This window comes from Chrysemys picta, chromosome 9, assembly GCF_011386835.1.
Source record: "Chrysemys picta bellii isolate R12L10 chromosome 9, ASM1138683v2, whole genome shotgun sequence".
Taxonomy (NCBI): Eukaryota; Metazoa; Chordata; order Testudines; family Emydidae; genus Chrysemys; species Chrysemys picta.
The window spans coordinates 101,464,711-101,608,282 of NC_088799.1; the positions used below are offsets into that span (position 1 = coordinate 101,464,711).

The 143,572-nt window shown below is 46.8% G+C and overlaps 1 protein-coding gene and 1 long non-coding RNA gene across 28 annotated transcripts in view; both read left to right on the forward strand.

Annotated features, from left to right (window-relative positions):
- Positions 1 to 5,876: 5,876 nt before the first annotated feature.
- Positions 5,877 to 117,995, forward strand: MBNL3 (muscleblind like splicing regulator 3). 26 transcript variants are annotated; one of them, XM_065556741.1, is made up of 11 exons: positions 5,900 to 5,989; positions 44,935 to 45,867; positions 84,100 to 84,264; positions 95,500 to 95,700; positions 97,518 to 97,754; positions 99,978 to 100,031; positions 105,700 to 105,850; positions 108,498 to 108,533; positions 111,723 to 111,817; positions 113,343 to 113,416; positions 116,638 to 117,995. In XM_065556741.1, exons 2-10 carry the CDS (start codon positions 45,694 to 45,696, stop codon positions 113,397 to 113,399), a joined length of 1,170 nt encoding a protein of 389 aa, XP_065412813.1. In that variant the 5' UTR covers positions 5,900 to 5,989; positions 44,935 to 45,693; the 3' UTR covers positions 113,400 to 113,416; positions 116,638 to 117,995. The 26 variants fall into 26 exon arrangements, 22 of the variants coding, with proteins under 22 accessions (XP_065412829.1, XP_065412817.1, XP_065412834.1 ...); XM_065556742.1 differs by having other exon boundaries at positions 116,641 to 116,794; XM_065556745.1 differs by lacking the exon at positions 108,498 to 108,533 and having other exon boundaries at positions 5,894 to 5,989.
- A 12,315-nt stretch (positions 117,996 to 130,310) lies between these two features.
- Positions 130,311 to 143,572, forward strand: part of LOC135973474 (uncharacterized) — a 15,894-nt gene continuing 2,632 nt past the window's right edge. Inside the window, exons 1-4 of one of the 2 annotated variants that reach the window (XR_010590314.1) lie at positions 130,311 to 136,377; positions 137,163 to 137,443; positions 137,947 to 138,141; positions 143,133 to 143,572. The exon at positions 143,133 to 143,572 is cut by the window's right edge and continues 2,632 nt beyond it. This is a non-coding gene — a long non-coding RNA (uncharacterized LOC135973474). Of the gene's footprint in view, positions 136,378 to 137,162; positions 137,444 to 137,946; positions 138,592 to 143,132 lie in introns of those variants that run through there. The other variant, XR_010590313.1, reaches the window with a different exon arrangement.

The following is a 143,572-nucleotide window of genomic DNA, read 5'->3' on the forward strand; positions in this document are numbered from 1 at the left end:
CCTCTGTCGTCCAGTCCCAGTTTCTGGCAGTCAGAGGCTTAGGGATATCTGAAGCATGGGTTTGCATCTCTGATGGACCTATCCTCCAGAAACGTATCTAATTCTTTTTTAATCCACTACACTTTTAGCCTTCATAACATCCCCGGGCAATGAGTTCCACAGGTTGACTGTGCATTGTATGAAGAAGTACTTCCTTCTGTTAATTTTGAACTGCTGCCTATTAATTTCATTGGGTGAAACCTGGTTCTTGTGTTATGTATAGAGGTAAATAACACTTACTTTCTTCACACCATTCATGATTTTATAGACCTCTCTATCATATCTGCCCTTAGTCATCTTTTTTCTAAAATGAATAATGCTACTATTTTTAATCTCTCCCATATGGAAGCTGTTCCATACCTCTAATAATTTTTTTAGCCCTTCTCTGTACTTTTTCCAATTCTAATGTATCTTTTTTGAGATGAGGTGATCAGAACTACATGCAATATTCAAGGCGTGGGCGTCCCATGGATTTATATAAGGGCATTTTGATATTTTTAGTCTTATTTTCTATCCTTTCCTAATGATTCCCAACATTCTATTAGCTTTTTTGACTGCCACTGCACATTGGGTGGATGTTTCCAGAGAACTATCCACAATGATTCAAGATCTCTCTCTTGAGTGGTAACAGCTAATTTGGACCCCATCATTTTGTATGTATAGTTGGAATTATGGTTTGCATTTATCAACATGGAATTTCATGTGGAACTCTTTGCGATCTGCTTTGGACTTAATGATCTCGAATAACTTTGTATCATCTACAGGCTTTGTCACTTTAATGTTTACCTCTTTTTCCAGATCATTAATGAATATGTAGAACAGCACTGGTCCCAGTACCCATCCTTGAGGGAACCCACTATTTACCTCTCTCCATTGTGAAAACTGAACATTTATTCCTACCCTTTGTTTCCTGTCTTTCAAGCAGTTACTGGTCCATGAAAGGACCTTCCCATTTATCCCATGACTTCTTACTTTGCTTAACAGCCTTTGGTGTGGGACCTTGTCAAAGACTTTCTGAAACTTCAAGTACACTACATTCACTGGTTCATGCTTGTCCAGGTTTCTTGATCCCCTCAAAGAATTCTAATAGATTGGTGAGGCATGATTTCCCTTTACAGAAAACATATTGACCCTTCCTCAACATAACATTTTCATCTGTGTGTCTGACAATTCTGTTCTTTACTATAGTTTCAACCAGTTTACCTGGTACTGAAGTTAGGCTTACCAGCCTATAATTGCTAAGATTGCCTCTGGAGCCCTTTTTTTAAGAATTGGCATTACAGTAGTTATCCGCCAGTCACCTGGTACAGAGGCTGATTTAAGCAATAAGTTACATACCACAGTTGTTAATTCTCCAATTTCATATTTGAGTTCCTTCAGAACTCCTGGGTGAAAACCATCTGGTTCTGGTGCATTATTTCTGTTGAATTTATCGATTTGTTCCAAAGCCTCCTCTATTGACGCCTCACTCTGGGCCCATTTGTCTGATTTGTCACCTAAAAATAATGGCTGTGGTGTGGGAATCTTCCTCACATCCTCTGCAGTGAAGATTGATGCAAAGAATTTATTTAGCTTCTCTGCAATGGCCTTGTGTTCCTTGAGTGCTCCTTTAGCACCTCGATCATCCAGTGGCCCCACTGATTGTTTGTCAGACTTCCTGCTTCTGATGTACTTAAGAACAATTTTGCTGTTAGTTTTTGTGTCTTTTGCTAGCTGCTCTTCAATTTTTTCTTGGCCTTCCTAATTATGCTTTTACACTTGACTTGTCAGAGTTTATGCTCTTTTCTATTTTCCTCATGAGGATTTGACTTGCAATTTTTAAAGGATGTCTTTTTGTCACTAACCACCTCTTTTACTCTGTTGTTTAGCCATGGTGACTTTTTTTGGTTCTCTGGCTACTTTTTTTTATTGTTACTTGGTACATTTAGTTTGGGCCTCTATTATGGTATTTGTAAAAAGTTTCCATGCAGCTTTCAGGCATTTCACTCTTGTGACAGTTAAATGGAAATTAAAAGGAATAATCTTCCTTATTTTTGTGTAGTTCCCTTTTTGGAGTTACAATGTTACTGCAGTGGGTTTCTTTGGTGTTTCCTTCCCTACAAAAATGTTACATTTACTCATGGTTGCTATTTCTGAGTGGTTCCGTTATATCCACTTTTGGGGCCAGACCCTGTGTGCCACTTAGGACTAAATCAAGAATTGCCTCTGCCGTTGTGGGTTCCAGGACTAGCTGCTCCAAGAAACAGTCATTAATGGTGTCTAGACATTTTATCTCTGCATCCCATCCTGAAGTGACATGTTGAAATCTCCCATTATTATTGGGTTTTCTGTTTTTGTAGCCTCTTTAATCTCCATGAGTATTTAATATTCTCCGTCACCATCCTGGGCAGGTGGTCGGTAGTATATTCCTATTGCTATTCTCTTATTATTCAAGCATGGAATTTCTACCCATAGAGATTCTATGGGACTGTTTGTTTGATTTAAGATTTTTATTATGTTTGACTCTATTCTTGCTTTCACATATAGTGCCACTTCCCCACCAGCACAACCTGTTCTGTCCTTCCTATATATTTTGTACCCTGGTATTATCATGTTCCTTTGAGTATCCTCATTCCCCCAGTATCCTCATTAAATATCAGGCATTCAAGTTCACCCATCTTAGTGTTTAGATTTCTTTCATTTGTATACAAGCACTTATAACATTTTTCGGTATTTAGTTGTCTGCCTCCATGTGATGTAATTGAACAGGACTCTTTTTCATTTGGCTGTATCTCTTCAGTTCCTATGTGTACTTTATCAACTTCTATCCTCTCCTCTCTTTAGAGTATAGAGTACCCCTTTAATAAATCCTACCTTAAAGTGTGTCTCTGTCAGAACGGTATGCTCTCCCGCACCTGTCGGCTTTCCCCCAGCTGTTGGTTTAAAAACTCTTCTAGGAGCTTTTGATTTTTCATGCCAGCGATCTGGTTCTGTTTTGATTTAGGTGGAGCTCATCCTTCCTGTACAGGCTCCTCTTTTCCCAAAAGGTTCCCTACTTCCTAATATACTTCAGTCTCTCCTCTGAACACCATTGTCTCATTCATGCATTGAGACCCTGCAGTTTTGCCTGTCTAAACTGGCCCTGAGTGTGGAAGCATTTCAGAGAATGCTCCCATGGAGGTCCTGGACTTTAATCTCTTACCTAGCAGCCTAAATTTGGCCTCCCAGGACCTCTCTCCTGCCTTTCCCAAAGTCACTGGTACCTACATGTGCCACGACCATGGGTTCCTCCCCAGCACTGCATGTAGTCTCGAGAGGTCCACAGTCTTTGCCCCACAGGCAATTTGCCAAGCAGTTTTCCCAGTCATTATTAGCCCATTTATCTATATTTCTAATATTCAAATCCCCCCATTACTGTTACCCGTCTCTTCCTAATAACAGGGGTCCCCTCCCTGAGAGGAGCAGCCTCAGGCAAGACCAATGCCTTAACCACAAGGCCATCCTTCCTTCTTCAGGGCTAACCCTTTGCCCTTGAAGCCAATGGGAATATTCCATTATATTCTGTATTTCACACATTAATAAATGCTTAATGTGTAATAGTGGAACCATTACAGTTTTATTAGCCATATATAATGCTTTCCCTCTTGATATGACTTTGCACAGATTAACTAGCTGATTCCAGCAACGCATCAGTGTGGGGGAAATAGCGGGACAGGGGCTAAGTGCCATGCCCTTGGTCACAGAGAGAGTCATTGTCAGAGCTGGGATTAGCTATCAAGGGTTCACAGTTCATTGTTCAGACCATGCTTCTCTTTCTATTAGCAGGGCCATGACCAGGGTGGGGCAAGTGGGGCAACTGCCCACGGTGCAAACCCATGGAGGTGGAAAAATGAGGCGGAGAAATGCCGAAAAAAACCACAGCAGAGGGTGCAAATATGCTTGGTCATCCTGGGTGCTAAAACGCATAGTTACGGCTAGTTAGAATATTTTAAAATGAAAAACAGTGCTTTATTCCAGTAGTGTCCACTAGGCAAGGGACAGTTTGTGTTTGTCACACACCCCGTTTCCACTCTTTAAGCTTTTGGCTGTTTGCATTTGTTGTTAGTCTAAAATAATGCAATGTTGTCTTCCATAGATGCCTAGATTCCAAGGCCAGAAGGGATCATTGAGATCAACCAGTCTGCTCTTGTCTAACGCAGGCTATAGAACTTCCCCACAATAATTCCTAGAGCGGATCTTTAAGAAAAACATCCAATCGTCTAAGTTTTAAACATTGTCAGTGATGGAGAATCCACCACAACCCTCGGTAAACTGTTCCAAGGGTTAGTCTCTAATTTTGCTTTTTTATAAAATGTTATTTTAAAAAGTTCAGTCCACTCAGTGATCCAGAGGTCAGTATTTGCTGGTCACCTCAGGGGTTGTCTGTTAACAAGACAAAGCTTATAAAAGAATTAATTTGAAAACATGGAATTTAGGGCCTGATTTTCCAAGGGGCTCAATAAGCGTTGGGGCTGCCTAACATCTAACAAGATCAGGCCCTTTCGTGTTCTGGGACCACATTGGGGAATCCTAGATACCCGGATTAGGAAATTAGCTTCTTGTTTCCAGTATGCAGCATATGTATTATGGCTACAAGGGAGGATTAGCTCAGTGGTTTGAGCATGGGCCTGCTAAACCCAGGCTTGTGACTTCAATCCTTAAGGGGCCCATTTAGGGAACTGGGGTTAAAAAAAAACAACTATCTGGGGATTTGTCCTGCTTTGAGTAGGGGGTTGGACTAGATGATCTTCTGAGGTCCCTTCCAACCCTGATATTCTATGGTTTATGATTTGCTCTCTTATCTGTTTCATACTGTAGCGGTCTCTTCCTGTTATCTAGAATGCAATTTTTGTAACAAAACAGGAATTGAAACAAACAAGGCAGTGTTCAAACCATGGCATGGCTGCATTTCATTACTTTTCAAATATTATTATGGCACAACATGGAGGAGAAACACAGTGCAGAGGAAAAATGGAATGGTTGCTGTCGTGGCCTGGGTGCTGCATGTGCAATTTGGGCACAATGTCACACTGTCTGTATTATACACCATTCCAATCAAAGGGTGACTACAACATTTGCACCACTGTTTACAGTTGAAATGAACTTTTTTTAACACACACTAATATTCTTTAGGAAAATACCGCATTGGAAGAGTGGCTTATGTGAAGTTCTTGAAAAGACACTATAGCATTAAAAAACCCCGCTATTGCAATGTTCTGAGACTGACAAAAGCAAGCAATAGCCTCCTTCCTCCTGCGTGCAGGGATCTCAAAGCTGTGGCTAATCTTGCATCACATGTGCTGTAACCACCTAGTAGGATGACCAGACAGCAAATGTGAAAAATCAGAAGGGGGAGGGGTAATAGGAGCCTATATAAAAAAAAGACCCCAAAATCAGGACTGGCCCTATAAAATCGGGACATCTGGTCACCCTAGCTCCTGGGCCGGGGGGCTCACTTAAGGACGTGCCCCCTGTCGCTGCCTTGGCCCCGAATTCCTTAGCCAAGCTAGGCTGGGGGGCGTGTTGTTAAACCCGTCTTTACTGAGTGGCGGTGGCCCAGTCTCTGCAATGGGGGGTCCGGGGGGGGGGGGCGCTTGTTTAAAACACGCAAGTCGCTCTCTGTGTGCGGATGTCAGGCGCGGGGTCCCGCGGGCGGAGGCGCTGGATCTGGGGGTGGGGGGGGGGTACAGCGGGGTCCAGCCTGGCTCAGTGGCTCCGAACACCCCCCCCCCCCGCGGCTTCCCCGGGCCGCTCCCCACGCGCGCGGGAGGGGGGGGGGGGTTAATTGGTTTGTTGACTCGGGCGGGCCGGGCCGGGCCGGGCGGCCTAGCGGGGTTGCCATGGCAGCAGCCAGGCCGAGCCGCAGCCGGCGCGGCGCGGCGCGTCCCATGGGAGGCGAGCCGGCGCCCACAGGGACTCGCTGCGCTGCTAGGTAAAGGGACGGCGCGGCGGGGGGCTGCTCCACCGGGCGGGCGGGCGGGCGGGGAGAGGAGCGGGGCAGGCAGGGCTGAGCGCCCCGCCCCGCTCGGGCCGCGCTGGATGGGCGGCGTTGGCTCCGGCGCGACGCGCCCCACCCCAGAGCTGCTCGCACGGCGCGTGGGGCGGGCTGGCGCGGGGCGCTGGCGGCGGCGGCGAGTCGGGGAAGCCCTGCCTGGCTGTAAGATGGCGGCATCCAGCCTGCGCCCCTGCTAGGAGCTCCGCCAGCCCCCGGCCCGGGTCCGCTTCGCGCCGCTTCGGCTTCTGCCCCGGCCCCCTGGCATGCTGCGCCCCCGCGCCGGCCCCTCCGCGCCCGGGTCTTGCCATCGGCGGGGAAGCGCCAGGTAAGGCTGGGCTGGAGCCGAGCCGGGGGGCTGGGGTGGGGGGTCGCAGCCCGGGCTCGAACCCACCCCGGGGCTGCTGTGCCCGGCGGGGGAGCGGGAGCAGAGCTCGGGGCGAGCTCCGAGCAGGCTGGCGTGTGGGGCTGGGGCTGGGGGCAGAGTGCCCTGTGTCAGTGCCCTGGGGTGTGCAATCCCGTGTGTGTGTGTGAGTGAGTGTGAGACTGGCATTGTTCGCCTCCCAGGATGCCCAGGCGGACAGACCAGCCTTTAAACCCTGGATAAAGTTTTGGTCGGGAGAACACTGCTCTCCTAACAAGGAGACCGTCTCGGTGCTTAATAGTCAGTGCATCGCCTCCCTTTAAAGGCATATTGGACCCGGCTCACACTCCTTGCCCATTGCTTCTGTCCAGCTAAATGTTTTTGGGAAAAAATCCGCCTAGGCCCTTTATTATCTTGTTAAACCTGAAATAAGGCAGTAACAGTATTTTATTTTGCATTTTCTGATTTTTAAAAAAACCTATGATCCAAGCTGCTGAAAGTACTCCAGTCCCTATCTTCCCCTGTAAAATCTGGAGGCAGAAAATGGCATTTAGTGCTGCATTTATGCACCCTTTTATTTCTGTAAAAACAGTGCAAACTGTTTGATGGACTCCTATGTTACTACAGTAATCAGAGAGGGCTAGGGAGAGATTTTTTTGGACTCCAATTAAGACATGCGCATTTGTTCATTCTTGCCACTGCACTGTAGTCTGCCTAGAAACAAAGAGCCCAAGCCCGGCTAAATTGAAGTTGGCTCAGCAGTGTGGTGTTTGCATCGTTTGCTTCTAGGCAGAGTTAATTTAAGGACGCGTCTAGAGCAGTTTGTTTTCTCCAGTCTGCAGGTAGAACCTCCTGCTCTGGAAGGCCAGGTATACGCATTTCAGAAAGCATGCGGCCATGATAGAGATGGCAACTTCTCCCATTTTCACATTTTCGCCCTGCTGGTCTGACAGTTGTCAGTAGGTGTGCCTTCAGCCAGGGTTCCTCCTCTTTGCTGAATCACTGAGGGTCTATGGCTTTACGGAGCATACGCTCAAGGAAGAATATCCCCAAATAGATGTCAGAAGAAAATGTAAAAGGCCTGTTAACGTTAAATAAGCTCTGGATGTAGAGTTATTTTACAGGGATGGGAGCATTTCTCTTTACAGCAACATTAGGTGTGATGTAGTTTCACATTTAATGGCAAAACATGAGCTGCCGTAATGAACATCCTCTGGCGCCGAGGTAGTGAACTTGGCCTGCTCTTGCTCCATGGGCCTGATCCTGCAACTTTACTCCTAGTAGTAATCCTTTCTCATACAAGTAACCCCACAAAATTCAATGTGGGATCAAGGCCTGTGTGTGCAGAGCGTTGAGTAAATGTGCAGCACCATATGTGCGACGGGTAGTAGTAATAATACTGACGTGGGTTTTGTGTTGACTAGCATTCGAATGGCCAAGTGTCATGACTCAGGGATTTGCCTAAAACCAGTCAGTTAAATTGGTTTGATGACATTGTTACAGGAAATTATTTTTGACTTCAAGAAAATACTTTTTGGTGTCTGGTACTGAATTGTTCTTAGTCATTCTTTATGGCTTTCCCCTATCAACATTGGACGGGAATAGCATGATGGGATCAGAAACTTTGGGACAAGATTAAATTACAGCATTTGTTGGACATGTAATGTGATCCTGTAATTAGAGTGAGGGACTAGGCTATGCCGTGTTAAAGCTATTAAGTGTCAGACAGAGTTGGAGCAGCCTAAATCAAGTCTGGTTCTGCTGGGATTATACAATGGCAGAGGCGATGCAGTTAAGTTTCCATACAGCAGTTTCCCTGAGGTTGAAGAGACAGGGTTTTCCGCCTTTGAATACTCACTGTTGGTATCCTACCAATTTAAGGTAGTACACGTCTTCCCACTGTGGAGTTTGGATGGTTCTTTACATGGCACGGTGCAGTCCTGAGAGCTGCTGGCTTGGTTACAAATGAGGGCTCAAATCCTGCTCACGCAAACTCGGAAAGGGCTTTGAGCCTTATTCTGCAGTTGTCACATGGGGACCTGCTCCTGCAATGCTTGCTCGTTTGAGGAGCATAAAGATTGCAAGATGCTGTCTCCAACCTTGTCCCCTTGTCCAATGGGATGGGAATTAGTTTGCCAAGAATAATGACAGGTTTCAGAGTAGCAGCCATGTTAGTCTGTATCCTCAAAAAGAACAGGAGTACTTGTGGCATCTTCGAGACTAACAAATTTATTTGAGCATAAGCTTTTGTGGGCTACAGCCCACTTCATCAGATGCACAGAATGGAACATATAGTAAGAAGATATACATACACGTACATATGTCTGCTCCATTTCTTTTTGTCAAGAAAGAAACCTGTGGACAAATGGAGCTTGGTTAGTAGTCTAAGTTTCAGGAATCCTGGAGTTGCAGGCATCCACACTCATAGGTGTCAGACCTTCAGCTCGCTTCCTGTGTGTTGGATAAAAGTCCATGTGGTCTAGCATGTCGGCTTGTGTTTGCTGTACGATTACATTGCTCTGTTGTAGGAACCATTGCATTATTACACACATGCAATTTGAAAATGCTTTGCAAAGCTATTACGACACTAACCATTTTACAGGTGTTAATTCCCCTGCGCTCGCGCTCTCTCCCTCCTCCCCCCGTCTCTTTAAATGAAGCCATTTTAAATTTGTGATGCCCCAATAAAGGATGAATAGCTTCAGAGCTACTTAAGCCACAGAGTATTTCTGCCTGTGTTAGTTATTGTAGGGTGCACATCTATTACATCAAATCCCCTCAGAACCTTTTAAGCAGGACCCTAAACAGATCTGAAAGTCAAGGAAGAGGATGCTCGGTATGTATCTGTTCCTCCCCTCTGTGCTTCCTGGAATGTTATTACTAGTCAAGGACAGTGAATACAGAGCCACCAGTGGGTCCTTGCTTCCATCCCACCTCTCCATTCCCCTGAGCACTGCTTTAGAAAGCAGTGAGGGGGGGTTACCATCACAAAATGGCATTGTGAAGTTCCAGTTTCATTATTTCGCTGATCAGTTTTTCTTCGTTTACAAGCCACAGGATGATTTTCTAGGCAGCAGCCTGTCAACTCAGACGGGGATCTGAAAATCAAGCTGTTTTTCCCCCCCTGCTTTTGTCACCAGTAATAATGATTCTGCTGTCAGAATTTGGCTGACAACATGGCTCGTGATGCCCGAGGCAGATTAAGAATCCAGCTCACTCCCCTCTAGCTCTAGCTGTAGTAAAAATTAGCTTTAGCAGTGGGGCAGACACCTGTGTGACTCTCACACACGGAGCAGATGCTGTCTTCACATGATCACTTTTCTGACCATAACCACACTCGTAGTCACACGTGGAAACCGACTGGAGTGTTAGGAATCCTGCACTAGCCATTGAAAGGGCAGTGGTGTGCTCGGAGGCAGGATTTGCATACATTTGTATTTACAAAGGTATAGGTATGAATAGAGGCTCTATTACTGCACTCTGAAAACCAAGTCCCGACAGAAAAGAGGAGTTCCCGCATCACACCGATCTGACGCCCTCTCCCCAGATCCAACCCTCCAGCCCCCTTAATCACAAAATGTGTTCTAGCAAAGCATTAGAAAATTTGAAAACATGCTCTAAACATTGGCCTGAACAAGAAAATAAGCCTAGAAGGGGGCGGGTATCCTGGTTATTGGAAAATCTGTTGTCTTTAGTCACGTAGAAGCTCCAGAGTTCAAATCTTTTGATTTGCTCATGTGCTTTCCATAAGTGGAATTTCAGTGAGAAAATTCTATAGTGCTTTGATAATTATTCCCTCTTACCTGGCAGGTAAACAAATACCTCTTCATATTTTCTTTCTCTCTTTTTAATAAACGTGCTGTAGACTCCTAGCCAAGTCACACACCAGTCTCTTAGCCTTTGTGCCAACATGGCCCCTGATTCAGGGGTTAGCTTAAGCGCATGCTCAGGTCCCTTGCTTCAGTGGGACTTGAGCACGTGCTCAAGGTGCTTTCCTGAATTAGTATCTCATTTGCATCAGATACATTGCAGCAGTGCAGTGGTGGTTTGTTTAAAAGGTACATGTGCTCCCATTTTTCTGGGTAAACTCCCATAAAGGGTTGTGGTTTTACACTCAGAAGAGATGTTGTATTCCCACATTAGAACTAGTGGCTGCAAATATTTTCTTGCTCCAGCTTGACGTGAAGGACATACCACAGGACTGATTCTTCCTCTCTCACCTTGAGTAATACCCTGTGATTAGCACCATCGATTTAAATTGGACGTCTCACTGAGTAAGGTTCCACTCAGCCTGGGTAAGGGCAGCAGAATCTGGCCGTGTGCTTTTCAAAGAGCACATACAGTGATATGCAACGGAAAAACGGTAGTCTTTAGGGGATGGTATTTTATGTCTAAGGGCTTCTGGACGCATAAAATCAGGGAGAATGCGCCTGTGTAATCCGATCTGTTCTTGAAAGCCTTGCAGAGGGCTGCCTGCTGCAGACATGAGCTGTGTCAATAAGAACTCTGTTCACTCTCTGAAAACAGCCTCGTGATCCAGGTTTGATTGGCAGCCTTCCTAAGGGAGGGCCTTTTTTGAGCCAGGGCTTGGATTTTGGCGGCACTTCTGACTGACTCGACTGCCTTTTCCGCCTCCCATTTATTGTTCTTTCCTCGGCGCGATAAACTTGGATTTCAGATCTGGAGGCTTCTTGGGGGAGCGGTGGGAATTTCATGCGAGGATAACATGAGTGCAAAGAAGGTTTCCTTTCTCAGCCAAAGCAGCTTGTAGGAAAGAGAAGGTGACAGATTTAGAAGAATATGAGGTAGGAGTTGAAATTGCCATGTGTGAGAGAGAACATTCATGTGTGCTACTCAGGGTGCTTTAATTACTGTATAAAGCACATGCCCTTATGAAAGTCAGATATTTTATTGTGCAGAATATATATTCATACGCCCTCATGCACATTCTGGATGGCTTTATACAAGCTAGTGAGACACCCAGAAAAGGATTAGGAGTGTGAAGTGAGATTCTGCTCTCACCATAAATTTGGTGTAACTCAGTTGGCATTACAAAACCAGAATCTGGCTCATTAATTTATTTTTTAAACTTCAGAAAACCTGGTTCTATTTTGTTAAACATTTTACTACCTGGTGTTTAACCTTTTAAAATCTTGTAGGTTATAGCTGCTTGAGCTAATAAACTAGTAGTGTAAGTCTGTGCGAAAGCAGGATTTTAGTTGCAATATTGAATTAAAAGGCTTTAGTTTGGTGTGTGTGGTCTGCGTAAATTGCAGCTTTTGTTGAAATGTATGCCCCAGTGCGAACATTTGTTTTAGTGAGCATATGAAGCCAATATGTTTGGCATTCAATAAGGGCCTTTTGCAAAAGGGACACTCGCAATGTTGCCAACACTCCTGACTTTTGTTGCAAGTCTTGTGATCTGTTCGGTGTTTTTCTGAAAGCCCCAGGTCCTGGAGTCAAATGATTGAGTGAGAAACTCAGCTTTTGTTTAAAAAAAAAAAAAAAAAAAAGTTTCTAGCCCTTGGGGTTGCAGAGAAAAGCTTGAAAATGTGACCAGTGTACCTTAAAGCTCAGAACCAAACGGCAAAGAAAAGGACCCAAAGTTATTTAAAAAAACAAAAAACAAACACCATGATTTTTTTAAGCCAACTTCATGCCTAGTTGAGGCCTAACTCATGATTTTAAATGCTTGGGGTTGGCAGGGCTGGTACTGTTACGAAAAGGCCAGCTCTGGTCTCAGATATGTCCATACTGAGTCAATGGGCTGGATCCTCAGCTGCTGTAAATCAGTGTAGCTGCATGGAAGCTAGTCACGTTCTCTCCGTTTGCACCAGCTGAGAATCTGGCCCCGTGAGATTTGCACCATTCTTTCCGAAGAATTTAGCCTCACCGTTTGTTTGCCTGTTTCTCGCCAGTGATTTTTATTTATTAAACCTCCAACCCTGCTCTTCTGGACATCAGTATCAAATTCCTATCCGCGTCAGTGGGAGCAGGATTGGGCCCTAAGAAAACAGCGTGCAAAACAGTCGGGGCAGTCATGAACTGTGACAAGCAATGACAGGAAATGCTGGTTTCTCTGCTCTGGCTCATAACTCGGTGAGGCCACAGCTGGGTAATTTGTTTTTACTTCCTGTTCCCAATCTGTTTGGGTCAAAAGCAGCAGTGTTTTTCCATATAAAGATGTTTGGCTTTATTCTGCAAGGCAGCAATAAATCTGACACCAAGTACAACATGTTTCTTACATTTCAGAGTCTCTGTAATGCAGCCGCTGACTTTAATTTGGACGGTGAAGCCTTTATTTGTGCTTTTAGAGGGCTAGGGTTGCACTAGCATTTTTAAACAGCAGAAAGCTGAATATTTTCATTTAAAAGCCGTTTAAATCACACTAGAGCCAGGCTGGGCTTTAGCCACGGCATGGAAAAGGGACTCGGGAGGTCGGTCTCCTTTCTATTCCTGGCTTTGCTTTGGACTCCAGGAGAGATGGGGCGCAAGCCCCATGGGGATAATACTTGCTTGGTTCATGGGACTTAATTCATTAATATTTGTGAAGTGTGGACGGTGCTATCAAAGTGTAGAGGCTTATATAATAATGGACCAAATTGTGCGGTCTCACCAAGCAAAAGCTCCTGTTGGCCCATGGCTATTTTTCTGATCAGTTGATGGATTGGTCATTAAAGTAGTTAATAAAGCTTGGAATGCTGAGAGAGAAAATTTCCAAGATTTGTTGACAGGGAAACCTCCCCAGGCAGATGGAGAACATCACGCGATAGCTCTTTTTAAATTGTCTCTCTCTAAAAATATGTTAAACCAAAAATTGTACAGTACCCTAACTCCCTTTGAGATCTTCTTGGGATATGCACGCTAACCAGATAGAGAACTCTCTCGACTCAGGACCTGACTTTTCTGAGGAGGCACCATCAAGAATGATAGGCCCAAAATTTAAACTGACTTGAATAGTTTTTCATGTCACACTGATCATGAAACACAAACCTTCCAAAGAGATGGTTGTGCCTTTGTTAAAATCCCAACTTCTCACCTGGGTGACCTACCTACAGTAAGCCCAAGGGCTCTGGGGGTTCTGGTCAGAATTGTCAAATTTTAAATTTAAACAAAGAAAAAAATGCAGACATTTAAAATTTCAGCTGCAAAATATTCTCATAAAATATTTCATCAAAAAAAAATATATATATATATATTTTAACCTTGTGTGTTCCTAAATTCTGGGTTCTTCCCATCCCCGACACAACCACAAACCAAATTGGGCTTGCCAGTTAGTGCCACTCCACTGTTCCAGATATTAATTGTCGGATTAGTTGAGGTCCAGAACTTTAGTCACACAACATCCCCATCCCACCTAGAAGCCCACTTACAGGTCCTGGCAGGCAGGGAGGCATTGGTTGGCTTTCCTCCAGTCCAAAGTCTGTGCTACCAGATCCGGTTGCTATGTGCACCTACCTGGGCCAGCTCTGCCTCTGCTGGTCTGGTTGGGTCTTGTGAAGTTAGCTCCACACATTGCTATTCCAGCCTCCTCCACTCCTGCAGAATGTCTGTCCACAGGGTTCAGAATCTCCTGGTGGGGAGGAGAGGGCCCTTGGATAGAGAGCCCACTCTTAGCAGTAGAGCGCCCCTTTAAGACTGGGCACAAAACAGCTTTCCCATCCCATGAGAATTTTTGAGATATTGAATTTTTTTCCCCATCCTGAACTGGGATGAAAAGTTGAAACACCTAAAACTTGCATGAATGAAAATCTGAAAAAAAAAATTGAACTTCTGGTTTGTGTGTGTGTGTGTGTGTGTGTGTGTGTGTGTTTTTAAATCATTATAAAGTAACTTAAATTTCAAACCAAAAAGTATTTGGACCTGAAAAATGAAACACTTTCCTTTTACTTTTTCCCCCTAGATATTTTCCAAATGAGAAATTAATCAGAATAGACCCTTTCCCATAAACAGTTTTGTTTTTGACAAATTGGCATTTGTGATGAAAAAACATTCATTGAAAAATTCCTGCTGTGCCCTGCACCTGGTCTCTCAGACAGACCCCTCAACCCTGCCCATGTTCAGTTTGAGTCTTATGCCCAAGTGAGAGTCCGTTCCCTGTACAGTCAGGGTGACCCAGGGCATAGCGAGTACAATTCCTGGGCCCTTTTGTGAATACACTCACAATCACTATTATCATTTATACAATCAGAACACAGACAAATTCCAACGAAAGCAACCTAACCCAGCATGTGGAGCTGTGGGTATGCAACATTCTAACTCATGTAAATGAGGCTGGCCAAAGCAGGCTTTCCCCCTTTTCTCCTAGAGGGAGGAGAGGGACTTTCACTTGGGTGGGGAGCTGCAGTGATGCAAGACTTTTCCAAGCATGCTGGTTCTGCACCTGCCAGTCTTAGGAGGGAGAGAAGAGTCCCGGTATGCTCACCAAGATCCTCCCCATTGCAGAGCAAAGAATTGACTACAAAGCTGCCACACGTCATTTAAAATGTGCCCTTTGGAGTCCACGTGCCCCTGCCTGATAATCTAGGTGTGATAGCTGCAAACCCCTACTGACACAAGTAGGCCTGTCTCATGAGACTAGTCCCATTGATGTCATGTGAGTAGGGATTTGCAGGACTGGGGTTCTGCAGGAGGCGGTATCAGGGCCACAGATACTATGTGCAGTGCTTTGGGCTCAAATGTGATGGTTAGAATGAGGATTCTGTTAAGTGGTAGCACATCAGTTTTTTGGCATATGGACGGTGGAAAGATATGAAAGGACCTGAAATCTATTTAGCGGCACAGGCCGGTCTTTGGTAGGTCTAATAATTGACTTATTTGCTTGCTGTACAGTGCCGTGTAGTCAGATTTCAACTTAAAAGCAGCCAGTGTTTGCTGCTAAGGAGACACTGGGATTTGTAAACTCAGCCCAGCAACGGGATTTGTAATTGACTGTATCCTGACTTCCTACGTCAGATGGAAACAGGGCTCAATGCCATTGTAAAATACAGAAACCACTGGAATTGGAAACAGCCTCTAACTGAGGGCTCAGTTCATGGCCTGTCACCTGCTGAAGGCCAGGTGACAAATACCCCAAAACGAGGGGACATGCAAATTATTAATACAGGAAACCTAAGTTGCTGGGGTGGTCCTCCCCTGTGTGTAAGTGCCTGTGGATGACCACAGTTTCTCTTTGTTTAAGATGTAAATTATTTCCAACAGTAAGAGTGAGGGGGAACCATATATGCGCGGAAGGGGGTGACTAGGGCTAGAATGCATGTCTCTGGAAAAGAGAGACAGTTGAGAAGGTGGATCAATCTCGATTGCTCCTCTGATGTGCTGAATGCTCTCAGTTTCCATTGACTTCAGCAACATTTAAGGGTGCTCAGGGGCTGATGGATTGCTCTGCGCAGGACAGGGTCAAGCTGTTATTGACAATGGTTCCATTCCGTGCAAGCTGGTGGTGGTGGTGTTTTTTTTTTTTTTTTAATTAGAAATCATAAGACAATGCCACTAGTGTAGTAACTTATTGATTAATAAGCACAATGCTTAATGTAGCTGGAAGCTGGAGCTGCAAGAAGGTCAAATACCTTTTTATCGGCAATTAATGTACATTTGAAACAGATGCAGTGGACAGCTTAGTAGCTGTGGAACTGATCCTGCATTATTGCAGTCAGTCTGATCTGAACTGGCTCCACCATGGCCTGTTCACAAATAATCGTCCACACAGCCCTGTACTATTCGTTTCCAAACGTATGTGTTTGCCTGTCCTTGCTTTGTCGATCCCTCAGTGTGTGGCATACGAGCAGACGGCTCTGGCCACATGGAGCCTCTTTGATTTCTTTAGGGCTCTGCACTGGGGCAGCAGTCCACTCAGAGACATGGGATCGAGATCCGAACTTGGTATGCCGTGCTTTGAAGGTTTGTGTGCAGTGCAGTCACAAATTATAACTGTCCCAGCTCCGGTTCTTTGTAGATGGAAACGAGTGTGGGAAGGTTTAGTGGGAATATTTGTGATTTTTTTTTTTTCAACTGCAAACACTTATGGTTGGTTATCTGTTTTCTTGATGTCCTTCATTTCAGCACTCTGGGCTGCTCAGTCTGCAGTAGAATGCTGGCTGGTGGGGTTACAGCTTCGATTTGGGACCTTCCTATGATGAAACGTTAAAACTAATTTTTCTTTTAAAAAGAAAATCTGCATTTCTGGGCATGACTTTCCTGCTGTCACTCCACTCCACTCCATGTTCACTGCAATTCACTGATGTCAACTTTCACATGAGTAATTCCCGGGGGGGTAATGTGGCGTTAACTAGATTCTTGACTTTCATCACTAGTGACCTGGATTTACAATCTGCTTTCAGTCACAAGTGAAATGAGTTTGTGGTCTCAGTCCAGCTGCTATTTGACGCTTGTGTATGTTACAGAATGACCACGCTTATCAAGTGATATATATAAAACCTGGGACTGGCTTTCACTTTGTGGCAGGGGCTTTCAGTTTATCCTGCAGTGAGTAAAGAGTTGTTGGTGGCACTGCCACCTTTCCAGCTTGATGGATACACATTTTTATGAGAACTTGTTTTTACAGTCATGTGGCAAATGCTCCTGAAGTAAAAGAGAGGACCTGGATTGAAATTCAAGTGGAAACAGTTTAAATTAAAAAATTCCAGAGCACCAAGAACAAAAGTTCCCCTGCAGTGTTTCTGATAAACAGGGTGTCATTGTGGTAGTGTCTGAGACTTAGATAATGAAACTGACGATAAATAAAAGAGAAACTCGAATGGAATGCCGACACTTAATATTCTAAATAGTAAAAGTACATTAAATGTTAATAAGTGTTTCTAGCAGTTCCATACCGTTGATTAGGATATCTGTTTTTAAAGTATAAACTCTTTAACTAGATATTTTCCCTTTTTAATGTGGAACTGTATTAATGAGAGTCGATGTTGTTCCCATTCCCTGACCTCTGTCTTTTAGATTGTGAGCTCCCCAAAGCACACACTGTCCTTATATTTTTAGAAAGCATCTGGCAAGTAAGTGGTGCTACCATAAATAAATAATAGATTAATGTATCCTTAGTTTGCTTAGTAAGGGATCGGTCCTTTCCAAGCAAACCAGTCGTTGAAGTGGTGGGTCAGGCCCTCAGTTTGACATCAGGACATATTAGTCTTTTAATCCCATTTAAAATTGTGACTTTTCTTGGATTTTTCCAAATGGAATCTCAGGTGAGTGATTTCAGAGAGCAAGTCTATTGAATCCAGTGAGCAAAGGGCTGGGACAGGGATTACTGGCATCTAATGTGTTCGCTGACACAGAGCAGATTTCTTGCAGAAATACCAGCTGGGAAATAAGGCTCAAACAGCCCTGGTGCAGTAATGATAGGAGGGTTGCTGGTGATTTGCTGGGAAACAGGCCAGGACTGACCTTGGGATTCTTGCTTCTTGAGAGAGTAGGGATGAGGATTTTCACAAGTATGTGCAGCTTTAATGTGTGGAGCGGATGGACATGTTTGGGGGCAACAGCGGACGCCTTCAGCTGGGAGCATTGTCACTATAATGCAGCTTATTTTCTGCAGTAAAGAACCCATAGTTCTTGACAGTAATTGTTTGCGTTGTCGTTTATTTCGATGTATGCAGAAGACCCAGGCACCCATAAAGCGAGCTGAAAACGAAAGGGAGAATTAAAACCTGAAATCTGCTTGATCATGACCTGAATCTGCTAATCACAGCCTTGCAGAAGTGGGGGGGTGTAGGGCTGCATGTTAGGCAGGGTTAGGCAGAGGGCAGGCTGTGATCATTTGCTTGGGACATCTTCTTTATGGAAGAAAACAAACATTCCACCCCCCCACCCCAGTGTTAGAGCGTATAAATCCAGACAGCCAAAGAAACTTGATTATAAATAACGGCTTCGCCTTTAATAGTCACTGAGCCCCATAGTGTGTGGCATTGCTGCACGTGTGGCCTATAATAAAGGACACTACATTAACCCCTGGTTTTGATAACCCTTATAAGGGAAACATGGCTGCCGGTGGCTCTAATTCACAAAAACGTGTAAGCACATGCCTAAATCCCACTGAAGTCAAGGGATTTTTGGTACGTGCTTAAGTGCTTTCCTAAATCAGGGTCTTAATTTGAATGTATCTTTGTGGGTTTAGATTAAAGCTTTTTATTGAATTTCAGGTGTGATTTGGATAGCTTTTATTCTTTAACTGGAGGAATTAACTTTCCTGGTGTTCTTTAGAGCCTATTTAATTTGACTTTGACACTGTGTCTGTTTCCATATTAAATTGTATCTTAATAGGATCCCTGACTAATGTCATGCCAATGGTACTCTCACATCTTAAACTTTGTGTCTTTATTAATTCCACATTGTACCAGAGAAGATGTGCCGTGCTATATAACTATTTTCCTGATTAAAAATGGTACCAGAAGTACTTTTAACACCCCATTTGGATCAGCTCCTCAGCTGGTCTGAATAGATGGGGGCCCTGTTGACTTGGTGGAACTCTGTTGATTTATACCAGTTGAGGATCTGGCCTTTATCTTGTCTGTTAACCTTCCAAAATATCAAGCACAAGCCTCCCTAAAGGATTGATTGACTGAACCCATGGAGGGACTGAACCAAAGCTCAGTGAAGACTCCTATTAAGTTCAATGGGCGTTGGATCCGGCCTCCTCCCTCACACCCACTTTTTTTTTTTTTAAGGTTATGCATATTTTAAGAAAGCTGATCTGGAAAATGTAACTGTACAACAGATACTTTAAAAGTTCATCACATGGGGGCCCTATATACAGTTTATCTAGTTATGCAATTTTTAGACACTGTTTCCTCTCCCTCCCTCCCCATATCCACATACATCACTACTGAAAAACTGGTCTGAGAAATGCCTGGCTTATTATTGTGTATTAAGTTTTGCAGCTATCCTGTCTTCTCAGAACTAGAGCCAATGACATCTCACTGTTTCGATAGATATCTCATTTGTTCATTGATAATTCCACTGCTTTATTATTTAGATTATCAGAATGCCTAGGAATCCCAGTCATGGGCCAATTCCCATTCTACTAGGCCTTGTTCAAACACAGAACAGAAAGAAGGCCCCTGTCCCAAGGAGTTTACAATCTAAGTATAAGACACAAGACAACAGATGGATACAGACAGCCAGAGGTCTACAAGGAAACAATGAACAATATTGGTCAGTGTGCTGGGCAATGGTTTATCATCCTGGTGGCCCAACTGCTGTTAAAGCATTACAGCAAAAGCAAGTTTTAAGGAGGGATTTGTAGGATAATGAAGTAGCATTGCAGATGTTTTTCAGGGAGCTCTTCATGCCTGTTGGGGCAGTGAAGGTGCTTGTTTGAAAATGTAACAAGAGGGTGATGAAGACGAGTGCTGACATCACGGGTCCTGAATGAGGTTTGATAGGTGGACCGGGATAGCCTGTGGAGGGCCTTGGGAGTGAAGACAAGTGGTGTGTGTTTGATGTGATAGAGAAGAGGGAGCCAGGGGAGAGATGCAAAGAGAGGAAAGACGTGGTGAAAGTGACGAGTAAGGAGAGGAATCTTCGCAGCAACATTCTGAATGAATATTGCACTGGGCAAGGCCAGAGGAAAGGATGTTGTAATCCAGATGCATGATGATGACGCCTCATAAGGAGTTACCACAGTATTTAGGTCAGGTACTCCACTGACATCCTGGCTCCTTGTTGCAGAATGAATAACCTCTTGCTGAAGTTAGATGGATGAACTTGAGACCTGTTTTCAGCATGGTGCCAGGGCTGTGGATGGGAAACTCCCAGGGTGGTTCACCATTACCTGTGCTTTGTGGCAGGAATTTACCTCACAGGCTCCCAAGCGAAAATTCTCGTTTGCTTTTTCTCTCTCCAGATGCAACAGAGAATATATATATATATATATAAAAGAGGGGGAGGTTCTAAGAGAGTCCTTAGTCAACCAACAGCGGTGTTTGCACAGTATGATCAAAAGAGAGCCTGGGAACTCTGGCAGCTGGAGGAGAGAGTGAGCTTAGACAAGCCTGCGCTGGAATCCCTGTGTGTTCTCTATGCCCTTAAGCACATGAGGATTAAGCTCGCCGTAAAAGAACAGGGTCAGGTCTAGACCAAGAAGTAGACTGTGGAATCCAGCCAAAAGTGTAAGTAAGATTTTTCTGTAACAGCATCCTAGATGTGACAGTTCTGATGACTTAGCTGAAATGAGGCTGACATCTGTAAGTCAGGCATGATTGGAAAGGAAAACAGGTGGATAGCTGCATAAGGTAAAGAGGAGTTAAAGGGAACTGCCAGGGGGGTGCACGTAGCCCTGACTTTCACAGTTTGGCACCGGAAATCTCTGCCTTCACTTGTGAATTAGGGGCCCTCACAACCATCATCATTGTTTCCCCCACATCCTTCATTGGGCCTCCCAAGCGCCTGTAGCCTCTACTGGCTTTTCTGTTGTTCCCCCGTGGCGCTCTCAGTGCGTCTCTCCTGCTACAAAGACTGTTCCCCAGTCTCCTGAAGTGCCTGGCTTTTTGGACAAAAGTCTTTGAGTTCAGTCTTGGCCTTCAGCCTCTAAAGGGGACATTTCCAAATAAAGCTCGGGCTTTCTGTAAAGCCCGGCTAGTCATGAAGACACAAAAGCCATCAGTTCTGTTAAAGGCCTTGCACTGGGCACAAGCTAGCAGCCTGTCTCGCTAAGGATTAAATGCCTCCGACCACGTCCGAAAATGTTCCTCTGTTCGCTTTGCCACTTTGCTGCCTGGCTTGTGCCATGTTGGCTGCTGATCCCTGTTAAAGAATGTGTTTCATCAGTACTAGAAGAATAAAAAAGTAAATCATGACACTCTTGGGGGAGCGTCACCTACTGCTTGTAGTTAAAGCTTCAGGCCAGAAAGCAAAGATATGAAGACAACGTTACTGCAACACCCTTTTTCTTACCCAGAGCCTTCCAGCCGATTTCAAAAGGGCTTTACTAACGAGGTCAGATTCGTTATTCCCATTCTATACATGGGGAAACTGAGGCACAGAGAGATTAAACGACTTGCCCAAATGTCATACCTTTTAAAGAAGTGCTCTGCTGCCCCAGACGCCCATTGTACTGATCGGAACCATACTTGCCCGCCATTGTAAAGTGCTTTCAGATGTGTGACTGGAAACGCTATGTAAATGTGATTATTGTATTTTATTTCTATACATTTTAGGCAATCAAACTGATTGAAAATTGTCCATAAAAGCATTTTTTTAAACCAAAAACATTTTATTGATTCAATGAGAATTTTTGCAAAAAATGTTCGTTTTCTTCCAAATTTGGCAGGATTTGTCAAAAAAAAACCTGGAAACCAGAAAAATGAAAAATGTCTGTGAAAACAAAAACATTCAGCAAAATCTGAGAGGGGGGGGAGGGGAGAATCATTGCCAGGTTGGCTCTATTGGGCAAACTTCAGCCCTGGCATAAGTGGGAAAAATTACGCTTTACTTCATTGGTCCGAATTCATCTCTGTTGTTTCTCCAGTAATTGGAGTTACACCAAGACTGGATGTGGCCCATTGCATCTATTCAGTATGAAAATCTAATTTTAAATCCTGCCAGAGACGGCTTCTGTTTATGTAAGATATATAATCTGCACAACCCTGTGTCATCAAGTATACGCCACTAAGTCCTAAGTGGAGAATTTGTCTGATTAAAGGCATTGACGGGATGAGATCTGTTTGATTGAGAGAGCTGTGCTACAGTGTTCTTTAAGTTCAAGCATTCTCTCCAGTTCAATAACTCCAGTGGTTGCAATGGCTGTTCACACCAAGCCATTCATAATTTTTATACTTGAGAAATAACAATAGCATAAATGCTAACAGCACTGCCTAGAGTTCTGGGCCTCTCCATCAAGAGACTGATGATCTTGTGGAACAAATGATCACCGGTCTCATTTTAGCCCCTAAATTCATTTTCAGATGTGACACGAGCCAGCGTTTACATTTAGGACCCCAAAAGTAAAATGTAGCTAATTACCCCCACTCTACCACATAGCCGGTTTCATCTTAACAAAGACGGTACGTCCAGTGAGACAGGTCTTGCTGGTAAATGATGCTAACCTTCTTCAGAGCCTCAGAGAGAGCTCCAAATCCATAGGTGATTGGATACTGTATCAGCAGCATCTCTTCAGCTGTATGCCTAACCTCCCTATAGGCTCCAATATGGCCTGGGCTACATGCAACTAAAATAATACATTTTTATTTTCCGCTTCAATGCTGATTTGTATTACGGTACAGTTTATGGGTTCCAGTTGAGATCAGGGCCCCGTTGGGCTAGGGGTTGCACGTACACATAGTAAAAGAGTTTACAGTCCAAGTAGGCTCTAGTTATGTCTGCACTGGAGCTGGGGTTGTAATTTCTGCCTTGGGTAGACATACTCACGCGAGCTCTGACCAAGCCAGCCTGCTGAAAATTGCCATGTAGCCCACAGCAGAGCAAGCAGCAAGTGTGTGCCATAGATTTCAGTCCAGGTCATGCTCAGGTTAGCTAACCCCTCCTGCTTGCTGCTCATGCCGTCCCAGCTGCACTTCCGTTATGAGCGAGCTATCGCGGGTCTGTCTCTTGAGCTGAAAATTACTCCTCCTAGCGCCAGAGTAGACCTACACGAAGGGTGGGCAGAAGTTACTATTCTCCCCGTGTTACGGATGGGGAGCAGAGGTACAGATCGACTCTGTGATTTACCCGCGGTCACACAGGGAGTTTGAGTTGGAGTGAGGAATTGAGCCCAGATCTGTGAAGTGTCAGTCTCGTGCCTTAACTGCAAGACCAGCCTTCCTCCTCGTTGGAGCGTTTGTTCAAACCAGAGCCTGAGTCTGCCAGCCAGTGTGCTTTTCTGGCTGCTGCACGGATAGCTCATGGGGTGTTGAACACAAGCGACCCCACAAGAAGGAAGAAGATTAAAATATGTCTCTATTGCACCTTTCTCCTCTCTTTCTACACTGGAGCTATGTTACATCCTTCCCTTCCCAGCTCTCCAGCCATTAATGGTCTTTGTCAAAACGTTTACATCGGCAAAGGCCCAGAGTTTTGCTCCATTCTAGGCAATGGAGGAATGAGATAGTTAGGGGCCTGCTCTGTGAGGTGCTGAATAACTTCAACTGCCGAAGAGATCAGAGGGAGTGGAGAAAACTCAGCACTTTACAGGATTGTGCCCAGAGCGTGGGGCAGTCTCTGAAGTAGAGAATTTTTGGTGTTCAGAAGGCGACTGGATGTCCTGTCTGATTTCACACTGCCAGTTCCTTTCTTTTGACTGACTCACAGCAGGGGGAGAGAGCCAGGGTTGGCTTCCCAACGTGATGATGGTTATTAGAAGAAAAGGGTGGAGGTGGAGGCATAGAGGCAGTGATTTGCTGAACTGAGCAGGCTGTGGTGAGTTTGGACTCTAGGGTGAGTTCCCAGTTCCACTGTTGACTCACTTGTATGAGACACTTCACCTCTCTTTCAGCTTCCCCAGTTGTGAAGTGAGTATGGTAACTTGAACTCACCTGGAAGCAGTTACATGAAGTTTTTGGTTCCTTACTGTTTGTGAAGTGCTGTGAGAGTCTCGGGTGGAGGACTCTATGCAAGCACAAAATACTAATTTTCTGGCCCTTGTCAGCTGCTGGATTAGGCTGGGGGTAGATTATATTGCCCAAGCAGCCTCACTGTCCCTGGGTGCAGGAATGCAGCCATTATACCCTTAACCAGGCTATGACTGCAGGCCTACACCTCAAAAAGAACAGCTGATTTCAGACCCCTGCCTCCATTTGTCTGTCCAATTTTGCAAATGCACATACTTGTGTGTGCACTACGATCCACACATAGGTGGTATAATCCAGCACCTGCATTTACAGGTATTACAGTTTGGATGTGTACAATCACATGCACCAAATATCATCTGCATGCACAGCTGTTAGACTCTACCCCATCTCTCCAGAGGCTAGGGCGAAGTACCATGTGCATGAGTAGGCTGAGGATGCACGAAAGTCCGGCCCTACGGTTGATGCCGTTAGCAGTGCTTGTAGAGAACATTTCCTTTGCAAATTGTTCTGTTGTTCTTAATATTGTCCTTGCTATCTTCATATTCAACACGCTGTAAGAAAAATGTTCACTGGATTTTTTGGCCATACATCAAGATACGGGTCTGACACTATCGACAGCCCAGGGAAGATAAAATAATCTGGCTTCTGACAACAAGATGCATGGGTGTTAGTGGTGAGGAAAATCAAAACCAAGAAAATGCAAGGAAAAAAAATTGTGTACAACTTAAAACTTGTGCAACTTCCCCTTATGCCGCAGATAAAGCAAGGTCTCTCTGACCTTGGCAGCTGTACAGGGCGGTCTTTGCATAAGAATGAATTGTGCTTAATATACTGGAGGAATTGTTCAGAAACAAATACGTTTCTCTTCTGCATCAGGGATGCTATCTTCTTGTTCCAACTGTCGTTACAATATAAAACATACACATGTATGGGGAACGGCACAAGGGATAAGCCATTCATCTCTAGATGAGCATCAGAGAATCCTGTGGCACCTTATAGACTAACAGACATATAGGAGAGTGTCTCTGTGTCCCCCATTCCCAATGTAGGGGTGCAGGGTCTTGTACTGTCCTCCACGCTGTGCTTGAGCTGAACTTTTCCAGTGTGTCGGCTGAGTCCCGGTTTGTGATTTTTTGAGTACAGTGGTAATGTGACCTGTGTCCTTTATAATCAGGCCTCAGTGTGTTAGTTTTCATCTGATAACAGGAGGGCTGTTCTCCAGGGAGCTGGAGGTAACAAGAAGGAGAGCTGATAGGAAAACAGGGCTCATATCCCCAGCAAAAACGTACTGACATCACTACTGAGGCAGCTGATATTTCAAGAGTTACAATCCCAGGCTCTGAGTTTGCAGCCCCTGCTCAGATGACTCATTGAGGTCAGTGGGACTAGAAGCCGTAGCAGTGGCCTGCCGAGCTAAGGCAACATGTAGGGCTGAATCCTGCAGGAATGGAGGGCTGTGAGAAGGCAGGGCTGAGCCGTGAGAAGGGTCCTGCAGGAATTCAGGACCATCGCAAACTTCCCCACTGTTTGCTCCATGAGCAAGGTGCATTTCTTTGAACTGCTTCCTCTAGCAAACATGTATAGTTATAAAAACCAAACCAACCAAACGGAACCAAGCCAGACACTTCCCCATCCCACACCTCTCCCCCTGGGGAGAGGGTGGGAGAACAGATGCATCACAAATGTGAGTCACGTCGCTTAATGCACTGGTGGAAGGCGCTCCGATCCCAGGGTGACGAGTGTGGTATGGAACAGAATAGTGTAGCATGGGGCTCTGGGACTTACAGTCCAGTGATGGGAAGCGAGCTGAGAGGCGCAGGCACGTAGGCCGACAAGAACATCATGTTGAGCATGTGTCATGAGGCATCAAGCAGGTGGGAGGTTGTTTTCTTAGACCCCTGCATGCCTGTATGTGTGACTGGCCAGTTCTCATGGCTGCCCTGCTCTCGGATTCCTCTGGGTGCGGCTCCCAAGCACTCGTGGGAGAGACCCTGCGCATCACTGAACATCCCGCAAATGGCTACAACCCCCATCCGGGCCATGCCCTCCCCAGGAGAAGTCAGCAGGGCCTAGAAAGGAGCAGGATAGGGCCCATCACACTCACTGGATTGTGTGTAAGTACCTCTGCCCTGCCTGCCCCAATCACCTCCACCTCCTTTCAGCTCACCAGTGTTAGACCTGGCCTACACCTATAACCCATGTTGACCTCGGTACTGCTTCTAGAGGGGGTGGATTTATTACAGTGACAGAAAAACCCCTTCTGTTGCTGTAGTAAGCGTCTACACTAGAGTGGCTACAGGGCTGTGGTGCTGTAGCACTTGCAGTGTAGACATGCCCTTAGTCTCAGTGAGGGTAGAGAGGTTTACTTGCATTGATGAGCACTGTACACATCTCTCGGCACTGTGCAGTAGTCTGTGCTCACAGGTGCTGAGCAAACACAGAGGGCCAATGCTTTGCCTCTCCACCTTCCTCTCGGCAAGCCGGTTTCTTTAGGGGCACGACTTGCTTGTGAGTTTTGCCTGAGTAAGGGCTACCGGACATGGCTAGCTGTCAGGAGAGGACAGGATGGGGTAACCCTGTGGATAGAAAACATCATCAACGGATGCAAAATGCCAAACGTTATTAAAATGGGCAATGGAAAAGCAGGCCGTAGGTCAGTTCTGGAGGGGGTGAAACAGACTTTTGAACAATACTCGGATTTCTAATCCCTCTGGTCCATGCACTGTTAAATTGAGTGTTAAGGAAATGGCATGCAGTAGGTGATGCAAAAACAAAGAACCCCAAGGTCCCAACACGAACACCTCACCCCCCACTCCCAAGAGCACCGCAATAGTAAAGAGAAAAGGAACAGCTCATGAAAGCAATCCTTAGCACAGTAAGAGGAGAATGACAGGCACCCTGTCTCCAAAACTAGACAAAAGCTTCATAATCTTGGTGCTTTACTGTTGAACATCTGCATGGAGTGGGAGTAAACCCACTAATAGAACCATACACAATAGGCCCGCCTGCCGTTGTAGGCTCCCACCCATAGAACCCATCCAGGTGCATCTATTTAAATTATACCAAAGGTGCCCGGAATGTTGCAGTGCCCCTTGTTTGTAATCCTGTCTCTTGGGGCAAGGAGGGAGATGTGCATGAAAATCCACCCCAACTGTTCAGAAGCACGGACCGCATCCCCACAAAATACGCACCAAGGGGGTTAAAAATATGTATTACAAACCACCTCCCTGTTTCAGTGGCATGCAGTTAGTCAATAAATGTAAATTAAAGACACATAGTCAATCCAATTCTTAACATACAGAGTGGCAATTAAAGAACTAGGTAAACATTTGACTCAGAACTCCCATCGGCAGAATATCCAATCTAGTCCGAGTCACCCAAGCATTTCAGTAGTTTATATCCCTGCCTCCTCTAGCAAACATGGGTCCGCCTCTTTATTAGCCACTTCTGCAGAGTCCAGCTGGCCTTTAATATAGGTCTAGAAGAAGGCAGAACTGCTCTGTCCCCGCACCACAGCTTTCTGCACTCTGGTTCTATAGAGGCACATAGAACTTGGGGTGAAATGCTGGCCCACTGACGTCAATGGAAGAGCGAGGCCAGGATTTCACCCGTCATGTTCAGAATCCACGCCGAAGTAGGAACCTACCATCCCGCCACAGTGCTGGGCAGCTGTGGGTCCCTGCCCTGAAGCTCTTACAGTGTATGGGCCCAATCTAACATCCACTGAAGTCAACTGAGAGCCATGGGTGGAGGGTCAGGCCTTAAAGGCACATTTTGGCGCAGTGTAAGCAGTCCATAGCAAACCACACACAGAGTAGGGCATGGGCCCTTTGCTTCATAGAGCAGTTAGTGTGTCAGGGGTTTCTTTGCAGGTGATGAGCTGAAGGAAATAAAAAAAGAGATGAAGTAAGGAGAAAACCTGATGATAAAAGTCTTCATGTATCTATCTGCTTTATCCCTCAGTGGTGGTGACTCAGAATACGGGGCTAATTACTGCCTAATTGTAAATCACATCTGTGTGAGCCCTAAACCTAGGCTGGCCCTTCAAAAATGAAACTGTTTGGTAGGGAGTGTCTGCCACCTCTGAATGAAGTCTTTGTGTTCATAACCCATAGGAAAGATTCCTCAGTAATAAACCCTGAAAATGGGTTAGTTAAACTCCAGCTCTTTTGTGCAAGGTCATTATTAATTTTTTAATTATGAGACTTTCTCTTGGGCATAAGGTTTAAATAGGAAATATGCCGCTCTGGATTAATAGTAAGGATTGGAAATGGGCTGAGAGATGACTGACTGCTCCCATCCCCATCTCTCTCAAAGAAAAAGACAGTTGCCCAACTTTGGAGTGCGAAGACTTCAGCCTTATCGCATGCAAAATCTTCCCAAAAAGACATTTTCTTGGGAACAAAACCATGAGCTAATACCCTGCGAGGTGTATAGTGTTCCATCAGAATGTTGTGGGAGACGGTGGGCTCAGAGATTGTCCTAACAGCCAAACTCTCTCGGGGAGCATGAGACCTTCCCTTTTATTTAGACTCATAAAACACCAGGAGTGTTTTTTCAAGGTACCTTGGAAAGGACTTTCGACCCAATTCACATCCTGTCCAGATGTAAATAGAATGGGTATCATTTCCTGTTCCTGTTCTCCAGGCCTCACTTGGTTGTGCCAAGCAGCTTCTCAGTAAGTCGCTTTTTCAACAGGGGTTACGTGCGGGGAGGGAATGTAAGATGCAAACAATGAATGAGGCTGTTTCAAGAAGGACTTTTTGTCACTTTCGTGCTGTCATTGCTGTAGAGACACCCTCTTTCCCTATGGCATGTGCAACCACAGTCCGAATAAACCAAGTGATTTTTCTAGGAACTTCCAAGGCACCAAAGGAGGCAAAAATTACAGTATAAACAGAAAGCGAAAATGTGGGTTCCCTATTCATCCCGTCCCGGTCTTTTGAATGGCTGATATTTGTCCCTGTTTGTTTCTGCTTCTTGCCTCTGGGGTACCTCCATCCTGCCCCAAAGCTGGGGATTCTTTCCCTGAGTGCTGTTGGACCAGGACCCTCTATAACACCTTACGTTGAAGAGTGATCTGCTTCAGCCAGACCTCTCTGATTTAGATTTTTCTGTAGAGAAGGCTCCTCTTTCCCTTCCCGGAGACCTCCCACACTTCCTGAATTTCAGCCTGCTGTGCCCTGGACCCCCATAATTTATTGCACATGCCGTCAAGGGTGAACTCGGCACTAAACTGTATTAACTCCTGAGCAGATGTCCTTCAAGAGGGGTGGGATGATGCCTGTCCCTCCCAGGTACTCTCCCATCCAGCCTGAGTGAGCGTTTACAGATATTGTTGCGCAATCCTTCACAACATCTAGGGACGAAATAATGATGAAAACAGCTCGCAGCTGTTTGTTCAGTTGCTTCTGTTCCCTGAAATTCCCTAATCTGAAGCTCCGGCCCCACCCCCGTATTAACAATCTCCTAACCTCATTCTGTCTGCTCACGCCAGCCAGGCTGCGCACTGTGTGGAAGGCCCTCTTTACTGCCTCAGATCTTCTCGCTAGAGCTGCCCCACCTCCCTGCCCGTGTCCGAGGACTCTGCCGAACATAAGGGGAAGTTCCTTGCCAGCCCGTCTTTAGCAGATACATGCTCTGAGTCACTTCTGTATGGCCCCTCCTGCCATAGCGGCCATGTTACTACCACAGTGCATGTGCTGGGGTCAAGACAGCAGTGTGTGCTAGCTAAAGGCACCGTGGCTCAGATGCCAGGGCTGTTCCTGAATCTAGAGCATGGAACAACTGGTTTTCTGCTGTTTGTTAACCCGTGAAACACAACTAGACTTAGTTCATTGTGTTCTTTATCCGTTATCTGGCTGTTTTATGCGGTGGGGTTGGGTTTGTGTTTTCATCTTAGGGACAGATCCTGCCTCTCTTCTCAGATTGAGTAGCGTTTTGGTCCATGGGACAGATTCTCAGCTGGGGCAAAGCAATAGAGCTATGATAATTTACCTCCCGCTGAGATCTGCCCCCAGGAATGGCTTTAAGCTGTCGTCTCTCTCACTTTGGTGCCAATCAGATCTGCTGGTGCTGGGGAATAGATCGTAGCTTGCTTGCTCTCGGTTAGGAAGAGATTTCCCCCCTCCCCCCCATCGTCCTTCCCCTTCTCATTTCGCTTCCCCCTGCTTTCTCTGCAGATTTTCCTTTGTTCTGTTCTTTTTCTTTCCACATCCTCCCAATCTCATTCTGATCAATTGTTTCTCGCTCTCTCATTTTGGGGGGTGGGGGGGGAGTAGTCACACTGCTGTTTGACAGGCAGCCTTTATTTACATTTACCCAGGAGCTCAACCCTGTTCACTACCACATCACTGGCTGCTCCTTCCTAAGGCCCTGTCTCAGTAAAGCACTTAAGCCTGTCTTTAAGTCCCATAGAAGTCAGTGGAATCCAGGTGTAGTCCCTTCTCCAGGTTGCTTTCCTTATTTTTGCAACCTTTACTCTTGACAGTGGCCTGCTATTGGAAATGGAATTCTCATTAATCCACAAAAGCAGAGACCTCCCCAATCCCTGAAAGCTACTAACCATAAGGGCAGGATTGGGTTCCGGAAGGGAGAGAGTGTTGCCCACTGATTAGCAGCAGGGACTGGGCGACAGGGCCCCTACGGAATATTCCCACCTTTGCATTTAACGTCTCGCTACCTGCTCATCCACTGGTCCGGTTTGTATATTAATAGTTTATCTACCTGAGAGAGGACTCATGAGATTCCTTTTTTTTTTAAACCAATCAGTGTTTAATGAAGAGGTTGCAGATTGTTGGGATGAAATTACCCTTACAGTTGCCGCTGTAATCATGACATCATCCTAGCAGTGCTCCAGCTGCCAGCGTTGAGAATCAAAAGGAGCGTGCGTTCTGGGCCAGGCCTCCCGACCTCCACCACACCAAACGCAGCTTCTTGGCATTTCTCTTCCCTAGTCACCTCCAGTTTCTCCTTGAGGAATGCCCTGCGATCACACTCGGGCCCCGCTCCCAAATGCGCTGTGAGCATTCCATGAAACATCTGCCCTTGGTGGCAGTCGACCCCACGCTGCCATACCCATCTGCCCCAGCAACGCTCTTACTACTGGCAGTCCAATGGTGGCTAAGTATCCTGCTCCAACACTGCCTCTCACCTAGAGAAATACAAGGTGTCAATCCCTGTCATGCTGACACACGATGCATATATCACTCCCTAGGGATTAAAATCCCTTCCTTTTTATTTTAAGTGTGCATAACACTGTCTTTCATACCATTTTAATTTACTCCATCATGGTGTGTCAGATACTTTATTTTTTGTTTAAATAATACAGGACCCCTACATTTTGGTGGCTTAAACTCCCTCTCTCCCCTGTCCCCTTTTTGATCTTTTGGCTAATAGCCACCCGACTTCTAGTATAATCCCTATGGCTGTTGTTACATCTGCCATTTAGTCTTTCCCCAGTACCACTTTACTGTTCTTTGTGTTGGACCTTTGACTCTTTAGCTGATGATTTCACTCAGAAGTTCATTGTTGCTGAAAATAAACTTACAGGACCAAACTTTCAAACACAGTTTCACGTGCTAAAATGTGCCTACACCCATTACTTCTTCTGGATCCCACTTTTAAATAGCATTCTTATTCTACAAATAAAATTCAGTGAAGTTTCCCCCAATTATTGTACTCTGTTGTTGAGATTTGTTAGTTTCCCAGCATACATTTATACTGAACCCCTCTTAGCACTGAAATCAAAACAAGAGCATGAGACTTCCTCTGGAAAAAACATACATCTACATTGCAGGCAATTGTAAGAAGCCAAGTTTCCACTACTGAATTTGTACTGTGTGTGTGTGTGTGTTTTCTAGCACACATTTAGTAAGTAATTTGGCCTTCACACTTAGCAGAATTTCAAACAATTTACTTGATATCTTTCTTGATTCTTTCCCGCTTCATGTAAATAAATAGCTTTTATAATATTTTAAGTAGCAATATACTGAGTAACCTGGGTTATCAGAATAATAGCATTTTTTAGACTTCCAGTTAAATAATTGTTTAGGGTTCTCTATGTGCATGTGTATACCCCACATACATGGTCATGGTATCCAGGTGATACATGGCTGAGCTGTGTCATAAATTATGTCTGTCATGGCCCTTTGATTGCTTCACCTGCAGTCTGCCCACACTCCCCTCTCCTCCAGGCCTGCTTCCAACGTTCCAAACTGCAGCCAATGTACAGATCATCAGCCGCCTCCGCCCTGCCCAGATTCCACCCCTCCAAATATATATATATATATATACACACACACATACACAGCACTGAAGTGCAGAATGGTCAGGGACAACAACCAGGGAGGGAGGAAGGAGAAGCGGAGAGACAGCGAGAGAGTCCTCGGTACGATAATAGAAAACATTTCTGTTAGCAACGTGCCTTTCATGCAAGGCTCCAAAGCACATCAAAAACATAGTAAGGCCTCTCAGCACCTAGGGCAGGCTTGTAAGTATTCGCAAGCCCATTTTAGAGACGAGTAAGAAGAACCAGGAGGAGAATCCAGGATTCTTCGCTCCCGGCCTCCTGCTCTAACCATGAGGCCTAGGCCTGTGGGCAGTTAAGGAGCCAGACATCTTCCAGTGACATGCTGTCTGATCATTTTCAGGTGGTTTTTCTATTTTTTGTCCATGCTTTGTTGAGTTAATTTTGATGAAGAACTAGTCTAAGATGGATTTGCACCCATGCAATTGCCTAAAACGTATCGGAAAGAGGAGCGTGGGAATGGGGGAGAAGGGAATCGTGGGAAGGGCACTGTTGATTTGTGTTTCAGCCTGCTGGTTTGACTGAATCGACGGTCAACGTGCAGAAAGTCCGATGTTTTGTGACGTGTTGAAAAAGCATAAAGGGGAAATTGGAAGCAATTCTGGCCGCCCTGACTTCCATGGAGAGGACGTTTGGAAACCTTCACATTACAACTGCAGGAAGACCAGAAGAAAATTGAAGATCTGGAGATTTTAGTTGATATCCATGATGATTCAAAGGCATTAGAGGGAACATGAAGGATTTTCTGTCTCTGGAAACTTGATGCATACACCTGGTGGACAGCTGTAGAATAATAAATAATGATCTGCTCGGTGTGTCAGAAAGCACATGGAAGCAGAAGAGGCTGAAATATTGCTTCCGGCTGGTTTATGAAATGCCTTGAGATTTCCCTTTCCAGTGTACTGCTGCATGCTGCCTCCCTGGCCATGCGAATCAGACAGCAACAGTGCGACCGGCAGAATATGCCGCGTTTGGCACGAGAAGTGTGGCTCTGGAACTGGCATTGAAGCTGTAGCAGCTTTTCTCAGTTCAGAGCCATTCCCTTGCCCGTATCGCGGCACCACTTCCCTTCAGCAGGGGAAGATGTTTGACTGTTGAAGCAAGAATGAATTGTTCGGCCTGGCTTTCCTGTTGGAGGCTGTTGAATCAATGATTGGGTTGGAAGGCAAATGTGTGTGTGTGTGTGTGTCTGTGTCTCACCTAAAATTGTAATGACTGTGGGGTATGAAAGAGGGGCATCTCTGTGGGGCTTATATAGCATTGAGTGCCTTACAGTCACTGGGGATGGATTTTATCCTCCCAGCAACTTAGGGAAAGAGGGGAATATTATCCCATTTTACAGAACTGAGACTCAGAGTAGACTAAGTGACTTGCCTATGGTCACGCAGGAGCCAGGTATTGAACCCAGGTTTCTTGAGTCTTAGCCCTGGGGGGCGGGGATTGATCTAAGTTACGCAACTTCAGTTACATGAATAACGTAGCTGAAGTCGACGTACTTAGATCGACTTACCGTGGTGTCTTCACCGCAGTGAGTCGACTGCTGCCGCTCCCCCCATCGACTCCACCTGCGCCTCTCGTGGCGGTGGAGTACAGGAGTCGATGGGAGAGTGTTCGGGGATCGATTTATCTAGACGCGATAAATCGAGCCCCTCTGGATCGATCACTGCCCGCTGATCCGGCGAGTAGTGTAGACATACCCTTAGTTTGGTATTTAGCCCCTAGACCATCCATCCCACCCAGTGAGCCTCCCTGGGACTGCTTGTGTATGTAAAGTTATCTATGTGCTTAAGTCTTTCTGGTTCAGGGGCTGTCAGTGGAGTTACTCTGGATTTATGGTAGATGGAAGAATTGGTCATTTCTTTGTCACTGAGAATTAGCAAATTAAGCTGTTGTTTCCATATACCAACCTGTTAATTGGCAAGAATTAAGAACAACGGGATGAAGTCTGGTCATGGCATCTTGGGAGTGGCAGTTATTTTCCCGTTATTTGCGGGCATCAGGAGAGATCTCCCTATGCTCCAGAGCAGGGGAAGTTGGCTGCCAGGCTGCGCTGTTCCAGGCCACTGACCTTCTGTACTCACCGATAGGTATATGTGTTAGCGCTCTGATTAATTGTGAGGTTTGGATCTGCCTGGTTTTGTTTGTTTGTTTAATTTGGAAGGTTTTACAACGAATTTTGGACTTTTTTTTACTGTAGGGGATTTATTTCCCCTCTGTTGCAAAAGCCCATCCCAGCATTTGCTGTGCACCTTCTGGGGGGTATTATGGGACTGGGGTGAGGTGGTTTCAGTCAGTGCCTCCTGTTTTATGAGTCCTGAATTCTCCCACAAATATGGCTTTTTTGTCCCTCTGGGTGCTTTGGTTTTCTGCATGTCCCATGGAGTGTTATAGAGTGGCTCTTTCAGTTATTGTGTATAGCTCCTCACTTTTAACACATCCAGTACCTAAGATGGATTTGAATGTGGCATGAAGACTTTGGAGACGTGACCCATGAGACAGGGACAATTACTGTCTGGACCAGCGAAATTTTTCTCTGAATTCTTCCAGCCAAGAAAGAGTTCAAAACAGTTTCCAAATCCCTCTCTTCTCCTCTGAAGGGACTGTGTACAGTTGTTTGTTATTAGGTAACTTTTGTGTGGTAAACAAACTACAGTGTCTATGGACATTTTCAGTAGATGCACAACAGTATTAGACATGATGGGTTAAATTCATCACTGTTGTAAATCAGTTGAAGGCAAATACATAGAAAGCAGGGATCAGTTTGGCTCAGCTGTTCTTGAAAGGTTCGTTTCCTGAACACCACACCTTTATAAAGGGACAGACTGTTTCCTAGTCGGGGAAAGCCCACACTAGCTGCACGTCCACTTGAACAGGCTGTGTTATTGTCAAACCATTCCATCAGACAAGAGAGGAGAGCCCCTAAACCCACCGATGTCATGAGAGCAGGGTCCTTTGTTCGGGGGCTCAACACAGCTCCAGGTACTCTGCAGCAGGCTTCCAGCGGCAGCCCCAGGAGAGGAATTTCAGTGCACCCAGGGGACAGCCCCCGGGCGGGGATGACGTTGCCAAACTGAATGTCAAAATCTGCAGGGCAATCCCACAGCTCTGAGGAGAGATGCTACTATGGGAAATGGTTCTTCCAATTCACCCAGACCCCCTTCCCATTTCGGACACTGTGCAGCTTGGATGCAGGAGCTTCTGTGGTCTTGGGCAGAGGGACAATGACAGGACAAAGTCAAGATTTCAAGATCTTTGAAATCTTAGTTTGCCCTCAAAGATCCTCCTCCCAATAGCTTAAAGATATTCTCCCTCCTGCAGGGCCAGCTGCAAAGAGATCTCAGTCCTCCCATTCGCCTGTTTCAGTAGTCTCTGCTGTGAATCATTAAGCCTGATCTTTCTCTGAAATCCTTTTTGCTGCCATAGAAGCATGTTAAAGGAATTCCCCACAAACACACACTGTATGAGCAAGGACTGTGGGGGTTTTCTTGCTATGCTCAAGCACTGAGCAGGGATAATCAGATAGATTATGTGGGGTACCTCCCCTTGATCCTATTTCCTGGGATTACGGGGGTGTGGGTGTTGGTGGGCGTTGGTCTTTCTCATCCCTTATGTGAGTTTATTTAAACATTCTGAGTTGTATGCATGAGACACACTGCGCAGGGGAATGATGAAAGGAATAGGATGCAACATGCTGGGGTATGGAGGTCAGGTGTGGTGAGGGGGTCTTTGGCAGCTGCTTCCACGGGCAGAGGAGGGGAATCCTGCACCTGGGTAGCCACACCGGCCCTTATGCCTACTGCTCTCCCAGGAAGCCCAGACTTTGCAGAGCATACCTACTACACAAAGCGTGTGGGCACTCATAGCGGGGATCCTGCACGTGGGTGGGTTCCTTTCAGCTACGTGGGAGCGATTGTGGGACCGTTTAGCTGCCTGATCGGCAAATCTGTCCAACAAATAGTCCTGATTTGAGTGAATAATCCCATTGAGGGTGACGGCTCCTCATGTGAGGGGGGGACTGGAGCGTTAGGTTGGGTGTCAAGGAAGCCCTCAGAATCCTGCACCCTTTGAAGGCCTGTCAAAGCAGTTGACTGCAGGAAACCCTAAAGGGGAAAGAATGAAAACATTGGTCTGTTTTTTTCTTTCTCGTAATAAACCTATTTAACAAACTGGAAATTCTGTCAAAACAACAGCTTAAAGAGCTGCAGTTCCATCCTCTGCATACGACCCAATAGTGGATCAAGTACTCCAGCGGATTCTGTGCTCTTGTTTGTTTCTATATATATATAGAGAGAGAGTTATCAAATAGCAAAATTTCTGTAATATATTATGGCTTTTAAAATATCAGCTAATGCTCACCAGCTGCTGATCTCCTGTCTGTGAAAATATCTGAGAGAAGATTCATTTCTGTGGGCCTGTGGGGGAAGGTGATTTTTGAACTAATGTACTGAGCATTTCTAGGCAGGAGGATGAGCATGGTGCAGGACAAGCTGTGAATGCCGTGTCTGGCCAGGCCATTGGATCACAGTCTACAATATGGAGTTCTGGAATTCGGAAGCAAAACAGACCCGTCCAACTTTTACACCCCCCCATCCCCTTACAGAGTTGGAGACACTCAGGATTCACTTCTACTCTGCAGTAAACAGCTACAGCAACATGACAGTACAGGATAGATTTTGTGGGCTGCATCCTGCGCTGTCATGTCACTGTGGCTGTTTACTGCAGGTTGGAAACGGATCCAGAATATTTGCATTTTCTGTAAGGGGGGGAAATAAAATTCCCAGGGTTTTTTTCCTCATCTGTGTTGGAATCTCTTCTCTCCCCCCTCCCCCCTTTTTGCTACATTCATATTTAGGTTGTGCAGCTGCCGCCTTTCCCTCTGAGGAGGACCGTAAGGTCTCCTTTGATCATGTCAGCACCCCTATAATCCGTATGAGGGCACATGGGTGAGTGATATGTGAGCCGTGCCTTGCGTCCCCATCTTCTCCAGGGCTTCCGCGTATAGCCCCTGTGGCGGTCCCAGTCCCTGGGGTGCATGCAAGAGTGTTGCAGGTTTATGGAGCTTTAGCCAGGCCTTTATTCAGTAGTTTCTGAAATGCATGATGCAATATGGAGCTTTGTCCTTTTGCTCTGAGGAAATACTTTCCCCTTGTTGCTATGTACAAAAAGTTCATGCCCAGGTGACCCACATTTTTGAAAGTGGCTACCTAAATTGGAGGCACAAGTGTGCATGCAAAACAGGCAACACCATGCTTTAGTACAGGGGTGGGCAAACTTTTTGGCCTGAGGGCCGCACCGGGTTTCCGAAATTATATGGGGGGCTGGTTAGGGGAGGCTGCGCCTCCCCAAACAGTCAGGCATGGCCTGGCACCCGCCCCCATCCAACCCCTCCTGCTTCTTGCCCCCTGATGGCCCCCTGGGATTCCTGCCCCATCCACACACACCCCCTCGTTCCCTGTCCCCAGACAGCCCCCGGAACCCCTGCCCCCTGCCACCCCATCCATCCCCTCCTCTCCTTCCTGACTGCCCCCCTGGGACCTTTGCCCCATCCAACCACCCCTTCTCCCTGTCCCCCGACCGCCCCCAGAACCCCTGCCTCTGACTACCCCCCGCCACCCCATCCAACCCCTCCTCTCATTCCTGACTGCCCCCCCCCCCCCCCCGGGACCCTTTTCCCCATTCAACCCCCCTGTTCCCCACCCTCTATCCACACCCCCTCCCCGACCACCACCCCAAACTCCCCTGCCCCCTATCCAATCCCCCCTGCCCCCTTACCGCGCTAGCTGGAGCACTGGTGGTTGGCGGCGCTACAGCCACGCCGCCCAGAGCACCAGAACAGGCAGCTGGAGCCAGCCACGCTGCCACTGCGCAGGACAGAGCACCAGGACAGGCTGCGGCTCTGCAGCTGCGCTGCCCCAGGAGATCACAGCCCCGCCGCCCAGAGCATTGCGCCGGCAGCGGGGCGAGCTGAGGCTGCGGGGGAGGGGGAACAGCAGGGGAAGGGCTGGGGGCGAGCCTCCCAGGACAAGAGCTCCGGGGCTGGGCAGGAGGGTTCCACGGGCCGGAATTTGCCCACCTCTGCTTTAGTAGCTGTTTGCACGCTCAAATGTGGAGTTTGCACATCCAAATGCCTGTGTGGCACACACCATTTAGGCGAGCACATGTGTAAATAGGCCTATATCCCACTAATGAGGCTTTTTCTGCCACAGTGTTTTATTTCTCTTACTTGGCCTGTTTTTAGCATGCTGAAAGCTGGGGGCTAGATTTGACTCTCTGGCACGCAGTATGATCCATGGTGATTCATAGCCCCAACATCCGCGATTAGACCCTGAACGAACACTTTCCAAGCATGTCCAGGGAAGAGAAATTGCAAATCTGTTCCTTTTTATGGGTAGCTGAGCTGAAGAACAAAAGAGGTTTTTATTTCTTTCTAGCTGCTAAGGTCTACCTTAAATTAAGTAAACTGTTCCCTGAGGGAGAAAGTGTCCAGGTACAGAATGTTCGTAAAGGAAATATTCCAAGTGTCTATCAAGCCCTTAAAGTGTTTGCTTTAACAGAATAAAGGCTTGGGTGCAAATAGATTTTCTGATTTAAAAGGGAAAAAAATCTCTGGAAGGCGATGGAAAATAAATTGACCTCCTTGGGATGGGAGCCTGCAGCCCCTCCTGTACATGGACAAAGAGTAGGCGCTATGAAAAAGCCAACCATCGGCATTATTCTATACTAAGCACAGGAGCAAATGCTGTTAATTGCTGGTGCAGCGCTCCTGCGTGCTAACAGTTGGTATTGCAATCCCATTAGAGACTATGGGAATTTTGTCTACATGAGAACTGTAAGGAGCCTAGGTCCCAATTCAGCAAAACATTTGAGCATATGCTTTACTGCTGTGCTGAATTGGTCCTTCACAATTAAGGGCCACAGATTTCCCTTCCCTTTTTGTGTGGCTTCTTTTCATTGGTGTCCATTGATACTGCTTCAGACTCTTCCCCAGTGTGGGGCTTTAAAGACTCATAGACGTGTAGGGCTAGAAGCCACCTCATCTAGCCTGTAGTTCTCCACCTTTTTTCATTTGTGGACTACTACACAATTTTCAATGGAGGTGTGGACCCCTTTGGAAATCTATTATCTGTATCTATGGAATTCCGTTCAGTCACTTTTCAGTCTAGGTCTTTTGTGGACCCTGTAGACATGGTCTGCAGACCCCCAGGAGTCTGCGGACCCTAGGTTGAGAACCACTGATCCTCAGCCATGATATTCTGTGATCCAGTGGTGAAGAGACTTGGCTTGCCTTGTATTTTAGTGTGGTGCATAGCTCACTTGCCTGAGAAGTGACTCCGTAAAAATGGCACCATTGGGGTCTAGGTTCATTTGCGTCTCAGGGACCCCAAATCAAATATGTCAGTTTACAAATAAAAAGGAGGGTTTTCCCCTACAAATGTCCAAACTACCATCTCACTCTGGAATCTGTGTAAATCTGGATTCTCTCCTTGACATCCATCACTGTCAATAATTTCAGTAACAAGATTCTTCAGGTCAAACCCTAGCTTCTGTTCCCATTGAGGGCTCCTAGGGATATCCAGGTGTGCTGGGAAAAGTAGAATTTTACCTGCACTGCTTTTACTACTGATGAGGGTGCGTGAGAAAGGAAGGACCCAGTTTGGGACCCAGATTGAGGTTGTTGGGGGATGTGTAAACTCCAGTGGATTTTGGTTTGTTTTTGGGGGAGGTAAGGGGTCCTGCCCCTAGAAAATAACTATCCAGGGCGTTTTTGTATGTTGTTTCCCTCCATTTTTAAAGTGTCTGTGTCCTGTGAAGCATTTACATGAACATTAGATTTATTTGGAAAGTTTTTGGTACTGGAAATGTTAGACTCTTAATTTCATCCTGTGAATGAAAAGTTTAACTGTTCTAAAACGTTAAAAAGGAAGGGCCCCGAGAGCATCACCCAGTGCTTGTTTATACCCAGTAGAAAATGATCAAATATAATTCCCGAAGTGTCTAGAAGCCAGGAGGGAAATGGGGAGTGGGCAAAATCGCTGCTTATTTATTTAGATTTAACGTTTTTAAAAGAACGGCCATACAAAAGCTCTGCTGGAAGCTGGACTTTCAATAATAACATCAGTGATTCAACAATGTGACCATTTACTGGAATCAACAAAAGACGGGACAGCTGAACTGGGAATGTTGTCAATTTTTAAAAGCATTGCTCCCCTCTCCACCCAGCTCAGAATCCATCAAGTGTGGGGTTAACCCATTCAGATTGCTTTGGTCCAAACTTTAATTGAAGGAAAACCCACTAAGTTGGTAAATGACTATTGCTGTCTAAAGTAGAATCGGGACTCGGTTATTATGTTCTGGTGTTTCACTTAAAGCTATTCATTCATTTTGGACAAGATCGGGGATTAAATATGCTTGCACAGTGGATCACACTGTGAGTGTGTTGTTTCATTTCATAAAGCTTTCATGTGTTTTCTTTCCCCCCAGTGGGTGTTTTTCTGTTGAGGGGAAATCCCACCAGTCCTGGTTTGTAGGGCCCGCAGTTAGGATAAAAGGGCGTTTTACTTGTAAACTGAGCAAATGTGATCTGGAAATCACTGAGATAAATAAATAAGGAACCCCACCATGCCGTTTTTCAGAGCCGAACCACCCTTGAAGTAGTATCATTGATACATGGGAGCTGGTTGAATCAACCCTGTCACATACATTACTATCTGTGTGCACTCTGCTGTCAGGAAACATGCACACGAGTCGGCATCCATCAGAAGTGTGTGTGTGGATCACAGAAAAGGGATCACTGACAGGGAACATAGCAGAAGTTCGACCATGGAGCAAGTATGTTCCTGCTCTGCCCTCCGTCCTCACATTACCTCAAATGGCCAGTGCATGCTAATCCCGCCAAAGGCGTCTTTGACATGACTGTCACTCATTGGACTGATCCTGGTCCCACTGACTTGAGTGGCAGCAAAATTGGGGCCTTTGATTTCCACAGCAAGCCCCTCATCTCCTGTATTTCAGCCAGTCGTGATCCCTAGCTGGGCCAGGCATTCCGTTCTGTGGTTCTGGGTTGCTGAAGGAGGAAAGGCAATCACTTCGCTGCTTGCCCTTGGCTCCTGCCTTTGCGCTGACATTCGGTTGAAGTCAGGGCTAAATTGTTCCATCTGGTAGCCCAGGATATAGGTTCTGTCAGACAGACCTGGCATGTTTTGCAGCAGCTCCAGACCAGTTCTGAAGACAGCCCCTCCCCCTTGACTGAACTTCCCACAAGCATAACATTAACGAAAACAATATTTTGTGACCCTCCTTTATAACTTCGTTCTACTGAGCTTTTTTTTTTTGGGGGGGGGGGGGAGACAGTTTTGTTCCTCTTATTTGAAATAGACGGGAGAATGAACAGTCAGTACCAAAAACGGGGTAATACGCAGAACCGGAAAAATGTGGAAACTGTTGTAAGCAAAACGTATGCTGCTGAGAATTGAATTATGCGGAAAGGGCCGTACTTTTATACTGTCAGCAGTGGGGCTTGTTGAACTTTTCTTTCCCCTGTGGTTTTATTTGAGTCTCATGGCACCAGTATACAATTCTCAGCATGATGTTAGAACACAGGTTTTAGATTTTCTCCATGGCCATATGGCTAAAATGGACAGGGATGTATCTTCTTGGGAGGGGAAATCTGCAACAATCCAACCATTGACAGAACTGGCAAGTTACGTCTGTGATCACTTGTAGGGAATCCTAACTCATACATCTTTGGGCTGTGATCTTGTAAAATCATACAAGCATAAACTGGGTTGGGACTGTTCTGTACTTGGAGGCCTTTCATCCAAGATAAACCTAAGAAGTAGTGTGGGTGATTTAGGCCCTGGTTCAGCAAAGCATTTAAGCATCTTTTACTTCAACTTGCATAATTAAAGTTAAGCATGTGCTTCAGTGCTTTTCTGAATCCGTAACAAAGTGATGCCCCAGCAAAGTGTCTCTGGGGGCATTGTACTGCTGGATTGTGTATGTGTAAGCCCAGGTCTACACTAGTGGGGGAGGGGGAGGTGTCGATCTAAAATACGCAACTTCAGCTACGTGAATAGCTTAGCTGAAGTCGATGTATCTTAGGTTGACTTATCTGGCTGTGAGGGCAGCGGCGAGTCGACCGCTGCCGCTCCCCCGTCGACTTCGCTTCCGCCTCTCGCGAGCTGGAGTTCCAGAGTCGACGGGGAGCGCGATCGGGGATCGTTTTTGTCGCATCTACACTAGACATGATAAATCGACCCCCCCAATAGGCTGATCACTACCCGCCGCTCCGGCAGGTAGTGAAGACGTGCCCTAAGAGAGAATATGTGTGTGTGTGTGTGTGTGTGTGTGTGTGTGTGTGTGTGTGTGTGTGTGTGAGAGAGAGAGAGAGAGAGAGTGAGTGTGTTTCTGTACTGGAACTGGTTTTTGATGAAAAACAAAAAAAAATTATAATGGAAAAATGCCAACCACCTCTAATATTCTATATTCGATCTATATGAGAGAGCAAGGGAGAGCATGTAGTTAGTCACATGCTTTGAGACTCTTCAGGATGAGAGGAGCCCTGTAACGGGCAGGTGGTAGTTAATTGTTACTTGTCCACACTAATGGTATATAATGGGTTTGAGCCCATAGCATTCAGGCTCAAAGAAACAGACCCTCCTTTCCACTGGAATCTAAAGCTTTGGAATATGACCCTGTTCACTAGAAAGTTGTATTTCCGTCTGCTAGGAGTAATCCCTAGGAGCGTTCCACCTAATCCCCACCCATTCTCAACCTGTGCTAGCTCGTTTGAGGAGCTGCACCCAGCTTGTTCCGAGCTGTCTATGGAGATGTATCTACGTACCTTCTTATATATGCCCTGTAAAGGAGGATTGGGAGGCTGGACATAAGTGAACCAGATTCAAACACAAAATTGCCCTGCCTACAAAATCAGGATCAGTTTAGCAGCAGTCTCCCTGTTCCTGACTAAACCCAGAAGACATTGGGCCAGTTCTGCTTTCTTCCCCCTCCCCTTCAGAGGTTAAATCGTGTCTGGTAAATTTAGCATTCACTGTCTCTCTTCTCCCTCTGATACCCGAAAATGAGACGTCCTTCTGGCACTATAGACTGTTCCACTGATGCAAGTCTGTGCGTAAGAGTCCATGTGCTTTTGCATGACTCTCTCTTGCAAATCTGTGACTTTAATTGGTTCAGCACATACTTGGAATTTACTTTGCACAATTTTAATTTTTTAGTGTAAAAACCAAAAATGTAATGACAGTATTGTCCTTTAGTGCTTTCTCCAAACATCTGGAGTGCATTTTCAATTATGTTAAAATTTATAAATTGCTAACAAATGTAGTTCTGACAATATATCTATAATATAGGAAGAATTTAAATTTCCATTTCTTGCAATGTGAGGTCCCGGTCCTACATACACTTATACAGATGCATACTTTTGCTCATGTGAGTAAATTTACACGCATGTATATGTTTTTAGGATTGGGCCCTTATGTTTTGCAAAAGAGGTGGATCTCAGAAATCTTGAACCAATTGAATCCTATCCAGCTCCGTCAGCTGCCTCTAATGTAAATGTGGGAAACTCCAGGGATGACGTAACATGTTCCCCCCCCCCTCCCCCACAAAGAAAATCAGTGATAGAAAGTTATTGACAATCATTTATTGTGCAACACGCTGAAGATGCTGGAAACGGAATAACGACAGTCATTGAAATCTCCTTCAACCTTGCAGTAAAACACAGTTGTTAACAATGAGTTAATTTTTTTCTGCTCTGTGCATGTGGCTCAAGTTTCCATGTCGGTTTTGCTTTTGATTTTGTCAAGCCCAGATTTATAGACACACGACTGTGAATTAGTCTCTCGTTTCCATGTAACCTTACGGTCAGCCGCTGAAATGTATTCCCCAGTTAACAGTGGGTTAAATAAAACACCTTACCGACGCAGAGCAGTGTGCGTATGAGGGCTGAACTATGGCAGTGCCTTCTGCTTTGTACACAATGAAAGCAATATCTGCTCTTCCTGCCGGAAAGCTTCCTCATGAGGGGAGATTTTTACTATCTTTAAAAAACAGAACACCAATTTAAGTCTGCTTTGTCTGAAAACCATACTCCACCCTGGTCTCGCGTGTTACCGCTTCTCTGTCTAGCTGCATTCTCACTGTGGCACACAGCCACCAGCCGTTCTCTTTAAAGAGGGAGAAATAAACAGCTGGTGCGTACAGTAGGTTAGCTTTCCTAGTGATTCTTATCCTCTGGATTTCAGGAGCAGGTATGTAACCCAAACCTCAGCTTGGGAGCAGCCCATTAAGTGAATCCTATGCTAAGCTACTTAAATTTGAAACGCAGAGATGTATCACGAATGCACCAGAGGCCGTCATGTAAAACTAAGGTATTTTCTGTGCAGTGGGCACAAAAATGAATGTCTGCCAGTGTAGATCAATATGAAACAATCTCTTTTATTGGGTGGCTGCCCAGGCCTTCTGCTGCAACAGTAAATCTAATTGGTTGCTTCCTCTTACCATGCGCAGCTTCATGTGGGAAATGCCCTTTTTATCTACAATGGCTGACTGCACTATGCCGCACTGTCAGTAGCTGCAGATTTCCTGTTAAAATGAACACAGTTGTTTCTTGAAGCTAGAGTTTGGCAAGGGGGAGATTGGATTGTTTTAGCTGATTCTATTTTTCTTTTTCCTACAGGTTGCTGAAAAGTGCCTTTCCTGAAGCCACTGCTGCTTGGATTTCTGTCTAAGGCTGCCTCTCTCTCCCCCTCCCAACCCCCCCTTTTTTTTTAATTTGGCGTTGCTTGCAGTTCATACCCTAACGGCAACTCATCCATCCCCGCCCCCCCTTTTTCCTTTTTACACTCTGTTCACTCAGCCATTTTTTTTCCTTCCCGAGTATGTAGCAAATATTTTTGAGTGATAACATCCTTTCGCTCCTTTTAATACTCGCGAATTGTCATTTTTAGAACCAAGAAATAAAAGGGGAAAAAAAAAAGTTTTCTGCCCAAGGACCGAGACCATTCCGCAAACAGAAGCGCTGCCAGCCGCATATGCTTTTTGCAAGAATAATTGAAACCATTAACTGGAGAGCACAGAATTCTTTTGAAAGTCTGCCAGTTATTTTCAAGTAACTTTGGCAGTGGCACAAAATATAACACTTATATTTTAACTTCTACAATTGCACTTTTAGGAGCTGGCCTCTCATTTGATTTTCAGTTATTCTGATAAGATTTCTATTTTATGATTGGCTTTATGTTTAATTCTTGTTGAAACAAACACAATTTGACTTAAATGAAAACCTAAGTGCTGACGAATAGAAATTTTACCAAAGCAACAAGTTCGTTATTTCTTCACATTTAACTTGAATTCACTTTTTTACCCTTTTTAAAAAAACAGCAGTAACATTGTCCTAAAGAAGGGTGTGATTGCTTGCGTTTTAATTTTTGTTTTTAATATGGCTGTAAACGTTTCCCTGGTTCGTGATACAAAATGGCTGACTTTAGAAGTATGTCGAGAATTTCAGAGAGGTACTTGTTCTCGATCTGATGCAGAGTGCAAGTTTGCCCATCCGTCACGGAGTTGCCATGTGGAAAATGGTCGAGTTATTGCCTGCTTTGACTCTCTAAAGGTGAGGACTGTCTAACACATGCATTGCTTAATCTCACTTTGCTGTCATTCTCTTCCTGAATCATTTCAAGTGGGTGGAATATGAGAGATGAGTATAACAAGTATTTTTCTGCAGGGAGGATGTTGTTTGTGTAGAATATAGCCCCTAAAATCTAGTTTAGTTAATATTTAGCACCCCACAATTGTTTCATTCAGCCTGATTCAGACACTGGAAGTATCAGGAAGTTTCCTGTGAATGATACCAGCAGTGTTGGTAGAGACAGGGAAAACTTTAACTCTGCCACAATTATGTTTTGTATTCAGTTTTGACATCTGGTACAAATGTACAGAATATTGAACATCGAAGAGAGAGCACATTATGTAGAGCGTTTTGAGATTGTAGGTCATGGCTATGCCTGAAATGGAGAACTCGGGTTACAGACCGTAAATGAAAGTGAAATGAGAAAAGCAGAGATCCAAAACTGAGCACCCTAGAACAGCAAAACTTTTAACTTGTGTCCAGAGCATGCTGTCTTTGAATTCAGGACAGGTCTCTGAAACGTGCTGTTAAATAAAGACACCATTTTCAATAATTGATCAGTCTCAGCTGTATTTGCCTGCATCAGGGTGCAGATACACTGCACCAAATATGTTATAGGCAGCCAAAATATTTGGAGAGTGCTGCCTAGAGAAAGTTGGGGATAGGAAGAGATTTCAAGTGATGTGAAAAGATGCAGAGTGTGAAAATCATATGTGAGTTAATGAGCTAAATCTTCTGCTAGTGATCATTCCTGAGAGTTCAATTTCACAGGAAGTAAATGCTGCTTTATTCCTTGTCACAGTTAAAGTTCATTGGGAAACTTTTTAAAGTTTACAAAATTACCAGATTCTTTCCAGCAACGGAGACAATAGAAAAATCATTCTAATTCACCCATTGAAAGCCTAAGCAAAATTTTTTCAAAAGTGACTAGTGATTTTGAGTGCATCAAGTCCGAGGTGCCTACTCTGAGACATAGAAGGGACCACCATGATCATCTCGTCTGACCTCCAGCCCTCACAGGCCACAGAATCTCGCCCACCCACTCCTGTAATAGGCCCATAACTTCTGGCTGAGTTACTGATGTCCTCAAATCATGATTTAAAGACTGCAAGTTATAGGGAATCCACCATTTACTCTAGTTCAAACCAGCAAGTGACCTGTGCCCCATGCTGCAGAGGAAGGCGAAAACACACCAGGGTCTCTGCCCATCTGATCTGGGAGAAAATTCCATCCTGACCCTAAATACAGCAATCAGTTAGACCCTGAGCATGTGGGCAAGACCAGCAGTCAGGCACCTGGGAAAGAATTCTCTGTAGTAACTCAAAGCCCTCCCCTTCTAGTGTCCCATCTCAGGTCATTGAAGATGCTTGCTTATAGCAGTCACGGAGGGGCCAGATACCATTGTAGGCAACTTTGTCACACCCTTCCCTCCATCAACATCCCATCCCCTCCATAACATCTTAAAGGGGTGTCTGATTTTTCAGAGGGCACTTTCTGAATAGTGATCTCCCTTTAGGGTGTCTGAAGTTGGGCCTGGATAAAACGGAGACACTCAAAATCACTACTTATGCTTGTAGTACTAAAGTAGAATACGTTTCCTGTTGTCTGAATTGCTAGAAAGAATCTGATAATTTTGTGATCTTAAAAATTTCCCATTGAACGTGGAGTTTTTCTTGAAAATCCTTGGCTTTATTTTAAATTTCAGGCACAATAGTTAGGTGAACTAGTGAAAAAAAGACCATGTCCAGGTCCCGTTTGACAGAGTCTAACCCGTATTATTACACTTTTTACCTTCCTAGCTTTTTCCTGTTTGTTCCATGTTGATAGGAAGTTCAGACATCCAAGTTGCATTTAGCTTTGTTCTTGTTAATCCAAGTTCATCAGATGATTCCTTAGTTATATAACGCTGTTCAAATGTTCATTTACATTACTCACCTGCTAACAGTGATAGACTGAAATATATTTTTATCAGCAAAGAAAAAAGTTAATGTTCCTTGTGCCCTTGAATCTTTTGAACTGCAGCCAGTGGTGAGACAAATATTTTGGATAAAGAGATTAATATGTTTACTTTAAATTGTATAACATTCACTTGTTAGCTAAAAGGAGTACAGTAAATATGCGGTGTGATAGTCCAATATATCATTTACTGGACCATGGGAGAGAGCTGCAGAAGTAGATTTTAGTTTGGAGCGCCCCACAAACAGTCTAACCGCTCTGTCTGGCTCTGTTACTTAACGCCCATAAATTGCCGTGTAGGCAGGGCTAACTAAAGTGATGTGCAGTACATAATGCTTCACTCTCTTTGTGGGTTACAACTCAGTAAGGAGCTCCTGACAAGCACCCAGGCTTCTGCCCTAGGCAGTTCTCTGCAGAGCTGGACTCAAGGAATGAAGTGTGCAGATCCCCATGTGCACTGGTTGGCTCAGGTTCAAATCTCACCCATTGGCAATAACACATGGCTGCAATTAACCACGGGGGGGAAGTCAGGGAACATCCAGTTTGGAAGAGAAAAGAGATATCGAAGTTGTTGTTGAAAGGGGTCAGCTACTCGCTTAAGCTGCCTGCTCAGCATGTATTTCATCTGTTTTGTTATGTGTAATTAGGTGATGAATAAATTTACACACTCATTACAGCCTGGCCTTCGATATAGAAGCACGTGCTCTGTACAGACCGTTTAAGTGGCAGGAAAACAGAGTCTGAGTGGGAAGTTTTCCCTGGACTGCTCTGATTGGATCCATTGCATCGCAATGGGCCCGTTTGCTTCATCCCACAGAGAGGAAACCGCAGGAGAGGAGTAGCAATGTTAGACCCCAAGTGCCGCCAATCCCACAAATTCCAGAATCATCCATCAGGCCCTAAAAATTGTGCGATCGGCTTTGAAATCAGGCAGCTTTTAAACAGTAATCAGTGTGGGGTCCATTTGATTTGCTCTCTGGGTTTTGAGTCTTTCGGGTCAGGTTTCCAAGTGTTTCTCGACAGCTGCGAGGGCTGGAAACTTATTTTTTAAGAAACGCACCAACTCTCCTGAGACTCGTGATGATCTTGTGAGATGTGGCAATGCTGGGCCCCTGGGAATCTGGACCTCATTATGTGAGGGGCTGTAGAAATAAGCCAGACAAAGACGGTTCTTGCCCCAGAACGCTCAGAGTTAAGAAAAGAGTCAACAGGTGACTAGACAAGAGAGGTGAGGTGTGGTGTGGTGTGGTGGGGGCCGAGGTAACGGTTATCACAGGCGCTGGACTCTGACCCCTCCTGGTCTCTTCAGGTGCACCTCCCTCAGGTCTTGGGCCTCTCACCATCATCTCTGGCTTGGGGTGGAGGTTCTCCCCTTCACAGTTGGCACCTAGGCCTGGTCTGAGATCACCTCAGCAGATGTGAGTTCTTGGCAGTGCCTACATGCTGTTTGTTCCTTCCGGGAGCTAGGACAGCCGCCACCAAACAGCAGTATTTATTTAGAACAAAAGCATTTCAGAGAAAACAGACCTTAAAGCAATAAACAGTCTAGACAATCGGCGGCCTTTGCCTAGGGCTTCCCATTCTCTGGAAGGATCCAGCTCTTCGCAGAGCCACCCTGTCCCCCTGGCAGCCCCTGACAATTGCCCTCCCACCCCCGCCCATATAGCTTTTTAACTGTTTAATGTTCTCTTGATCTCTCTGTTCCCAGCATTGCAGAAGAGCTGCGTCTCTTTGTTAGAGACAAGATATAGGATGCTCAAAGTGAATAGGTTTCCCCGTTGTCTTTCAGTTGCCCCCCCCCGGTTTGTTTCGCGGTTGCGTATCTGGACCCAGAGTGTTGTTTCCCTGCTTATTTTTCCCACAGCCGCTTATTACGCTAGAACAGAACATTGCATACTGGCTTACCAGACATTCCTGTATTAATCACATCACCTCGCTGACCATGTCTCATACAGTGTTCTTAACATTATTACAGCTCTGTATTCTTCGATTATTACATGCCCGTCGAACAGTAAAAACAGATATGGTTGCAGATGTAGCCTTGCTCGTCAAAGGAGATGCCAAGCTCTCTGCTCCACATTTCTGTGTGGATGTGTGTCTGCATCTCTCTTGGTGTATTTTCTCTCCAAGTAATACGGGATACATAATGGGTGGGATATGAAGGTTTTATTTACAGGAGTCTGGGGTGGCTGCCTTATGCATCCTCCTTGGAGCCTCAAAGAGTTGCAAAATTTTGGTTCCAAAATTGGTCCCAAGTGCAGGACTGAATCTCGCCCATCCTGGAACTCAGGCTGTTTTTGAGAGGGGAACTGAGGGGAAGAGAAGGAAATCTTTCTCTGGCAAGTTGATTATCAAAAGAAGAAAAGGTGCTGTTTGAAGCTGATCAGAAGTTTGGCTTGTATACCAGGTCACCACACACACTGTGCTTCCTCCTTCAGGTTCGTTAAGAAGAGCAGGATTATTTGAATTCAGATGTGAATATCATACGCCGCTTACTGCTACCTTTGGAGAACAAATTTCCAGTGCTTTCCCTTTACTAGGTCTGCCCTGGGCAAGCAGAATTGATGGGCATCCTCACAGAAAAGACTCCGGGCTCTGATTTGGTTCAGTGTTGGGGTAACTCTGCTTATCTTTTACTGGAGGGAAAAAAGCCCTCCCAGTGTATTGGTGGTTTATGAGGCGTAGTGATATCTGTTGTGTTTCACGGAGAAGTATTAGTTTAAGAAGCTATGAAACAGAAAATAAAATCTCAGCAAAGGATAGCAGGGTACTTATGCCGCTATAAACTAGATAGCATTTAACAGCCATTCAGCAATTGACAGTAGTTTTCATTTCCAGGGAAACAAAACAGTAATATTGAGGAAAGGGAATTAATCTGCAACAAGGCCATTTAAATTCATTACAGGCTATCAAGTAAGTGTTAGACTCATCACGTTCCTTGCTCAGGTTTGACATACAACCCCATTTAAACCAGTGGCATTTTCAGGGGGCCACTCTTGATCAGCTGGTTTTGCCAGCGTGCCCAGAACTACCAGGGCTTTATAGCAGTCCGTCAATAAGTGCTTATCCGTTAACTTTCCTCAACTAGTCAAGCATATAACCCATACCACTGTGAGACTTTCTGGTTTTTTAATTGCCTTAACAGCAGATTGTTAGAGTCTGAGTCCTTGGCGGCTTCTGTACATCTTTAAAAGAGGTGAAGAAAGACGTTGGGTTACTGGAAACACAAATTGATATGTAACGTGACTGGGCAAAGGAACTTTCATAGATACAAATGTACTAATTAAGTGTGCATATAATATGGACCAAACTTTCAAAGAGGCTTTGATTTACATTTGTAACCATTTGAGTGCCCAAAATATGGATTAATGTTTGAAAACAACATTTGCAATCTCAGGTTTGCTTACTTTGTGTACTAGGGCAGAAAGAAATCCAAGCGTTTTGGATGCCAAAACGTAGCAAGCCAAAAATCTCAGATGTCCGGATTTGGATTTGTGGGGGTCAGATTTGAAACTGTGGCCTTATAAAACTACTGCTACTGTCTGTTGTTGTTTTTAAGCTGGTCAGCACTAAACTAGGTCATTGAAACATTCACATGTGAAATTGTGTTGGTAACGGATGTGATACAGAAAAGGCCTTGATTATTCAAAACTCAGTTATCCAAACTTTGTTTTCAACAATTGGGTGGTGTCACTTGACATCTGATATTTACATAGAAAATCTTCCCTGGCAGTCTGAAACTTTGATTATCCAAATGTATTCAATCTACTTATGAGATTAGGACACACAAGGTTGTTCCTTATGGGCTTGATACTAAATTTGAACCCCTTCTATTCTGACTTTCAGTGGAGTTACCCCTGAATTACACTGGTGTGCGACCAGAATTGAGTTTGATATGTGTTAAGATTTCAAAGCCTATGGGAATTAACATAAACAGCGCTGAGCTCAGTATATGGCCATTTTCTTTTTATAAAAGTTGATATTTTCTTTAAAAATTTAAAGAAAAGGATGGTAAGTGAATTTTAGGTTAGGTCTACACTACCCACCTGAATCGGCGGGTAGAAATCGACCTCTCGGGGATCGATTTTTGACGCGACAATCGATCCCCGAATCGACGCTCTTACTCCACCAGCGGAGGTGGGAGTAAGCGCCATCGACGGGAAGCCGCAGAGGTCGATTTTGCCGCCGTCCCTACAGCGGGGTAAGTCGGCTGCGATACGTCAAATTCAGCTACGCTATTCGCGTAGCTGAATTTGTGTATCTTAAATCGACATCCCCCCCCCCCCCCCCCCCGTAGTGAAGACCTGCCCTTAGACCATATCACAGAGAGTTTAACCAAAGAGAGCATCATTAAAGGTTTGTCCACATAGGGAGTTATTCCAGAATAGCTATTCCTAATTAACTCCATGTGTGGACATTCTTATTCTGGGATAGGAGTGCTTTATTCCAGATTAGTTTATTTCAGTGGAAATAACTTAATTCGGAATAAGGCACTCTTATTTCTGGGATAAGTGGGTCCACACATGGAGTTAATCAGGAATAGTTAATCCAATTTAAAGTCACACCCTGTCTTAGGCTAGGTCTACACTACCCGCCTGAATCGGCGGGTAGAAATCGACCTCTCGGGGATCGATTTATCGCGTCCCGTTGGGACGCGACAATCGATCCCCGAGTCGACGCTCTTACTCCACCAGCGGAGGTGGGAGTAAGGGCCGTCGACAGAAAGCCGCAGAAGTCGATTTTGCCGCCGTCCTCACAGCGGGGTAAGTCGGCTGCGATACGTCGAATTCAGCTACGCTATTCACGTAGCTGAATTTGCGTATCTTAAATCGACTCCCCCCTGTAGTGTAGATGTACCCTTATTCTGAATTAACTCTCATGTGTAGGCAAGCCCTAAGTAAACCAGACAAACAATTTAGAAATAAATTGCCTTTGTGAGAAGTTTTTATTTTACAGCAATTACTAATGCACTACAAATTTTCCTTAACATCAGAATGACAGTATCTGACCAGGAATTAATTTATTTTGCAGTGGCGTTCTGTTGAGGTTTTGGGATGTCTAAGGTGTCTTATGGCATTTGCTTAACTGCTTTGCTGAATCAGAGCCTAAAAGAGGGGAAAATATATTAAATCTCTAATTCCTGGATATTTTTTGTAACAGTGCCATAGTTAAAATTAAAGAAATAAATAGACTTAAAATTTAAAAGTAACACCCATTTCTTAGGGCCTGATTACCTTTGTTCTGAGCATTACGATTCAGTCCGTTATAGAAAACGGTATGTAATGTCCTAATTTTGTCAGCACACAGATACTGGTATTTATCCTTTGCAACTAGCAGCAGACTCACCTTCCATAGGAGCACTCGAGGAGACGAGACTGAAAACTAGGAAGCTACTATAGATGGCATGCTTATTTCAGCGCTTGTTCACTAATACTCCGTCGTATGACTTAATAAGTAGAGTGTTGTGTTCATACGGTTTACTGTGGTGGGAGAAGTTACTTCTATAGCTCGTGCGTGACATGTACGGAGTAAAGTATATATCCTATGTTTTTAATCTGCATAACGCACGCCTCACTGTAACACTGCAGCAGTGAACACAATAGCTTAGGTTTATTTAGGGTTGTCCATTGAGTTCTGCTCTTTGCAGCTCCAGGATTTTTCACTTGATTTATTTATCTGCAAGTGTTAGTAATTCCTTGTCTCTGCTCCTGGTGGGCAGCTCTAGCAAGCAGATGGGTTTTTCGGGTTGCTCTAGAGAGGGCCACACTCATTGTTTCTGGTGGCTCTTTCCACAGTGGAGAATGTTTTATCTTAGCTTGGTGAGTTGCATTCTCCCAGGACAGGTGGTGTGGGGTACCTGGCAGCAAGCAAGGACTATGAGGAGACAGGCAGAGAGTTCCTGTGCATGCACAGTGTGAAGGTTTTCTTTTGCATTGTGTTCTGCACTGCAGACAGCCCCTGCCTGTTGACCCCCGGGTCTCCAGGATTCTTCACTTTGTCAGTGCATTTAGAGAAGTTGGGGAGTGTTGTGCCCCTGCTGACCCCGACGCCGTGAGGCTGGGAATCGCAAATGGCTGCCCATCTGTGTGCAAAGTGCCTCCCAAGACGGAGTCTGGGGACAGCGTCGTTAAATCTGACCCAGCTTTCCTGTGATCGTGGCTGGGCTGTGCCAGGTCCCACATGGCTGGTTTCGGGGCCATCTTGCTCTTCGCGGGAGCAACAGCGAAGTCACGTGAGAGGCTAAACTCCTTAGTTAGCCTCTCTGAGCCTAACGCAGGTTGATTGTGCCTTGTAGGCACAGCACTGTGTGGAGGGGTGGCCTGGAGGCAGTGGGCCATTTATGGGGTTCAGCTTAATAGCTCACATGTGGCCAGCTTGTATTGCCATCCTCTATACTGTTCTGAGCTGCGCCTCCTCAGTTATCAACCTGGCCTCTTTCATGACACTAAATTCATTCTTTTGGCAAGTGCAGGGCCAGGATGGGAGGACGGAGACGTGGTCCTGCCCCCTTGGAGCCTGTGTGCCCCCAGGGGCCGTAGGGAGGTGGGAAGCCTTTTTGCTTCTATATTTAAAAATTATAAATGAGTTCCGAAATGGCCGGAAGGAGGTGGCCGTCTAGCAGGGCCGTGGCTGGACCAGCGGCACTGATGCCTTGTGATGTGGTCCAGGGGAAAAAGCAGAGTAGAACTCTGTGTTCGGCCAGCATACGGCTGCAGCTGTTAGCCGATCAGAACATTAGCTCGTCTAATGTCCGTATGTAATACATTGCATTCTGGTCAGAGTCCCGGCGTTCATCTGTGTGGGGCAGGAGGGTGCCGTGGGGAGAGTCACGCCCATGGGATCGATCTCTGAGACTCAGGGAGCTGCAGTAATAGGGATCCCTAGGGCTCTTGGTTGGTTCCATTTGGAGAGGCCCTGGGTTAGCGCCCTCCCAGGCCTGGGGAAGATGGGACAGCCTCATCAGCATAATTTTAACTCCTCGCCAGTGAGGGGCTTTTCTTTCTTCAGCTCTGCCCTTCACACTTGTCCCATCATTACAGCATTGTCTGCATACCAATAGCCCTGAGGGGATGGGGCCACAAGTGCCACTGGCTGGGAGCAGGCTGCTCCAGGATCTATGCCCTGGGGAACAGCTGTGCCTCCCTGAGTCAGTCTCCCTTCCTGGTCTCCCCCGGGGCGGTACAGTTCTGTGCCAGCCCCAAGACAGGACTGAGCCTAATGGGCCCGATTCGGCCCTTCCCTTTTGCACAACCTCTCGGATTCACCACATCACTTCTCTGGCGTTTGCCTTTCCAATTGCACATTCCCTGGCTGTGTGGAGAGATGCAGATCTTCTGCGTGGGGACCTCCACACGATGACAGATGGCTGCACGGTAGCCTGTGGTCTCAGCACAGCTCCTAGTGGATAGATAGATGCCCACATCCCTGCGGGCATTATTAGAAGAGAGATGAGGGAGAGTGATCTCCCTTCAGACCCCCTCTAGCTAGGGTGAAGGTCAGTTGCAGGAGCAGCGCAGGAAGGCTTGTATTGCCGTCCTCTATACTGTTCTGAGCTCCACCTCCTCAGTTATCAACCTGGATTCGTTCATGACACTAAATTCATTCTTACCAAAAGAATTAAAGTGCGTATTATTTACTCAGCTCAACAGTGAGGACTTCCTTAAGCCGCTTGTCCGATACATGGGTATGGTATATTTGGCATGTTGGCCCATTTAGCAGTTAATGGATCATACTTGGGCACTAGGGTGACCAAACAGCAAGTGTGAAAAATCGGGACTGGGGGGTGGGGTGGGGTGGGGGGGAATATGAGCCTATATAAGAAAAAGACCCAAAAATCGGGACTGTCCTATAAAACAGGACCCTGGTCACCCTACTGGGCACTGAGTGTGCATAGGAAGTGTCCGTAGGTATTTTCCTTCCAGTCAGTTGATGTGCTTTGTACCGATCCCTTTTGGAAACACAGCACCTCTGCTATTGATTTGGATTTGTGCAGATCAAGCATTGTAGAGTGAGGCGGGCATCTAAAAAACTAACTCTTGAGCCGGCGAAGGTCGCGTTTTCAATTGTTTTGCACTTGCTCTTGTCTAGCGATATTTTCCTGGGAAGCATTTCACCAGTTGCATGTTTCCCTCTATCTAAGCAAGGCTAGTTCTTACTTGACAGGTGTGTGGGAGCCACCTGCCCTCAAGCAAAGCACTGCGGCTCCTGGGTAAAGGACCCAACTGACCTGACAGGAATTTGCTCTCCTCTGGAGCACTGCTCCATGGCAGAGTTACCAACTGCCCCCCACCTGCCCACATGGAGTGTCTCTGCAACCCTTCTGCTGCCCGATATGCAAAAACAAGGGGTCTCTCTTTGAACTGGGTTGGGGTTTAACTCCTGTGGGGAGATAGCAAGTGAGTTTTACCTCGGCCCCGTGGATATCAGTGCAGCGTGTTGCCACTAGTACAGGGGCTGCAGAGCTTAAAACAGCTGTAACCTTTGTTTTTATTGAAATCCTCAGCTTGGGTCGTCTTTTTACTCAGTCTAGGCAGCTTTGCTCCCCAGACCTTGCAGCCCAGCAGACTTCAGCAGGCCGCACAGACGGGAGAGCAGGATTGGCCTCGTTCTATGGTGCACTGTGCAGGAGAGCAGTCAGAGGGACTGTCGGGTCAGGTTTAGATTTGCCCGGAAGAGAGATGGGTGTCGATTCCCAGCCGGGGAAGATCCCTCCCAAAGAATCGTTTGGCTTTAGGGCTTAATTGAGCTCAGAAGGTGGAGCTTTCGGCCCCAGAACCAGCTCTGGCAAGGTGTGGCAGTGTGCAGAGCTATGCTAGCCCTTTCGTCATGTTAAAATAATGGTTTAATTAACCCCGTTCCAATGTACTGGGGGCATCAGATTCACAGTGCTGCTGTGTTTGTAGCTAACTACCCACCAGTGGCTGTAGAACTGCCTTCCTTCTCCACAGCCCCCCAGATCTATTACAGCTTCTCCTTGAGCCGGGCCCTCCGGACAGTGCATATGTTCATTTCAGCACCCGGGAAATTAGTAGAATTGGTAGGCCAGGAGCTCAGTGGTAGAGTCAAAGCAGCTTCAGAAAGGGCTTTTCCACATGCTCCACTGCCAGCATCTCCTCTCCCAGCCAACACGCTGTGGCAGTGCAGAGCCTACCCCTCGGATGTGGTTAGAGGGGGTCTCAGATCCCATTTCTGAGCCAGGGGCTAATCGGTGGCCCACAGGGACAGAGCATGCAGCATTTTCGGCGTTAACCTGAGCCAAGAGTAACCTTAGCGTTCTGGCTGGGTAGATGGTGGTGAAGTGCTGACTCCGGTTTTCGTTTGCCCAAAAAAGCAGTAGAGAAAGTTCTATTGGGGTCTGACTCTGAACCCTTCAGATTATCTGCACGCTGCTTGAATGGGTACCCGTGGAGACCTTTCCCAGGCAGGCTGCCGAGCGTGCTCTCTCCCACTTAGCACAGAGCCTCCCAGCTAGGCCCCAGTACTGAAGCAGATGCCTAACTTTAAGTAGCTCAGTGGTTTGAGCATTGGCCTGCTAAACCCAGGGTTGTGAGTTCAATCCTTGAGGGGGCCATTTAGGGAACTGGGGTAAAAATCTGTCTGAGGATTGGTCCTGCTTTGAGCAGGGGGTTGGACTAGATACCTCCTGAGGTCACTTCCAACCCTGAGATTCTATGATTCTGTGATAGGCAATAACTTTAAGCACGTGTGAATGGACTTCAGAGGCACTCCTCCTGCTGGCGCAGGGTCACTTGTTGGCGCAGGACCCAGGGTAGCGACAGCAAGCGGGAGAGGAATTGCACTCTGTATACCTTCCCCAATTCCCATGGTAGTTTCCCTCTCCCTGTCACCACTCCCCACCCAGCTTAGCGCTATCGTCTTCTTTGCATACGCCGACACTCAGGATCATTTTATTCAAATATGAGCACTTAAGTTGCACTGACGAGGTTTGTGCCTGGTGAAAACATCAGATGCAGTTACCTGCTGTGCTGGCCTGCAGAGGAGAGGAGTGTGGGGCTACTCTTTAGCTTGCACTGAAACAGCCCTGCTTTTAGCCCTGGCTGGCCTCAGTTCAGGCCCAGCGTGTCAGCCGAGACGGTGGCCGTTGCACAGACACTGCTGAGTGCGTGCATGTGCGCGGTTAGGCTTCCAAGTACTCTGAACTCAGTTTGTGACATGATGCAACATTGCCGTTTGACCTGTACCACTCCCTCTTCACAAGGCTTTTTGATAAGGTAACCTCTGATAAGAGGGCAGTGCACTCTGGCTTCCAGTCTGGTCAAAATCCATTAGCATGGCAATACACGCTTCTCACTCTAGCATGCAGAATCCATGGATTCTGTCAATAGCACTGCAGCCTCTCTCCAGAAGTTGCTCTAAATTCAGATTTCTAGTGTTTGCTCCTATTTTCCGGTAAGCACTGTGGGCCTCCCTAAGCAGAAAGGTTCGACAACAGGGTCTAAAACTATCGATTTGATTTTCATTTAGCACAGAACATATTTCCATTTAGCTATCCTCTCTGCTGCCACCGGGGCATCCTGTCTCAAAATCACAGACCTAAACTACTCAACAGCTGCTCACACATTTCCACCCCGTCAGCCTGTGTAAAGGTTCTTCTGGGATGTAAGGCATGCTGGAAGTTTCCAGGCGCTAACATGAAACTACTGTTTAAAGAGACAGTAGATTTTTAACGTAATCTTTTCTGCAGTGACGTAACCTCCCTGCCTGTGGTCCTGCATGCAGTGGGCATCTGTTCAGTTTTCTGTATTTCTGTGAATTATGTTGCCACAGGCTGACTTGGCGTGGTAGATACTGGGATGCAGCAGGGAATATGTGAAACCACCTGAAGAGCAGGGAGCAGTTTCTGAGCGTGTCTACTCTGCAGTTAAATCCTACAGCTGGCCTGTGCCGGCTGACTCGGGCGAAGGGGGCTGATTAATTGCGGTGTAGATGTTTGGGCTTGAGCTGGAGCCTGGGCTTTAGGACCCTGCGAGCGCAAACATACTCTAAGTGTCTGATTCAGGTTTGTAGGTTTATGGAGGTGCAGCCTGTCAGGAGCTGCAGTTTGCTGAATGCTGAGTAATGCTCAGTGGGCCGAGACGTTCTGTTGGATTACGAATGTTACAAACAGCGCTGGATTCGGAACCCGGAGTTATATCTACAGGATGATTTTCCTCTCTTTTACCCCTCCTTTGCGCTGACTTCAGTGGGGTCCCTCCTGCGGCACGCTGGTGTGAGTGAGAGGTGAAATGGGCCCTAGGTGGAACTGAAGAGTTCCGGTTTCGAGGCATGCTTTCGTTCACTTCGACTGAGTAGCTGAAAGTCAAGCTCTGTTTTTCCAGCTCTCACACTGGTATCAGTGTTGTGCCCCCACCCGGCAAGCTGCTCTCCACAGACAGACCCCTCCCTCTGTGTGTGTGTGTGTGTGTGTGTGTGTGGTGGGGGGGGCGGTCTACGCAGGCACAGGGGTTCACTGCGTGGAGCAGCTTGCAGGGCTGGTGCCCGACATCCCTGTTGTGTTGGTGATGCCGAGCTAGCAGAGAACCCAGCTCCTGTTCTCATAGCTACGTTCACACCAGCGCTAGCAGGAGTGGAAAGCAGTAAAAGCACTTAGACAAGTTAATGGCTATGACTCTGAATAACCTACAGAGCAGATCTTTTCAGCAAGATGGTGCCATTTTGACCTGGTCCCTTTGTTGACCAAAACACTCTGGCTTATCCGTTTGAAAAGAGTGTGTAGTAATTCATATATATATATATATATATATATATAGTAATTCAAACCTATATAATTGAGGGGCTTGGAAGCTTATCAGTAAATATAATCAACGCAGGCCAGGTTTTCAAAAGAAATCATCACCCAACATCTCCCACTTAGGCAGCTAAATAAGTGGCTAGATGCTCAAAAGAGGAGCAGAGCTCTCGTTGAAAATCTTACCCTATAAATACTGTTGCGTGGCTATTAAATAAATGCGTTGAGGTGTTTCGCTGAAAGTTGCCTTACGTGGGCAAAGCTTGACCTACTGCATATTAAAAGTCGTTTATTATTGTCCATAAAATAGCAAAAGACAAGCTTCTTAAAGACTGTGAGGTGCTCAGAAACGATAGTAATGGGGACCATAGATAGCAGTCCTATTGAAGTCAGTGCGAGTAAGGCTATCCAGACTGGCTCTGAGAGAACTCTTGCTGCATGGATAGACTTCAGCGATGGCTACTACGGTCTTTAAAAGGATTTATTTTTAAAGGGCAGGAAATCCTCCATCTCCATTCTGGGACAGATAGGCAAAAGTAAAAGTGTTCAGCTTAAATATAATTGTTTGCTGTAATATAATGCAGTATAAAATTTACTCCTATCCATAAAATAGAAGGTATATAACAAAGGAAGAAATTGTTGAACTGCTCAGTGCAATCCCGGGATGTCTATCTACTCTGACGCCTCCACGTTGTCCCCCTGTGATTTTTTTTACTCAACATGTTGCCACAATCAGAGGGGTTCCAGCCGGATGGATTTTCAGCTTTAGCTCTGAATTTTTGCTTTTGCTGGTTTGTTGGAGCTTTAACCTGGTCCCAGCGTAGTTCAGTATAGCTGGATTCAATCCAGAGTTTGCAACTTTGGGGGAAGATTTAGTTGAAAGCAATTGTGAGACGTTTGTTCCTGGAAGGAAACACTATGTGTTGGAAAGGAAAAATGCTTAAACCAAACACATTTGCCTTTTTTAAAGATTTACAGCAATGTTACAGCAGATGGTGTGCTTACAATGCCAGATATTATTAGAAACATGATTAGTACTAATAAGGTCACCGTCCGTGAAAGAGAAGGTCAGTGTGTGGACCTTGTTTGCAAGGTGACAGTCTACCCTGCAGGGAAGAAGGGTTTTTTTCACAATAGCAGAATGCAGATGTTTAAAACAAGGTGTTTTCACATGTCATAACATGGTTGCACAGGAGAGAGAAACCCCAGTCCAGCCTAGCAGAGCTGAGGATCCCGATCCCGTGCACCCACACGTTGGGCTAGATCCTCAGCTGGTGGAAATCAGTGTAGTGCTACTGAAATCAGACATGCAGAATTGATCTGGTTCCCAGATCAGTGCGAGAGCCTCTGAAAATCATGTTACAGAGCATGACGTGTGTGTACAGCGTTTGCCTTTGTAGGTTCTAAGGGGAGGGGGGAGCGCTGTGATGGTCTGGTCTGACCTCCTGTGTATGACAGGTCCTAGGACTGCCCTGAAATTAATTCCTGTTTGAGACAGAGCGGATCTTCTCCCTCTCTCTCTCTCCCCTCGCTCTCCAGCCCTTCACCCCGTGTGCTGTGGCCACGCTCCTCTGAAAGAGAAATCAGCAGTCACATGAGGCACCACATCCTCAGTCAGCCACGTGGGAGTTGAGTAGCCCCAGAGGCAGAAGGAGCTCGTGTTTACAGAATTTCTGTGGAGATGTGAAGGAAGTGAGGGGAGAGAAGGGGGATGAGGAGAGGGATGGTAAAGGCAGGTCAGGTAGCAGAAGGTGGCAGAACCCAAGAAGGTACTAAGAGAGGCTGTGGGTAAGAGCGATGGCACCCTTCGCTGTACGAGGCTACATAGCACCCACAGGCACACCCCTAGCTCTTCAGAGCACCATCGCTGATTCCCGATCCATGATCCCACCAGGCCCGGGCACAGATGGAATTCTCCAGTGCCCCACTGGGAAGGTCTTGCTTCCACTCCACCTCCTGGCTTGCCTGGCCTATGCAAGGGAGCCTCACCAGCAGGTGGAGGGAGTTGGCACAGCTTGGGAGAGCTTGTTGGTTGCTCCCAGCTTCTGTGGAGTTGAGAGGCACCCACATGCAGCTGGAGAGAGGAGGACGGGGCCCCATGCGTGTTGCTTTGCCATCCCTGGGAACGTGGCCCTGGGTGGAGGAGAGACGAAGAGAGCTCCTTCCATTGCCTTAGTTACGAAAGGGCAAGTGACAACTGCTAATGACCTCGCCACCGCGTTATGAAAGAATGTCTCTCCGAAGGATTTAACCCCTGTCTGCCTTGCCATGGCATTGGCCTGTTGCAGATCTTTATCGTGGGAGCATCAAAAGAATAATAAGGGTGCAGCCCGACTTCTGTGCAGCTATGCGCGTTGGTTCTCCAGGGCACATCTCAAAAACCTGACTGGTTTCCAGGAGCATGCTGCAGTCTGCCCCACTCCCGGGGGAGTGTCTGTCATGAGCGAGTGGGGAGGGCCTGTCTGTATTGTACCTGGGCAAGGGGGCGCCGAGGGCACGTATGGGCATCTTGAAGTTGCAGGAAACCTGCCTGAGAGCGTAGGCATGATTGGATTGTGGTTTTCTAAGTACACATTATCCACAGGGGCATGGTTGAGGCTGGGAACAGTCACACGGAGATTAGTCCTTTGAAGAACCCAGCATGTAATCAAACGTTACTAACCTCTCACGGTCTCCTGTATTTCCTTCTGTTGCTGCCCCTTGCCAAGATACTGGTGTGTAAATCAAAGAGTTCTTCTGCCTAATCAGATCCCTTCCTCCTTGATTCATTCACCTGTTGCCACAACACGGGCCTTGACACCGCAATCCCTGCCTCATGGTGCTGCGAATATCAGGTCGGGGTATTCCCGAATGAATCGGGCAGGGGAAGGTGGAAGTCGATCTCTGGGAGTTTCTGCCTACGTACGAGTACTTGAGCCAGTGACACTGGGAATGGAATGCAGGACATGCATGGGATGTGACCGCTTAATGGGGTCGTCTTCTAGCTTTAAGTGTTCATCAGATGCGGTAGGGATGGGGTTAGGCTAGGTCAGCCGCAGCACTGTTCTGTATGGCGGTTGAATTCTGATGCTGAGAATCCCATTTCTTTGCACTTGGGGGTGTTTATTTTCATACAGGACTGCGGGTCTGGTGGGGCAGATGTACCTTATTCGGCAGGGACCCTGCTGAGTCCTGACTCCCCATCCAAAGATTCCCCCCCCCCCCCCCCCCCCGTTCAGCATCACTCCCTAACAGCCTGATTCCCTTCCACTCCTATATACAGCCTCTCTCTCCCCTCCCCACAGATTTATTGGTTCCCATGCCCCGCTCTTTCCTCTACATCCTCGCATCCCTCCTCCCAGCCATTCACTCTTCCTCAGTTTTCCATGCCGCTGCTTCCCAGGGCACTAGGGAGATGAGGAAGCAATCCCGCTGGAAGCCCCCGATGTTCTGGCTCCCTGCCCTAGACCCATTGCTGCCCAATGAGCCAGCAGGGCTTGCCAGGTCCCGGGTGTGCAGTGAGAGGACCAGACCAGGTGAGTCAGGGAGGCAGGCTGCTCAGCGTGGGTGGCTGATGGACCTAGACAGATCCTTAGGTTATTCTCAGTGAGGCTAAAAGAGGCTGTGACAAATGAGGGGAATAGCTTTTAGCTGGCTGTGCCTAGGGATGTAGTGAGTGTCTCGGTGTGCTCGTCTCGGCATGCAGGTGCAAAGCATGGAGCTCCTGAATGTCAAAAAGGTGGGGACTCTCGGGGCTCGCTTTGCAGGGATTCCTCTGCCCAAGCAAATACGGCTTTGAGGAAAAAGGGAAATGCTCCCCTGCAGACAAAGGCTGAGTTCAGTCATGTGAATGTAATCCTGTGTTAATTTCAACTCTTAGCACAGTCACAGCTGTGGATTGCTGATGTGCATCTCCAGAACACCCTGAAACCGTTTGGTAGAACAGTGAAATCCCTTCCCGTGCCTGTCTTGTCATAGGCATAGATCTGCTTTTGCAGCCTGTCAGTAATATGGAGCAAGTAATTTGCAAGGAGCACAATATAATATTGCCTAGTTCCTGTGTGCAGCTCCGACCTGGGAGCTCACTTCACTTCTCTGTGCTTGTCTCCCCTCCCACAAATTCTTAACTTGTGTATTTAGACTGTGAGCTCTTCAGGGGTGGGAACTGACTGGTGTAATGTGAATGAAAATAAGTTTTGTGCAGTAGTCCATAGTAAGGTACAAAGCCCGGGAAGTCCTTTCTGAGAGTGGAATTTGCGGATTAGGACTGGAAAGTGGTTGGAAGTGGGTGGGAGAGTTTGATGTGTATTCGGGCCAATCAGAGCAAGCAGGTCAAGCATCCTTTCAGGAAACAATCCTGGCAGGAATTCTCCTCTTAAGGAAAAAGTCTTAGGAGGAATCTTTTAACCCATTTCTTTATCAGAGGAGCAGGTACAAACGTTTGCATAGAGATTTCCGCTAGGTCTAGCAGAAGTAAATTTACCCGCTAGAGCAAGGAAGCGCACCCTTTACCTCCCGGAATTCACGGCCGTACAAGCAGTCATGCTGCATTCCACACTTGCTAATGACATGGCAGCTACTCCTGTCATGTGGCTATAGACACTGCAGATGTCCTCAGGAAAGGTCATGTGGGCTGACAGAAAAATCTGTTGCTAGCCAGATCAGGAAGGGGCCCATGTCTGTGCAGACACAAATAAATGGTAACAGGACAAGCTGGCTTTCATCCTGCACAGACCTGTTCTAGGCCATGGAAGATCTCTCCCCGACCTCAGTGGCTGCCCTTTGAGAGAATTCTGCACTCTCTAGCTATCCCCCGTTTTGCAGAATTGCCAATAACAAGATCTAGGAGGGGTCAGGTGTCTGCAGGCTTATCAAAGGAAAGGAATTTAGAAAGTAACATTTTCAAGATCTTTCCAAGTGCCGTTTGGAAGGCTATTCTCCACTGGAATGTGAATCCTTGGATTCTTCCACTCCCCTTGACTGCAGAATAACGAGCCCTCTTTATCACTTGGCTGACTTGGCGTGTGGTAAGCAGCTCCCAGTGAATGCTGAGAGCAGGGCGCGAGGAAGCCATGGTGTTAAGCAGAGCTGTCATACAGGAAGAGGTGGCATACGGCAGGTTTGATCGGTTGGTTTATGTGAGCTGTTAGAAAGCTGCAGGCTGCAGCCCTAATAAACCAACAGGTTCCTATGCCTGTGCTTGACGGGTTTTCATCTGCCCATTTTTCCAGGCTCCCAAATCTAGATACGGACTCTGAGCAAACTACACACTCACTCAGAGACAGGCAGCATCACGACTGTAGCATTCCTATTCGGCTTAGGGGGACAGATTCTTTTCGTAGCTGGGCCAGTGTGCATCCAGAACACCACTGACCTCAAGAGAGTTACTCCGATTTACACCAGTGCACCCGTGGGCAGAGGTTAGGTCAGGGGTTCTGGCTCTGCAGAAGTTGCATACTATATGAGAAAGTTGACACCCCTACAAAGGAAAGCCTTGCAGCTTTTGTTACATGCCAGGTTTGGGAACAGATTTAATCTGTGGGTGCATGGAATTAACCTTTCAGCTTCTGAAGTCATGATTTCCACAAAATGTATTAACGTTAATCCCTGTTTCTGGCATCACACAAAGAAAATAAAACATGCTTATTAGATTGGGGGACTTTGTTCAGTATATCACCATAGATACTCCATATTCCTAGGTCTCTAGGTCAGCCTGAGCATATCAAGCAGTCATTAGACATACTCATTACATGCCTTTTAGCCGCCTCGTGTTAATACAAATGATTTGTTACTGCCTGGATTTAATCTGATTCAGTTTTAGAACAATGGGATGGATTTCCTTGAACTAAATAAAGCGAGTGACTCTGGTTTGAGCAGAACTTCATGTGGCTATTGTATGTTGTGGCCCAAACTCTGCCTTTGCCCGGGCAGAGGGTCTGAGGGCAATGTTGGCCCATCATGTGCACTGCTGGGTTACAGCTACTGTCCTTCACGCTTTAAATGGAATGTTGTGTGTAAAAAATGAATTGGAGCAGCACTTCTGCATCAAGGCCCCAGACCTCCCAGGCACTTAAGCACGTCCATAACTTTGCTCACACGTGGCCTGATCCTGCTCTTGACCAGCGACAAAACTTCCATTAAACTCAACAGTGTGGGGTCAGTGGCCCCACCGGCATCAAAACTTGCTTCATTTTTTGCAGGATTGGTTGCGAGGGGAGACTTTGGGGCGGGGCAGGGCAGGGCAGGGGCTTGCTCTGTGTGTTTGGTTATTGCTACAGTGTTGTTCTATTTCCAGAAGCCATTGGAGGGTTAGAGAAAGTTCTCATTGAAGCCGATTTAGTCCGTGCGCTGGATGCTCTGACATGTACTGTTCCATGGAATGAACCACTGCAAATATTTACATTGCCTGAGCCTCCCGTTCACTTCAGAGTGGAACAGAGCTCGGCCAGGCAGCTGCTCCCTGGGGCCGGATGCTATTTAAAGAGCGAGGGGATTTTTTTTTTTTTTTTTTTTTTAACAAAAAAAGCCACGTTGAACCCTGTGTGGCTTAAATAGTCGGACACGAACGTGCACACGCTGCTCAAACGATCGCGTGGCGGGTTGTAAAATCACACGCACTGTAAAAGCAAACGCCGGTGGAATATCTGCTCCGAGTGAATGGGGTTTTTCCCCTCAGTGCCTCTCGCGTGAACTAAGGCTGCGAATCAAAATCCCTCTTTGTTCGGACGCCCTCTCCCTGAGCTAGCAGTAGTAAGGCCATAAGCCCATAGGGCTCAAGTGGTGCCCAGGCCTCGTGTTCAGTGGAATTTCCGTGCTTTCTTGGCGAGGGGGGCTTCCATCAGTCATGATCTGTACTGCAGCCAGATCCCTTTAAACCTGAAACGCAGCACTGTCATCCGGTCAGAGTTCACTGTGCACTAAGTGGCTGCCGCTGAGTCGCACAGGGCCAGCCTGTTCTCTGGCCTCAGTCGGGGCTTGGCTGTAACCCAGGACAAGGGGCAGCATGTTGGTGTACTGCCGCAGGGGCAGCTGGGTGGGGCGTTGTGACTCAGAGACTCCCAATCGCCTTCCCCACTGCTGCTGCCCCAGGGAGGGAGTAAGCTGCATCAGGCCGTGGCCAGTGACGCGTACGGTCCCTGGCACACCGGCAGAAGTATGCAGGCTGGGAGGCTAGGCTTGGCCCGGTCCATATCTTCTCCCACCTCTTCCTGCCTCGTGTGTGGGCGGTGATGAAGTGGCTTTCGCAGAGCCTGCTCCATGATATGGGTGGATAGAACAGGCCAGGGGTGCTAGCAGCCCTGTTCTGAGCAAGCCCCGCCGTCATCTCTTCTTCCGGGCCTTGCCTGCCGTAGGCTGTGCGTGTTCTCCCACATAGCCCCTAAGCACCAAGTGACCTTGGGACAGGAATAAATTCCCAATAAGCAGGGGCCGTTCATGAGATACTGAGACCCGTCTCACCCTGCAGCCAGAGAAACGCGGGCTGTGTTTCCGTTACCGTGGGGCATTTCGACCTCATCCCATAGTCAGAGGGTTCCGGGGAAACTGGGAAATAGTCTCTGAACAGTGTTAACAATGCTAAAGGGAAAAGATTAAGGCCCTCGCATTTCGTTGTCCACCATAGCCCGTTCTTCCGGCAAACAGTCTGATTTCACAGGCAGCTAAAAGGCGCAGCAGCTCAGTGCCCCAGTTTGTGGGTTAGTCTAATCCAGCTCCCAGAAGGATGCACTTTTGAGGCTCCAGGGTGGTAGGGTTCATGGCCTGGTGCTGTTTTATTGGCGGGGAGAGGGCGGGGGCATGCCTATATCGTGTGTGTCAGAAGGTACCCCTTGCCCTGCTTTGTGCATGTGTCAGATTTCGTATTTCATTGCAGCAGAAGTAGTCATAGAAAACGTGGGCAGCACCCCAGATTCCTCCAGCGCCGGGGCTGCTGAATGCAGGGTCACTCGGCAGCAGTAGCCAGGGGCCATGCCTTTGCTGCAGAGTGCTGCGGGGGAAGGTGCTGGAAAGGAAAGCATGGGGAGGCGGGGTAGGGAGGGGCTACCAGAGCCTCCCACTGGGCAGATCTGTGCAAACGCTATGGGGGAGAGTCCGCGTTGGAGCTGGGGAAATATCTCTGCCCCTGTAGCCCTACAGATGCTGGGGATAAATGAGGGGCAGTGCCAAAGAATTGGGGCGGGGGAAGGGTGAGCTGGCAAATCTCCTCTGCCTTTTTGTCCTGGTAGCCCAGGCTGTGAGGACCGGAGGAGACTCAGGCATAAGTAGGGTTGTGTTTGCTTTGGCCACAGGAAATATGGTTGTCTGGAAAATAAATAGATGCCTGATGCTGATGGAAACCGTGTTTGTGCCCAGTACAGTGGAGAGATAGTTAAAGCGCAAGTCACCCCTGCCGTGTACATTGTCTGAGTAGTGGCACGGCCGGGGGAGCCTGGCTTATCTCGTCTTGGGGGGGGGGGGGGGCAGTTTACATGAAAAGGGGACTAGGGCCTGAATTAGCATCGGGCCCTTGTTTGTGTGGATTCATTTCCTTTCCTCTGCTCCGCTCCGTCACTGCAGGACCCAGACTGTGCACTGGTTCTGCTGGCGATGCTGAAACTCTGCTTGATGTAATTTCTGAGAGCTGAAATGGCCGCCAGCTCGCACGGTGCCGTGTCCTAGGGGGTGCTGGGAGTGTGGTTTAGTTAAAGTCTCTGGTGTGAGGAACCATCAAGTCTGATTGTGTCGAGCTGAGAGATTGCTTTGAAAACCAAACATAGGTAGAAGAACAATGAGGCTGGGTAAAACAAGCGTCCGCTTTAATAGTCCGTCCAGTTTGGGCCTGCCAAAGTCAAAGGCAGAAAATAAGCAGCTGGGGCTGTGGGCCTGGGGGTCACGGAGGCAGGAGAGACTGCGCTGTTTGCTGAGGGGCATGGCAGAGCTGGAGGAGGAAGAAGAACCCGTACAAATCAGTGGCATCCCAGGACTTTCCTCAGAAGCATTTGGTGGCGGAGGAACCGGGTGCTGGAAGGGTGGACTGTGTGGTGTGAGAGGGACAAAGGGATTGGAAGTGGAAGGAACCAACGACTGAGTCAGCAGAGGAGAGGAGTGAGAGTGCTAGAGAGGTAATGGACATCAGTGTATTAGAGGCAATGAAAGGTCTAGGTCGCAGGGGTTCTCAAATGGGCGTTTGGGACTCCTCAGGGGGTCATGAGGTTATTACCAGGGGGTTGGGAGCTGTCAGCCTCCACCCCAAACCTGGCTTCACGTCCAGCGTGTACAATAGTGTTAAATATAAAGAAATGGCTTTAATTTATAAGGGAGGGGGTCACGCTCAGAGGCTTGCTGTGTGAAAGGGGTCACCAACAGAAAAGTGCGAGAACCACTGAGATAGAGGAAAGGTCATCATATCTCAGCCAAGGATAGAGGTGGTTTAGTGGACTGACCTTGGGCCCTAGAGCTGAGATCTGGGTTCTGTTCCTTGTGGTGGATTGAAACGGTTGTAAAATTGTGATCTCGATTTAAATTCTCGAATTTTCCTATCGTGCTTGAAGTCAGGGGCTCTGTAGAGAAGTGCGTGACCTGGGCATAGCAGCAGTCATTTTGTAGTCCGCCAGGCTAGGGTAAGGTAGTGAGTTGTTACACTCGGTTTAAGGGAGCAGCCTGCTCTGTCTGTCTCTCTGGTTTGGGGTTCTTCTCTGTTGGTACGCTCACATCTTGAATACTGCATGCAGATGTGGTCGCCACATCTCAAAAAAGGTATATTGGAATTGGAAAAGGTTCAGAAAAGGGCAACAAAAATGATTAGGGGTATGGAACGGTTTCCATATGAGGAGAGATTAATAAGACTGGGACTTTTCAGCTTGGAAAAGAGACGACTAAGGGGGAGATATGATTGAGGTCTATAAAATCATGACTGGTGTAGAGAAAGTAGATAAGGAAGTGTTATTTACTACAACTGAAATGAAAACTAAATTGGATTGCTTTTTTCCCCCATCATGACGAGGGTGGAGAAAGTAAATAAGGAAGTATTATTTACTCCTTCTCATAACACAAGAACTAGGGGTCACCAAATGAAATTAATAGGCAGCAGGTTTTAAACAAATAAAAGGAAGTATTTCTTCACACAACACACGGTCAACCTGTGGAACTCCTTGCCAGAGGATGTTGTGAAGGCCAAGACCATAACAGGGTTCAAAAAAAGAACTAGATAAATTCATTGAGGATAGGTCCATCAGTGGCTATGGACAGGATGGGCAGGAATGGTGTCCCTAGCCTCTGTTTGCCAGAAGCTGGGAATGAGCGACAGAGGATGGATCACTTGATGATTCCCTGTTCTGTTCATTCCCTCTGGGGCATCTGGCACTGGCCACTGTCGGAAGACAGGATACTGGGCTGGATAGACCTTTGGGCTGACCCAGTAGGGCCATTCTTATATCGTTCCGAATTCTAAGCAATAAAATTGTCACATTGCAACCTTCCAGGAAGAGTTTTTTTTTTCTGTTATCTAACTTCTCCATTTGTATGTGGTGAGCATAACACTCCTACGTGTGTGTGATCTTGGTCACATCATTTCCCCCCACAGTGCCTCAGTTTCGCCTTCTATAAAACTGGCTGATGTTTATGCACCTTACTGAATTCCTTTGGGATGTAAGGATGAAGCACACAATGTACTGGAAATGCAAATCATTATTTATTCAGACTGAAAATTCTCCATGTAAGTTGTCAACCCAGATGGAATTGTTTTTTGTTTTTTGTTTTTTTCCCCCTTAAATAAGAAACTGTTTATGTCCATTAAGCTGTTGATTTCCGAGCTAAGCAACAACACAAACAAAAATTGGCTAATTCTCAGATGGTGGGTTGTTTTTTTGCCAAGTCTAAGTAAAACACAATTTCATATTTTTTAAATAGCAGTTTAGTTTTCCTTTGGAATTTAATAAGAATATAGACACATAAGCATTGCTTTCCCCAGATCTGGTCAAACATTTGTCATCAATACACTTTTTAATGAAAAATGGGTTTTCAACTGAAATTTTCACAGAAAAAAAATTGTTTTTATTGAAATTTAGCATTTTATTGATTTCTTTTAAATTATGGGTTTTGTGTTTCCCTGTTCTTTTTCTCTCAGGAGAGAAGGGGAAGAAAACACTGAAAATAAAAATTTTTGGTTTTCAGAAACCAGAACCCCTGTTGTTGTTTTTTTCAGCTTTTGTTCTGTGAAAAAACTCAAAAATTGTCATGGAATTTTTCAGTGAAACAATTTTTTGTTCAAGATTTTTACATAGTATTTTTCAACCAGCTCTAGTGAAAGATATTGTCCTTTTTGCCTGGCATGAGTGACCATTCTCAATTCACGGTTCGTGGGTTCCCATCATTTAGCTGCAGTAGCATCTAGCAAGGCCACATGATCCTCCCATGGCTCGGTGCTGTGTCGACACCGTCTGTGGAGGCTACGTTGTGACCACAAGGGGCTCAAGGAGGGGAGGATATGTAAGTATAAAGCAAATGACTTGGAAAAGGAGGTTTAATGTTCTGAGTGGGAGCCCTGGAGGTCAGGCTGAGCAGTGGTGCAGGGGCAGCCCCAGTGCAAGACTGGAGTTAGGTCTGAGCGCATCCCCTAGCTGGCAAGAATTGAGAGTGCTTTTAGGGGCAGCTCGCACGTGTGTGGGAGGGAGGGCGGGAGGGAACCCCTCGGATCCCTTTCCAGGATGGTGCCGTGGCGCGACCCGGTGCTAAGAGTCAGATGCTGAACGATGGGCCTGTATGCCCTCATGCACCTGCACTGCATGCTGTCAAAGCTCCTGGCTGCATGCAGGGCAGAGCCCCCCCCTTCCACGTAGCCCTGACAGCCGCATGCGAGTGAGAGACCAGGCGCGACAAGGGGAGGCTTGGGGCATGCATGCTGTAGAGCACTGCTCCTCCCAGCTGGGCCGGGGCTGCTACTGCATGCAGATAAAGCTGTAAGGCAGCTTGAAGTACAGTAGTTGCGACCTCTGTGAGCACCCTCCGGTGGGTTACAGACCCCAGCAGTTAGCAGCACTGCTGGCAGCCTGGCCATGGGCCAGCTATGGGGCTTTGGGGGATTGGAGGCAGCATGCTGGGAGATTCCCTCTGCACAGCTGGTCATGCCCTGCAAGTTGGGATGTTGTCATCCTTCGTTTTGGGGGCCCCCCCGAGTCCCAGAGAGGGGCAGAAGTAGCCCTCGCTCCATCAAAGCTGCGTGCTGTTGTATTTCTTTGTCTCCGTGGGCTCTTTTTTTTTTTTGCCTGGACCGTAGCGGTGGGTTCTACATGTTTGTCGGCCTCAGATAGATAAATCCTTAATGTTGTTCCCATGGGTGTGGGGCTTGCCGTGTGACTAACGGAAGAGCATATGTATATGTGGGAGCAGTCGTGCCGTGAGGCCATCGTTTTCACAGAGCAGCATCCCGAAGAGCAGAAATTCACTGGAACGGTCGATAACAGATGAGAGCAAAGAGCCTGAGACCCTGACCCGCTGTGGCAAAACTGTCAGGGTCAAGTGTAATGCTATTAAAGTCAGTGGAGTTACACCAGCCATGCATTTGGCTCATACAGGCTTCCGTTTAGCAAGGCTGAGCCCAAGGAGCGAGACAGCCTTATGCTGGACGTGCGCACTATTTGTATTCATGAACGTCATGTTTTAACATTTATTCTCCTGGGCTTTAATGTACTTTGCTCGGTTCGCTCTACAGTAGTTGCCTGCTTCAGCTGTAATATTCAGCAGAGACAGTAGGCAGTGGAAGGTGGTTAGAAGCATCAACTTCCCATCTGACCTTGACAGAGATTCAATCAGCCAGTGAAAGTTGTGGAATTGGATTATGGGATTTGCAATGAAAAAGTGGTTTAAGAAGGGACAAGAGAAACTATATTTGGTATTTTCAAGAGCCAGCCTGGGGAGTAGCAGTTTAGAGCGAGGACACTGAAGGAGACCAAAGGTGGATGGAGGATATCTGAAGCTTTTATGTAGACAAGCTAGTGCAATACTACTCCAAAGAACGGTGTATCTTCATAATTTCAATATTATTACAGAAAGAAAATCTATTTAAATGTCAGTATTTCCTTTGTCCCGGTTAAAATGATTTCTGTGCTTTACTGGGAAGATCGCTAATGTCCACCCACAGAAACACTCGACCTTAGGAATATTAGCACTACAAAATTTCATATGCTTCCTGTCCTCCTCTGGGTACATTTTGGTGCCCATAAGGCCGAACATGCCTTACCTTTGCCCTCTTAACAGGATGCTAATACTTCCTTACGTAATTATTATTGATCAGTAACTCCAGCAATGTTGCAGTAAGGAACGTTCGATAAAGGTATTTGCTTTGAGAAAAACGAGAAAAAAAAAGTGTGATTTAGTATTAATGAAAGATATTTTTACTGTGTTTTCAGCATCCCAGAATCCAGGAGTGTAATTGAGTAGGACTTTAAAGAAAGAAAAAAAAAATGATCAGTAAAATACCTCCAAGCTTGCAGTAGAGTTTATTCATATCAGTTCCTCTGTATACATTATACCCTCAGTTCAGATATATTTTAAATATTGACATGTACCACAAAATCCCACATGAGCAGAATGTAATGGTGGTCATTTAAAAAAAAAAAGATTTTGGTCAACATTTTATTCCCGTCTTGCTGCTCATTGCAAGGGAATGGAAGTAATCTCTCTGATAACAAACATGCTTTTCAGGTCTTTGGCTCTAAAGTTCACCCCCCAAAAAATATCCAACGCTGTCCAAATATATTTCCAGGGTCAGATGAACACTATGCATTGGCTGGAGTGAGCAAACATATTGCACAACCTAAATAGGTGAAAATCAATCCATGTTTTTCACTGAATATAACAGACTGTACCAATTGCTCTAAAAGGAGGGTTGGCTCAGAATAGAGCTGGAAAGAGTTGTCAGTCATAAAAATGTGACAAAGGCACCATGGGGCTTTTCCCCTAGCAAATAACTGTTCTGAATTTGTAAGAACTCTCTAGCGTAACAAAGAACTTGGGAGAAAATTCTCCATACTGGTGGGGGTTAGTCGGGGCCACAGCTAAATATCTAATTGTATGCATAAACTTCATTCCAAGAAACTCTGCTTTCCTGATTGCAAAGCAAGTAGGAGTCGGGAATTTACTCTCTTCCTTGTGGCTATTTAGAGTCTGCATTACTGCTAGCATACAGTAAATGCATGTGACCTTTGGTTACAGAAAACATTGGGTTTGGGAGATGTTAGTCTGGGTATGCTTATGCCAGATGGTAATAAGCAGTCTGAGCTGCACTGAACAAGACTAGTCTGAAGAGTTCATTGTTTTGAAGCTGTAACTAACAGCTTTGCGTAACTCTTGACTGGGGGTGGGGTGGGGGGGAAAGAGGGTACTGGAAAAGGATGGTGGCATAAATATATCACTCGGTTTCAAAACAGAGGGTAGCATTAAAACCAGATTGTGTTATGCACCACCTTTCCTCTGCAGTAAGTTTCCCCACACTGCTTATCTCAAACAGACATGACAAATATTTTGAGGTATACTGAAGGCTAAAGACTTTTTAAAGTAGTAGTAGGCAATCATGTTTACATCCCAGCAGAGCGCATCTGTGTCCTGAGAAACCATCTGTCTGACTTAGTAGGGTTTTTACATTTTACACATACTGTCCAAAACGAACAGCAGATGCAAAAAGGTTTTGTCCACACAGTACACTCACCTGAGAGGCTCTAGTTCTAAATGTCTAATGGCCGACTGTCGACTCTCCATGTTTCCAATCTGATGCGGTAACATTCTGCAGGTAGTAAAGAGACAGTTTTCTTGTGACGTTTAGCTGTGCAAAGGCTTTTCTCGGTTTCTTTTTAGTCCTGTTGAATAGGAAAGGGACATGATGTTTACGTGGCGTCAGTTCATACCTATGTCCCTGATCCCACAGTCTCCTTGACATCAGAGGGCCAAACCCCCCGTTCAGTTGCACCGTGGTAAATATGCAGTGACTGTGCTGAAGTCAGTGGGACTAGCCCTTTGAGCAATGGCTGCAACATTGGACACTTTGTGAAAAATAACAGTCACTCTGGACAGTCCAAACCCAGTCTGTGTAACAAAGCGCAGTGGCGAACAAGAATCAGTTTTACTTGTGGCACCTTAGAGACTAACAAATTTATTTGAGCATAAGTTTTTTTTTGTTAATCTCTGAGGTGCCACAAGGACTCCTGTTCTTTTGCGGATACAAACTAAACACGGCTGCTACTCTGAAAAGAATCAGTTTGCAACTTTCCTCGTATTCCACTTTTGGCTTTTAAATCACAAACTGAGGTCAGGGACCTGTCTTATACTCTACAATGTGGAATTCCATTAGTCTGTTCAGCGAGTTAAAGATGTAAGCTCACACAGCAAATTCGTTATAATCTCATTATTCTTAGGGGCTCAGTTTATATAAATCATGCAGATTTGCTATGTAATACATAGGTCTGAACAGTGGAAAGACAGAGTGGGTAGGGTAGACAGGTTTAGGTATCTTGGGCTCTTTGATGGTATTTAGTCTCTCAACTGGTTGTTGCCAGTTTTAGTGCTGTGTTCAGATACATTCGCAAAAATTATTTACATTTTATTTCTGCTGCTGCTCCTTTCATATCCCTTTGAAGCACAAATATCCAAGTTTGGAAGACACTAGGGTGAGAAAAGGAGGCTAAATATGCTAGAGCCAAGGAGTTTTGTCTTTGATTCACTTTCCTTTCCTTTAGTATTGCTCTAACTTATTGAACATGGTAAAAAGCATCACTAGACCAGGATGATTTTATTTCCCTGATCTGATTTTCCAAGGCCTGGGGAGAACTGAAGACGGAATACACTTGAACTAAAATCCCTTCAATTGCTTCATCGTTAACCTCTCAGCCAGACGCCTAGACCTCTGCCTCATAGCTGCATGTGAAGGAAAACCAGTCTGAGTAATAGAACTCTGCAACATGCAGCGGTTCGGAGCATTTGGTGCAAAGATTTTTCTTCATTTTGTTTGTGGGTTTTCTCGCTGCCTTACACATGTCCATGACAAAGTTCAGCTGCAGGGGAGGATGGCGGGGTGTGTGTGCGCTTCCGATTCAAAAGAACTCAAAGCAAAACTCTGCCATAACTGCTGAGTGTCACCTGCTTCCATCTTAACCCATGCATCATGGCAAAGTTCACTCGCTTTTACTCGACATGAAATCCAGACGTGCTCAAAGCCCAGCACCTGGGGAAGCCAGTGGAAAGTCAGTCCCCAGGGTCTGGGCTGAATTTCTGTGTGAGTATGTGCTATATAGTCAGGTTTTGCCATTGAAGTTCTGCATAGCTACACTGAGCAGTTTCATACAGCTGCTCTGCAGGAGATGCCCTTCCAGCGGAACGCAGGAAGCGACACTGCATTTCTCTTTCTGCAGGGTGTGTGGGGTGTGTGGGAACACGTTATCAGATGTTCTTTTTGTCAGTAAATGAAGGCCCTAGCACAACTGATCTAAACACCTTTGTGCTGCCATCAGCACCTTGCTTCTGAATCGGAGAGAGCACAACTAAAAATTAAAGGTGCAATTCAGTAAAAAAAAAGTCCAGGCAGCATCACTAGGACTTCTTTTTAACTGAATTCAGTCCACCGCTAGCTGTAGGAAATATTCAATGATGCATTTTATCATCTTTTTGGGAACACTATTTTGAGCAACGTAGGGCCTGGAATTTCAGAAGGGCTCAACATTGGTCTAACTCTGTTTCCATTCAGTCGGAGTCCGCCGATTCGCTTCTGCCAGAGCAGAGTTAGGCCAACACTGAGGGCTTTTGAAAATCCACTTGTAGTGTTCGTAAGTTTCCTTCTAATCTGTCTTCTTAACTTCATAGAAAAGTTGCTTTGGATCCAGGAGGAAGTAAAAGCTTCAAACTACCATTCGTCCAGTTATTGCAAAATCCATCTGGTATGTGCTTTTGATGACATACCGCTTTAAGTATAACCAGGCGTGTTATTTTTAACAAGCTGTATTTTCATAGGCGGCCTTTTTGCATAGCATCCATACTCAGTCCCATTTAGGATTCACGTTACTCGGTCTCTGGGTCGTCTTTGCCCAATATTTGCTCAATTAATCTTACCTCTGTAGCATTTTACACCATATACAGTACTTTGAAACCTCCAAATACCTAGTAATCTACTTTGATATTCCTCACTTTAACCTAGGTCACGCTCAAGAAATAGAAAATACTATACGTTTTCCCTTGTCAGACACTGTCTGTAGTACACCAAAGATTCGTGTTCTAACATCATTCAGTGGACTGTATGAAGGGTCCGTATTATACCCAGATCGACTCCATCTCAACTCCCTGTCTGACCTTTGGCGAGTCACTTAACCGCACCGTGCCTCAGTTTCTCGTCTGTACAGAGGGGGTAACAACATGGCCCTGCCTCACAGAGGTGTTGTGAGGATAAATGCAGCAAAGAGTGTAAGTTGCTCGGTGATGCGGGCCACATAAGACCCTAAGATTATCTGGTAGCGTGGATCGGTGGTGATGTTTGGGGGAAACCACAAAGTTTTACTATGTACTGTTCACAAATTCAAAGGTAATAGCGTAAGGAGCATTTCATTAGGCTGCAGGCTAGCGTTACACAGTCTCTGTCTTTGCACTGGAACGTGTGGGAGCTTGGCGAAGTGAACACATATCTATGGTGCATGATGCTCATTAAAGGTTAGGCTGATTCAGCCCCTAAATCCTATTTTGTTTTCAGTATAACATTGCATGGTGTGGGATTAGGTGATCAGATGTCCCGATTTTATAGGGACAGTCCTGCTATTTGGGGCTTTGTCTTATAATAGGCGCCTATGACCCCTCCATCCCGTCCCGATTTTTCACACTTGCTGTCTGTGACGTGGATGGTAGAAGTTGGAGGTGTGTCTTGTAGCAGTGAGGGAGATGGCTGTGGTTTGACTGTCACCATTGTAATGCTCGGTGTGCAGAAAGGGACGGGAGCACTCACACTCAGACTGTAATTGTGTACGGATGCTGCTGGCTTTGCGGTATATGGCTGTGGTGAATCAGCACCAGTATTTCTGCAGCTTTTCTAGGTGTGTGACTTCATTCTCTATGGAGATCCGTAGGAAAAACAACTGCTTCGTGCAGGGAAACGCTGTCCTGCAGGCAAGCTGGTTCGGGCATGCAGTTACAGGCAGAACATAGATATTTCCCTTTCTTGTTTGTCTCCTTCACCTCTTGTATCTTGTCGTGACCCAAGTGTAAGACCTCTGGGGAGGGGACTATCATTTTGTATTTGTGCAGCATGCAGCACCCGGGGGACTCTCGGCAATGCTGCAATACAGATAACAAGTGTGGACTCTTACGTGAACAAGGAGTGATAGGGTGCTCATTAAAACCACACACATGCAGTGTGCAGAATTAAAGCAGTTAGAACGGAGACACACTGCATGGAGTGTTGGTGCAAATGTTAGAGTTGCCGAAGGATGGGACCCTTAGCCTCTTTTTTGTAGCCAAGGCGAAGAGAATTCCTACAGAATGTTTTCACTGGTTCTGCTTACAAACCTATCGTCTGGCACTGATGCCCGGTCTGTTTGGATTTGAATGCTTTCAAGCTGGGATGCAAACGAGGGGGTGCCACTCCTGAAGTTACAAACAGGCATGTGTTGTGCGGGTTTTGCATTGGAGGTAAAGGTCCCCCTCTCCGTCCTATCCGAAAAACAGCTGGCTGTATTAACCAGAGTGCAGGATTCTCTGTCCAGCGTCCGTGTTAGCCAGCATCAGATGCCAGCCTGTGCCACCAGAGTACAACTTCAGCTGGCAGCACAAAACCAACTGCAAGGCAAGGGCTGACTGGAAGGGGGAGATGGTGTGGGAAGAAGGAAGAGAAGCTCACTTTTGCAAATGTTTTTTAATTATTTGATCTTAATATCCGCTTGAACCGCCTTTGGGAGTGCCGGCTGTGTGCCTCTCCCGCCTCTTCTGCAGCCTGAGCCGGCAGCCAGGGCTGGCAGATACCTGCCTTTGGAGGCTGCCTCCATTTTGTGAGGAGCTGGAAAAGCTTGCTGTGTTTAGCTTGTTTTTAAGGCCAGCATCAGATTCTGTGGCTGGCTGGCGGTTTCCTGGCTCAGGGGCTGCCCTGGGACGGGGAAGGAGGGCACGTGTTCCACTAGAATCAATAACTGCATGGCTAGGAAAGGCAGGAAACAAACCATTTTAATGAAACAGCAGTGGATGCAGCTGCCACTCGGGGGGCAGCATGCAGCACCAGGATCAATGCACCCAACGCGCTGCAGGTGGGAAGAGGAGGAGGAGCAGGTTTCCTCTTTGCCAAGGGACAGTCAGCGCTGAAAGCTTTTCAGGAAACTGCTCTGTGCCGCACTGAAAATAGCATATCCCGGCATGCTGCCTATTCCTTGTGCTGCCACCTTCTGAGCCTGGGCCATGGCTGCCTCAGGAGAGCCAGGCCAGGCCAGGAATAGCCTGGTGGGTGGGAGATATGGGCCCGCTGGGGGAAAGCTGGCTGTATGCCACCTTTGTGACTCCCTGGGTTCCCAAGCCAGCCAGGAACCAGGCCACTCCCAGGTGTAAGCTAGAGCAACCCCAGGGCTGCTCTGAGTTATGCTGATTTGTCCACTAGCCACGCTGCAGAGGTTCTCCTGCCTCCCCCCTCTGCCAAACCCCACAAGTCTTCTGTGCTGCTGCCAAGAGGTGTGGAATTATCATGCCAGCTCGGTGCTACTCTGTGCTAAGGGGATTGCTTTCTCTGATTTGTGCTGGCAGAAAGGAATAAACCCAGCTTGGTCATTGGGTCACTGGGTGGCCAGAAACTAACCCCACCCTGTTGCCTCAGTTTCCCCACCTACAAAACGGGGATAATGACATTCACCTAACTGGTGAATTGTGGGGATTAATTAGGTAGTGTTCTTGGAATGCTTTGATGATAAAGGGCCACATGCAGTTTCACCGCCTTCCAGCAGGGCTGAGGTTGGCCATAAAAGTGTTTGTTTGCTTATTTGTGGATTATCGCTGGGCGCTATACAGTGAGCTGAAAGCATGGAGGTGTGGGATTGTAGAGAATTTCTAACCGTGCAGGATACGTTTCTGCAGAGCCCGAGCACATTCTAAAAAGTGTTTTCAGGAAAAAAATCTAATAATTAGGGACATTAAAAAATGTGAACATAGGTTTCATTGTATTAGGTTAGACCACTGGTCCCTAAAATCCAGTGTCCGTTTCCAGAGTACCCAATGTCTGATCCATGACAAAGGCGAATAACCCGTCATGATGTCACTGAGCTTTTGAAATCTGTCTCGCTGGGTGTTTTAATCTCCTATGATGACATGATCATGAGGAGGAACTTGAGACTAGTCCCGTTCGGAGCTCGTATGCGGGAGCAGTTTTGAATTAGACTGACAGTCTAATCCTGCAATCAAATCTGCATGGATGGACCCTTGCACATGCATGGAGACCCAGTGAAGCCAAGCAGGATCTGCGTGGGCACGTGTTTCTACCCACACAGATCCAGTTGCAGGACCAGGGCCTACCGTATAAGTTGTGGGAACAGAATACTGGACATTTATGAGCACTGCCTGTTCTGTGTGACTAGCTCCTGCTTTCACAAAGATACTTCCGACCTACCCTGGGTTGATCTACGTGATGAATCAATGAGCTGCAAAATTTCAGTTTAAATAACAGCGCCATTTTCAATTTACAAAACATGGCCATAAATATTGTTTACAGAACCAGTAGCTCTATTTTTTACCCTCCTGTAATATAAAAACATCCACATAGATTTATTCCAAATTTGGTAGAAATTAATGTTTTCCCAGTCCAAAGGCGTGCATGCCAAGTTTCAGCTGGAAGGAATTTTGAAGGCTGATTTATAAACCCTTGAAAATATTAGCTTCTAATAGAACGGCTGGCTGGTAACTATGGGCAGTTGTGCAAATAGAGGCCCGGATCCTGAACTGGAACTGAGGAGCGCTGAGCCCAGCTCAAGGGGAGAAATTGCAGCAGAGGTTTCAAGCCACATTGGGGCTGATGCTGTGTGGCTGGCTGGTCCCACGTGGTGAGGAAGGTGTGGCTTAGAGCTAGAGGGATTCTGCCCACCAGAAACGCTCCCATTCTCTGGTGCTCAGGGCTACAGAGGTATCTAGGGACAGCGTGTTGGGGAGATGTGCAGGGAGAAGCAGCTTGACTTGGGAACCTGACTCCAGTACTGTGTCTAGAGGCGCCTTCCTAAAAAGGAGCTACCCGGCTCCGGGCTGGGCTCCTGCTTTTGTTTTTCCATCCATGTATGGGCAAGGTGAGCAGGACGGTATGAACAATCAACAGGACAAACTAGCAGAGACTATCCAGGCCCTGAGCCCGATTCTTTATTGCCCTGCTCCTTGGGCAGCCGTAGGGACCAGTGCCTGTCAGAGCACTGCCAAATGGGGATGGTGCCATTTTACACTCACTGCACTGGTATCCTCGACGACTGCACCAGGTGCCTGGGGAGGGAGAGTCATGTCCTCCATGCGGCAGGAATTAACCCACACCAGGGCCCAAGCTTTCACTTGCTCTAGAAAGCCAGCAAGCCGCTGCCCAGGACGAGGGGAGCTCGTGCTTTCCCTCTGCCAGGGCAGTCTTCTGACGGTTTGGAGCAGTTTTCCCATCCCACTGGTTTTTACAGGAGAGAGGGACTTGGACCCATAGTTCCTTGCATTTAATAGCTCAAAATAATATCATGGAACCAAGACCCATGGTTTAATCCTTCCCTCATCACAAAGCAGATAAGAAAAGGCCTGTGCATTTCTGCCCACTTGCAACAGCTTCCAAGGTATAGTTCAAATCCTGCCCCCTTTCTGTGGAGCTGCTGCCTCTCCTGCCTGCTCGCTCGGGGATCCCAGCTGGTATTTCTTAAGGGGAGCAGTAGAACTATATCTAGGATCCACAGGGTCCCTTTACCCCCCTGCTTCCTAAACGACCTCCAGACTGGAGTTCTCGGGAGCGGAGGAGGGAAAGCGTTGGGGGGGATGTACCTGCCCCATGCTAGGGCAGCCAGGCTAAGTCCTGCCGCGGCATGCCCAAGACTCGGATTGCTACCTGTGGCGATCAACCCTGGGTGCTAGAAGAAGGGGGTATTTCTGCTGGGATGCCGGAATTTACCCGTCGGCGTCTGCTAGACAGACTCAGAACAGGGAGCCACCTCCGAGGCTGTGGGATCTGCGAAGCTAGTGGCGCTGCTGTGAGCCTGCCACAGTGCAGGGAAGATGTGCTGGACCTGGGCCCTGTTCCATGATCCGCTAGATCAGAGCAGTGCTGGTCTCTCAAACAGGCCACGGATTTGTGCTGGTTTTAATGCATGTTTTGTATTTGCCAGAGCTCACAAGTGCTTTGTAGGCTTCCCAGTCAGCTGATTCAATATTTATAGGTCTGTATTCCCAACGTCTCTCTTTTTACAGAGAGCAGGAGGTGTCGCTACAACTAGACTCCATTTTGCCAGGGAAACAAAGCCAATGAGTTTTCAAACGAAATACTGATTCTCTGTCTCCTCCTCCCTCCTTGTCCTGGCGGAATAAAATGCTCTGTAAGGCCTTGAATTCTAGCATACACAGGGCGAGTTCATTGCGCATGGTGTAGTCCCCAGAGCTCCCCACCTAGGATAGGGAATTTGCTGGTGGAAAGCTGGCAAAGTCAGCTCTGCGGCCTGCCTCTAAGCATCCCCCCAGCATAGGGGCATGCAAGGGGTGTTGCCAAAACACTGCACACCAGTGATCCCTGACCCCGGGAATGACCCCGGGAAGTTGTTACTGCTGATTGGTAAGTTAGAGCCGCTCTGAGCCGGCTCTAAGCTTCCTTTGCCCTCACCTCTCCACAGATGTGCTTAGCAGAGCCTGGGCTTCCCTAGGGATCTGGGCCCTTACATTCTAAAAGGGCCTGGATTTGGGGTCCTGGGTTAGCCTAAGTTTTTAACCTTGCTCTATTGGAAGGGTAAATGTGTCCTGTGTTAAGGGGAAAACACTTCTCTGAGGCTAACCTATTGGCTATTTGATGCGAGTACTAACCAGTGAAAACTAGACCAGCAGACCTCGCTGTGCACCCGTCGACTGGCAGAGTTAAGTTTTTAAAAACTCTAAACATAGCGCCTGGGGTTAGTGGAGTGAAAAACCAGCCCTAAATCAGGCCTGGTCCCAATGCTGCAATGGGATCGGCAAGGCTGGACCGCGTGTCCACCTGAGTCTGCGTGTGTGGATCTCCTGGGGCGACTGCCCTTTTGCTGTCGTTTGGAGCTTGACCCTGCAAACGCGCAGGGAGCATGACTTGGATGAGTAGCCCTGTCGTTTTTCTTAAAGTAAATGTATTTAACGTAAAGCGGAAAATCCTGCTTCGAACGTGGGCTCCTAAAGCAGCCATCTAAATCCCAGGAGACTGCTCTAGCGAATTGTTCTCTTATGGATAACGCTGACGATGGTTTTATTGCTGCTGTTGTCATTATTTAACATGACTACTACTGTTCTTTGCCATGACCCCGGCGCCAGGGGCTGTACGAACACAGAACAAAAAAGGCAGGGCCTGCCCCAAGAACTGACGATCTCTGCAGTGAGATGCATACACTTCTCCCCCCCGCCCCCTCCAGAAAGAGAGGAAGCCGTAACACAGGAGGGAATAAATAAATAGATATTTTTAGACGAGTTATTTTTATATTTTTGGAAGCATTTTTTTTTCAGCGTCACCGAATGTGCTACTAATTTTCTGTACGCCTCAGAAAGTAGGTGGTTAGTGCAGTGTGCTCAGGCTGTTGGTTGTGACATTTTATCACTGCCTTTTGGAAGCAGACGTGATCGTCTCAATCGATAGTAAATGACCCGAGAGCACTAAGCTTGCACTGCTCAGGAGTCATTTCCTTTCGCTGTGGTTGTGTGAAAAGAAAAACCAAGCAGTTAATGGCAAGGCCATTGTATTATTGTTTTTAATAAAAGGAAATAGTTTAAAAGGGACCAGGGCTGTTTTCCGCCATTCCCTGTGGTACCAAATACCCTGAAATGATTCAAACGGAAAGAATTTTGAAAACAAACGTACTTTTCGCCATAGGTGTGTGTTTAACTTTTACGTTTCACTCAGGTCTCTACAGGGACTAGTGGGGTCAGTTTCACTTTTTTATACTAGTAGGTATCACTTTCAGTGGTTAGATAGCAGCCCAGCGCTCTGGTGTTTGGGTTCACAGAGCCACAGAAAAATGAGAAAATGGTTATTGTTGTTGCTGTTGTTTTTATTGTTAGTTCATGAAAATATTTCTATTTGTATTAGGTTGTGAAGAAGGCTCTTGGGGTGTTTAGCAAACCTGTATTTCAGGCTGAAGTTTAATATGATGCGATCCCTATAATGGTGCAGCAATTGTAGAATTTTGGTTGTTTTCACATAACTGATACAATAATATAAAAATACGGCAGATGGTTTTAAAAAAGAGGCAAAATAGCTTAGCTGAATGCCCCACTTAACTGGTAGTTGTGTTACAGTTCTCCAAACACATCAATAATTGATTTTCTCCCAGTACTCTGAGTGTTAACGTTCACTGAAATACTGCTTCATTATTTTTTAGGGCCGGTGTACTCGAGAGAACTGCAAATATCTTCACCCTCCCCCGCACTTAAAAACACAGCTCGAAATAAATGGACGCAACAATCTGATCCAGCAAAAGACCGCGGCAGCCATGTTTGCACAGCAGATGCAGTTCATGTTACCCGGCGCTCAACTACAGCCAATTGTAAGTGACAGAAATGACTTAGGTTCCTCTTGGTGCAGATTGCTTTAATAGTTACGTGTGACAGCCCTGATCCTGCACTCAGACTTGTATAGGTGAACCCATGTGCCTGGGTGCCACCGCACTGATTTTCGTGAGAATTCGTGCGGGGATAAGGATCTGCCCATGTGGATCCAAGTGCAGGGTTGGGACCCAAAGAAATAGATGTGGTGAGGGTAGGTCCCTTAGCAAGCCCCACTGAGTCATACTGGTGCATTCTGTGGGGAGCGTCATATGCCTGATGCCACGGTCTCATCAGTAAAAGAGCAGGGCCAATAGAACGTTTGTGAAGATTGTGGCATTCAGTCTCCTCTCTGTACATTGGCATAACTTGGAGAAAGGCTTGGTCTAGTTGTCTGAGTACAGAACAGAGCTCTAGGGGCTCCAACATACCAGTCCTGGCTTCTACACTGTGCAGCTTTTGGAAAGCCACTTACCCCCCTTTTCTGAGTCTCCCAATCCGTGAAGTTCTAGGGGCCGGGAGCACTAGAAATGTTAGTGGACAACCAGAGGGGCAAGACCAAATGCATCCAGTCTTACTGCTGCTTGTTCCTCAGGTCTAGCACTCCTCTGCTCTTGGAACTGCTTTGCTTTGTCACTCAGACGGAATAAGTCGAACATCAGTTTGGAGTTTGCAAGCCTGCAGTTGCACCACAGAGGAAGGTGGAAGGAACACAACATAGGATGCACGCAGACCATTGTTTAGTTGGTTAATTTCACATGCTGTATCTGGAATGATCCCCCCCTTTTCCAGTAGCTCACCTTTGGAGATCCAGAATGTACTGATGCCAGTAGGGTCTCTGGCCTGCACAGATGGCATATAAGGGGAGGAGCCAGAGGGTCCTGTACTCAGCGCAGGCCTCTGTTGTTGTTGTTTTGGTTATAATTTATATTGCAGGACTTCCTAGAGGCCCTAATCAAGGTTCCAGGCCCCATTGTGGTAGGTGTGCATGCATAACCAAAGCGAGCCCCGCCCTAACCAGCTTATAGGCTAAGAAGTAGAGCTGTATGGTTTTATGTCCAAGAATCAAAATATTTGCTTTAGTTGCCCCTACACTGGGTTGTGCTGAAATGGCCCAACCTAGCCCTTGCTTATTAAATGCGAGTTCATTGTAATGCTGTCTGTATCCAGTGGGATGAGGGGAGTTTTGCTTTTCTCCAGAGAGGTGAGGGAAAAGGGATGGGAAGCATCTGTCTGGAGGCTGAGTAGTCCTGCCACTCCCAGCCCTTGCATTAGCCAGATACATCAGAGCGGGGCACTGTTGGGCAGGACTACATTAGTGTCGTTTAAGCTGCTGATTACCATCTCTGGAATATGGGGTGTGTGGCTGCTGGTTGATGTCAGAGGTGCCTAACATGCCTCTTTGATATTGACAGCATTAGAAATCGAAATAAATGAGGTGCAGATTTTCAACAGTGAAGGTGATTAATCATGGGAACAGCTTGCCCAGGGCCGTGTAAAAGCCCTGCTCTCACGCAGCCAGAAGTGACAGGCATGACACCGCAATGAGCTTGTCTGCCTGTGTTCTGCAGCAGGTCAGACCAGATGACCGCCATGGTCGGGCCTTACAGTCTGTGACGCTGCGAAATCCTGTCTTGGGCTTGGAATGCTGGTGCCTCAGTGCAAAATGGGGTTTTAATTCAAGACATGGCCCTGTGGCTCTGTGACCAGCTTGGAGAGCCCTGAGATTTTTGTAGCAGATAAAGCAGACGTGTATCCTCCCAGCGACATGGGTGGCGTTTCTCCCGGGCAGAAGGATAACTTTTGTTAAAGCCTTATTCCAAACAACATGTTTACTCGATGAGATCATGTTTCAGCAGGGGAACTTGGCTATTGTTCTCCTCTCTGTACTGTTGCTTGGTGCGTTGGTGACATTGTACAGCTTTATTAAAATTGTTTATTAAAGACCGAGCCAAATTCTGCCCTTTGAGGTGCATGCGTGACTTGAGAGCAGCTTTTCGTTGATGCCCATCACCATGGTATTTGGCACCTCACAGGGTTTAATGAACTTCTCCTCACCACACCCTGCAGTGTAGGGAATGTGATTATCCCCATTTCACAGAGGAGTAACTGAGACACAAAGAGAGGGAATGATTTGCCCCAGGAGAGTGGGATTGAACCCAGATCTGCTGAGTCCTTGCCCCAGGAAGGTTAATTTGAAGGAGAAACAGCCTCTGAGCGAGCTCCCCTTTGACAAGACGGGCTCACCCCAAAAGAATCGCCATTCTAACAGCAGAGGACAGGTCTCCATCGAAGGAAATCCTGAAAATGTTCCCGTTTCATTCCTAACACTTTACTCAGTGCAGTGTGTCCCGAGCCGGGGTTTTCCTCCGTGGGGAGTTCCCAATGATAAGATGTTGTCATCTCAGCAACTCAGAATAGCTTCGGGATTTCCTCTTTGGAAAATTCGCATCTTCCCATTATAAAATCTGTGGGCCAAATTCATCCCTAGTGTAAAGCCATTGATTTCAGTGAAGTTACACCAAGCTTGAATTTGTTCCCTGATGTCCAGTAGATGCTTTGTTTCAGAAGTAGCTATAACTGATGAGAAGTGTGCTCAGGTTTTGGACTATACTTGGGAAGATGTTATATTTGTTCACTGCTTCCCAGAAGGCCTGCGATGAAAACTGCCCTCTTCCTCCTTTCCTTCACTCCGCTCACAAAGCTAAATTCAGTTCTCATGCTGATTCCAGCTACTCCACTTCAGGAAAAGCAGGAGCGTGCCTTTTCCTTGGCCCTGGCATTCCCAAAGATGTTGACAATAGAGCAAACTTGGATAATTTTTCCTGTCAGAAGAAGAAGGGCGGGTCCACCTGCTGGACGCAAACTAAATTCTTCAAAGCCGGAAGGATTATATTAGCTGCAACAACAGAAGAAATCCCACGTGATCGGCAAGCTGACAAACACCATGTCTGCTTCACTGGGATGTTCGCCAGAGCCTGGATTTGGTGCAGTGTATGTAAATAGCTCTAACCAATAACTGCATGTGCAGATGATCTTGCCATGACAATCCAAGCATCAAACCTCCATGACATTGAGAAAGCATTAACTGAGGACCTCCAAAATATGGAGCAATGTTTCCAGAAATGGAGGTTCAAACCAAACCCTGGAAAAACAATAGTAAGTGCATTTCATCTTGATAATAAGAGTGCCAAAAACATACTGAAAGTAGCTTTATGTGGTAAAAATGTGCAACATCATTACACCCCAACATCTCTCGGAGTGAAACGTGACCACACCCGCTCCTTCCATGACTATCTTGAGACGGTAGCTGCAAAGATAAAAATGAGAGCCAACATAATCCAGAAACTAGCGTGTACAACCTGGGGTGCATCAGCATCAGTGTTGCAAACATCTGTAATAACACTTGTATATTCAGTAGCTGAATATTGTGTGGAGCAGATGCAGCTACGCATGACTTGTGGATACCCAGCTGAATAGAGTGATGTGATGTATCACAGGAACCCTTAAATCGACTCCAACACCATGGCTACCTGTCCTGTGTGACATTGCTCCCTCGCTGATAGGCTGAACTGCTGCAACATTCCACAAAGCTCAGCGAATCCAGGAAAACAGATGTCTTCCTAGTCACCAAGACCGTGACAAAGATGTCAGGCCCCACTAACCATCGATATGGAGGTGCCAGCAGATTGGGCTCAGGAGCTGTCAAGACATCTGTCTTCAATTCCCATCCCAGCTCTGCCACTGAGCAGCCCTGTGGCCTTGGGCAAGTCAATTCATCTCTCTCTGGGCCTTTGTTTTCCTTTGAGCTCTTCGTCTGTATGGTCCTTTTAGACCGTAAGTTCTTTCAGGGTGGGACTCTCTCTTTCCCAGTGTATTTACAGTATCTCGCACACCCATCTCAGGTACTTGTATGACGCCCATCTCTGTAGTATCCAAGCCTTGATACATTTTTCCCACCCTCCACCCCGCGAGGCAGGGCGGCACTGTTATCCCTGCTTACAAAGGGGGAACTGAGTCCCAGATGAGCTGAGGGTACAGCTACTCTCAGAGCTGGATGTGTTGTTCCCAGCTTGGCTAGGCATTCTAGCTTTGACCGAGCCAACGTGCTGAGAACACCAGTCCCTCCACGCCACGGGCAGTGGGATGGGCTACGTTCCTATGGTCCTGGATGGGGTCATCCCGTTGCTTGTTCCTCAGCAGCCATGCGGCTGTTTTTGGCACCCTTGCTTGATCGTGGCTAGCGAGCTGGTAACTACACTGCCAGCTCCACGTGGAGATGCTCCCGCAGGGACTCGCCCAAGGTCACATGGTTGATCTGTGGAAGAGCAGAGATTTGAACCTGAATCTCAGGCCAGTTCCCAAACTAGTTTGTCCTTCCTTGCAATAGGGGCCCAATCGTGATCGGGGCCTCTCGGCCAAACCATAATACAATACAAATGAATAATAATAGATCTAGTGTTCTTCTGTGCAAGCACTGGAGATCATGTCTGCTGAGCAGCCGGCTGCATGAGATTTTACCCCCTTGCTTTACATCACTGATGCCAGTAAACAAGGTCGTCTTTGAGCCAACGGTTTCTCTTCCGTTAAAAGACCATCTGTTTTCATCAGGCATAAGGTGTCTCGAGCCAGCTGCATTCATCTCCATGTGCTTAGCCTCCATGCTAGAGATCCCAGAGCTTATCTGCAACGAGTCCCGCAGCATGAGGCCATGCCCTCAACATTCATTTGTCACATTTTCACATCCTGCTTTTCAATAGCCTTGGGTTTGGTCGCACTATTGCAGAACCTTTTCCGGGGCAGTTTTGAGCTGTGGACTGACCAATGGTGTTACTCTGCCATCTGGGCTACCCCTATGTACCTGCTTAGCAGAGAACTGGCTCATTCTTCTGCCTAATGCTGCTTCTGATTTAGACTTGCAGGATCAGAGGCAATGCCTTTGCTCGGATCAGTAACGAGCATTTCTGTCTTAGATGGGACTCGTTTTACTGCTGCTTATCAAAACAGCGCCTCCCCTTCACACCCACAGTGTTATGCACCAGCCTTAGCACATTTTCTATTAGGGAAATTCAGCACAGCGCCAAATCTGTTAGGAGAGTTAACCCTTTGCTAGGCCCAGACCAAAGTCCTGGGCCAAATGCAGCGTGCGGAACAGACACGGATACTGCCTGCTTGCCAGACGCCTGCTCCCACCCTACTTTGTCCTGCCACTGGGCTCATCCCTCCACAGTGTTTCACGCCTCGGGGAAAGCAGCACTCTGGAGTCCACAAGGGAACATTGGACATTGAACAGCCCACAGACCTGCCGCTCTGGATGGGGTGGGCAGTGCTGTTGGCTGGCTGGACAATTGAGGCTTTCTCTGTGAAGAGGCATTTGTGCCGCTTTTCCCCACTGGCCCCCTGTCACTTCCTGCACTGGTTATTCCTCCCCTGGCATCCACAGAGTCCCATTTCTCTGATCCCAGCGATACGCCCCCGGGTCCCTTCTGGGTAAGGTAAAGCACTGCCCCTCGGGTTAGCTACCCCACCCTCTGGGTGTCAGCCGGCCCGGTTCGCTTGCCGTTCCGTATTCCCTTTGCCCAAGCGGTTTGCATGTGTGGCTGTGCCAGGCCATCATGCAGCCATAGTCTTTTGAGAGCCTCTTTTAAGGCTTTTATTTCACCACCCTCCTGAGATGGGGAGGTTTCTTGTGCAGCGCACATTTTGTTTTCAGTCAGCGAACAAGGAAATTTAGATTGTCTCCTTCATTCCATCTAGCTAGGTTAGCTGCTAATTTAAGCTGCTCTCCCCACTCAATCTATTCGCGGTACGCTTCACTCAACAGCTCCCAAAGAAGCAGGGTGCTGCGTCCGCCTCCCCATCGAGAACCTCCTGCCCATCAGCTGCTTCAGCCCTGCTGTTCTTGACTTCACTGTCAGTGCGTTTATTTATTGATGAACCCATATTGGTAGCTGCTGTCAGTTTGTAGCGCCCTGACACCAGATTGTCACCGATTTCCCTTAGATTCAGGACTTCTGGTAGTGCCCACGTGGGCTACATTTAAAAACACAAATGTCTACGAGGGGCGCTGCCCCCTGCACTGTCTGCATGGCCCTTTATAGCCTGCTGCACGGCCGTACAGCTTAGAGGGAACTTACACAGTTGGGACTTCTCATAAGCTTTAAAACAATCTAAAGGGGGAAGCGTTTTCAGCCTGCTGTTTGGGAGCAGTGCTGAGTGGCTCCCGTTGACGTTAGGGAGAGTCTGAGCTCTGTCCTTGTGTGTATTACACTGAAACTTTACCTCTCCTGGGGTCTCAGAGCTACAGGTTCCCAGAAGCTCCCAGGCCGTACACTTAAGGGGCATGAGAGGATACAGCACACAGTTACATTGCCCCTAAACATTGCCAGCCCGTAGAAACGTCCTTGGGGCCAGATCCCGTTCCCCACACAAAGCAGACAGTGCCATTTCCCCGTCTGTAAAATGCGGGTAATGATGCTTGCCTCCGTTGCGAAGCGCTTTGAGATCGACTGATGAAAAGCACTAGATAAGAGCTTGGAATTATTAGTGATTGCTCACGTGAGCGAGGGGACCAGGATTAGGCTGTCATTGAGGGTCTCAAGGAACAGTTCAGTTGTGCTGAGCAGGAATTGACTGTCTACGAGGAGTTTGTTGCATTTATGTCGGGAAGGAATCTGGCCTGGGGAGCCTGCACAGATTTCCAGGAGGACAGAATTCGGCCAGCAGAGTCTTTGTTACTGGTAATGATTCAGGAGCCAGGCAATTAGGAAAGCCATCTTTTTACTTGCAAACCGCAATAAATCCAGACCCTCCCCAGGCCATTTAATGGTCTGCTTCGATGTAGGGCACAAATTAAACGAATTGGCAATATCAACGGCTGCTCGAGTCGTTTCTGTAGAACAGGCTCTTGGAAGGAGAGGCCAAGGACAGGATTTGTGCTGTAAGTCCAGACTGAGGTTCATTGGACAGGCTGCTGGAGAAGCTTGCGTGATGCTGGGCTGCAGTGTACGTGGCCAGGGCTAATGACATCAATTGCTCATTTTCATGAGCGGTAGCTGGCTGCCTGTGGCAGGGCAGGAGTGGGAACTTCCAGCCGTCCAAGTGAAGATGAATGGGAAGCTTCTGAGTTTCAGTCTGAGCCCTAGGGCAGGGTGGGGATTTTCAGTCAGCACCACTGGTGTGTGGAATTTAGACAAGCAGAAGCCATTGTTATGAAACCTTGAGGACTGTGCGGCTGATGCCCTCCTGAGAACTGGGTAAACCAATGTGCGTGTCACCTGCAGCAATTAAAAGACTCACACGTCCCATTGCACATGCCCGTGTGTGTGTGTACACACGTGTGTGCATGTATTTCTTCAATCCAGCCACGCTCTGCTGTGCTCAGGACCAGGAAGATGAGGGTTGGGCAGAGGTGATGTGACACCACCTTTGAGTTCCCTTAGTCCTGGAACACACTGGGGGATGGCAGGCACATGATGGAAAGACAGCGAGGTCAGCTCCACCCCCCTGGGAATGCTGAGTACTTTGGGGGAATCTCTGGGTAGCCGCGTAAGCCAGCTGCAAATTTGCCATTGGAGCAGTGCAAAGGGGCCATAATGGAGCAGAGAATCTGGCCCTATGTGTGGGAGAGTGAGAGAGAGAACATGAGTTGGGCAAAACTGGGGATGGTGTGTCTGAATCATTTTGCCTGGACGTTTCCCACTGCCTTTTTTTAGACATGTTGGACCCCTCAGTTTTGCTTTGCCATGCAATTCCAGGAGACGGCTGTTTTTCACGTTGAGAAGATGTAATCTTCACCATGCCCGAGGCCCCTTTGCTCAGAATGCACCCATATTTGTTTGGAAATCGGCTGCTTTCCACTAGAGAAGGGGCCTGGTTTAAGTGAAGGATCTGCAGGAAGTTGTGAGTTTTTCAGGGAACTGGGCCCATCTTCCGGTTCCTAAAGAAACCCAAAAGCCTTGGTGGAGCGGGTGTTTCATTGGGAATATTTCACCCTGCTCAGATATATTCCTTCCGGCTACTGCCATGTGTTCCAGTCCCCACTGCCTCCCCTCCCGAACCACGAGCACCTGCCCAGGGCTCCAGGCCCGCTGGCTTTCCCTGCCCTGCTCCATCCGGAAGCAGCAGGAGCATCCAGGAGGAACATCCTTCCTTCATCTCTGAACCATGGCCCCTGTGGGGCACACCCTTGGCTCAGCTGAGGCACAGAGCAGCCGTAGTCAGCTGTAAACTTGGCTTAAAGGCTCTCCTCAAGGGTTTACCCTGCCTGGGTGACGTAGAAGCTTCTCCGGTGCGCTCCCTCCTGGCCAGGACAGCCATTCGACTCCCAGGGGTCGTGAGCAGCCGGTGTAAAGTAGGTCAGCACCGCTTGTGCACACATGGGCGGGAAAGTTTGGGCCACAGTGGATGAGTGTGTCCATAAAACAAGGGCTGCGTCAGGTTCCAGCCCGATGCTGTTAGAACTGACCAGGTTATAAGTATCTTTAAAAAAGGATTAACAATGGAAACGCCAACAGACGTTTAACAGGCGCCACTGTAATTACTAGTGCTTCTAAAAAATAAAACCAGTCTGTGCGCTGCTGCCTTCCACTGACCTGCGACGTGGTTTTGGGAGCCACATATTTCAGGACCCTCAAAGAGTTTTTCTAACAACAGAAGATGTAGTGTGGCTGGGAGCCGGCAAGAATTGAAATAGGAAAGAAAGTGATTTATTAAAGAGCGGTGTGTTGAAATCGCTCGGTTGTAATATTTAAAATCTCCCATCCACTCTGATGGTCTTGAATCAGGCCCCAACGTGGTGTGGACCCAAGGGAGGAAACCTGGAAGCGTCTCTTGGAGAGAGAGGATTTTTTAGCTCTGCCAGATTGACAGTGTCTGCTTCACTGATTGAGCATCCTGTCTCGACTCATTCTGAGACACAGCGGGATGTATTTGGGAAATGGCCTTGCACACCTAACCCTACCATGGTCCTAGAGACAAGGAAGATGCTGCTGGCTGTCACCACAACTGTGCAAAAGTGGAGTCATTCTAGATCGCTGTTAAGTCAAGAACGTGGGATGTACTTGGGTTGACGTTACCTTGGGCAAAGGAGAGTAGATAATGTATTCCAATTCACAACAGTCAAGGTGTTTGCTAGTATGTGAAAGGGCTAGTGTGAGGGAACTGGCAAGAAACAAAATATACCCATGTGGGTTTTCTGAAATCTGCACCATCGAAAGAGAATTTTGGGTATAAAAAAGCAAACATAAACCTGGGTGCGTGTGTGTGTGTGTGCACACGACCTTATGTCTATGTATTTGTGTGCATGTGTCTGTGAATGAGCGTGTCCGTGCACGCATGTGTCCATGAGCGTGTGTTTGTGTGCACACATCTGTGTGCATGCGCTTGTGGTTTTCTTGCAATAGGCTTGTTTTTGTTGCTGAGCAGGGAGTCTAGCTGCCTGCAGTAGAATTGGAGATTTGCGAGTGTGTAAATAGGGTTTTGTCATAACCAAAATTTTACGTTGAAGGTGACTGATGTCATGGAGAAGGATAACGATGATGATTACGAGCCCCCATGCTCACCTCACGCTGGGCCTGATCCAAAACCCATTGAAATCGATTGATTCCCATTGCCTTCAACAGGCTTTACGTCGGGCCCACTGTGCATGCAGCTTCTTTCTGTATCAGTTGGCATTTTTCACAGATCAGGAGTGAGATTTGGCCTGACCGTTGTTTTGAAGCAGCACTAATTCACGTGTTCCTACTGCAGCTACATAGGCACTGAACTGCAGCTGTAGTGGAGAGATTCATTTGCAGTTGAGGGAAATCTGAAGGCTGCCACAGCTTGGTCTGGTATCGGTTATTGGGTTTAGTGTGTGGGTGCTGAGTGGCACCGGCGGCCTATGGTATACAGGAGCTCAGACTAGGTGATCAGGTGTTCCCTTCTGGCCTTAAATTCCATCACTTCTGTGACTTCGACATTCTCCAGAAGAAGCGTTGACTGCTAAGACAGCAATGGTGGACAGTCTTGTGTTCAGCACGGTAGCGTCTTCCTTCCCAAAGCACGTTACAAAGTACAAACTGACTACACACACACATCATCTCACCCATTCCTGGGAGTGTCACTTCTGGCCTGAAACATAGCAGTGGTTCCCCAATGCACAGCAATCGTTTAGGGTCCCGATCTGACAAAGCACTTAAGCATACAGAATTATAAAAGTGGAGGGCTGGACGGGAGCTCAAGGGATCTAGTCCAGTCCCCAGCCCCTCGCTTAATGTTAAACACATCAAAAGTCCCATTGAGTTCAGTGGGACTAGTCACATGCTTAAAGTTAAGCACCTGCTTAAGTGCTTTGCTAGATCTGGGCCAAAAGAGAGTGAAAATTCTCTTATCCAACTGACATTGCTGGGGGAGTTGCCAAGATGGAAACTGGCCAGGACACTTGGATAACAACTCAGCTGCTCTTACCAAACTGCCATGGGATCTTTAATGATCACGTGTGGTCCAGACTCAAGAGCTTTTATGTCTTATCCAGAACATGACACCTCTAGTATCCCAGTACCTCCTAATGCCATCCCGGGGCACTGGTTTAGTTTTGGCCCAGAGAGAAGAGTACCACCTACCAAGTCACCTGGGTGTTCTTTGGTCATTTCTCTTCCAAATACTGAACCTACCTGATCTTGCCGACTCTTGGGAGATCTGACAAGATCATGGCACAAGGTGACTTAGCTGTAGGGTTAGTGAGCCTCACATAATGGTCTTCTCATTCAGACAGGTCCAATACAATGCCAGATATATGTGCCAATAATAGCTGCAGTGTGAGGGGCATAGATGTTGGTAATTATATGGATCCCAACCTTGCGGGATGCTTAGCATATTATAGGAGGGGGCCCATCGTGGGGTCAGGTAAAGGAGAAATTCATTTGGGAGAAACTGGTTGGGAGTGAGATGACTGGTTAATTTGCGCCTGCTCTGATTACTGGCCTGCATTCTTAATTGTGTCGTTAAACTATAAAGATCATCGATACTCTTTGTTCTTCCAAATGAAGAAGTCTTTTGTTTAGAATGTGTCACGTACATATGAGTCAATAGAAACAAATGGATCACAAGTAAATGACAGTAAATTAATAGACTGAAAAGCAAAGCATTTTGATGTTGCTAACCACGCTGTCTATCAGGTTATAAACATCTTTGACCGCCCTAATCCATGACCGAGCATTGTGGTAACATATTTCTTTCCTTTTTCTTACATGCAGACTACGTTTCCTGTGACTCCATCACTTGCAACTAGTCCCACCATGGCTTTTAGTCCCTACCTAAGTCATGTTTCTCCTGGGATGGGCTTGGTTCCTGCAGAACTTTTACCAAATACGCCTGTCTTGGTTTCCGGGAATCCTACTGTTACAGTACCGGGAGGCTCTGTTGCTCAGAAACTGATGCGTACAGATAAACTGGAGGTATGTGGACTGTAAAACACAATATTATGGTAGGGGATTTAAGGGGCACATTGGCCCAAATTCTGCTCCCCATTGCATCAGTGTAAATCCAGAACAGCATTGTGGCCTTCAATGCACAGGTGTCAGTCAAGGCAGAATCTGACCCGCTTTTTTTTTGCAAGGCAAGCTATTTTGAGACCCTTGCTCTGAGTTAAGAAGTTTTTAAGTTGTTGGTGCTACTACACCCTGCAACAGGTTGTTCATTGTGGGCCCGAGCTGAAGTCACTGGAGGCTTGTAAGTTTGATCTCTCCCTTGATTTCAATGCACTTTGGGGGCAGGCCCTACCTTTTTCTGTTAGGTCACAATTCGATAAAATCAGTTTCTGTGAGTGTTACACTTGCCAGGCTTAGGCGAGGTCACCCATTCGCATCTAAGGCAGAACTTTCCTTAGCGACGAGTTAGGTTAGACGTGCTTCGAATAAGAATCTGGACAGGAGGTGACAGCCTCTTCCCTCTTTTCAAGTTGGGCCTGATCCAGTTCTTGTTGAAGTCGATGCAAAGACTCTGAGTTCCAGGGAAGTTGGATCAGGCCCTATGCGAATGGCACTTGCTGAGGTCACAGTGTTAGTTTTGTTTCCCTTCAGACTTAGTGTCACTCTTCTAGGGAAGCCAGGTTGGGCGGGGAGGAGGTTGGTGGTCGTAGAGTTTAAGTATAATATTGAATAAACATTTTGAGCATAAAGGCGTCTTTTCCAATAAGACCACTCACCTCAGTGTAGTCAGTGTTTATTTAGGGGGCACCACAGGGAGTGTTAATACTGTATGTATATTGAAAACCTAAAGAAGGGTTGAGTTTAGACAGGAAGTACATTTTAGGAACGAAGGGCTGATGGCCCAAATTCCAAGGGAGCCACAAAGATTGGTGTAAATTATCTCTCAGGATGTCAGTGTAAAAAAAGTCACTCAGATCCTTCAGCTGTCACCCTTCTTTGTCGTCCACCTTTATGCCCTCTGGGGGATTGCTTTTCCTGCTACAGTCCTTCTGACCCGTCCCTAAGCATATAACTGAGTGTAACTGACACCACTAGCATCAGGGCATCTGAATTTTGACCCAATATATCAGCTAGCGATTTTTCTAAATTCCCCAGATCAAGGAAACCTTGAAGATCCATTTTACAGAAATGTGGCTCTGTGCCTTTGACGTTTTGTTATTCATAATATATAAGGAACGGCTTGTCCTTCACTAAGATGGCAATTCCGGCTGTGCCTTCAGAGCACGTTACTGGGTTTTAACTCATTGTCATCAGACACATTGTCATGTAACTGGTGTGTCAGAGTTTTTCTGGGGGAAATTAATCAGCCCATTTTAGGCAGGACTTGTTGCAAATGTTAGTAGCTTACTCTTTGTACATTAAATGTATTGCTTGAGAGAATGATTTTCTGCTGAATATTTTTAAACCCAGATCTCAGTAAGGCAAAAATGGCAGCAATATTAAAATATAATGTAGCTTAAAGGTAGGGGTAAAATACTAGCCCCTGGACGTTAATGCCAAAACTCCCATTGACTTCAGTGGGGCCAAGATTTGCCCTGGGAAGTGTAAATTCTGCACGTGTCCTGTTCCACACTTTCTGTTACCATTGTTAATATTGTAGATAGCCCGATCATGATTCTGCACCCGGACTGGTGGGGAATAGCACTGTCAAGGGTTGAAGAGTGTGGAATCAGAACCACAGCTCTCCTGAGTGTAATGCAACCCACTCGACTGCCATCCCTGGTTGAACGTGCTGAGAGAAGGCTGACTCAATGTCGTGCTCAACTAGGTGACTTTCTTTTCAGGTTTGCCGAGAGTTTCAGCGTGGAAATTGCACTCGTGGTGAGAATGATTGCCGTTACGCTCACCCCATAGATATTGCAATGATAGACACAAACGAAAACACTGTTACAGTTTGCATGGATTACATCAAAGGCCGATGCTCTAGGGAGAAATGCAAGTACTTTCATCCCCCTGCACACCTGCAAGCCAAAATCAAGGCAGCTCAACACCAGGTGAACCAGACAGCTGCAACTGCAATGGTAAGGGCACGACCTGCCGTATCAAACCTTAGAGCCAGTATGAAACGATTTTATATATGCAGGAAGTAGAAAAGTGATGCTAAGTATTGGAAAAGTTTAAGTGATGAGCTGAGAGTGTGTCCATCTCTCCATCCCTTCATTGTAATCAGTGTAACATGATGCATCGTATCTCATTGTTTGGGGACGTGATGGCAAAAGCACATGGTCTTCCGACATGACGTTATGGAGTGAAATGCATCAAATGTTAATACGACGTCACTAACAATGAACACAAACTTTTCCCTGTGCAAGCCTTGGCTACCATTTTAGTCTGAATAGTGTGCAAAGCAAATTTGATTACAGACTGAATGGGTAATATACATGCCCCATTCAAGTCAATGGCAAAACTGTTGACTTCAGTGGAGCCAGAATTTCACCTGCTGATTCTAGAAAATGAAGCAGCATTGTGCTGTTACTAAGGTTCAGTCCTGTGAGGCGATGATTCCCCCCAGTCAAAGGGAGATTGAAGATGCTCTGTAGCTAGGAGGAGGCGCTCAGCACCAGGCAGAATCAAGCCCTGAGTGCATTTTAATTGGAGTCTTTGCATCCCAAAGGAGCATAGTGATAAATAAAGGTCTAAAAACAAGCCAAGGGAGCTTTAGTACTCATGGGCCAGGGGGTGAATGGATGCAGCTCTGTTCACTTCAGTGGAGTTGCATCCATTTACACAGCTGAGGGTATGGTACCATAAGTACATTTCAAACGGGAACAAAGCCCAGTTGCAGAGGTGAAGTAGTGTGTCTGGAGGAGGAGTTATTGCTATTGTACATTCTTGTATGGATAATTAATATTGAAAAAGGGGTTCTTACTTCTTTTGCTGATTTAGAAATGCTAATGAATTAAGACTAATTGGCTTTTATGGAGCAACTTTCCCCGCAGATAGCAAGAGAGGGTACTTTCCATTCATGATGAAACATAATGCAAAAACTGGAAGCAATTATCCTTCAGGCACTAAGCAATATTACATTTGTGCCCTGGATTATATAAATAAAACAGCTGTCCTCTAGTAGAATCCATGGAAGGATGTATATGAGGAAACAATTTCTATTACAGTATTTATCTGCCCTACACAGTTTATTTGTAAAAAGGGAAGGGGAGTAGCAATTCTTCATTATTATTTTTGTTGTTGAAAGAACAGCTCTACTTCACTCGGAGAAATGTAAACTCGTGTGTGGTTTTTTTTTTGTTTTTGTTTTTTTTTACAAAATGAAGCTTTACTTTTTACTAGTTTCCTAGGACACTTATACTAAATTAAAGCCAATGCATGTTTTATTCATGCTGCCGGCTCCTGTCATAAAAGTAATTAACCCTATTTGTATGCCATTAACTAGTACCTTTACAATATTTATTGATTGCTTGTTGCAGCACACTTACTACCAAAACAGTTTCCATTATTCATTCACTTTTGGAGGTTTGATGCATTTCTTGTATCTGGTGAGGATAATAATTTAAAAAAGAAAAGAATGGCTTCTGAGCTTTCATCAAGAATCTCATAAGCATCTGAACCAGCCCCTGTCAAGTAGATTTTGGATCCATTCATCTCCTAAAAGCTCAGGAAGATCATCTGAAGGGCCCATCCCGCAGGCACTTAATGCACAAGTAACTTTACTCACTTGGGGCCTGATCCAATTCCACTGAAGTCAGTGGGATTCGGATCAGGCCGTTGGGCCCCAATTCAGAAAAGCACTTAAGCATGTGCCGGAGCACCCTTCCTGAGCAGGCACGCCTTCCTTGCCCCCTCCCGTGTGCTGTGTCGGTGCAGATTCAAGCTCTGAGTCTGGCATGCCAAGCCATATCATTGACTAAAGCATGAAAAACATGGTTAAAAAAACCCCAGCTCCACCAGCTAATTCTCAAGTAGCTATAGGCTGATACGTTGTGAGCCGCAGTGAAATTAGTTTAGGTCAAATGCTTTCTGTGATCTGTGAGGGGATTGCTTTGTCCTTAAAGATTGCCAAGAGGAAAAAGCTGACTAATAGTTAGTCCGATTAACTGTAGCGAACTCCCCATGTTGTGCATGCCTAGTCTTTTTAATATATTGTATAATGCATTCATTTTTTTTTCTCTTCACCTATCCACAACGTTGCTCTCCTTTTGACGCACCTTTGCTTGCTGTTTTTTGTTGTTGTGCTTGAACCCCCCTTTGGCCCATTGCCATCATGTGCTCGCTGCCTGCTAATTAAGACTCAGCCAGCTGTCAGATCACTGAAGCGACCCCTCGAGGCAACCTTTGACCTGGTACTTGGACCTTTCACCTTCTTGCTTTGCATGTGACCATCTTAGACTGCATGAATACCTTTTCATTGGTTACTTTGTGTTGCGCCTTGAGGAGACTGCCCATCCTGCGCTGAAATGTTACAACGTTCTTTCAGACCCGACAGTCCATGCCAAAACGGGGCATTTCTCTGTGTAGGCCTTTGGAAACGATTCATGATCCGGGCTTTTCTTCAGGAAACCCAGATGCATTTCTGGAGCCATTTAATTATCACGCTGTTTTTAATCAGCCTGTTTTCAAACACCAGCATCTGTGGCATTGTGAAACACGGGGCATAGTAGGATGTCTTTCACACTTCAGTTCTGAAAGGCATTGAATGTGTCAGAGAACCCTGGGAATACAATATAGATAGGCTTAGCAGAATTCTGTCATTTTGTGTTTGATCATTTCGAGGGATAATACTGATGTTATTTTTAAGCATTTTTTTTTCAATGTTTATCAATTTAAATTTGGACAGTTACACAAAATTATAGGTTTTAAATTTTTTAAAAATTTTTATTGATTTAAATGTTCGCAGTTGCAGGAAATTATGGGGGGCAGTTTCAGACAATAGGAAGGTCAGACAGTAATTATTTAATGACAGTGGACGCTGAGATTCAAAAAAGTTAGTTTTAGAACTGCTAAAACACAAATTGCTAACATCACGCCACGATTACAAGTAAATAGCCTTAAATCAAACCCTCATATGTTCTCAAGCAGCATTTTTCCTACTTTGCTCATCTGCAAATTTCAATTGTTCTCAATGGAAATATTTTTTTCATCCGTGTGTGTGTGTTTACGGTGAAATCACCTCTTACCAACAATTACTGATTAAAAATCCAATCCTTCCAAGTCTAGACATGGAGACACCATTCAAGCCACTCTTGTCACGTGTCCAGCAGCCTTATCATTAGAAACCCCAACACTGAGGGCTTTATTTAAGCATTGCCAGTTGTTTCAGGCTGAGGTTTTTGTGCTGTACATGGGCTTACGACAGGATGTTAATTTTTATTAGTGATTTTTTTGAATCTATTCAGTCCTGTTGAGATTTTCCAAAAACTTGGGATTTCCATCCACCCCCTTTGAGATACTGTTTTACCCACTTCTTCCCCAAAGCTCGGCAGGCAGTGACCATGACAGCCTAGAAAAAGCAACCACTTCTCTGGGGGAGGAGTGGAAATGTTTACCACTGAAGGACGCGGGAAACTCACCGGTCACTGCTATTTTTTGCTAGTAATTATAATCCTTAAAGGGACGCACTGAAGAGGACAGGGCCCAGATTTAGGACCTGCTCCAAAGCCCATTGACATCCTTGGGAAGGCTCCCACCGATTTCCGTGGGAGTTGGTTCTGGTCAGTGGCTGAGCAGCTAATCTAGAGGTTGGGAGAATAACACATTTATTTAAACCCTCCATTGGGTGAATGTTATACAACAGAGGTGTAATTTTTAGGACAAGGACCCTTGAAGACTTCATATTTTTGTTTAAATGGACAATAGAATTCCCTGTCAGAACCTTGAATAACACGCACAATGGCTACCTAGGAAATCGTGTTAGGGCACCAGCTTCCATTCACTGCCATCGGAGTTAGAGCACATAAAAAGGAAACAGCAAAGGCCTGTTGCTGGCTCTTGCTGTAGTTGATTTGTGCCAGTCAGCTGGCACAAAGCCAGCATGGCTGGCTACCTGAGAACTCGCTCCGTGGAAGTCCTGCCTTCCCAAGAACCACCACTCCCAGTACTGGAGACATGGCAGGTGGAAAAGAACTCACCTGGGCTCTCCCCTCTCCATCCTCAGAAGCAGAACGTGAACAGACTAAAGCAGTGGTCTTCAACCTTTTTTCATTTGCAGACCCCTAAAACCTTTTGAATGGAGGTGTGGCCCCCATTGGAAATCTTACACGGGTTAAAAACCACTGGACTGGAGGATCTAGGGTCAGATTTTTAAAGGTATTTGGGTTCCTAAAGGATAGGATGCAGATAGGGCGCCTTTGTGGATCTGGGCTCTAGGCGCTTTTGAGAATTCCACTCGGCACCTATCTCCATCTCCCGGCACCTAAATATCTTTACAGATCTGGCCTCTAGCCCAAAATGCTTAAGTAACTTTAATAATCTTCCTACCATGGAATATCTGAATGTTTGCTGCCTGCAGCCACACTGCTGTCCTCAGAACAGCCTGGAGTTTGGAACATTTGGTGTTGGATCCTGCACCAAAAAACTAATTTCCTAGGGTAGTGTATAAAAATCATCTGACAAAGATTGTGCTCAGGGTGCTTCTGCTATTTATGGAGTGCCCTCCTCAGTCCCTTTGAAATTATTAATGATTATTTGTGTTACCATATCACGAAGAACTCCAGTCATGGCCAGGAGCAAACACTGAACAAAAAGACAATCCCTGCCCCAAGGAGATTACTGTGGAAGTAAAACTTTGAGTGGCTAGTAAACGTCCTGCATGAACAGCATAAGTAAGAGGGGAAATTATTAACCAACACGTTGGCCAATTCTGAATCGCGTTCGGATACAGCCAGGTGGGCAGCATCCCATTTTTATCTGCTGTCACTCAGCCATTCAGACATAAAGGGTTCTTTTCACGCTGCTTTGAGGAATGGCTCTCTTTGCCATACCCGTATTCACGCATGAACGCAGGGATGACTAGCATGCAAATGCAGGTCAGCGCCAATCGGGCCAGGTAGCAGAAACGATCCCACGTTGTTTAGGTGACCAGTCACAGAGCACAAATCACACAAAATTGACATCCCTGCCTGAGCAAGGTCGCGCTCACCGTCCACAGGCGGCGCATGAGCCCCCTGCTGCCCAGTGTGGGTGCTGCAGGGAGCGCCTTGGCTGATTCAGCAGGGCGGGCTGTTCCCTCTGGAATCAGTGCATGGTGGCGTGGGAAATGTGCCCTCCCCATGAGCTGCTGAACCCCAGGCCCTGACCGTTTGAGGCCATTAAAGATCTCGTCCCACTTCTCACAAGACTGTCTTGTTTGCCCCAATGTCCTGGCCGGATTCCAGCTCTGCCTGTCCACACACACCCTGCCTTTTCAGTTGGATACGGTATTGCTCTTTACTTTTGTCCCTAAACGAATCTATGTGACACTCGTGTGTTGCTGTGTGCTGTTAAAATAGTGTTTCGCTCCAGTGGTGGGTAAAAGGATCCCTCTGGATCAGGCCAAATCATGGGCCCAGTGGCTTCAACAGCACAGAGAACACAGGAGCTTTGTAGACTGCCTGGAGTAGCAACACACATCCTGACAGGAGGACGTATCCCACCCAAATCCTCTACCTTTTCCCAATCTCTGCCCTGCCTGGTAGTGTGTACAGCAGTCAGGCTCATCAGGGAAGTGTCTTCAGGGCCTCTTCCCAGTAAACTGACAACCACCCTGGGAGAGCCATCATGGGACTGAACAGCCCAAAGGCCATCGCCTGGCTGACAGCTCTGAAATGGAAGCAGAGACGGGCACCCAGATGCCACCTCTAACATCGGAACTCTGGGCAGTTCCAGTGTGATACCGCATGTGCCCTTGTTGTTCAGTAGGGCAGTGAGTCTAAGGTTCTCTGCCGGGCACATGGCAAGCTGCTTCACTGTAATTGGTGACCTCCTGTCTGGGTTTTTTGGGAAATACCTGAAAAAGAAGGTTTTCCTTTTGGGCATGATTCATATATGAGCCTACCTGGGCCAGATCTTCAGTCGGTGTGAATCAGCATAGCTTCTTTCAAGTAAGTGGAGCTACTTCTGTTTACACCAGCTGAGGGCCTGGACTCGAGAATGGAGGAACAGCATATACATACATGTGCTATTATGTAGGATGGCCATATATATAGTCTTCAGGGAGGAAGTCTCTTTATCCCATAATTATCAGTGAAATATGAAATTTTCAGGCTCTGCACCTCTATAAATGATGCCTCTTTGATAGGCCTGTAAATGTGGATTTAAGTGCTTACCTTTCAGTACTCACATTTGAAAACTGTAACCCACTTACGCTTGCTGTCTCTAAAACTGACCAGCTAAGTCTAGAGAGATACTCGTCCAAATTCTGCTCTCGGATGCACGCACACTTCAGTGGGAGTGGTGTGCTTATCTGAGAGCAGTTTTTGCAAGCAGAATTGCTTCTGGTAAATTGATTGCACTAAAACGAAAACCATAACAAAAATAACCCTGGAAACATGGGCATAAGGCAGTCATTTTGCCTGGAAGTAACTGGTTTGACATTTCTCAGATGCGCAGTCTCCTATAGCCGTTTAAAACTTAAGTGAAACCTGTTTCTGTACAGCGACAAACAGTTGGAAGTTTTAGTGGATAGAGTCTACTGTATATTTCCGTTCATGCCATTTATCAGCTGCTTTCCTCGTGTGGTTTCTGACAAGTGCTCTGCGTGTAGCCTTAACCCCTTGTTAGCTAAAGCTCTTTGTGCTTCCGAACCTTGGCTTGCATTCATTTGAGGAAATAGGAGTGATTGAAACAGATAATCCTATTTGCCAGCCATCGCTTTGCTACATTCCATCAGCCAGGCAAAAACTACCTGATCCTGTAGGGCTTCCACTTGCCTGAATTCTCAATGAAGTCAAGGGGAACTTACATGCAGAAGGATTGTAGGAGTACCGGAAAGGCAGCCTTTCCTATCACAATGTGGGGGGGAAATGAAATTCTCTCCCTTGCTACAATGAACAGCTGTAAATCGTTAGCAATGTTCCTTGTTTCCTAAGAACTTGGCTTACAGCTGTGTTGAGCAGACACACTTTATGAAGGATGAGTAACTTACCAAGAAAAGCTCCTGCGCTAGGTTAAAGCGTTCTCCCAAGTCGGATCATGAAACAGGTTTGACTGAGTGGAGGTGCTGTAATGTGATCGAACAAAAGGAGAAGATTTGCTGCTTAGGAAGACAAACCCCAACCTTGTCACTTGACATGTTCCATATAACCTGACAGCAAGAAATACCTATATTCTAAAGAACATAAAACCATAAAGGGCTGATTCTGGTGTCACTTACGCTACTGTAGATCAGGAGTAACTGCTGAAGTCCAGGTGTAAAGCTGTTGTAAGTGAAAGGAGAATCAGGCCCAATATTAAGTATTGTTCATCATCTCTAGTCAGAGTAGAAACCCAGGCGTATAACTGGCAGCTGCTACCACTGTGCCACCCTAATACAAATATAAGCGACGTGTCAATATGCTCTCACACACAGGCAGATATTTAAACAAACAACATTAGCAGAGGCAAGCATCTCATTTTTTCTGTTGCATTGTCGCTTATGCTAATCTTCTCATTTAAAATTGCTGTCTACTATGTTTCTCTTAGTTGATAGTTTTAAAATACTTGTTGCCTGCAACTGCTTTTTGTTGTGTCCTGCCCAAATGACTTCCTTCTTTTTTCTGTGTGCATAAATCAGTCCGATTGAAAAGCTTCCTTAGCATTCCTAGCGCTCTTATTTTTGGACCCTTTCTTCTTGTCTTTACTAACTGCTTACCTAGTAAACCTGTGACTTTACCTACTACTTTACCGTAATTAGCTGCTCTTCTGTTTCTTGTCTTGCTAAGTTGATACAGTTGCAGGAGATTTGCAGGCCAGGCTCCATAATATTTATTGCATGCTTTGTCTAATTTTGTTTTCCCTTTTTTTGCTACTTGTCTTTAACGAATCCCTCATCCACAGGCCCTGCCGCCTGGTGCACTTCAACCTTTACCAAAGAGGCCAGCACTTGAAAAAAACAATGGTGCCACCACAGTCTTTAACCCAAGCGTTTTCCACTACCAACAGGCTCTAGCTAACATGCAGTTGCAACAGCCTACATTTATCCCTACAGGTAAGTTCTCTTGTCACTTTTCCCATTGTTTTTTCTGATACAAGAAGTGTTCTCCTAAAGATTGAGTTAATGAGTCAATGTGTAATAGACCGTAGCAGAATGTATACAAAACAGAAGTGTGTGGTGTTTCTTTTACAAAAGCCACAGAATGTTAATGTTTGTTGTTTGACTTTTTTCTTTCACCTACTACAATTCAGAGCTTCATGCTTTTCAAGGTACCTTCTTGGTCATTCTTTTTGTAATCAAACGAGGACGAATGGCCACATGTTTCTCTAATTCATACTTCTTGTTGCTCTTCTTTATTGTTCAGTTGGTGAATCCCAAACTGTTTCCTGGACTCCTGGGTAGCACTATTAGGTTACTTTAACATATTTTGTATCCCTCTCTAGAAAAATAGTGTGTCCCTTTTAAAACTGAAGGTATCTATCTAATCCACCCAATCTTTGTGATTACAGCTCAGTGACTCTAAACATTCTAGCTGCCCCAATGTTTAAAGAGGAAATGGCTCATTTTAATACATGTAAATTACATAAATCCTTTCTTAAAGGCATATGTTTCCCTCTTGCCAATTTTTTGGCCTAAGCTTTTTAAAAGCAGTTTAACTCCCAAGCTTTTATTCTGTCTTTAAAGTCTCCAGATAAAACGGAAAGATGCAGTTCAGTTATTCATATATAAATAAAGTTATTGACTGGAGTAGTGGGGTATAAGACTGCCAACTAGCCAGTTAAGTTATTATTCACGGCTGATTTGGGAACATTCTCGATTTTAATATTATTTTCCTTGCCAAAGCATCATAGAATTTGCAGCTAGTTTTTTTTAACATTGAATGCCTCATTCACCTGCCCAATGATATTTATAGAAATACACAAAAACACCCCTCTGACAGCACCTTTTAAATTAATCCATCGTGGGCCTGTGCCTGTCCCAGATGAAGTTGGTGGTAAAACTCCTCAGAGCCAGAGATGGCCCAGTTTGGGAGAGCAATAGGAGATCAGATCTGCCTGCCACAGGAAGTTTCTGCTGTCAAACTAGACGATCACACCTGGATTCCTGAAACCTAAACCCTTTTTCATGCATGTTCTGGATTTTGGCTAATAAAGGAAAGAGGCTGAAACTTTTGGCAAAGAGAAGATGGAATATTCACACATTAAATACAAAATAATCAGATTTCAGGAATGGATAAGATTTGTTCTTCCAATTTAGTAGCTTTTCATGTTGACAGACAGAGACCAAGTAGAAAGCATCACTAATTGTACTCTGCAAAGTACTATTTGCAGTGTTGGGCTGACCTCACAGCAACTCCTTCAGATGCCAAAAGACGTATTCCTTCCGCTGGGGTATATGGTTTGTCTGGTCCATGAGGTGCCTCTTATCAGACAGCACTGAGAATTTCTTAACATCAGCCTGGCTCCATGTCTCAGCTTCCTGAGACACGGTGACCACAATCTACATAGCGAGGTGTATTAGTGGCGCTTGCAGCAAAGCTGTTGTTATTGTGCTAACTCTTATGGCCATATCATGCCTTTCACCCATGCAGGCTCAACTCCCATTAATGACAATTGAGTCACACATGCGCCTGATGCACAGTAGGGCTATTTCCTGGCACCTGCTAGTATCTGGAGGCTTTAGCATTGGTCTGACCAGACCAAATCATCAACCAGAGAACAAGTGTGTTTGGGGTTTTTAAAGCAAATGCAGATAATCCAGTAAATGCAGATTTCTTTGATGATCCAAAGAATTGAAGAGTCCACCTTAGCCATCAAAATAGTCCCACCCCACACTGCTGCACTATATGTTGGTTTTCCATAGGGCTGCAGCCTCTCACCCCATCATATGAACATCCATCATCACTGCAACCCTGCAATTTGGCCTCTGCTTTTATGCACTCAGCTCCATTCAGACATAACCAGTCTCTGGGTTGGAGGGTGACAGCCAGGCAGACTGTGCCAGCATGAGGCTGGGCGAAATGTTTGCTTCCATTAGTTTTTCCTGTGTCAGTTACACAGTGGTCAGGTGCACAGTTGATCATTTGGGGCGCTGCACGAGGGAAGCCTGCATAGGTCTGACATAGCACCACTGTTAGAGCTGTGTCAAGACCAGACAAACTGCCTCTTTCAGCTTAATAGAGACTTTAAACCAACAACACCTGCTTGCAGAGTAACCTCTTTGCCTGTCCTGCTGGCTTGCCCATCTTACAACAGACAAAGACTTCAGAAGGTTCAATTCTTGCAAGTGAAACACTATTGCCTCTAACATGATCAGTTTGTATATTTGCAAAGTGATGTGTTAATTGTGCTAAAATATCCATTCTCCCTCCCCCCCCCCCCAAGAAACTGACATGCTTGATATTAAATAATCCAGACTGTCCCCAACTCTCATGGTGCAACTCATCACTTAATTCCGAGAGGGGGAGGGGAAATACGTTCTCTACCCAAGAATCCAGGAATGATTTTGGTTTGCTGTGATCTTAAAACGGAGTTTAATATATCTATGTATCAATATGCCGAATCTGTTTTTGCATGTGCTTTAATACTGAATGCCGCAAAGAGAACACCTGCTTTGAGTTAAAGTTATTTCTAACACTAACGCTTCACTAATGAAATATCCCTTTTGTTCATCTTTCCACGCTTCACTGCATGGTGTGCAGGGTCAGTACTGTGCATGACACCCACTGCAAGCGTTGGTAGGTTTCTCTACATAAACTTCTCAACTTTCCCTAACCTGAAAGAGACAGCGAGTTACTGTGCGTCCGTGAGAACGTGGGTGGCTGAGTGGTGTGATTGACTATCCGGTCGTCTTGATGGCTCAGATGGTTGTATCCCTTTAATTTCTGTGCAACGCGGTAATTCATGTGACTAACAAAAGGATCTGCTTTACGCACAAGTATCTTTGTGGCCTGAATCTGGCCATGCAGAGAAAGGAAATGGCCGTGGGACGATTTTTGTGGTTCGACTATCAGGCATCCAGCACCTTGTGGGTTGGATTTGAGTCACGCCTCTGAGAATGTTTAATCTTCCTTAACACTGATTTTTTGAAAAAGTAATATTGTTCTAATCAGCGATGCCCTTAGGCCCAGCCCCTCAGCTGCCGGAAGCTTGCATGGCTCTGTAAGTCAGCCGAGCTGTACTGCTTTGCGCCAGCTGGAGATCTGCCTCTTAAATATGCTGCTGAGGAAATGGCCTGTGTGCTGTGCAGACCCCCAAACCCATGTCAGAATAGCACTGACCCTGTGACTGAACCCCCCCACCCGAGAAGGAAATGCCAAGGAGGACGTGCTGTCAATGCTGGAACCCAGTTGTTCAGGTTCAGGATGTGGTGACCCAGATACCCAGGGGAATTGTGCCCGGTTCATACTAAGAATCAGACATTGTTGTGCAAACTGTAAGAGGAGGCTGCTCACTCACCCTCCCGCCTGCCGTAGCTGGATGTAGCAGGTAGGTTAAGGACGGACTTTGGGCCTTCACTCTGGGATGGAGCCAGGCCAGTAACAATCCAGTGCTCTCAGACCATACCATTGGGGGGGGTGGAGCAGTTCTAAAACCAACGCAGACTCTCCCAGGAGCACAGGTCGGCAGGGGCGGGAGGGATCTGAAAGCCTATTAGCAGAAATGAGTTAGGAGCTATTGCTTTCCTACCCAGTAGGCCATAACACTCCGTGGTGGCCGTGACTTTCCGAGCCCTGGATACCTGCAGGTTGCCAGACTGTGGAGCCAGGCGCTGGTTCCAGCATTGACTAGCTTCCAGAAGAGTTGGGCAACCAGATCCCGTGGATGTGGTGGGCTCTGCTGCGTCGTGTGCTGTTCCAGGCTGAGGCGAGAGCGGTGCAGGGAGAACGCAGACACACACCCGGCACAAAGGCCTGGTGGAATGCCCATTTCCTGGGCGCTGGGCCCGATCCTCCTCTCTCTCAGGAGTGACTGACTTCAGTGCACTTACCGCCTACTCAGGCTGCGCTGAGAGCAGCATCAGGCCCTGTAACTCGCCCTGGCTCTGGGGAATGAAGTTGGGAGCCTGCTAACTGGGAAGAAAGCATATGAGACCTTGCCCTAAAAGAGGGTGTTCTCCTTGGTTCACAGCTCTTCCAGTCAGCAGGCTACAGGAAGTGATCAAAGGCCCAGCTTCGGAGTGTGCCCCCCCCCCCCCCCCCGTGCCCTAATGCACACTTCCAGTTACTGGGTGCGGGGTCCTTTACCCTCCACCCCACCCCACCCCGATGCCAGGTGCGGGCCCTGCCCCATCCACCAGTCACTGGGTGCAGGACCCCCCCCGTCCCTCCCACCTGCCCCCCCCTTCCCAGTCACTGGGTGCGGGCCCTCCCTGATCCCCGTCCCCCGTTTGCCAGGTGAAGGGCCCTCCTCGTTCCCCATCCCCCCAGTCACTGGGTGGAGCACCCCCCCAATCCCTAACCCGCACCATTAGACCCCAAGACTGTTTATATAACTGCAGCTAGGGCAGAGGACCGATCTAAAGCTCTTCCAGCATCTCCCCCAGAGCTGTGCAGGGAGCCTGTGACACTGTTAGGGTCTGACAGAAAATCACATACACAACCATGGTCTGTATCTGTGTAAGCAGGGCTGCTGGCAGCTAGCAATCCACAGCAGACGCTGGGATCAGGACCAACTGGTGCACACCATTATCAGTGCCTGCCGGCAAGCTCTTAACGGAAATCCCCTTTGCTGATTTAAATGTATACTAAACTCACTTGAATACCCCCAAGCCAACGTAGGGCCAGTTGGAACGGGTCTCTCCTCCCCATCAGTTGCTTGTCTAACTCTCGCTGATGCTAATGGGGCTCTGGCGTGAGAAGCCAGGGTTGAGCAGATCTTCATGCTCATCGCACACGTTTGCGAGGGCAGTCGGAGCTCGTAAAGTCCCCACCAGTTCCTCAGGAAGCAGCCGTCTCCCTTCCTCTCTAAAGTGCTGTCCATTGGAATGCAATCTGCATGTGTGAGCAGTGCTTCCTCTAACTGCTGCGTGATGGAAAAGCAGAGCTTTCTGAGTCTGACAGAAAGATTACAGATCTCTACTGTGTGTCATGGTTGTCTATAGAATTACTGTCGATCTGTCATTTCGGGGGCTGTTCCTGTTGAGGTGGATTGTAAACATTTGGAATTATTTTTTTTCCCTCCTCACCCCAAGAGGGAATTTTGCCAAATCCTCTAGAATTGTATAGAAAGAAACATGGTGACTCTGTACGTACGGCACTCAGGTGGCCAGTCCCTCATTCCCAGTGCCATCCGCTCTGTTCTGTCCCCGGGGGAGGGCCCTGTTGTAGAGCGGGGAGGGAAGACCTTTAAAAGGACGTTGCAGCGGCTAGCCATGTTACCCAGTGGGATCGTAGCTGTAATATGTGCCATGATGACAAGGTCTTGTTGGAAAATTTGCTGTGAAGTGCACCATGTACTTTTAATTCATAATTGGGGGCAAACTTTCAAAGCCGGCTGGGACGGGTGCCCTCGCCAAAATGCACCCACAAAAAGAACTTGCATTCACTGCGTGTCTGACCACCCACATGCACGCAGTGACATGAGTGTTTTGCTAGCACACCCCATCCCATCCTCCTTTGGAAACTTGGCCCTTGGAGTCTAATACATCATTGTTCTGCTTATAAGTGTACTAAGTGTTGAGAATGTTTTAGTTTTTTCCTTAATTATAATTGGCTTTTCCCCTTTTCTCTTTTTTATTTTTTTTTTCCAACGCTGTCTTGCTTTGCACTGTGATTGCATGCTGCGTCCCGGTGTATCCTTCATGACGATGTCACATGGCTTGTTGCTGTGATACCTGCCACGCCCCCAAAATCCACCACATGTTGCCATGGTTACATAAATGCTCCACCCTCCCGTATGTCGCTTCCATGGTTCCCTACTGAAAGTGCCCATGATGCACGGTGCTACGCCCACCACTGTGTCTGCAGCAACAACACCTGCCACCAGCGTCCCCTTCGCTGCAACAGCTACAGCCAATCAGGTTTGGCCCTTTAAATAGCTTTCTTTCACATGTTCGGAAGTAGATGACTCCGAGGGCCCGATCCTAGAAGGTGCTGAGCACCGTCTGCGAGGCACTGAGCCCCTCTAAGTCCCTTTGCCTCCTTGAGGGGTGGAGGGCGTTCGGAACCGCCGACGAGGCGCTCTGCCCTGCACAGGATCGGGCCCTTCGAAAGGCAGCATGTATACTTTTGGGATTGGTCGGGGGCACTGGCTCATTGGGCTGGGTGGCTCTGAAGGAACTGTGGTGATAGCCCAGGGATGGGCGAGCCTTGGAAGGGCCAGAGTTCAAATGTCGGTTGGAGAAGCATCCATAACCCTGGAAGCTTCTCTGAAGCGTCCCCACATTCTCCAGACCTTCGGAGCCATGTAAAACTCACAAAGAAAAGAGGCTTTCTCATACGATTGACGGCACTCCTGCTTTCTGTCCTCACCAGAAATACCACACTGACCAGGCTCTCCTGTGGTATTTTGGCTGCCCTGGGCTGGCTCGGGAGTGGAAGTGGAAAAAAAACAAGTTTGGGTTCTAAAATAACAACATGGATGAAGGTTCAAGTGTATTAAAGCAGAAGTAGTCACCCATCCCTACAGTATTTCCATTGTATGTATAGTATGTACTGTTTTGCCAGTGCCATTAATATAAAGGATTTCATGCATGTTTGCCTAGCCGTCATGATCTGCAAAACATTGCTCTGAAGGTATTAAACCGAGATGGCTGCTTCTGCACCCGTCCTGAACTGTATACGCAAAATCTTAGGAATGATTCTTTACATCCAATAAACCACCACATCTCCCGATTAGGCCAGGGTAGAGTTTGGAACAGTAGGTTTTTTTCAATTATAATGTTTGCAGTTTTATTTAGTTCATCACCGTGCTCCGGTTCAGAGCCACTCAAAGAAAAAGCAGGTATCCCCTTATTCTACAGGGCACTGCTACTGCTACGATACCGTGATAATTACCGAGGGCAAATCCTGTAGGTCTTCACCAGGCTTCACTCAGACACACAGCTTTGGGGAGTGTAATGGGAATTTTGCCTGAATAAGGACTGAGCTCAGAATTGGCCTGTTGCAAGTGCTTGCCTGTCTACACTAGCTAGAACTATTTTGTTTCTCTGGTTTTTGCTAGTTTTAGTTCTAATAATAATTAGACAGCCACAAGAAGAAAACACAAATTCCTATGCAGTGTTCGTAAATGGCTGTGTCTCTTTATAAGTGATACCTAAACCTTCCCAACTGCAGTTTACAGAGCATTTTGCTGCCTCACAGTCTGTGGAGTTGGTCTCCCAAGTTCAATCACCATGTACTGCACTGGGCATTAATAATGACATAACTAGGTAGTTATTTATGCCTGGTAAAATAGATAAATGCTGGGATCAATTCATGTTCTATAAGATACTGCTTGAATAGTGGTTATATGTATTGATTAGTCTTAAACGAGCACTGAAGAATGAATGGAGAGATAGAATGATCTCAAGAAAATGTATTAATGTGACATCTCTTTTACTGTAGATATCCCAGTTATCAGTAGATGAACTGAGTAGCAGCATGTTTGTTTCACAGATGTAGAAGTTACCGATAGAACAGTAAGTTTCTTTTCACTGTTATATTTACAGTTGGGTTTTTTTATATAAGGGTATTGAATCCTCTAAAAGTGCCACTTCACCCTACTCCTTCAGTTCTCTGCATGCAGAACTTGCAGTCAACAGGAATTCCACACCCAAGTCCAGGGCTTATGATAAACAACAGTTTTTGTACCGTCTAAAATGTCTGCTTTAAAATGTACCGAACCCCTCCTGATGTGACCGTTTCATGTACTGGACAGTTCCAAACTACTTAGCCAATTCCCCAGTGTAACTCATTCTTATGAAGCATGTGCTACTGAGGATAAATAATATTTTGACAGCGAGAGTCAGCTAAAAAGTCTAAGCTGTGTTTTGCACTTAGTAGCAGATTTACTCAACTTGAGGAACTAGGACCAGATAGGTCAGGGGTGGGCAAACTTTTTGGGCGGAGGGCCACATCTGGGTGGGGAAATTGTATGCAGGGGTTGGGGTGCACAGGGGTGTGGGGTGATCGAGGGGGCTCAGGGAAGGGGGTTGGGGTGCAGGAGGGGTGCTGGGTGTATGGGGGGCTCAGGGAAGGGGTGCAGGAGGGGCGCGGCACGGGGTTCAGGGCAGGGGGTTGGGATGCAGGAGGGGTGTGAGGTGCAGGCAGGGGGCTTAGGGCAGGAAGTTGGGGGGAGGGGTTCAGGCTCTGGCCCCGTGCCGCTCCAGGAAGCACTGCGGCCCTTGGGGGAGCGGGGGCAGAGGGCTCCGCGTGCGCTGCCCTTGCTGTGCCTCCAGGTACCCCCCCCGAAGCTCCCATTGGCTGCAGTTCCCCGTTCCTGGCCAATCGGAGCTGTTGGGGGTGGTGCCTGGAAGCAAGGGCAACGCACGGAGCCCTCTGAGCCCCTGCCTGGGGACCGCAGGGACGTGGAGCCGGCCACTTCCGAGAGCAGCGCAGGGTCCACGGCGCCACGGGGGGCAATCCCGCGGGCCAGATCCAAAGCCCTGAGGGGCCGGGGCCAGCCCGCGGGCCGTAGTTTGCCCACCCCTGAGATAGCTGGGTCAATCAACATAGCTTCAGTAGTTTCATTGTTATATGGATTCACATCAGCTGAGAACTTGTCACCTAATGTTCTTCCTTCGGAGATTCTTGTTCACTATGATAATTGGCTCAAAGACTGCAAACAATCTCCTTCTTCCACAACCTTGCACAGCCTGGTGCGTTCATAGTCTGCTGTTGCTCTCTGAGTGAGAATAGTAGAGTATGTTGCCCCTTTTTGGATTTGTTTGATATAAATTCACAGTGGGATCAGTGTTATTTTCAATTTCTTGTTATTTGCATGGGTAGGCTATTATTTACATAGGGATTTCACTGCGTTTTTACCACTGAGAAACTAAAGGAAAGAAAGGGGTGTTCACTGAATGTGATGATGGAAGCCATTTTATTTGCACAAATATGTGGGCCAGCTTTTCCCCAGGACAAAAATGAAAGGGAACGACTTGCATTTAAGCTCTGGAAATGGATTTGGAAGGCAGTTGTCAATTATTTCAGATATAATTGCACATGGTTCTGTCCCTGATTTCTACCAAGTTAAGTAAACTATACTGTATGTGGAGAGAGTGTTCATCATGTCTGTCATCCCTGCCAGCATCTGCCTGAATGCCGAGATAGCCTTGGTAATGACAATTTTCTGCTTTATGTTGTGCATCGCTTTTCAGAAACACCAGACTAACTTGACACCTTACGTGTTAAATCATTTCTCGAACACGTGCGAAGTAGTGTGTTCCGCCCAATAGCAGGTTATTGGCTTGAAAGAGAAAACCTGAGCTCATTCTTGATCTCTTTGCAATACTTCTGAGCCTTTATTGCAGTGTACTTTTTTCCCCTTTTGACTTATTTTTTTGGAGTTCTTAGACTTATGCTATCAGTAATTGAGAACCGTTTCCTAAGAGGTGAGGGAAAACAGTATGATTCAAGTTTTTTCATGATAGGGGGCCCAGGTACTTGCTGTTCAAACAGTGACCGAGTCTGTGACATTCCCAGGACATGGGAAGTCTCCTGCTTGAAACATTTAGGTTCCTCATTTCAAAAGCAGCCTCTGAAACTCTATGAAGTTTTTCACGTCGAAAGCCTGTGTGGACAAAGAGTGAGACACCTAACCACACTTGCACGCCCAGGTAGAGGCCTCGCTCCTGGAAAGCACTTACGCACATTCTTATTCCATCCCTATTCAGCAAAGCATTTCCGTGCTTGTCCTTGCAGTCCCCCCGCAGCTGGGGAAAGCAAATGGGCTTTGCAGTCTGCCCTGGAGGTCGGTGAACAAGGATTGTTTCCTCAGATGTGTCCCCAGGATAAAGGACTGCCCCATGAACTCTCCTTTCGGTTTCTGGGATGTCACCCCGGGCGTAGGCAGATAGGCGCCGAGCCAGCATGTGCATAAATGTAAGCACTTGAAGTGAGGCACATGCTTGACTGCTTTGCTGGGTCAGAGTCTAAATCAGCATTTTCCAAGCTGCAAAATGATTCTCCAGAGCTGGGCCCTGCATGGGGTGTCATCGCCATGGAAGGAGGGTAAACAACATAGCAGTGGATTTGAAGGTAGCTCGGTTCCCCAGACACCTGAAGTACCCCCAGAGGCTTCCCCAGCCAGAGGCAAAGACATTGTCAAAGCTGGCTAACCCAGCTGCAACATTAGCTGTTGTGCCCCCGACTTTAAGGGTGGGAATTCCAGAAGCACATAAAGGAGATCAGGTATGGTCTGAGTGCAGGGCTTCTGGGTTCTGCTCTTGTCTCTGACCCTGACTCCTTCTATGTCACTTGTAGCCTGATTTCCAGAGGTGCTGAGCCTCTCCCGTTCCCATTAAAGCCGATGGGAAGTACAGGTGCCCAGCACTTCTGCAAGCCAGGCTGTTATGCTCTCTGCTCCCACTTCCTCATCTCTGAAATCAGACTAATACTCCCCCGCCTTCCCATTTCACGGGGGTATTCTGTAGATTAGTGTCAGCCTTTGCGATGCGCTCTTAGGATGGAAAGCTCTAAGTACAGATTAAGGAGGCTACCAAGTGTGGTGTTAGCAATTTCACCCTAAATCAGAAAATTAAGTGAGTAAAACATTGCATCTCTCCAGCACGCAGACAGAAAGTCCTTGTGTGCTGCAGTAAGGGTGTCTACAGATCCCGTTAGAAAATGTAAAAACAAGATGAGCATGATTTTTGATTTCCCATTTCTCACTGTTTATTCTCCCCCCTTCCCCCTCCAGCAGACTATGTTGAAATTCTGAAGAGTAAAATTACGGAGTTCCAGGACTTCTCGGTGGGAAGCTGCACATGGCCTTTCTGTATATATTCCCTCCTCCCTCATTTCTTCCTCGACCACCTCTACAGTAAGCCTGTTGCAGCCTACATGTTAACCAAAAACTGATCAATGGGAATGTCAAAAAAAAAAAAAAAAAAAAAAAAAAAAAAGCACTATAGAAACAATTAACAAACAGCGCTCTGTTATATGAGATATACAAGTAGACAATTATAATAGACTTTTATAACACATTACTTTAACACACGTAATCATTTTATGACTACCATCATAAGTGCATCTGCACAGTGGACTGTTGGTTTACTGTATACTATCGATGGATAAATGTTTGTCTTGTTTTTAAAGTGTTATCTTACTGTTTTGTTTACATCATAGTCTATGGATTTGTTTTAAAGTGTACATCATTATCAAGTATACTCAATACCATTTTTTTCATTATTGTTATGTCTTAAGTTTTCATATACTGTAGTTTTCTGGGTTGGGGGGGGATATTTTTGTTTTGGGGTTTTGGTTTTTTTTACTAAAAATGTTACAGTGGGAAACAGGAATTATGTGCTTGAAAAACACGACACAAGAATGTTCTGTCCTTTTCTATAGTGTGGTTGTTTTCATCAGCTTACATTGCTTGTTTTAAATGGCTCCTTTTAAGATCTGGAATTTGCCTTCAAGGAGAGTCTCAGATTTATGTGTTATGAAGGGACAGCAGGCCTATTAGCCCAGTTCACGGGTTTTACTAAGTGAGTTGAGTCTGGCTTCCTGAAAAGAGAAACTTTGCTACGTAATAAACAAAAAACATACTCAGTAAAAAGTTAGATATCAGCTGAAGGGGGAGATTTATTCAGAAAGCATCAGAAAACAAGGAATGACTCAAGTTTTGCTGTCCATTGTAGTGCCATTCTTAGCTCCAAATGGCACACCGTTTTTCTTGCTATTTAAGTAGTGCCATTAAAAAAAACCTCCCACAAAACAGATGAGTAAGTGATGAGACAGATTCAGAGGGGTAAAGGATACCCCTCCCCAATCCCCTGAGGAAACGTAGCTGTAGTCCCCTTGAAACCCAGAGACGTAGACCTGGAATGGGTAATTTTGATTTAAAATTATGAAAATACCCCCACACACACACACACACACACTCTGCCTAGGGAAGATGGTGCCACCCAGTTGCCCTTGTCTCCATTAAGTGTGCAGCAGAATTCATTGGGAAATTTGGTGGGGGCATTTCCTGACATTTCATCAGCCTACCCCCGTAATGTACTTCACCTTTAAGTCAGAGACATTCCCCAAGAGCAAAAACAAATAAACAAAGAACAAGCAACAAAGACAACGACCCTTGAGTTTACCAGGTCTAGATGGTTTTCAGAGATTTAACTCCTTGGATCAGTGGATGCATTTTGGCATCTTTTGTTTGATCAGGAGCGATGAGTAAACTGAAGGATGACCAACCCCCCACGCCCTGCCCAGCACACACTGCCATTCTGTCCAGCTGCTGACTACGTTCACCAGAAAACAAATCTTGGCTTGGCTAAAGCAGGGATGCCGCTGCCACGTTCATCCCCAGCATAAGTCCACTGACATCAGTGGAGTTATGCCAGAGATGTATTTGGCCTATAAGTCTCTGAATAATTGAAGAGTGTCAACAGCAAGTAATTGTTCAAGGACATGCAAGGGGGCATTAGGAGACTTTGGACAAAATATCAGGAAAAAACACCGGAAAGCGAGATCAATTAGTACGTGGAATAGCCTCCCACGTGACGTAGTTTGGCACTGTGAACCGAGATCAATGTGGGTTGAGGACGTGTCCCCTATAAACAGTCCTGCACTGGCAGAGGGGGTGCTCCAAACACCCTGGCTGGCCTTTGCCATCTGTGAGGGGCTAGTTTTTCCTGTATTGGCTGGAGAGCTGCTGCTGAAGCAGCACCGGAATATCCCTACCCCTCTGCTGTAAAAGGCACGAACCCAGTTCCCGAGAGGCTAACCTTGATGTCCAAAGGCCGAGCTGCTTATAAACACAATGGAGTCAGGTGATTGCTGACGAAAGCAGAGGGGCAGTGATATTACGGCGGTAACAACCGCACGTTCGAGATAAAATTAATAGGTTCACTTTTTAACTTCTAACATTAGAGGCCAGAGCCTTCCCCTCCCCTGCCCCTCCCGAGGGAAGGTGCGATGCCCTCCATTTTGTGCCAGGAAAATGTGGGCAGTCTGGGCCGCTTGTTCTGTGGTGGTTTAAGGGCCTGGGCCTCTGATGTGTGGAGCGCCTTCTGGAAGGGCACCGATCACTCGGGGCCTAGTGAGGTCAATGGAGTTGAAAGCCCTCGGCATCTCTGAGGATCGGGCCCTTACAACCCCAAGTACGAGTGCCACCCTGAACTCCCATTGGCTGAGTGGTCGTCTTGTTGTGTGATTTCTGACATACGCATTTTTATCTCCTTTTTGATTCCTCACATTGTGTAGTAAATGTCCCTGTCCCGTCACCTGGCCCCTTCACCTGAGCACTTACAGATGTTTGCTAACGTTACCAATAACAGGTACAAGTTATGGGTGCCTGCTAGACACAACTGGAGCGTCACTTTATGATCTAGCTTTGGTTCCTTCAGAAACAAGACCCCATGTAGAGTCCATAGTCAGTTCACATAGGGCCTGAACCAAGGGGAATCTTCCTGTTGACTTCAGTGGGCTTTGGATCAGGCCCTAAGGAACAAAATATGGTAATCTATTAGCCAGCCTCACGTATTAACCTTTGCTTGTGTCCTTACGCATTCCCCAGCTGTCAGCATTCAAAACATACGGTGTTGCCTGAAACTAGCAACTCTAATATATATTGGCTATGGAATACCTGTTCTTTTAACCACTGAGTTTCTGTTTCCCAAAATCATAACATTGTTAGTGGAAAAAGTGGATTTGAGTACTTCCTGTTGAAATTATTTGTGTATCAAAATGGGTTTTGCACAACCTGTGCCAGTGCCTCAACAAAGAACAGACCTGATCTTCGTAAGCCAGAAAGGATGTGTTCAAGCTTGTATGGCTTTATGGGTTAAAGGAGGTTGGAACATTTTCAGTGCTAAATGGATTTTTGTATATCTTGACACTTTGATGTAACCTCCTATTTTATTTAACTACTTAAACATCTGGCATAGATGTGCATAGAATGTAAACCTAGAATACGGCTGTTTTCATGTCACATTTAAAGCACTGAAAAAAAATTAAGGATTATTTTTTAGTAAAGAGGTCCAATGAGGGATGTTCAGGGTAGATATATTAGGTGCCACAACAGTTTTTATATTGCTGGCAGATTTAGAGTTCACTTTTAAGTGAGTTTAAGGAAAGAAAAGCTTGAAGCACTAAAACTTCACCAAATTCAAAACAATCTCGGCAAAAATGCCATTTTGAGGTAGCACTATTTAAACGAGTTGTGCAATGATTTGCTCTAATTTTCTTTGTTCAAAAAAGAAAACCAGTCGCCAGACTATAAATTTCCTAAATAGATGCATTCTATTACAAAGTCACCGCGCTAGTTCGTGACTCTAAAGAAATGTCATAAAAGCATGGATTTCGTCCTTTATTTGACAAGAGATGTATGTAAGTTTGTTTAAATCAATATAATTTTAGTGACATTTTTATAAGCTTCCCACTTTCCATGAACCTATATTTTTTATTTATCCAAAGTTATTTCTCTTTGTCCATTTCTCTCAGCCTTATGCAAACAATATGCAAGAAATGCTGAAACTTGGATAAAACGGGTCATGCAGAGGGAAAATGAAAGCTGAGAATGATCATTTTCATAAAAAGGTTGTTAGTAGTTTCAATAAAAAAATACTGCTACTAAACTGTAACATAAGCAGACAATAAGAGGGATTTAAAATAAAGTAGATTCATAAAACTATTAAAATTATTTTTGTTAACTTCAGTGTTTTTAGTGATTGGAATCTGATTTTGCAATCAACCGTGTTTTTTATTTTTAAATTTCTAGTGGATGATTTTTGTCTTTGTATTTTTGCATCACCATGTTAGAGAAATCGTTACCTCTCTGGCCACATCCGCTTCGTTCCATTCCTGAGCACTCTGAAGCACTTTTCTCTCTGCCATAAGTGTCGTCTCGTACTGCACTCAGAGTGGTCTCAAATGGACGGTGCTGGCTGGCTGCACTCTGCAAAACAAAACCTTTGCGCTCCCTGGGTGGCTTATGGAACAGTCTCCGTTCCTGTGAGGTGTTCTCTCAACATACAGTCAGCTACAAAACACAGGTTAGAGTCCAATGAAAATGACTTTGTTATACTCTAGCTGCACAAACAATAAACACAACAACGTATATGAATATGTGACTGTTGTAGATACATCTGGCCAGATAATGAGATGCATGTATCTGATCAAATGTGTTCATAAACTCACATATTCCTTCATAATGCAGTAGAATAGGCTATAGAACATGCTAGTACACAGAATGATTGAGAAACTGGAGTCCTCATTTTTTATCCCTTGTACATTTCACATACATGAAAATTGAAAAAGGTGAAATTTATGAGGAAAATCTAATTTCCCATTCCTGTTGAATGGATTTAGTGTGATATTGACCTGATTTTACCATGTGCCTGTTGAAGGCCTTAGAATATATACTGTATGTTAATGACTGTAATAACTTTAAAAAAATTAGTTGATAGCCTAATCAAAATGTAAATATAGCTACAACACATAGTTACTAGGCATCAACACATTAATTCATGTCACATATTTTCATTTCTTTACTGTTAGTTTTTAAGGTTTTCATTATTGCTTTTTGATATCTTTAGTAACGAATGAATTTAATTTTGAAGGAGAATTAGAGAAAGTTTAAGATTTTTAATACATGTATTCAACCCATTTAGTTATATTCTAAACCAATACTGAAGCATGATAAGGTATAGAATATAGTCCATAACTAGTTTGTATAGTTTACAGTTTAAGAACAAAATTAACTTTGTATGTAACTCCTACAATGATAGATTCATTGTTAACTAATTATATTAAGTTGTTGTTGCTATGGCAACAAAACTACAACATGGCTACCTTTGTATACATTATTTGTGAAATTTTCACATGTAAATTAAAAGTGATGTGTAACAGTATGAGCTTGTTAAAGGTACAGTTCGATACTGTCAGATAAAGATATGATTGAATATTTTTAAAATCCCAAAGTCCCATGTGAAAGCTGAATTTGTGTCTTTAGGTCACTTTTTCAGTCAAGAAGTTTACAACACATGGATTTAGAGTCAGGTTTTATAGCTTGTAGAAATTGTTGTGTGGCTAGGGTTATTCCACAGTATTTTAGGTTTTAAAACGTAACACCCAGCATTTACAATACATTAACTGGTCTTTATTTCATTTCCTGTTGATCATCATTGTGTGAATTCATAAGTAACCAGTTCAAGTACTGTAGTCTGACTGCAATTATTGTTTTTCCTGAAATTGAATACTCACACGATTATGTTAAAATCAGGGCTAAATAATTAAACCTATGAATATTTTAATACTAATTTATATTAGCAAAACCTGTACATAAGAAAAATATTGTGGAATGACCCCGTAACAGTGTTGAAGATACAAATATGCTGCAGTTAAACTGATTCAGTTAGTGTACGAATGTGTGAGACACACCTTTTTTGCACTTATGTACATAGTCCACGAAAGAAATCCTTGGAACTTATTTTGAATATAAAAAGTCTGTAATAATACAGGAAAAGTTTGTAAAAGAGATAGGTATTACTAAGGCTTTGAAAAGGAGGAGTTTTTTGCTATAAAACTTATCTGAAAGCATGATGTTGCTTTGCTGTTGTAAAAGCTTTGTAGTTTGCCATAGCTTACTATACAGCAGACTGATAACAGGTCAGCTTCAACCTGCAGCACCGAAAATGGGAAACAGTACTTAATTAATTAGTAAGGTCATTAGCAAAGATTTTAATTGCTTTTATAGCAGCCTACATTTTAAAACACATTCTAGATCATGGTTTTTATAAGAAGTGGTGCTCACTATCAATCATGTTGTGACCTGAATGTCACAGGTGTTTCTGCTAGCCCCTAATCTTCTTTCTAGCCAATACTGGTTTTATCTATGATAGATTCGCGAAACTGAACGATAGCCATTCATTGGGGATTTTATCCGCACGGAATGTGGAAGCTGGGAGAGACATTTCAAGAGCTTGCCAAGTTTTAAGGGAGCAATAAAGTTGGGGATTGGCCCTGCTTTGAGCAGGGGGTTGGACTAGATGACCTCCTGAGGTCCCTTCCAGCTCTGATATTCTATGATTCTAAGCAAGTGGTGGAACTTGGGTTGTTTACCATTGTCTTGGGATACTTGTCTGCTGCTGCTGAACGGCCTTGGCGTTTTGTTAGCGCGAGAGCCGTTGATCCAGGGCAGTGTTCTGTCACGCCGCCTGGATTGCTTGGTGGGGGAGGTTCCATTGTGGCCTGGTGGGCTGGGAGGTTGGAATGCGAATGCTGATCACTGCAGTGGTGTTAGCCTGTTGCATGGGTTAAAGTAGAGGAGGGAGCAGGGAACTCAGCTTCCCCTCTGCCCCTTCCTCAGCGCCCTCTCCTCCTTGAGTGAGCAGATTCCCCATCCCCGGACAGGCTCCACCCCCCTCCAGGGCCGGGGAGAGAATGGGACACGCCCTACCTGCATCGTCTCGCTTTCCCTACTGCAAGGAAAGGTGGATAAATAACACCCAGATCTGACGTTTAAAAAAATCTCTCTCGTAGTCTCTTCAACTGGCCTCAAATTCTGTCAGCTGCGTCCAGCCGTTCTGGGGCGGAATCCACCCAAGCCCGCCATGCACTTTGCTTTTGCATTAGTGCACTTCCTCCATGCTGGTGGAGTGTAAATGATGGACTGTCTGGAAGCGGGGGAGGGAATCCCATGGACGTGCCCGGCTCTGTGCACGGCAGGTGCTTGCCTCGCTCCAGGCCTGCTGGGGGAAACGAGCTCGTCTTCTCCCCCTGCTCGTCCGCTGGCTGAATCCTGTCACCAGCAAATGGGACAGTGACGTGACAGCCCCTAGAGTTGGTGAGCTCCCTCGCCTCTTGCCATCTGCTTTAGCCACCGCTTGCAGAACAGCATCACAGCTAGTCGGCAACTCAGCACGTAAAACCCCAGTGTTCATGCAGCGCTGCCGAGGACAAAAGGCTGTGGATGGACGGAAGGCTGGGTTGGGAGGTGTCTTTACTTTCACCAGTAAGGGACAGAAATCTGATTGGCTAGCAGATCTTTCTAATAGGGCCCACTCCTGCATCTCCTGTGCTCCAGACTTCCCATTGATTTCCCGCGGAGCGTAGGCTGGGCAAGGATTGTAGAACAGTGCTCTCAGCGTAACATATAATAACTCGCCCTGTTAGGAACTCCCATCAGAGCCGTATACCGCTCTGCCCCTAGAAGTGTATTTGTACGCCTGGCTGCTTGCCCTTCCGTGCCTTATTGCAGCGGCATCATTTGCTAAAATAAAATGTTAAAGTACTAATGATGGGGGGGAAAAGATTCATGGTTTAAAATATCGTTTCCCCATAGTAGATGGCTGGGACCCAAAGGCAGGGGAAAGCCTGGATTCTTTTCCTGATTTTTAATTAGACCTGCATTGTACAATCACCAAAAGTCAACTCAAACCAATAACGTCGTGGAACAGAAAATCCTGGCGGGTCTCTGAAAAGGCTGGGTTAGACCTTCACATTGGGTTAAATGTCCCAGATCAGCATTGTGTAGTAGAAGTGGCTGGTATTTCTGATATTTTCCCCCCAGCTGTCAATTTTAGCACCTGGGCCTTCATTCCTTCCTGGGAGTTCGAAGAACTGGGTTTTGTCTCTCACTAAGGAATGGAGGACTGCTGCCGTTGGATGTTCACAGGGCCAGATTCTGCCATCAGTTAGGCCCCAGTTTGGCAAAGTACTTACGGGCGTGCCTAATTTTTGAAGTAGGTGAGTTGTCCCGGTATCCTGGTGAATCAGGGCCTTAGACCCAGGCAATCCCATTGACCTCAGTAGGGTAACATGAGTGTAACTAAAGGTCGAATTCATCCTGTCGTCTTTCAAAGTGAAATAAATGAGGGAAAACGTTTTGGAGCTGTTGGCTCTTTCATGGGCCCCATCAAAATCTAGGTTTGGCTACTGTAATGAGCTAGTTGGCACCAGTGCATTATTGTGTAACAATGCATGCCTGCAGGCCAGGGAGCGCTCTCCTTTGGTGTAAGTCTTTTTTATAATTAAGCGCGTTCTCCTTTGCAGGATAATTAAACAAAAATACTTTGCACTATGTGAAATGAATCACAGCCAGTAAAACTTTTTTTCACTAGGGTAAGAGAAGACCCTTTAATCACAACACCACAGCTAAAATCTTTGCTAGTGACCTTTACAGTCATATTCTCTATCATCAAAATAAAAACTGCACATGCCTCTCGAATGAGATATTTAAACATGCAAAAATAACACAACTACTAAATAAAACTAAGTTTTTATCCAAACACACAACAGAGAGAATTACCTGACACAGAATTACAAGGTTCCAGTTCTTTATTACTGTACACAAATGCTATTTGATAGTGGTGGAAGCCAAATGATTTTGTTGCCATGGCTTTTGTATCCTAGCAGATGAGGGGATGACGTGACCATTCTTAGATAGGCTTGTGGGATTTTTTTTCAAATTAGATTTTATTATTATTTTAAATCATTAAAAAACCCATCCATTGTTATGTCATTTGACACTAGATCACCCGTTAAAAAATAATAATAGAGAATTGTATTTTAGGCAATCACTAAAATCAGGAAGAGAATGTTCTCCTAAATTTTCAATTTTTAACTTACATAAATAGAACATTAATATTATTGTCCTGTATAAAGTAGATACGGAAGCACATTCTTCTTTTCCTAGATACTTCTGGTGAAACTTAAAGTAAGGGAATCATTAGACAGATGTCAATTTAATTTAATGAAATAGTTTTAGATTAAAAAAAAATACTGCTAGCCCTGTGGAATTGTAACAAATTAAAATATCATCAGCAAATCCCAACAGATAATGACTTGTGATATTTCAGTTCCAGAACATAATATAGTTCATTCCCTCAACTGCTATCAACAAGGTGTACGCTTTGAATTTATTTTTCTTTTTGCCACATTATATTGCTGTAGTGCTTGTATGTGCTTTAGTAATGTGCATAATGCTACTCATTTTAGTATGTTACTTCTATATTGTTATTGTTTATTTTTTGATCTTTTAATAAAGTGTATAAAATTCTTGGTTATGTTTTTTATGGACCCATATCTACACGTTAATAGGAGTTCACTTTAAAGACTTTTCAAGTTCCAGTTTTAGTCCCAGTCTTTAAAGGTTCTGATGTAAAAATTACAACTAATGAAATTTGATTCAATGTTATACCCGATGCGTAGAACAACAGAATAAATTTCTTTCCAGAAAATACCTTCAGTATTTTGAATTATGTAGCTAATGCATCCGTTTTATTGGATGCATTAGGCTTATCATATTGAAGTTACTAACACAAGAAAGAAATTTGTATTTTAGAAAAATAAAAGTAAACTTTCCAGACACTGCCTACTGGTTTCTCTTGTGCCTTAGACCTTCTGAGACACATGACGTGTTATGTTTTGTATTTTTTCTTAATTTCTTGCTGACCCTATTTTTGATGTAATTGGGGAGGAGATCGATACTATGCATTTGAAGATAACCATGAAGAATAAATTGAATGTGATTCAAATGTCTGCACCTTTTGTAGCACAAAAATGTGTGTATTAATTTTTCCCTTAACATGCATGCTAGATATCAAATGAATGGCACAGTGTAGTAGTCATTCAACCACCATTTTCCAAGAGCTAAACCCCACGATCCAAAATTCCCATTGAAGTAGCCCATGATCTTGTATGGTTCAGGAATGACAACACTGAATACTGAATTCCTCTCGCTATCCACCAAGCTGATGAAGCATGTACTGTGACACCGCATCCTCACGTAGAGGAATTACGGCTGGAGTCTTGGCCAGCCGTGTACGTTAGCTCATTAACTCATTGCTGACACCCATAGTTGCTATTGGTAATTTTTGTAATGTAGACAAGGTTTATGAGTGAGTGAGTTGGTAAGTGTCCACACCCATTTAGTCCTCAGCAGAGGCTCGAATTCCAACAAAAAATGCCCGACAGTGCTAACAATTGTGGCTTTTGTGACCTGAACATCTGTCAACAACTGGCTTGAGCCCACCACTCACTTCATACAGGCTCCTTGAGCCACCTCAGATGATGATAACTTTGAGGCACAAGAAGTGCTGAGCCAGATTTGGTTCAAGGAGCCAATTTAACTGTAGCTCAAACCAGGTTGTTGCCACATGGATTAGCTTCCTAGAAAAGACTGGGGCCCATGCTGCCAGGACAGGAGTTACCTGCATGGCCTGGGATTGACAGATGCAACTTTTGGACACGGAACAAAGGGTGGTTAGTTTTCCCGTAAATTGGTCTGGAGAGATGGATTTTTCAGCCCTCTTCTTTTGGATGTGTTGTTTCATACAGACCTGTATTGAGAACTCTGTGGTCTGGACTGGTAGCAACAGCGTCACAGAAGAGCATTACATGTTAATTTCCAATCCCCACCACCACATACACACGTAACCTGGTTCCAGCACAAGACACCAAGCCCGAGGGCCCTTCCTTGGTTTTAGGAAGGGTGACGGCTTGTATCTCTGTGCTGAGCAGCTCTGTAGGAAAGTTCTCAGCTGGAGCAGAATGTGGGAAGGAACTTTGCTCTTCAAGAAGCATGAAAAGTGTGAAGGTGCAAAGGGTTTCCACCTCTCTAATAGCTAAATGGCACTTCTCCTATTGCCTGCACTGCTGGAAGGGTCAACATCAGTGGTGCCAGGCTGGCCATGATAATCGGGACAAGCCCAGCCTCCAATGAGACACCTGACGAGGACAGATCCTTTGAATATTAATCTTACCTACATTATTTTAAATACTACATGCGTGAATCTGGGCAAATCAACCCAGAAGCTCAATAACCCTGAGCTGAATGCCACCAGCTCTTTATTTTCACAGTTAGCTGCTGCTGGCTTTTGTAAAAGAGCAGTTTTGGAATCCCAAACCCACAAACAACCTGTTTCAAGTATGAAATGAATTGGAAACGACTGAGAGGGATCAAAGCCAGAGAAGAGAAGAACCAGAATGGGCCTTGACCCTGCTGTTCCAAATAACAGACAAGAAGCAAATTCAGTACCAGTTCAGAGACCATAACAGGGACCATCTCTGCAGCAACAGCAGGGTTGGAGTTGGCATTCTGACACTCCGACTCTGAGATGAGGCTGCTGTTGCTTTAGTCCCTTCAGTTGAACACTTGCCTAAGGTTTCCTGTGTTGTATTGGGGCCAGATCCTCAGTACTACAGTTCCATGGATATCAAAAGCATTTTGCCTCTTCACACCGTCTGGCCTCAACGTGTTTTGTGTGTCCCAGAATACTCAAGTTAATGCACTTGGATTTGGTATGAATGTAAATAGCTACCAGCTTCTCTTGATATGTCTGAACTGCATGGGCATCTGCCCAGCACACTCCAAAACGGATCCAGTCCTGCCCCAGCTGCTGAGAGGAGATGGATCTGGGGATGCAGCCTCTTCTACAGTTACGAACAGAACATAAGAATATAAGAATGGCCATACTGGGTCAGCCCAATGGTCCATCTAGCCCAGTATCCTGTCTTCTGACAGTAAATATGGAGATATCCTATCTCCTAGAACTGGAAGGGACCGTGAAAGGTCATCGAGTCCAGTCCCCTGCCTTCACAGCAGGACCAAGTACCATCCCTTATTTTTTGCCCCAGATCCCTAAATGGCCCCCTCAAGGATTGAACTCACAACCCTGGGTTTAGCAGGCCAGTGCTCAAATAGAAATAGAGTTTATGCTCCTTTCTATTCGGTGGGATTTGACTTCCGATTTTTAAAGGATGCATTTTTGCCTCTAAGTACCTCTTTTACTCTGTTTAGCCATGATGGCATTTTTTGGTCCTCTTACTGGGTTTTTTTTGGGGGGGGGAGGGGAAGGGGTGTACATTTAGTTTGAGGCTCTATTATGGTGTTTTTAAAAAGTTTCCCTGCAGCTTGGAGGCATTTCACTCTTGTGACTGTTCCTCTTAATTTCCATTTAACTCTGGCTTCCTCATTTTTGTGTAATTCCCCTTTTTGAAGTTAAATGCTACTGTGATGGGCTTCTGGGGTATTTTTCCCCCTACAAGGATCTTGCATTTAATTATGTTATGGGCATTATTACCAAGTGGTCCAGCTCTAGTCATCTCTTGGACCAGATCCTGTGCACCTCTTAGGACTAAATCAGGAATTGCCTCTCCCCTTGTGGGTTCCAGGACAAGCTGCTCCAAGAAGCCGTCATTAATGGTGTCTAGAAACTTTATCTCTACATCCCGTCCTAGGTGACATGTTCCCAGTTAACATGGGGATAATTAAAATCCCCCATTATTACTGGGTTTTCTGTTTTTGTAGTCTCTGTAATCTCCCTGAGCAGATCACCGTAACCATCCTGGGCAGGTGGTCGGTACTATATTCCTACTGCTATTCTCTTATTATTCAAGCATGGGCTTTCTACCCATAGAGATACTATGGGACTGTTTTGATTCATTTAAGATTTTAACTCTATGTGAGTCTCTGCTTTCTTTCACATGTAGTGCCGCTCCCACACCGGCACGACCTACGCTGTCATTCCTGTATATTTTGTACCCTGGTATAACTGTGTCCTGTTGATTATCATCATTCCACCAAGCTTCTCCCTCTTATATCCGTATCCTCCTTGACTACCAGGCGCTCAAGTTCAAGTTAATATTTAGACTTCTTACATTTGTATACGAGCACTTCTAACATTTGTCAATATTTCGTAGTCTGCCTTCTAATTGAACGGGACTCTTTCTCATTTGACTGTTTCTCTTCAGTTCCTACCTGTCCTTTGTGGACTTCTTTCCTCTCCTTTTTACAAGGCTATAGAGTATCCCCATTACTAGATCCTCCCCTCTGGGATGTCTCTGTCAGAACCGTGTGCTCTCCACACCTATCAGCTTTCCCCCAGACCTTCGTTTAAAAATCCCTCTCCAGCCTTTGTAATTTTACAAGCCAGCAATCTGGTTCTGTTTTGGTTTAGGAGGAGCCCATCCTTTCTTTATAGGCTCCTTTTTTCTCAAAAGGTTCCCTAGTTCCTAATAAACCTAAATCTCTCCTCTGAAAACCAGTGAGTCTTACCCAGTCATGGAGACCCTGCAGTTCTGCCTGTCCATGGAACTGGAAGCATTTCAGAGCGTGCTCCCCCGGAGGTCCTGTTCTAAAGCCCTGGGAAGGAATACGGTTGGGAACTTCCCTTGCCATTTATTGTAGGGTCGGATAGGCATGCCTTGTGCGCACACAACTCTCCCTTTGCAGTGGGGGCTGGGGGGATATTCGAGGATCAGCATCATAAGATGAACAGGAGTACTTGTGGCACCTTAGAGACTAACAAATTTATTAGAGCATAAGCTTTCGTGGACTACAGCCCACTTCTTTGGATGCATATAAGTGGGCTGTAGTCCACGAAAGCTTATGTTCTAATAAATTTGTTAGTCTCTAAGGTGCCACAAGTACTCCTGTTCTTTTTGCGGATACAGACTAACACAGCTGCTACTCTGAAACCCATCGTAAGATGGAGATTTTTCTCACTGAAAGGTGACTGTTTTTTCCAGTGGCTGGGAGTCCTATGGTGCTAAGGGCTGCACGTGGTAAGAGAGAACCCCTGCCCTGCAGATCTTACAGGCTAATAAGTCAGACAAGGGTGGGAGAAAGGAAAGGTTATTATCCCCAGTTTATATACGGGGACCCGAGGCACAGAGAGGCAAAGTGAGCTGCCCCATGAAGTCCAGGGAAGAGCTGGGAAGTGAGCACAGATTTCTTCAGTCCCAGTCTAACCACCGTGTGAGCTTTCCTCTCGCTGTCGGGTTGCAAGCCTTCTGCACTCTCTTGGAGCATGCTACAGCGAAGGGGAAGCTGATGCAAACAGAGGAAAACATTTTAGTTCCTGTTTCATCTTTAGTAGAACAAGCCACTTACTGGGGGGAAAACAACCCAAGTACAGAACATTTTTTACCATTTTTTTAATGTAAGCGCATTCTGAGCTCACTGCTCCTAGCAAGTTACCTGTCTCCCTCTGGGTGTCAAGCCACTTACCACTTTTTCTATGAATGACTCTTGCTCAAGCTGATTGCAAGAGGAAATGTCTCGTTTATTTCCAACCATCAGGGCTTTGGTGCTTTTCTGACTCTAGAAACAGCAGCGGTTCCAAGTGTTCCAGTGACAGGGCGAGCTCGACGGAAGAGCCTTTTGCAATGGCAAAGTGTGAGTTTATTCCCCCCGGTGTCTCTCTCTAACACTAAGGCCTTGACTCCACGTGGCCAGCTGTGCCTGCCCACGTCTCTGCGGCCGGGAACAAGGCCAGCGGATTTGGTAGGTGTAAGCTTACACGATTGCTCGTCAGAGTGAAAGACGAACCTATAGATCTGTTCTTAAATAAGCTCTGTGCCGGGGTGACCTTTCCAGCAGCATCTGCAGTAAGTGCTGTTACCGGGGAGAGCCAGAGTTACCTGCACTGCAGTCTGGGAGGCTGGCGAGGGTGGCGCCTGGCAGGGGCGCTGCGCAGGGGCTGGATTTGGGCTAATGGCAGTGGCCCAGCGAGCAGGAAGGAGGCTATATCCTGGCTGGAAATCACCCCAAAATCTGCCTCCCTGCTCAGGCCAGGCCCAGAGGGGCGTGCTGTGCTGCTCCCTTCGCACGGGAAGCACCCCCATGGGCTCTAAGGGCAGGAGAGGGGGTGCTGTGAGGTGGCTGGCACCTCTCCAGGCTGGCGGAGGGAGAGCTCTGCAGCTGGGTGTCGCCTCCGCGGGCTGGTCTCCGCTGGGCAATGAGGCCAAGCGTGCCCAGCCTGCAGCAGCCGCGGTGTCTCTGGGAGGTGGCTCCTGGAGCGGAGCGGAGTGGAAGTGACCAGGGCTGAAGCAGGCGAGGGGGATGCTCCCGGCTGGCTTGTTCTGCATAGCCACGTGGGCTCTGCTGGCATAAGGCTCATCCAACCAGCAAGGCGTTAGAGAGATTCCAAGCTGGGTCTGAAAGCCAAGTTCAGGGATGTGCCATCAAAACCAATCTGCCCATTTGCAGCGTGCTCATCAGCAGGGCGCCGGAGCGAGGACCCGGGGACTTGGCTCAGGGCAGCCTGTCTGCAGGGGTAACGGGACAAAACCGAGAGACCTCAGCTGAAGGACATCTGCCCAAGGCAGCTCAGCCGTGCCCCCCTCAGCTAGCCCACAGCCAGACCAAAAGTGTGTATTGCTCCACAACCATCTTCAACTTCCACAAGTCTAACAGCTCTAGCCCAGGATTCAGAGCTCGCATCTTTCCTACAATACAGACCAGACAGCCCCAGGCCCCATCAGCCCATCTCAGGATAGCTTGTGGCCTCGCAGCTATGGAAGACTTTCCAGTGACTTCAGTGGGAGCTGGGCTAGGGAACGTTTTGAAAGCAAGAGGAGGAAATGAGAGAGCTATGAATGAGCTTTGCCAGCGATCCAGAATGTCCCAGCTGCTCTGATGGTAGGAACGTTACAAACGTCTGTCCAGAATGGGGACGGTGCTTCACAGATGAAGCTACAGTACAGAATGTAAGAGAATACACATGATAGTGCATTCGGGGCACGTGCCATTTGGAAATATACACCAGAGCCCATTCCCACTGCAGCACGGCTGAATGTGGCAGCCAAGCTTAATAAAATCTCCATTTAGCTTTTACACTGTCGGAGCTCCAGTGGGAAGCCTGGGGAAAAATCCATTTTTCAAGGCTTGCTCTACATTTGAATGGGCCTCTGTGGTCCCGACGGCAGACAGTGTTTTCTCCAATCCGGCCTTAGTGCTGAATAAATAGATCACTTTGATCTATTTCTTATGAGGCGACGCAGAAAGGAGGAAGAAATGTTTGGATAAGCCCCAAAGAGCTGTGGATTTAGAAAAACCCTCTCCAAAGAAAGCAGCCAGCTAACCCTTGCTTTAAACAGAGAGAGAGATTTAATAGGAGATGTTAAAGCGATAAAAAGCCCTTTGAAAAGAAGCTGTTGGTTTTAAGGCTTTATGCTAGCACTTAGGGCTTGTCTACACGCAGAAATGAATCTGGAATAAGGAAGGGTGTGAATTTAAAGCGTATTAACTCTGTGTGGCCGCTCTTATTCCGGAGTCACGCTCCAAGGAGCCAAGCCCTTAGTTTGAGATGTTCCAGTCGTATTCCTCTCCCCACCCATCTGGGATCACTCAGAGCCCTAGAGGTGGGCACACATCGGAAAGCGCTCCCTATGGCTGTCTGCTGAACGGTCTGGTGCGCCAGGTCAGGTTTGCATGGCTTGGCAGGTACCCAAGTGCAGAGTCTTGTCTATCACGGAACAGAAACCCTGAGAAATGCCGCAGGCTCGTTAGCGTCAGGGCACTGCCAGGGCTGTGAACATGGAAATGGTGGAGACCCAGTGGCAGTGTTGCTGCCAGGCATGGTCTTGACCTGGTTTAGCTTTTCCCTGGTGGATAAAGTCTGATGGACATGGCATGTGACACACACGTGCTCCTCTCCATCTGACCTGGCTGTTTGCTTTGTACATTGCCCTGAATCGGAATGTGTGGATCCAGCCCTGAAGTCCCATCATTACCGTGTACTCATTAGAAGGATGGGATGAGGTGCGGACCGTCAGGGGCAGGCAAACTTTTTGGCCTGAGGGCCGTATCAGGTTTCGGAAATTGTATGGAGGGCCGGTTAGGGGAGGCTGCACCTCCCCAAACAGCCACACGTGGTCCAACCTCTGCCCCCATCCGATCCCCTGCTTCTCGCCCCCTGATGCCCCCCCCCCCAGGACTCCTGCCCTATTCAACCCCCCTGTTCCCCGCCCTCTGACCACCTCGACCCCTATCCACACCCCTGCCCCCTGACCACCACCCCGAACTCCCCTGCCCTCCATCCAACCCCCCCCTGCTCTCTGCACCCTGACCACACTGCCTGGAGGAATCCACACACCCAGCCCAGAGCCCGTATCTCCTTCCACACCCCAACCCCCTGCCTCAGCCCAGAGCCCCCTCCCATACTCCGAACCCCTCGGCTCCAACCCCCAGCCTGGAGCCCCCTCCTGCATCCCAAATCCTGGAGCCCTCACCCCCTCTCGCATCCCAACCCACTGCCTCAGCCTGGAGCCCCCTCCCATGCTCCAACCCCCAGCCTGGAGCCCCCTCCTGCATCCCAAATCCCGGAGCCCTCACCCCCTCTTGCATCCCAACCCACTGCCTCAACCAACCAGCACAGCAAGCAGGTGCCTGGGGCGGCCAATGGGGAAGGGGCGGCACATCCGGCTCTTCGGCGGCAATTCGGCGGCAGGTCCCTCAGTCCCTCTCGGAGGAAGGACCTGCCGCCAAAGAATGAAGCCGATCGCGGCTTTTTTTTTTTTTTCCCCGCCGCTTAGGATGGCAAAACCCCTGGAGCCGGCCCTGGCCCGGAGCCCTCACCCCTGGTGAAAATGAGCGAGTGAGTGAGGGTGGGGAGAGCGAGCGACAGAGGGAGGGGGTATGGAGTGAGTGGGGGCGGGGCCTCGTAGAAGTGGGGGGCATGGGCAGGGCCTCAGATGAGGGATGGGGCAAGGGTGTTCGTTTTTGTGAGGGTAGAAAGTTGGCAACCCTAAGGTGCAGAGAATCGGAAATCAAGGAACTGAAGTTGATGTGTTGGAAGTTAGGCCTAACTGGTGGAAAAAACAATGAGAGGATGCGTGGTTTTGCCCATTGCTGCCTTTTGGGGTCCTTAAAAAGAGACTCTGGGGGAGGCCACAAGAAATTTTACCATCGCCGTGGCTGCTGTGGAAGAATTGTTGTCAAACCTTGGGGGAAGATGCTTGACCATCATCTCTGGATCAGCAAGGACCCCAACCTGACACGTGAGATCCCGCTCTGCCTTCCCCCTCCCTTGTGCTCCTTTTTGCCCCAGATCTTCCTCCTACCCTATCTCTTTCTTTCTCTCAGCTTCTCACTTGATCCTGAAATCAGCTGGACTGTATGGCACCAGCACAGTGAGATGAGACAGGTCATCCACCTCTGTCCCACCTGAGAAGGAGCAGTGAAAGAGAGGGACCTGACCAGACAATGTCCCTGACCACGGAGGTGAGAGGAACTGGCCAATCTGCCAGCCCAAAGCATCCATCCATGACTGACCAGCCGCCCTGTATCCTGAGAACATCAGCAAAAGCCATATTTCCCCCACCTTTACTATCCTACCTCTTCCCTCCCTTCTCTATCTGTCTGCTTTGTCTAAGGCAAGAACGTGAGTATCGGTCTCAATTCAGAATTGAACAACAGAGCTAAGCCGTTCTCCCCCACCAGGAAGGACTGTGCCACCGAATAAGAGACTTTAACCAATATTCACTGCCTCCAGACAGGACTTTGGTAGGTTTTGATTAAGTTTATTTTACATAAACAATCAATTTCAGTTCTAATGCTCTTTATCTGTTTTTGAGTCTTTTCCTTTTGTGCGTTTCAGTTAATACATTTCTAACCTTAGTCTGAATGTTATGGAGTGTTTGCCATGGTATTAAGCAGGCTGAGGTCTCGGTAGATCAAATCCCAGACCTTGTTTAACACTGTTTAATGTAGGGCTGTGATTGGATTATGCCCATCTATTCTATCTAAATTAATACAAGGAGTGTGGCAGATTGAACCTCGACTGCCCAGTGTATAAGGCAGGCCTGGGCTCCCTGACCAGCCAGGGGAAAGGTGGCGTGAAGCCCTTGGGAAGGGAATAAGGACGACTGAGCATCCCGAGAGCAGGGTGTATGGATCACTAGGCCCAGAATTGAGAGCAGCAGACCTGCAGGAGGGATCAGACATTCGTTATTGCTGGACTTTCTGTTACCTCGGAAGGGGTGGAACCCACTGTGACATTCTGTGCTTTGGGGGAGCATCCTGTAACCCCCAGATTCCTCATTTTCATATCATCGTGAGCCTACATCTAAAGCAGGCCTTGTAAGGGATCAGGGGAAATGTTATGATCTGCTGAAAGTCATTTCTCTATCCATATACACCTCTACCCCGATATAACACGACCCGATATAACACGAATTCGGATATAACGCGTAAAGCAGCGCTCCGGGGGGGCGGGGCTGCGCGCTCCAGTGGATCAAAGCAAGTTCGATATAACGCGGTTTCACCTATACCGCGGTACGATTTTTTGGCTCCCGAGGACAGCGTTCTATCGGGGTAGAGGTGTGTGCAGATCATTAATGCATGTGAAGTTATGAGAATTGTGTTGTATGGTTGCCGCTAAAACATGATGTAAATGGGGGCATCAGCCAGAGATTAGCTCCCCAGAGGCAACAGCAAGGAAAGTAGCCAACACCCAGGCGGGTTTCAAACAATCCATCACCAGCCACTGTCCAGCAACGAGCTACAATGCAATGACTCACCTGCATGAAGCCACACCAGGGGAATTCCTCAACCTTGCCTGGAAACTCAGCACTGCCCCAGACATGCCTGGACTTGTCTTCTAAGCACATGGACTGAGGGTATAAAACAGACAGAGCCCAGTATGTGTCCACTCTTTCTCCTGCCCCCACCAACGCTGCAAGTAACTAAGGCTATGTGTACACTACCGCGGTAAGTCGACCTACGCTACGCAACTTAAAATCAACCTTTTATAGTCAATAAATTGGTTTAGCTGTTTATCTTTACCAGTGAGTTTGTATGAAGTGTGTGGCAAATTTGCTCAGGTTTACAAAGGCTGGTGTATGTCCACTTTCCATTGATGAAGTGGTGAACCAATTAATAAATCTGTGTTGCTCGTCTTGTGCAGTGCAGGATGGTATATTCCTGGGGTCCCGGGCTGGGAGCTGAGGGGATCTGACTCTGGTGCCTTTCTCCGTGTGATTCATGAGTGGCTCTGGGAGCATTCGTGGAATCTAGCTGGGTGTGGGGCTCCACGTGCTGTTGTGCTGAGTGATCACAGCGCCTGGAGGGGTTTGCTGCTGGTCACTAGCGAGGCATTGTGAGAGACAGCCCAGGCTGGAGAGTCAAGGGGGCACAGCGGTCCCACAGTCCCAGGCTGCACCCTGGGGATCCCGTCACACCCACATGATGTTGCTGGAGGACTAAGTCATGAGAAGAGGCAGACCGGAGCAGCAGTCCACAGGGGATGCTAGAGGAGGAGAGCCAGCCATGCTACTCCCAGCTGCAAAGGGAGGTGCCAGCAATGAGTCCATCCTGCTGCAGGTACTTAGGCTCCTAAAGCAGCAGTTAGGCCCAAGGCATTTTTGAAAATCCCAGTAGGTGTCTAGGTCCAAACCCATTCAGCCTTTGCTTTTGCACTCAACTATTTGCTGGCTGTCAGACCACAGCGCTGGCGAAGTGACGATTATTCTAGTTTATTATTTGTATTACTGTAGCACCTTGGAATCCCCAGTCATGGCGCGGGCCCCCGTTTGTGTTAGACGCCGTACGAACACAGAACACAAAGAGGGTCCCACCCTGTTAGAGTGCAGCCCACGAAAGCTTCTGCCCAAATAAATGTGTTAGTCTCTAAGGTGCCACAAGGACTCCTGCTCTTTTTGCTGATACAAACACGGCTGCTACTCTGAGACCTGTCAGGTCGGCTCTGGTGGACTTTAGACGGATGCTGGAATTATCTTGTTGCTCATCAATCACTGAGGCTCTTCTGAAAATCTACGTGAGTGGTGACCATTTCAGCCTTCCTCTAATTTTATTTTTTGAATAAATCTCAACCCCTTCTCCTGTAAAGAGCCTATAGAACGTAACCAATTGCTGAAGGGCTGTGTCAGCAAGGCCTTTACTTAAAAGGAGAAGGAAAACGCACAGCAATCTGCCCTTAGCTATCCCCTAAGTGTTTATAGCAGATCCAGCCCTGTAGTCTCTGAGCGCCTCCCCGCCACGCTCTTGCCCAGAAAGGGGTTTCTTTTCCACTGGGAATTAGTATAAATTCTACATCCATTCACTGGAAAATAATGAGCATTGTATCTGGGCTCTGTCCGGTTAATAGAAAGTGCTGCCCCAGAAGCTGGAGTCTGAGAATCCCTCCACACTCCTCAACCCCGTAATATGTTTGTTCTAATATCCTGATAGGGTCGGCCCAGAGAGGGCAGGGAGGAATAATCTAGTTTCCTTTTTAAGTTCAGAATTAATTTAGAGTGTTCCTCTCACGTCTCTTCAAAGATTGTTTCAGCTGGAGGTCACTGAATTCATCTCCTGCCGGAGTCGTCCTTGCTAAATGCCAAGGGAGCTCAGTACCTCTCCGCTGGTTGAGTGACAACTGCCTTCGTGTGCATGGAGAGGCCACCGGCGAAGTCTCGGGTGCTGTCTAGAGAGGGGAGAAACGCTCATATCCACCAACCTGCCCGTAAGCAAGGAGTGAGTCGTTCCTGCACGCTGCCTCAGGCCACGCAGCCTTTCTCTGGGAAGCCAGTTGGGGAAGGCTCACGGTGGCTTGCTCTGGCCGCCGATGGCCCTGTGGGGTTGTTACAGCAGTTGGGGTGCGGCTGTGGTGGCTATAAACCAGGGGTGGGCAAACTATGGCCCGCGGGACCCTCCTGCCCGGCCCTGGAGCTCCTGGCCCGGGAGGCTCGCCCCCGGCCCCTCCCCCGCTGTTCCCCCTCTCCCGCAGCCTCAGCTCGCCCCGCTGCCGGCGCAATGCTCTGGGCGGTGGGGCTGTGAGCTCCTGGGGCAGCGCAGCTGCAGAGCCCGGCCTGACCCGGTGCGCTGTGCGGTGCGGTGGCAGCGTGGCTGGCTCCGGCTGCCTGTCCTGGTGCTCCAGGCAGCACGGTAAGAGGGTGGGGGTGGGGGGTTGGATAGAGGGCAGGGGAGTTCGGGGGGCTGGGAAGGGGTGTGGATAGGGGTCGGGGTAGTCAGAGGATGGGGAAGGGGGGTGGATGGAGTAGGGGTCCTGGGGGGCAGTCAGGAAGGAGAGGAGGGGTTGGATGGGGCAGCAGGGGGCAGTCAGGGGTGGAGGTTCAGGGGACGGTCAGGGGACAGGGAGCAGGGGAGTTGGATGGGGCAGAGGGGGTTGGATGGGGACGGGGGCCGGACCACGCCTGGCTGTTTGGGGAGGCACAGCCTCCCTTAACCAGCCCTCATACAATTTCCGAAACCCAATGTGGCCCTTAGGCCAAAAAGTTTGCCCGCTCCTGCTATAACCCTCTCCTAGCCCCTTGTGCCAGCCGCATGCCACTAATGAGATGGCAAAGGGGCCACTATGACAGCGCTGTGCTGCCTAGGGATTCCTCTGTGGCTTTAGGGCAGTTTTACGCTCCTGGAGAACAGGGCCGGCTCTACTGTCTTTGCCCTAACGGCACACGGGCTGCCCCCGCCATCCGCGGCGGCAATTCGGCGCGCTGCTTGGAGCGGCAAAAACACACGGAGTGCCGCCCCTTGCAGATTGCCGCCCCGAGCACCTGCTTGGAACGCTGGTGCCTGGAGCCGGCCCTGATGGAGAAGCACAAAGCTGCCCAAACGCGGCTTGGGATCTGGCCCTTTGAGTGGCACTTGGCAGCGAACAGGGAGCGGGTGCAGCCCTAGGCTAACTGGTGTGAAGTGCCCCATTCTGCGTTAGCTGTATGGCGGGTCGGGGACTGGTCTCCAAGGGCGGAGCACAGGCCCGGGAGCCAGGTGGGAGCTGCGCAAAGGAAGAAGTGATTTCACATCAAGGCCCTGCCCCTAGCTGGGAATCCAGGAGCACAGAGGAACCCAGAAGTGTCCTCAATGACACAGGATGAGGTGTTGCTCTCTGTGGTACTTGTGGGACCCCCCAGGTCTGAGCACCTCACAGTCTTTAATGGAGGTATCCTCCTGCACCCCAGGAAGCGAGTGCTTGCATCACTTAATCATGCTTGAGCCAATGTCCCATTGCACATGCGGGGAGCCGTCACATCACCCAGTAGCACCCTGGCAGTCGGGGGCAGAGCAGAGAGTTGAACCCCCAGTCTCCCAAGTCCGGTGCCCAGACGTCTGCCCCATCCGTCCTCTCCGAGTCCCCAAGAGAAAGGAAAGGGTGGCCCTGTCCTGCTGTGTGCGCTTCCGGCTGCCTCCAAGCATCCCTTCGGTCAGCCCTGGCTCGAGCATGGGCTTCCTCCCAGTTTTCCTGCCCGTCTCTCTTCGGGCCACATACTGTAGTTGGAGCGCGGGGAGTTCGGAGCACCGCTGCCCAGGTGCTGGGATCCGCAGAGGGGCTCGGGTGGAGGGCCTGGCAAAGCGGCACTGAAACCCAAACCAAGCAAGGCTCTTAAAGCGAAAGCCAAGCGCTTAGAGATCAGGATTCGTTGCTGCCCCTTCTCAGAGGAGCTGCTTTCCGTCTTGCACTGACGGTGTGCTTTAGCCAGAGGCATCTGGCTCCCGCAAAGGCTGCACCGGAGAATGCAGGTGCCTGACGCTGAGGAGAGGAAAGCAACTGATCGTTGTCTGTGACCTCTGGTAAAGGAGCGGTTGTCGCTGTCCGTCTCAGATGTTACTCACCATGTTCTCATGCCCGCTGAGGCTGATCCTCAACCCTCTAGCAACGCACTGGCTGCCGAACAGAAAGTGCTGCCAGTCACTGGAGGACCAACTGCCAGCAGGAAATTCAAAATGCCACATGCAGCAGCCCGGGTGTTATGCCTTCACCCCCACATTCAGCCACAGGATAGCACCGGAGATCTTCTGCACCGAGTCCTCTGACCGTCCCGTGCCCTACTGCAGTAACAGGCCCGGACGGACACAGCCGTGCGTCTACAGCACAGCTGAGTGCAAAGCATTTGTAGCTGAAGTGGTGTAACAGCGGCTGCTCCTTTAAGGGCAGGGGGCATGGGGCCAGTCAGCCCGGCTAAGTTACCACAGCCAGCTGGGCAGGGGGCAGCTGAGAGGAGCTGGGCGCCGGCCCTGAAGCAGGGTGAGGGGAGGGTGTGTCACTCTCCGTGCAGAGAGAGGCCAGGGGAGAAGCTGGAGCCCGGGGTGGGCAGAGGAAGTGCTTTTATTCTGAGGGGTTGCCAAAGTTTTATGTTTGAGGAATAAACATGTGCTTAGAAAGAGACTTGGGCCTGGCAGCGAGTCCCTCTGGGAATGTCGGGGCGCCTGCCTGCATGAGGGGAAACTGAGGCAGTGGCTATCCAGAATCCGGACCAGATAAGGCGACACTGCTACAACCGGCCATTTAAAAAAATGTCAAAAATAAAAAAGCGAATCCAGTCGCCAATACATGGGACCAGTGTGCAAGGCAGCAAGAAGCCCTCAGCCCCAAAGCAGCCCCATGCCTGCTACAATAGCTCGTTTGCAGACTCACTTTTCACAGTTTCTCCTGTTGGCATGAGACCTCCAGAAAGCGCAGTCCTTTCCTATGGCCCTATCCCTCCAGACTGGCCTGCAAACATCGCCTGCCAGCGCTCAGCTCGGACACAGCTATGCTGCGGGTGCTGCAGGGCCAGAATGTCGATGTCTCCTCTACACCAATGGAAGGGGGTTTTCTATCGATGTAGCTGATCCACCTCCCTGAGTGCGATAGCTAGGGTGATGGACATTCTCCCGTCAACCCAGCCACATCTACACGGGGGAGTTAGGTCGGCTTAACTACAGCACTCAGGGGTGTCAATTTTCCACACCCCTGAGTGCGATCACTAGGTTAATCTACATGTTAAGTGTAGGCCATGTCAGCCCACAGCTAGCTGTCCAGAACTGTGCAGGAGCATCTGATTTGGGAGGTGGGGGTAGGGGAAGGAATCGGAAAGGCAGGCAGGAAGGAATGTCCATTAAATCAAGGCTCTGTCCCATGAGACACGTGCTCTGCTGGCCACCCAGCCTGTATGCTGTGATTGCGGGAACTCTTACCAGCCGATCTGGGGTAGGACTTGAGTAGGTGCTACCAGGGCCTGCTGCTGTAGGAAGTGGTCTTCTAACAAAACCTCAGTGGCCTGGTCAAATGTTCTGCCTCCTTGGATTCCCCACTCTTGTTTCAATCGGTTAAGGTCTGCTTTACTGCCCATCCTAAGCCCGCACGTTGCTGTGTGCTGTCTGTTTAACCCCTAGCTAAGGGGGCTGCAATTTAGTTGTGGTTAAAGTGTTGAGCGTTTGCCTGTAGTTTGTATTGAAATGTACATTTGTCAAGTTCTCTGGAACCCCAGGCATCAGCAGAGCTGCGTGGCCTCGGAGAGCGTTGAGGGCCCAAGAGCCTCCGAGATAGACAGTGACCAGTTTTAAATCCGCCCTGATTACTTAGGAATCTGCAAACCCCCTAATTGCCCCTGGCAGATCCCCAGAGTCAGGCGCGCCTTCTCCAGTCCTGTGCATGCCGGGACTGGCAGTGTCTCAGCCCCTCCCAAGGTCTCTGCTTGGAAAGGTGCCGTGTGAAAGCACCAGGACAGGAAGGTGGGGCGTCAGACCCCAGGATGGAAATCCCCCCGCCTCGCGCTCCCCTTAGCGGGCTGCCAGATACAAAGATGATCCAGGTGAAGTTTGAATTCCCGCAGCATGTTCCATTGCTTCACCGGCCAACACTAGTATTGAACAATCCCGGGCTCTGGGGTCACACAAAGCAGTTGCTCTGTGATTTCGACTGTGTGGGTTGGAATGGGAAAGAAGGAAAATCAACGTGCTGCCCCAGTGTCCTTGGTAAAGTGGAAGTAAATAATTCAGTGCACGAGCACTTGCTAGTCTCTGTTTTTAGCTACGCTGTTAATTGACACACAGATGAGAATTGAGGATTAGCATCACCTAGTGCACAGCTCCCAGCAGCAGGCTGACTTGCTGTTCTTCCCATTTCAGTGCGTAGGGTGGGCTGTGAAATGACTCACCGGTCACGTTCTCGATTAATCATTAATGAAAGGATCGGCCCAAGAAAACTGATGCAAATGGAGCCAGCCACTCCTAGGAAAACATCTCTCTGGGCCTGGAACGGCATTTCTTGCTCACCCTAAACTAGTAGTTGAGTCACTCGGCGGTTTTGGGTGGGTCAGAAATGCCGGATTAAATGTGTGACTATTCCATAGCTAACCCCCTGCATAACCGTCTCTGTTGATATCCAATGTTCTGTCTAGCTCCCGAACACGGAGGACTTGTGTGCCCTTCCTAGGTAGGGCCATTCTGCTCTCACTTTACCCCCGGGGGGGAAGTACACACCATAGAAGTCAGGGGCTTTAATCCAGATTTACACCAGTGCAGGAGTGAGAAGAGTTTGGCCCTTTGTGTTTCTAGACTTCTTGGGGGATGGATAGTCTCTTCCCAGGCTCCCATCTCATTGCCAGCTTAACTCAATGACAAGAAATCCTTGATGCTTTTTCATTAGTGCTGCATTCAGCCCTGTGCAGTATCCAAACTTGGCATGAAGAGGGGAGGCAGATTTCTCACTTAATAAAATGTTTTAAAAGCATTTGTCATTGCAGGCAAGGCAGCTCTACGCCGTGCCAGTGGCAGGGCAGGTCTAGCCACGGCGGGGAAGTCCCTGGGGCTGCGGATTAGGACACCCGACCAGCAGCCTGCCCTCCTCCTACATCGCAGGATTCCTTGCAGGAGGATGGGCACCTCGCTTTCGCCGCAGGCCTGAGCTCGCTTAGCGCTACTTGCTGAGCTGCTCTGGGCTGCATTCTGCCCGTGCTTGAACTGAGCTTGGCATGGAGACTGAGGGGCTGGGGGCACCTCCCTCTTGTTGGGGTTGCCGGGAGCTGCTTCAGCCTCTTGTGCAGGTAAGAGCAGCCTCCCAGCCTGCCCTGACTTGTGCCCGGCTCCCCACACTCCTTTTGGGCCATTTTGCTCGTTGGGGCAGGGACTATGTGTTGTCTGTGCAGCGCCTAGCACGGTGGGGCCCTGGCCCATGCCGGGGGCT

Excerpts from the sequence above, each read along its gene's own strand:
- MBNL3 (XM_065556741.1), top strand. The coding sequence starts at position 45,694 with ATGGCTGTAAACGTTTCCCTGGTTCGTGATACAAAATGGCTGACTTTA. Across the intron at positions 45,868-84,099 it reads CCTGCTTTGACTCTCTAAAG|GGCCGGTGTACTCGAGAGAA; the intron begins GTGAGGACTGTC and ends ATTATTTTTTAG. Across the intron at positions 105,851-108,497 it reads GCCTACATTTATCCCTACAG|GGTCAGTACTGTGCATGACA; the intron begins GTAAGTTCTCTT and ends CATGGTGTGCAG.